This window comes from Furipterus horrens, unplaced genomic scaffold (assembly GCF_987537825.1).
Source record: "Furipterus horrens unplaced genomic scaffold, mFurHor1.1.pri manual_scaffold_10, whole genome shotgun sequence".
Taxonomy (NCBI): Eukaryota; Metazoa; Chordata; class Mammalia; order Chiroptera; family Furipteridae; genus Furipterus; species Furipterus horrens.
The window spans coordinates 28307341-28417342 of record NW_028327180.1 but is presented as its reverse complement, the minus strand read 5'-3'; the positions used below and the strand labels follow the sequence as shown (position 1 = coordinate 28417342).

General features: G+C 35.6%; 1 protein-coding gene across 1 annotated transcript; it reads left to right on the top strand.

Moving 5' to 3' along the window:
* Window positions 1–9073: 9073 nt before the first annotated feature.
* Window positions 9074–100002, top strand: LOC149999409 (putative ATP-dependent RNA helicase DDX60). The gene is made up of 38 exons (XM_090288843.1): window positions 9074–9213; window positions 20745–20854; window positions 21029–21098; window positions 21653–21842; window positions 23082–23423; window positions 25125–25241; window positions 30748–30909; window positions 32443–32601; window positions 37071–37212; window positions 38985–39140; window positions 40795–40900; window positions 41389–41504; window positions 43041–43201; window positions 47953–48211; window positions 50068–50210; window positions 50760–50918; window positions 55161–55310; window positions 57516–57635; window positions 58785–58880; window positions 61986–62101; window positions 62922–63064; window positions 63164–63273; window positions 68154–68258; window positions 68796–68924; window positions 70441–70565; window positions 74301–74459; window positions 76675–76822; window positions 78489–78641; window positions 80569–80673; window positions 82406–82606; window positions 87525–87629; window positions 87895–88036; window positions 89592–89713; window positions 90758–90905; window positions 92201–92343; window positions 95277–95428; window positions 96510–96572; window positions 99266–100002. Exons 2-38 carry the CDS (start codon window positions 20851–20853, stop codon window positions 99363–99365), a joined length of 5121 nt encoding a protein of 1706 aa, XP_090144969.1. The 5' UTR covers window positions 9074–9213; window positions 20745–20850; the 3' UTR covers window positions 99366–100002.
* The last annotated feature ends 10000 nt before the right edge of the window (window positions 100003–110002 follow it).

The window sequence follows — 110002 nt, the reverse complement described above, 5'->3', positions numbered from 1 at the left end:
TGCACATGGAACATTTTCAAAGATAGACCACATAGTAGGACACAAAACAAGCCTCAACAAATTCATTCTTCAATTCAAATTATATCAATCATCTTCTCTGATCACAATAGCTTGAAACTGGAAATCAACCTCAAGGAAACAACTCAAAAACATTCAAACTCATGGAGAATGAATAACATGATATTAAATAATGAATGGGTTAACAATGACATCAAGAAAGAAATCAGAAAATTTCTGGAAACAAATGATGCTGAACACACAACAGACCAAAATCTATAGGACACAGTGAAAGCAGTCCTGAGAGGAAAGTTCATAGCAATACAGGACTATCTAAAAAGGACAGAAGAATCTCAAATAAAAAATCTAATCTGACAGCTACAAGAACTAGAGAAATAACAACAAACAAAGTCCAGAGCGAGAGGAAGGAAAAAAATCATCAAGATCAGAACAGAATTAAATGACATAGAGACTAAACAAACAACTCAAAGATCAATAAAACCAGGAGCTGGTTCTTTGAAAAGATAAACATAATCGACAAGCCTTTAACCAGGCTCATCAAGAAAAGAAGAGAGAGGACCCAAATAAACAAAATCTGAAATGAAAGAGGAGAAATCACAACCAATACCACAGAAATACAAAGGATTGTAAGAAATTACTATGAATAATTGTATGACATGAAATTTGACAACCTAGATGAAATGGACAAATTTCTGGAAACATATAATCTTCCAAAACTGGATCAGGAAGAAGCAGAAAGCCTGAATATACTGATAACAACTAGTGATATTGAAGAAAGAGTCAAAAAACCTCCCAGCACACAAAAGCCCTGGAATGGATGGCTTCACAGGTTAATTTTACAAAACATGGAGGGAAGAACTAACTCATAATCTTCTCAAACTCTTCTAAAAAACCCAAGAAGAGAGAAGGAAGACTCCCAAACTCTTTCCATGAAGCCAGTATTACCCTAATTCCAAAACCAGGTCAAGACACAGCAAAGAAAGAAAACTACAGGCCAATATCACTGATGAACATAGATGCTAAAATCCTCAACAAAATATTAGCAAATTGGATCCAGCAACACATTAAAAGGATCGTACACCACGATCAAGTGAGATTCATTACAAAGATGCAAGGATGGTTTAATATTTGCAAATCAATAAATATAATACACCACATAAACAAAATGAAAGATAAAAATCACACAATCATAGCAATCAATGCTGAAAAAGCTTTTGATAAAGTATAACATCTGTTTATGATAAAAACACTTAGCAAAATGGGAATAGAGGGAACATACCTCAACATAATAAAGACCATATATGAGAAACCTGAAGCCAGCATCATACTCAATGGGCAAAAACTGAAAGCATTCCCCCTAAGATCAGGAACAAGACAAGGATGTCCACTCTCTCCACTCCTATTCAACATAGTCTTGGAAGTTCTAGCCACAGAAACCAGAGTGGGGGGGGGGGAGAAATAAAAGCATCCAAATGGGAAAAGAGGAAGTAAAACTGTCATTATTTGTAGAAGACATGATAGTGTGCATAGAAAACTCTACAGACTTCACATAACACTATTTGACCTAATAAGTGAGTTAGACAAAATAGCAGGGTACAAAGTCAATATTCAGAAATCGAAGGCATTTGTGTACACCAACAATAAAATATCAGACAGAAACTAGAGAAAAAAATCCCATTTACCATAGCAACAAGAAAAATAAACTACCTAGGAATAAACTTAACCAAGAAGGTAAAAGACCTGTACTCTGAAAACTATAATACTGAAGAAAGAAATTAAGGAAGATACAAAAAAATGGAAGCATAAACCATCTTCATCGATGGGAAGAGTCAACATCATTAAAATGTCCATAACTACTCAAAGCAATTTATAGATTCAACACAATCCCTATTAAAATACCAATGACCTATTTCACTGACCTAGAACAAATATTTGAAAAATTTATATGGAACCAATTAAGACCCCAAATAGCCACAGCAATTTGAGGAAGAAGAACACAGTAGAAGGAATCACAATACCTGACATCAAACTATACTACAAAGCCACTGTCATTAAAACAGTCTAGTACTGGCATAAGAACAGACATATAGGTCAATGGAACAGAATAGAAAGCACGGAAAGAAACCCAGGTCTATATGGTCAACTAGTATTTGACAAAGGGGAAGGAACATAAAATGGAATGAAAAAAGCCTTTTCAACAAATGGTGCTGGGAGAACTGCACAGGGACATGCCAAAAAGTGAAACTAGACCACCAACTTACACCATATACCAGAATAAACACAAGATGAATAAAAGAATTAAATGCAAGCTGTGACACCATAAAAGTCCTAGAGGAAAATATAGGCAGGGAAATTTCAAATATCCTACGTAGCAATATTTTTCCTGATATATCTCTTAAGGCAAGGGAAATAAAGGAAAGAATAAACAAATGGGACTACATGAAACTAAAGAGTTTCTGCTCAGCAAAAGAAAACATCAGCAAGATGAGAAGGGAACCAACCATATGGGAAAACATGTTTGCCAATGATACTTCAGACAAGGGACTGATGTCCAAAATATATAAATAAGACATATGACTCAACATCAAGAAGACAGACAACCCAATTAAAAAATGGGCAAAGGACCTGAACAAACACTTTTCCAAAGAGGACATACAGAGGGTCTGTAGGCATATGAAAGAATGCTCAACATCATTAGCCATCAGAGAGATGCAAATAAAAATTACAATGAGATACTATTTCACGCTGGTCAGAATGGCCATCATTAACAGATCAACAAAACAAGTGCTGGCGAGGATGTGGAGAACAGGGAACCCTACTGCACTGTTGGTGGGAATGCAGACTGGTGCAGCCACTGTGGAAAACAGTATGGAATTTCCTCAGAAAACTAATAATGGAACTGCCTTTTGATCCAGCAATTCTATTGCTAGAATTATACCTAATGAATTCTGAAACACCAGTTCAACAGAACCTATGCACCCCTGTGTTCATAGCAGCACTATTTACACTAGTCAAGTGCTGGAAACTACCTAAGTGCCCATCTTTTAATGAGGGGATCATCAAAGAACTGTGGTACATTTACACAGTGGAGTACTATGCAGCAGAAAGAAAGAAGGAACTCCTGCCATTTGCCACATGGAAAGAACAAGAGAGAATTATGCTTCGTGAAATAAGCCAGGCAATGAAAGACAAATACCATATATCACCTAATACAGGAAACTAATCTGCACAAACAAATGAAAAAAATTGAACCAAGGGCATGTAAACAAGGAGTAGACAAACAGTAACGGGGGTGGGGGGTGAGGTGGGGGAGGGAGAGAAGGAGGGTAAGAAGGGCAAGGTTCTAGTCAAGGAACTAGTATAAATGACCCATAAACATGGACAATGTGGTGGGGATTGACTCTGGGAGAAGGGGTGGGCAGGGTGAGGGGAGGCAATGGGGGGAAAAGTGGTACAACTGTAATAGAAAAACAAAACAGAACACAACAAAACAAAAAACAAAACAAAAACAAAAAAAGAATGTGTATCAGTTATGCATCGTTAGATAGCAAATTACCCCAGAACTTAGAAAAGGCGTAAAGCAATACTGGCAAACCTAGTATGTTTTTATCCAGAGCATTAAAATGACCCTCATTGATTTTCAATCCCTGAAATAAAGTGTCCTCTACTCTGGGCCAGCTCTTGTCTGTGAATTTCCAAATCTTTAGATTCATTTATAAGCAGTTTAGCTTCTGCACACTTTAGATGTTCATGCCTTAAAATGCTCATATCTTTTGACCTATTCTTACTCTTCTTTGAAGACATGTATGTTACCATGTTTACCCCAACATTATGTATAATAGAAAAAAATTGGTAACAACCTAAATTTCCAATGGTCAAGTAAACTCATAGAATTTAAAATTGGTCATAGAAACTGATGTTTATGAAATGTTTATAATAGTATAGAAATACTCATTATAGAATACTAATGGAAAGAAGAAAAATCATTTGTATTTATGAGTAAATTATTAAAAATGTATGCATCTTTTTATGGCTGAAGATTTTAACATTTTAAATTGAGTTCATATAAAGAGAAATAAAAGGCTTGACTGAGAGAGTTCATTTATTTTTGTTCACTAGAAGGAAAGGGCAAATTTACCAAAATAACTGAATATTTAAAAATGGCTTTGAGACTTATATGAACTAACTCAAAACCTGCAGCCTTTTGTTTCTCTTCAAGCCCACATTTTCCAAGCCTGATGGAGATACTTGGCGAGGGAAGATCAGACTTGCAAGTGGTGTGGTTGCTGCCAGACAACTAGGGACAGCTGTATAACAATTTCAAAAGCTGCTTTAAAGAGAATAAAGAAAGTCTAAAATGGAAGGGTGTGCTGTCACTCTCTGGAAAAACAGAAATGAAGGAAGAATACGGTAAAGGAGGAAATCAGCTGTTGGACCAAAGTAGGATTTAAATATTTTTAAAATGCTAACCGTTGAAGACAGTTGCTCTGCCACACAAAATTCTGAGGTCTGTTCACTGTCTCCTTCTGTTGGACTAACAATTTGCTTAACACTATTTTGAGAAGGAATTTTCACAGAACTGGCATATCTTTAGCCCCCTACGTTTCCTCTCATTGACTAATCAACAGGTGTTGAAAAGCCTGTAGCAGAAATATAACAGACCCAGTGTTCCCATTTTAATTTTATAACTGCATCAGTGATTTTTTTTTAATGTTTTATCTGTCTCTGAAGGACAAAAAGGTAGATAAACTATTGCCGACTTAATTACTTTTCCATGGGTATTCACATAAATTTATTATTGCCATAATTTATAAATTTAATATTGAGGTTATGATCACAAATTCAAACCTAAACTAATTCAAAGAGAATGAACTCTTTGTAATAAAAGATATTGGTATTATGATTTTTAGAAAGCATTCAACAATCTAGGCTTTTAAAAAGTCCATTATATCTGAAAAAATGTCATATTGAAATTCCTTACAAAGCTACATGTCCAATAAGCTTCTGAAAGAGCTGTCACAGCATAATGAGAGAAAAAATAAAACAAAACAATATAGTATTAGAATGCTATACTCTTGACAAATAATTTTTAGTAATTTAACCATAAGACCTAATTACGTATGATCTGATGAATAAAGGGGTGATTCTCTTCACTGCTTCTCCATTTAACAGTCCAATTTGGCATGTTTTTAAACCTGAAATGAATGAATGGCTCCTCACAGTGGATTATCATAACCTTAATGCTGTAGGCCCCAGTAAGGCCCTCATACCCAATACTCAATATTATTAAAATTTTTGGCTCCATCCTATCAGTGTTGGCTAAATGATGTGCTATTATATAAATGACTAGTACAGTAGTCCATCCCCCTCACCCCTTATCTGAGGCTTCCTTTCTGTGGTTTCAGTCACCCATGGTAAACTGTGGTCCAAAAAAGAAAAAAGATAATTCCAGAAATAAGAAATTCATAAACTTTTAATTGTGCACCGTTCTAAGTACCGAAATAAAATCACGAGCCATCCTGCTCAGTCCTGGAGTCACTCCACCTTCTAGTTAACACAAAGTCTGTCTCCCACAGTTCCACCTTGTTCATTTTGCTCCTGAGTTAAAAGTCCTGTGTGGCCCTACATGGTGTGTGGGCTCCTCCTGCCCTGGGCTGTGAGTATATGTGGCTAATAAACTGCTGTAAATCACATCTGTCCAGCATCAGGTGTCATGTGTTTGGCCATCCCCATAACTCTAGGGCAGGAATTGTGTTCTTACCAATGGGGTGAGAGGACGCATATCAGATAGTTGGAAGGTTCTAAAAAGAGAGGAAATAGTAATAGGTAGATTTAATCCAAAAGCAATGAGGATGTGTCGAAGTATCTTTTAACAGGGACTTGACATGCTTAGTTTTAATGCTAAAAGGTAACCCTGGCAGCAGGGTGGAAAACGGAATAGAATCAGGAGGGAATAGGCTGTTACAGTAATCCAGAATAGGAATGGTGACACTTGCTCTAGCCTTTAAAAAATGGGAGAGAGAGGAGAGTCTAGATTTCATAAGTGTTAAGAATTCAAGTTCACTGGGGCATAAGGGAGATGAACAATGATTACCAGTCTTCTAATTTGATCAGTTGTTGTGTGATGGTTCCATTAATGCTGTTAGAAAAAGTAGGAAGATAAGTGGTTTTAAAGAAGACGACTGTACCTGAAACCAAGGGAGAAAAGGCTCTTTGGAGAAGAAATTGGTTAAAATTTTTTTCAAATATATCAGAGAGAGAAGTAAATGCATCATAGACCATACAAGCATTGTCTGGAGATATTAGTTACTGGTTCATCATTGGTGAACTTTGACAGAACAGTTTCAGAGCAGATCTGGACTAATGGGGACTGAGGATTTGGAGTGGGTGAAGAAGTATAGACTTTGGGTGTAGACAACTGAAAGGTACTATACCAAAAAGAGAAGGGCTTAAATAGAGTGGGGGATCATTTTTGTTAGTGTTCTAAAACAGAAGTGACTTGAGTCTTTTTTGGAGTGAACAATACATTTTAGTTGATGGGGTGAAACTGAAGATGTAACACACTGAAGAATAATGGGCTGAGATGCTTGAGGAGGCAGCCAAATCCAGACGGGGAGTTCATTATGCTGGGTGTGGTTGGTGCCTGGTGTATTCTTCCCAGATTCCAAGTAAGGGTGTTATATGGAGTTACCATAAAACTAAGAGAGATCTGAAAAAAGAGACCTTCTGTAATTAGAAAGAACTTGAAGTGAATATAAAGCTCTGTGGGGTTGTAACCAATACTGTAAAATATTCCAAAGGCTTAGGGAAAAATAAAAAGCATCAGATGTATTTGTAAACAGTTTGATGAGACACAAACTGGGTTACTTCCCTCAGTGTACAGAGAAAAAAAAATAAATTGATCCAAATGATAAATTGCCCACAAATATGTAGAAGTCTATCAGCTTAAACAGTTGAACATGTTACTTAGGGATAGGTTGAATTGACTCAAAGATGTCATTCTGATAAGAAAAACATTCTAGAGTCCCAAGAGGCTGAAGTTCAGAGATTAAAAGGGAGGGATCTGAAAAGCAGAAATGGACTTGTGATTATCAGTTTGGACAAAGCCCATCTGGACTAGAGCTTTTGTATGTTCGTTAAATACACTAGAGCGAGAAATGGAAAAAGATTAGGTTAAGGCTTATTGAGTTTTCACTTGTCACTAAAAATGGAAAGAAACATATAAACATTTTGTATATTAAAAAAACTTAACATCTCAATAATTTACCAAAAAAGAAAGCAAAACAAAATTATTTGCCCATTAGTGGAAGACATACTGTTATAGAATGTGAAGCATTTATCTGAGATCATGTAATAGAGAAGATTGTAAGTAGAACTTTGGTTTAGACCAGGTTTTTAATCTTGACAGCATTCGCTAGTTATGTCATTCCTCTAAACCTTATTTGTCTCATCTATAAAATGACAAAAATAATAGACACATCATGAAATTGCTACCTCTTATTATAACCTAATTCATAATTTCCATTGCTTGTAAATATGTTTCAGTTTGTCATATTATTTCACTATAGTGTATTTGTTTCCTATTGCTGCAATGACATCAAATTCAGTTGCTTAAAACAACACAAACTTCTCTTACATTTCTGAAGGCAGACATTTACAATCAATCTCCATGGGCTGAAGCCAAGGTAGCAACAGGGCTGGTTCCTCTTAGAGGTTCTGCAAGAGAATCTGTTTCCTTGCTGTGGCCAGTTTCTGGAGACTACCTGACTCCTTAAACTGTGGCCCCTTCTTCCAAAGTCATCCAAGTCTGTCACTGACTGCTTCTGTCATCACATTGCCTTCTTTGATCCTTTGCTCAGACCTCCCTCTTACAAGGACACTTTGAGCCCACTTGGGTAATCCATCATAATCTCTTCATCTCCAAATCCTTAATTTGGTTTATTCTGCAGAGTGCCTTCTACTCTGAAAGTTAACATGTTCACAGGTTTCAGGAATTAAGGACATTGACTTCTTGGCTGGAGGCAGGGAGGGCATTATTCAATTTACCACAGACAAGTACATTAGAGATGTTTGTGAGGGTTGGATGTCATGCTCCAAGTTCTTTTATTTTCTTTCTCAATGTCATCATCAACAAACACTTATCACAAATTTGCAAATAAATAAATGAAAGCCTGATGGATGTGAAAAATGGCCACTCTCTCCAATCTCAACTTTTTAACAACTTAACTCTCCAATTTATGACGAGAAAGTATGTCCTTCACTGTGCTCTCTCTTCTCTGCTTTCCCTGTGGGACAGTGCTCATACCTCTGCTCTTACCTTCCCTGCAAAGCACCTGTGGCTTCCCACAGATCCTAAGACTACTCAAAAGTCACTGCTGAACCCACCGTCCACTTGCTGAAATTCTCATGTATTTGCACATTTATAGCATTCATGAAATTAAGCACACTAGGACATGAGAAAGAGAGACTAGTGTTAAAACCCAAATTGCAACTCTCAACAGGCAGAAATTAAGTGAAAATTACATCAATTAAACCAGAAGTAAAAGGGAGCATGCCGCCTTTTCAATTTATTTTAAAATGCTGTTTCTTGGCCCATGAAAGTTCCACATATAGTTCACATAGAACAGAAATCATCAGCTTCTCATAACAGAAACTCTAAGTTCATGTATTGTTATGTACTGTTTTTGTTTTTCTCTTTGGATAAGGGTGGACGGTCTGATAGTCTAATTTCAGAATATTTCATCTACTCCTAAATTCCACCCTTGTTGCTTTTCCCTTCCTCAGATGTCCCAGATTTCTCTGCCTCATTTCCCTCTATTTTATAGCTAAATTCCGAAGTCCGTATTATTGCCTCTGCTGTCTCGTTCATAAGGCTCAAACTGAAAAGAAAGATAAGATGCTAAAACCCACTCTTCCTAAACCTGTCTCCCAAGGGGTGATGGCGAGAACCGAAACTTAATGCCGCCGAGATGAGAAAGGAAACCGAAAGTCACTTCCTAGGTGGTAAAGGACTGGCTGATATGGAAAACGAAACTCGCTTCCTAGATATTAAAGGACTGGCTGAGGCGGCTCCACTCAGTTCAGTTCAGCGCCCTGGTCCAGGGTGCCCCGCAGCTTTCCTCGGGCTCTGCTTACGGCCCCCTCATCGTCACTCCCTTCCCGCGGAGCGCGCCAGTCAGCGGCTCTTTGGATGCAGTAGGTCTGGGTTCCGAATTCCAAGTATGGGGTGAGGAATGGGTGCTATTCCAGAGCCCGGCGTAGGGCTGGAGGTGGTGTGTGTGTCAAGGTGAAGGGTGTCCCGGGAGCGGTGATGTCCCGCGGGGGTTCTGTGTCTCGGATCAAAGTGGGAGGTGGTCCAGAAGTGGCTATCGGGTGGGCGCACTGGCTGGGGTGTAGGGAGTTGATGTTGCCACTGCGATGGGATCCTGAAGGCGGTGGCTGACTGGCTTCTGGTAACCCCGGCTCCGGATGCAAGGCTGGGGTGACGAGAGGAAAGGGACGACATCCGTGATGAGCTCGGAGGTCTGCAGTCTGAAGGAGAGGGGAGAGTGTCAGGCATTTAAAGGGCCCTCTTCCAAGAAAGTGTGCCTGGGATCTGACGTATTGAGGACAACCAAGGGAAGTTACATGTCAGCACAGAAAACAAAGAAACAAAAAAACAGAAACCCTATATATTGGCAGCAGCAAGCAGCTTCGTCCTCTGCATGGAATCTCAGACCCAATTCCAAACTTGTAAAATTAGAATCTACATTTTAATACGACCTCCCAGGTGATTCCTATGCACCCTTAAATTTCAGTGGCTTAACACAGTAAGAACTTATTTCTTATATAAAAATAAAAAATAAAAATAATGGTTTAGGGCATGAATTAGTTTTTTCTTGCTGCATTACGAATTATCACACAGTTAGTGGCTTAAATCAATAGAAATGTAGTATTTTATCGTTTTGGTGGATCAGAAGGTCTGGCACAGGTTAAGTGAGCCCTTTACCCAGCACCTCACAAGGTTGAAATGAAGGTGTTGGTTGCGGCTGCCATCTTATCAAAACTCTGGCTGCTCATTCAGGCTGTTGGAAGAATCCAAGTCCTTACAGCTGTGGGATTGAGTTCTCTGTTTTTTTTTTTTTTTTGTGTGTGTGTGTGTGGGCTGTTGGCTGGGGGTTACTTGCAACCTTTAGCTTCCACCCTCGGATCCTAGCCACATGGCCCTCTCACAGCATGGCGGCTTATGTCTTCCAGGCCAACAGGAGAATCCTCTGTCAGTTTCGATAACATAACCTAATCATGGGAGAGGCTATCCCATTAAATTCACAGGGCCTGCCCACACTGAGGAGAGGAGATTAGGGTGGCTGGATTCATGGAGCTCATCTTGAAGTTGGCCCATTGCTGGTTAGTTCTTCTGCAGGCAGTGTTTTAGGAGCTTGATTTCTTCTATCAGGTGACTCCGCCATTCCCTGGACCCTCTTCTCTGGATTGGGCCTGAGATCATTCATCATGTTCTTGTCTTCTAAATGTTTTGTCATTGCTACTAGAGCTTTGATCAAATTCAGGTTTAATTTTAATTTTTGTTTTTGGCTAGAGTATTTCAATGATGGTGTAGTTCTATATGAAAGCAGATATTTGCCTTTTTATATTTTTCCTGCTGCCACCTGAAATACCAAGATCTATTAATTTGACAGGAGTTGTAAAATGGTGATACTATATTATTCCATCTCTTTATTAGGTGGATTACTTCCAGCTAACGGAAATGAAACTTGCCAGTTCTATTATTTGGTAACCCAATGGTGCAGTACTTATATGAAAGGCAGATTAACATCTTGATTTCAGAAATCCTTATTTTTTGATACATTATTGTTAGATTTTATCTGTAGATTTTCTACTATGAAAAATGAGAAACTTAGTATATGTTCTTCTTTTTCTACTATTCACCCCTTTCTGAACTCCCCAATTTGGTTATGTTATTTTTATATTGTCAGCGTTAATCATAATTTATAGTATTTTGAGACTATCTTATGACATTTCTATGCTGAGTCAAAAATAGAAAATCAGTAAATAGTGTTTACAAAATTAAGATTATGTACATATTATTTATGGTAGAAGCAATCTCCATGTTTGGCTGGGAAATGTAGTACTGGATCATTAAGACTACTATTTGAAATTGATACTGTGAACCTAAAGATAAAAGTGAGAGGAAACAAGCATTTATTTAAGATAAATAAAAGAAATATTTGGGAAGAACTGATTCAGGCAGAAGCCCAAATAATGTTCTGATTAGGAAACAAAGACAAGGGTATTTATGAGAAAGAGAAAAGGAACAATTATATCAATAGAAGAACCACATTGTTATTGGTGCAGATAACATACCATAGTGGCCCAAATTCTAAACAATCTTTAAAATTTTTAGTCTGGGAGACATCAGTCTGGTAGTCACAATATCTGCTTTCTTAATATCTTTGCAAAAAGTTCTTTTGGACAAATTCTTGCTTTAAGCCCACTGCAAATGTTATTTTGCCTTGTTTTAACACTGCAAATATTTGAGGTATAAGATGTGCAAGGCAGTTTCTCTGGCATGGCAGCTCTGGCTTCATTTTAAAGCAGTTCCATTTATAATTTTTTAAAACATTTTCCTCCTTTTCGATCAAGATGTTTCTCTGAAAGCATCACTAATCAACAACAACAACAACAACAAAAAAGAAAGAACAAAAAAGAAAACAACACTAATAAGTCATTATAAGCATCATTGTCTTTCTAGTCAGGTGGCTCATTTTGGGTATGTCATGCCATTGTTGGTCTCATTGAAGGCTCATTCCTGGTATATCATGTCCCAAGTAGCAGAATAAGTGGTTTTCTTTTTCTTAGGAACTTTATGCCACATTTGATCAACAAGAGCACCAGAAAAAAAGAAGGTTTTTCACTCATGTTTCTTTAAGGGCATTCTGAAGTTTCTTGAGGTTCCTCTTGAGAAATCTCAAAGGCCTTACTAGTCATTTCAAAACATTGAGCAACCATTATCTGATGTCTGTAACATTGAGCTATGCACACAAAATTTCATAACAGCAAACATTTCTATAATAACAGATGAAATAAATAATAGATTTGAACTAGAAGGTAATACTTGAGGGAAGTTAGCTGAAGATATTAAAAAACCATGATGTATCATTGGACACTGTATTTAATCGTTAGCTTGTACCCATATTTTATTTAGTTCCATCTTTATTTTACCAGAGGTTTTTTTTTATCCAAGTACCGCAAGAGGTATTAATAAAAGAGTAAATTCCACCTTGCTTAGGCAAGATACGGTCAAGACCAATTCTTTGGTCTATTATGACTCATGCAAAGAAATTTAAAGATGTTTCCTGGTTGACGGTTGCAGTGGTAGTTATTATAATACTTGCCCAAGGAAACAGTAATTTTCCAAATCTGGTACCTTTATTGGAATTGACATCACCAGGAATTAAGCGTCCTTAACTATGTGTGTAACTAGTTGCCCATTTTGACCTGTGAAGTAGGTTTAAAAATGATGCTCTTGATTGAATACTTTTTTCTTTCTTACATTCCAAATTGTTGATCTGAGTCTCAGCTTCATCCCCTCCACTGTTGGTTCCCTGTAGATATTTCTTTATTTCGCTTAATGTAACCTTTATTTCTGCCTGGGTCTTTTTTATGCTGTTGAAGTACTCAATGAGTTCCTTGAGCATTCTGATAACCAGGGTTTTGAACTCTGCATCTGATAGGTTGCCTATCTCCATTTCATTTAGTTCTTGTTCTGCACTTTTGTTCTGTTCTTCTATTTGGGCCATATTTCTTTGTCTCCTCATTTTGGCAGCCTCTCTGTGTGTGTTTCTAAATATTAGGTAGAGCTGCTTTGACTCCCTGTCTTAGTAGTGTGGCCTATTCTAGAAAAGCATACCTGTAAGTTGTATGGGGCGGAGCCTTAGGTTATCACCAGGGTGGGGCAGCCTGTGTCACCAGTCTGTGCCTTTGTGTTGGGGAGGGCTGGGAGAGGCAACAATGCTGCTGCCTGGCCTCTGGAGTTCTTCCCAGGAGGAAGCTGTCTCCTGGCACTCACCCCGATGCCAGTCACTACAATTTCTCTCTGTATACCACTGGTGCCCCTCCAGCTGTTGCCCTGGTGTTGAATCCCAGAGGGAGTGAAAGTCCTAAGTCTGTGCAGGCCCTTTAAGAGCAGTTTCCTAAGAGTTTTGCAGTTTCTTCTGCCACCCTAACCCCAACTGGTTTTTTCAGCCAGAAGTTATGGGCACTTATCTTCCTGGTGCTGGAACCCTGGGTTGGGTGGTCTGCTCTGGGGCTGGGATCCCTTGTTCCCCAAGTATGCCTCCCAATTTTTATCCACCATGTGTGGATGTGCGGCCGCCTTTCTGTGCCACTCTGCTGTGCCTCTCCACGCCTTTCCACCTCTCCACACCTGCTTCCCATCTGGATGAATGTATCTTCTTGAAATCCTTGGTTGTTGGGCTTGCATAGAGCTCAATTTTCTCAGTCTTCTGTGTGATATTTGTTTTGTAGTCCAGTTCTAATTTTTTCTGTAGTTGTTTGAGGAGGCAAGGTATGTTTCCCTATGCCTTCATGTTCTATTTTCCCCTCTTCATAAAGAGAGATGAATTTTATTTGAAATGTCTCAGGAGCCTTCTGGAATATCCCAAAGTTATTCTTAGGTCAATAAGATTTAATTTAGAATATCTGATCTTGGGAACTTAGTCAAACAGCAAAAGTTTTAAAATATTTGGTCAAATAAAAGAGTTCATTGTGGAATAATACTTAATTATTCATTTAAACATAGTGATGATAAAAAATTTCAAAAACAAATACAGAATATTACTATACATAATTGTGAGCAAAATGTAGCTATTTTAATATTAAGAAGACTTGGTTTACTTAAGCAATGAAAGATTTTATTATAAAAATATAGAAAATTATTTATATAAAGCAAATATCTTTTTAAATAACTTCTTTAAATAATATATCAATAGTACATAAAAATTTTTTTTCAGCAGAGAAATAACATTAAGTTTCAGCTTTACATAAACACGCCATTGATATTAAAACTTAATTTAAAAAAAGTAACCCTTACTCTAGGAAATTTAATTTTAGCCAGCTTCATTATAAGGGGTAAATTTTTGAAATAACCAGGATTGTTTCTATTTCTTAATTTATATAAGAGCTTAATTTCTTCAAGCCAATTAAATAGAGCTCTTTATAAATCAATTATATTCATTCTCTGGAGGCAGAGACAGACATACATATATAGGGAGGGAGACAGATAAGCAGAGACCTGATAGCTTTAATTAAAAAAAAATTTTTTTAGCTGTGAGACAGGGAAAATCCATTAACTTATATTAGTTGTAATAAGTTAAGGTTATTCATTCAGGTGGCTAAGACTTGTAAGATTTGTATTTGTCCTCGATAAACAATCTTTTAAGGAGACTGAGGGCAGACAGCTTAGACAAGGGAAACTTTTCAGCCATTTGTGTTTTTTTCCCTTTTGGTTTGTTAAGTCTCAGGCAGTTGTGGATTGTGTTTACATTTCTGGTTATCTAATATTAGAAAGACGTTAAAATCTCCTGAAGCTTAAAAATTTTATTTGACTTCTAAGTTTGCCAAATTTCTGATCATAAAGTTAATAAATTCTTTGAAATATCTTGTCAGGTTTCAGGTAGAACAAACAGTAAGAAATTGTATAGCACCCGCTCTAATGGCCAAAATTTTTTTTTAGGATTCTCTTAGGGACATTATTTTGTCCTTTAGAAACTTCTGATTAGTAACCACAGACTACATTCCATTGTCTCAGAGAGGTTTGGATTTCTTTCCTTAGGAATTTTGTTTGCATTTAATGGCAAACACCATAACAGACATAGACAATGGAAGGAAACAAAAGAGTTCAATTAAATGAGGACTGCCAGAAGCTCACCCCCTTCCCCACTAGGGGTTAACTTCTTACAATCCTGAGCCATGGAAAATCCCTTCTGAGGAAAATAAAATTATTTTTTGCCACGTGGTAGCAAGCTGCCACAATGTCCCACCACTCCTGAGACGCCCCAACAGCATGCTGACTGACACCTAGGGCAATCGCCCCCTTTGAGGGAAATCTTTCCTTTGAGGGAAAAAAACCACTCCCTGGAGAGAAAAACCTCTCAGGATCTCAGATAAGACTGATCTCAGATAAGACGTTTGACCTCCACAAAAAAAAGAAGGAGGTTCAAACCTAAGAGGGCTTCACAGTCTGGGAGGCAGCCATCCAAGGAGATACAAGGAGGTGGTGAGCGCAAGAGCCGCTGTGTAGGTACCACACCTGGTTCCAGGAGACGTGGAACTGTGAAGGTGAAGTGACTGTAGGTCGTGTTAATGGTCACCAGAATACTTTTCTAAATTCAAACTATCATAGATCCTATTATTTTTCTTTCTTTTTTATTTGATGTTTTAATTAAACTTTTTATTTTGAAATAATTGAAGATTCACATGCACGTGTTAGAAGTAGTATAGAGAGATCCTGTATATCCTTTACCAAGTTATTTCAATGGTAGCATAAGGTAAAATTATAATACAGTATCACCCGAGGATATTGACATTGATACAGCCAAGATTGTGAACAGGTCCATCACCACAAGGATCCCGCACCCCTTTTTATAGCCGCACCCCCTTCCATCTGACTCTCACCTCTTCCTTAACCTCTGGTAACCACTAATTAGTTTTCTCTTTCTATAATTTTGCCATTTCAAGAAGGTTATGTAAATGGAATCATACAGTTTGTATTCTTCGGGGATTTTTTTTTTTACTCATTAAAATTATTTAGCTCTGGCTTCTGTGGCTCAGTTCATTGAGCATCAGCCTGAAAACCAAAGGGTCGCTGGTTTGATTCCCAGTCAAGGCACATGACTGGCTTGCAGGCCAGGTCCCTGGTTGTGGGTGTGTGAGAGGCAACCAGTCTGTTTCTCTCACACATTGATGTTTCCCTCCCTCTCTTCCTTCCTTCCTTCCTTCCCTCCCATCTCTCTAAAAATAAATAAACAAAATCTAAAAAAAAAAAATTCTTTGGAGACTCACCCATGTTGTTGTATATACCAACAGTTCAATTTTCTATTTGTTGAAGAATAATCCATGGTACAAATATAAGTGTTTGTTTAACCATTCAATCATTGAAAATTATCTGGGTTGTTTATAGTTTGGGGCAATTTTAAATAAATCTGCTACGCTTAGAAGGGTAATTGCTGGGTTGTATGGCAGTAGCATGTTTAGTTTTATTAAAAAACTACCAAACTGGTTATCAGATTGGCTGTACCATTTTGCATTCCAACCAGCAGTGTAAGAGTGACCCAGTTTCTCCATATCCTCACTGACATTTGGTGGTGTCATTATTTAAACTTTTCTCAGTTTTATTGAGAAATAATTCACATACATCACTGTATCAGTTTAAGGCATATAGCATGATGGTTTAATTTACATATGTTGTGAAATTATTACCTCAAAAGGTTTAGTTAACATCTATCTTCTCATATAAATATACTTATTTTTCTTTATAGCTTCCTTTAATTCTTCTGGATTATCCATAGTTTCACTGTTTCTTGATTGTCTCATTCTTGATTTTTTCAATTTACTATCTCTAAATAAAATTATTATTTAAAATAGGTAGTTGGAGAAATTTATGACTTCTTCCATGTCTAGTAATATTGTCTTTGTGCCCTCTTAAATGGATTGAATGACTGGATACAGAATTCTATTTTAAATTTAAATTATTTTCCCCTTAGAACTTTAAAATACATTATTTTATCAAAACATCCAATAATGCTACTGATTTTAATAACTTCTAACTGTGTGCCAGATACTATTTTCATTAATTTGTATTAAGCAGCTCATATATTAAATTGCTTGAAATCCCAACCAGAGGAGAGTATTACTCTCCATGACAATCCCAATTTTATTGATGAGTAAACTGAGACAGAGAGAAAATAAATAACTTGCCTGAGGTTATAAAACTATGGTCTGTTTCAGAACTAGGATTAAAACCCAAGGAGTCTGTCAACAGTGCTGATGCATTTCACCACTTCACATATGGTCTCTCTGACTTACGTTTCTTGTAGCCCATCTTTGTCTTTTTCTTTGTTCTTGGAGCTCTACAATGAACTGTGTCTAAGTGTGGTTTTCTCTTTTCTCCTTATTTCTGCTTAGTATTTGTAAAAATCTTTTCAGTCTAAAAATGTATATTTTTTTAAACTTTTGTTTAATATTATTATATTACTTCATTATATCTCTGATTATTTTTATCCTCACTCCATTTTGGAATCTTACTGGAATTACTATGAGATGTATTGAGAACTTTTTGATTTATTCTTTTTTAAAAAAGATTTTATTTATTTACTTTAGGGTGATGAGAAAGGAGGGAGGGAAACATCAATGTGTGAGAGAAACATAGACTGGTTGCCTCTCCTGTGCCCCCAACTGGGGACCTGACCCGAATCCAGGCATGTGTCCTGACTAGGAATTGAACTGGTAACCTTTTGGTTTGCTGGCTGGTGTTCAATCCACTGAGTCACACCAGCCAGGGCTGATTTATTCTTTATATTTCTTAATTTTTTTTTTCATTTCTTTGTTTTTTCCTCTGTCCTCTAAGAAATTTTCTAGATTTTTAACCCCTAGATCACTAACAAAATTTCAGCATGTCCATTTTATTGTTCTGCATATAATTTTTTTCTGAAATTATATTTTAAAATTTTATGAGCATTTACTTTATTTTTCTTGGTGTAACTGTTTTTTTTTTCTTTTAAGTTAGATATCATTGTAATTATTGAGAATGTTAATTAGAACTTTCTTTTTCCTTTTTAAAATTTTTTTATTTTTAAGTATATTTTATTGATTATGCTGTTACAGTTGTCCCAATATTTTTCCCTTTGCTCCTCTCCCTCCAGCAGTCCAACCCCCTTTAATTTATATCCATGGGTCATGCCTACCCATTCTTTGGCTTCTCCCTTTCCAATACTATTCTTAACATCCCCCTGTCTATTTTGTACCTACCAATTGTGCTTCTTAATCCCAGAGCTTTTTAAAGGACTATTTTGTCCTTGAATCAGCTTTATTCATCTGGCTTCTCATTTCCTTCCCCTCAAATGTCTAGTGATTCTAATTTTTTTTAACACATATTCACTCAGTGATTATGATGGTAGATAGCTGGTTTTATTTTCCCTATTATGCCTCTTCATTAAATGAGAGCAAACTGGGCATATATGACTGTAAATTCTGTGTGAATGTTTAGGAACATATGACTTTGGGTAAAATTTAATAAGGAAAGATTCCTGTAGGATACATGAGAGGAGAGCAGGCAGGAGACTACAGAACGCCTTAACTGTCAAATTGAGGAGGGTTTTATTCTGCTACTGTGGCTATTGTGGAAACGTTGTGCGGCGTCCAACAGGCACACACATTTCATTCACAACTATTATTTCTCTCAATTCACGTGTATTATATTTTCAACTGAAGTTGCTAATGCTTACTACTTTGTTTGGAGCTAACTACTTAATAAATGAACTATTAGATATTTATTTTTTCCTAAGAGTACCATAAAATATTCCTGAGACTAAGTGCACTGTGAACATCTGGAAACCTATGAATTAACTTATTTCATCTTGTAGAATCTGAAGCTTTTCAGAAGCTCTCCCTTCTGTAACATATTTGGGGTTAGATTTCTCTTGTTTGCTTGGTTCTCACTGACCCATCTTTTCTGTTTGAGCATAGTACCATTCCGAGAACTGAAGACAGTATGACTGCTGTGCAGTTAGTGAGGTTGAGGATTGCATGAAATGGGTGGCAGAGAGTTTTCAGGAAAATGCCTAAGCTTAATTCCCAGGCTAAAGGGCCTTATAATCTGGTTCATACCCAATTTTCATCCACAATCAAGTTACCCAGTGTTAGGCCATGCAGAATGAATGACCTGTGGAAGCTCCAACTTGTCATGCAGTTTCACATACATTGAGTAGTCAACCAGTGCTGTTTTGTTTTCTGGGATGCCATCTTCTGTATCTCTTACCTTCCCCAACATGCTAAAATGGTTCACCATCTTTTCAGTGTGTCCTTGAGACCTCAGAACGCAGGACCTTGACCACTCCAGTTGATTGGAAAACTCCTTTTCAACCTTCTAATGACTTCTTGTGCCATTTCTTCTGGATCACTCAGCACATTACACTGTTCAATTTAATTCGCTTTAAACCCTTACCAGGTTATCAGGTAAGGGGACCGTATTTCTTGCATATTTGGCTATGTTACAGGTACAATGCTCAGTGAGGAGTAGATGCTCTCTATATCTTTGAAAAAAGATGGAATAACTTAGTGAGTGACAGACCAAGCTTCTGTCCCACTTCTTTGTCTCCTAAACATTCTTCTAATTTGCTTATTTTTACAGCCATATACTTCCTTGCATTATTAGTTTAACATTTAGTACCAATGTGTACCTCACCACTATATGTTCCTAAATGTCATATAACATGTATCTATTAAGTTTCACTAGAACTCTAACACACTGTGTGCATATTTGAGAAATGCATCAATATTTATTTTCTCTGACAGGATGCCCAAGTACATTTTCTTTTGCCACTTTCATAGTTTTCTCAGTTAACTTGCAGACTCCTCCTCCTCTCTTGGCACTTATTAAATATTAGTGATCTGAAAAACTCGATTTTCAGTCCTTTTCTTTTTCATGATGCTATGTCTTTCCAAGCAAGCTCATCTACACCACTGACCTCACATATCAGGGTACTCGGGTTACCCACATATTCAGGTCTAGCTCAGACCTTTTGTTTGACTTCTAGAACTGTGTATTTAATTGCTTACATGGCCTGTCTGTGGCAAGTTGCAAAAGCAAGTCAAACTCAGGTTGACCACAAATGAACTCATGATCTTTCCCTGAAATATGATCTTGTTCCTAAATAACTAGAGAATAGCCTAGTTATTTTTCCTGTTGAGTCAGGTAGAATCCTAGGGACTTATCCCGCTTCCGTATCTGGTTAATTACCAGATCATATCAAACTCACTTTCTAAATATTTAATATCAGTATGTGCTTCAACTACCATCAAGCTCTATTCGATCAAACTTGTCATTACTCTTCTAAACAATAGCTTTCTCTCTACTAACTGGATTTTTGCTTCCATTCTGTCTATTCTCTGTGCTGTAGCCAGTGTAACCTTTCAAAATGAAAACCAATCATAATAATAACTGCTAAAATCTGTCAGTGGATTTTAAAATCAAAAACATGCCCTCCAAGGCTTTGAGTGCCCTTATATATCTGTAGTCGCCTCTAGCACAGCTAGCTTTTCCTTTACTCTCTCCACTCCAGCTTGGCTTGCTTCTTTTCAATATCTAGTTCCATCCACACTCTTTCATGCCACAGGGCTTTTGCACATAGTATTCTGGTATTCTCTTTACCTGCCCTCTCAACTTGCTTAATTAATTCCTATTTCATCCTTCAGAAGTCAGCCCAAGCATTACTTCTTTGGGGAAGCTTCCTCTGATCCCTTTAACGTTCTCACATTTGAAATTTCTTATTCTTTATATGATTATCTGATTAATATTTGTCTTTCCTAAGAGTTTTAAATTTCATAAGAATTGATAGCATGTTGACTTTTGTCTATTCTTGTATTCCCAGTGTTGTATGTCTTGTTTAACACACAGTAGTCATTCAGTACTTTTTGTTCATGGAATGCATTTCTATTTTCTCTTTTTGTAGGTCTGCCATTTTAATTAATAACTGCCATGTAGAGGTACCCAAGTAAAGGATATTTGCTGTATTTAATATTTTCCAGTTCAGCCTGGAGGCACAGGAAGCAGCAAGAATGGGTAATTTTCAATTTAAAATATTCATAATTTATAAAATACTCTGTATGTTGCACAGTTTTAATAAAATTAAATAACTTTATTACTTTTCCATTTTTAATAGTAAGTAAATGATAGCTCTTAAAAATGACAGATTGAAAATAACCCATTTTCTTTCTCTCTTTCTCTTTTTTTTAGATTTAGAAGAACACACAGTGTTTTTAAACAAAATATCAGAGTTAATTTTGAGTGAAATGCCGAGAGCTGAGTGAGTAGTGTTGTAGTAATAAAAAGATGTAAAATTCTACATCCTATTCTTGTATATCTATTTGACCTCAAAGAGATATCTTTTTATCTATATCATCATCTATCTTAATATATATTATAGTATTTTACATATGTATATAGTTATACATATGATTATTTAATACAGAAATTTTAGAGCTTGCTTTCTTTGTCTACAACTGTCAATGAATCCATTGTATTATAAAGGAATGAGATTGATTATGTAGAAGGAAATATAATACAGGTCTGTATTTAGAATATGGGTGTTAATTCTCGCATCCAATCCAGCTTTTGCCATGTGTCTCACATAATTTTCCCTATCACTTTAGAGCCTGACTGGGACTGATCCTGCCTTCTTTTTATGAAAGATAGTCATGCATATGGATATATTTGAAAAGTTTTAGCCTTGAGCCTGACATAAAATAACTTCTCAGTAAATTCAGCTATTGATGATAGTGATAATAATAACAAGACCAATGCCTTTTTGGACCTTATTTAATGTATATGTAATTTTTGTTTTAACTGCTTTCATTTTAGTTATTCCAGTATATTCAATGATTTTGTTGAATCTGAATTTTTTCTGATTGATGGAGATTCATTACTTGTCATGTGCATATGTGAGAAATCATTGAAACCAGGGCAGGAGCTCCACTTCTTCTATCTGGTTGAACGCTACCTTGTGGATCTTATTTGTAAAGGAGGACAATTTGCCATAATTTTCTTCAAGGTACCATGTGACAATTGAATTATTTTCTATTTGAGAACTAAAACTAACATTCATTATATTATGAAAGTTTTTCTTATTACAATTTGAAAGATATCTATAACTATTTAGAAAATTTTAAGGGAAGAACAGAAAACAATTTCCCATAATTCCAGTATTCAGGATGACCACATTTAAGATTATTTCCTAGTCACAATAATGGATCATGAAATAGGATGAGAAATCTCCTAAACAGTGGTCTAATTGATTTCTCAATTCCAGTCTTCCAACTTCTGTCTTTAAAACTCAGCAGTCAATTTATTACAGAAGAATGTCAAACTCATTAGTGCTGCTTCTTTATTATTTGCTCTATAGTAAATAACTCCAAGTGAATACATTTGGTCTGCTTTTTAAAAATTAAGACTATAATTAATGAAATTTTAACAATTTCCAGTACAGATGTGTATAAACCACTACCACCCTTTCCTTACCCTGAAGGTAACCAGCATGTTGCTCTTAAGGCTTCTGGTGTGTGTCTGTTCAGTCAATTTGCAACCCACATTACTGTTAGATTTTTTAACATTGCTGACTGCTTGCAAACAGTGTTTTGAATACAGAGCCTGTAAGCCTAATTCTTACATTCAGTTGATTGCACTAATTTTGGTCTGTTGAGAACAACCTGCGCTGCTTCAGGTGGGTCACAATGACTGGGGTCAGTCGTCTCAAACAAAGTAATGCACTGCAGCTTCCCTTTCCTGGACAATTTACATCCACCATTAGCTCTACCAGGTTATTGTGTCTTTTTTTTTGAGGTGAGGTTGGAGAGGAAAAGAATTAGTGTGGGAAGGGACAGTGTGGTAAACACTGAGTATTGTGTGCCTACTTAACAGGGATATATGTATTTAAATCCAAGTGGTGCTTATGGCATGTGTTTGTGAAATGACAGTCAAGGTTTAAAGGTCTATTCCCTGACTATAAAACAGAAGGGGAGAGTCTAGTCAAGGAACTAATATAAATGACTCATGGACATGGACAACAGGGTGGGGATTGACTGTGGAAGGGCAAGGAGGGAGGGGGCAGGGGAGAGCAATGGGGAAAACATGGGACTGCTGTAATAGAAAAACAATAAAAAATAAATAAAAAACAAAACAAGTGTGTTGGAACCTATTCTTCCAATGATTTTAATGGTATGTGTTAATTAAATAACCTAGGAAACTACTAAATAATAATTTCAAAATAATGTACTTTATTCCTCTGACACAGGATGCTGAGAATGCATATTTCAACTTCCCTGAACTTCTTTCTTTGAGAACTGCCTTAATTCTTCATCTTCAGCATAATAATACCATTGATGTTCGAACAACATTTTCTGGATGCTTATCACAAGAATGGAAAACTTTCTTGGAAGAGAATTACCCCTATTTCCTGATAGTTGCAGATGAAGGATTGAACCATCTACAAACACACCTTTTCAACTTTTTAATCATTCAGTCTTGGGCAATGAAGGTCAATGCTGTCCTTTCCTCAGGGCAAACATCTGATATTATTCGACTTTATGCGTACTTTATGCCAAGCAACTACAGTAACCAAATGTTTTTCAAGAAGGTAATTTATATCCAAAAGACAAATTCCTTTTAGACTTTTACAAAATTTTCTAAATTACTTGAATCAGTTCTGATTTTTACCTTTCCTATAGAAATTATCATAGGTTTAAGAGAGGTATAGAACATTAATAATAATAATAATAATAATAATAATAATAATACAAATGCAATAATTTATTGAGCACTTACTGTCATAACAATAGTTCTTGGTTCTTCTTTTGAGTCATTTTATTTAACCTTCACAACAACCCTGTAAGATGGATAGGTGTTAGTATCATCTGTGTTTTGTAGATAAGGAAATTGACACTTGAATAAACAATTGCTCATCATCAGCACCAAATTAATAACAGAATTTGGATTTGAAACGAGGCAGTCTGATTCTAGCCTTTGTTTGTTTCACTACTGTGTGGTGTACTACTTTTGAATTAATGAAGGTCAGAAATACATTAAGTTGGAGGTAAAAGTTCCACCTCTGTTGCTGAAATATACTAGGGAATTGATGGTTAAAGCAGTAGTTTTTAATGAGAAAACCATGGAGAAGTTTGATGAAGAAGGAAAATAACTGAAATAAGTTATTTTTTAATATTAAATATAATAGCATTTAACAGTATTTAGAATTTTAATTCCATGATCTTATTATTTTGTTGTATTGGTATATTTGACAATTACTATATTGAACTCTTGGGAGTCAAAAATGCATACTGACTTTATAAATCCATCTAATTTCTGTTTAATTTTCACTACTTATAGTGAATTCTGAATATGAAGATTATTCTGCATGATTTTTGAATCATTTAATATTTTTCACTCTTTGAAAGTAATGTCACACACCCCTCACAGTTTTGGAGACATCCAGATGGTTATCATAAAGTATGATAAGATAGTTTATTTTGCTTTAGATAGAACTCCAATCATTGAACTCTAGTTGTGTACTGTGAGCAGAACAGTTCTGGGATTGGTTTTTATACTGGGAGAGGTACTGTAATCAATTGATCTCATTTTATTTTGTTGGAGCAATTTCTGAATCTGAGTTTGAAGAGTGCCCTACAAACATTCTTCTCAATCTCGCCTTAAGAGGAATTTTTTAATGGAGGATTTTTTTGATACAATAATTTATTTCCTAATTTATTAAACTGTCACCTTAAAGAGTTCATTTTATTTGTCAATTTGAGGACTGTGGATATGCAAATAAAAGTGCAATTTCTGTTGCTAAGGGCTATTGCTGAATGATAGGTACTTGGGAGGAGATTATACTATTCTCTATTTATGTGTAAGTTGGAAATTTTTCATAATAAACTGTAATGCATTAAATGACAAAATGATTCTTTCTGAAATAGTGGAAGTGTAAAATTAGATTATGGTAATGGTTGCATAACTCTGTAAATTTACCAAAAAATATAGAATTATACCTTTAAAGTGAATAAATGTTCTGTTATGATTATTATACCCCTATAAAGTTGTTAAAAATTAAGTGCACTAACTTCTCAGGCAAAAATTATTTGGCAAAGACAAAACAGTGCTGGCTGGTAGGCTTTAAAAGCATAGCTGATGGATGATCCATAATTACATTAGTGTAAATTTTTTTTGCTTAGAAATACAATATATTATAATAATTATATTTTCAATATCTGATTTTTCTGTATTGGAAAGTAATCAGATATTTTATTGAAGACAATTTGTGTGACCTGTCTTCTTTTTACAGAATAAGGGGAGGATTGAAAATGCTTATAAAGCCCTGATTAAACAATTGGAAGAATTTAAAGCTCTGGCATTCGAACCTCTTTTTGGAAATTTAAGATGGAACAATATGATGGAAGAGGTACTAAAACTTATTTTTATAAAAACCTTTTATTTGAACCTCATTTAATTATTTTAAAAACTTCCTGTATACCTCTGACACAGCTTCCCCTAATATTCACATCTTATGTAACCATAGTACATTGATCAAAACTAGAAAATTAACATCAGGATAATACCATTGAGCTTCAGACCTTATTTGAATTTCCTGACTTTTCCCCTAATATCCGCTTTGTGTTCCTGGATTCTACCACGGTCCCACATCTACTTATTTAGCTATTTATCTCTATTCTCCTCCAATCTATAATAGTTTCTCAATCTTTCCTTGTCTTACATGACCTTGGCATTTTTAAAAAGTATGGAACAGTTATTTTGTTACTATCCCTCAAATTGGGCTTGTCTGATATTTTCTCATGATTGGAATAAAGTTATGTATTTTTGTCAAGAATAACGCTGAATTGAAGTTGTGTTCTCTGGGCAGTGTATCAAAGGATTCATAGTGTTCATGTGTTTTAACACTGGTTACGCTGGGGCCTGCCACTCATATCCTGATTGTTTTTTAATTATCTGTTTATTTTGGAGGGTATGTGAAAGTTATATGAAACATTATTCTGATTCTAAGAATCAGATATATACAAAAAGATCCACCTGAAGAAGTGGCACTTTGTTCTTATCTTTGCTGCTCTAGTCTTACTCTCCTCCACTATTCAGCCCTTTCCTAAATACTTTCTGTAGGTATTACTTGTCTCTTAAGTCTTGAGTTTATCTTTCCCGTATTTCTTTTGCTAAAAAAAGCAGATACATATGTATTTTCTTGTATCTCCCTCTTTCTTAAAAAAAAAAGGATAACATACCACAGATATTTTTAGTATTTTTCTTTTTGCGTTTAACAGCATGTCTTAAGAATCATTTTAAAGCAATTTGTAGATACCTTCTTCATTGTTACATAGTGGCATAGTACAGTACTCCCTTGTGTGGATGCTCTGTAATTCACTTAACCATTTCCTATTATGGAATTTATGCTGTTTCCAACATTTTGCAATTACAGTTAATACTGTAATGAATTACCACATATATATGTACTTTTGTATTATTGGAGGTGGGCCTTCAGAGTAGCTTTCAGAAATGGGATTGAAGAGTCAAAAGTTAGGTGGATATGTAGCTTAATGAGGTTTTGTCAATTTTCTTTCTAAAAGGCTTTTATATCAAGCTTTTTGTCTTTCAGTTTTTAAGTCTGATATAATTTATGAATATTTTCTTCCAGTTTGTTGTCTTTTTATTATTGACTTTGTTTATGGTATTTTTTTGTCATGTACCTTTAAAATATATAATGTCATATTAATCTATTTTTGTTATTGTAGTCTCCAGATTTTGGTCACTGTTAGAAAAACTTTCCTTACACACATCAAGGTTATAGAGGAATTTGCCTGCGGTTTCTTCTTATAGTTATCATTTGTTAAATATTTAGATCCCTAATCCATCTGTAATTTATTCTTGTGTACAGGGTGAGACCTCCATATGATTTTTGTCTTTTTCAATGATATACTCTGTTATGTACTAAAAAGTCAGTCTTCATCTCAGTGATTTCAGATGCCACCTTTGTCGTTTAATAAATTTCTGTATGTATTTGGAAATAATTCCAGACTTTCTACTCTATTCCACTGGTTTATTTTCAAATTCACACTCTTGATTCAAAGAACTTTATAGTATTTTTAATGCTTTGTTAGGCTGGTTTTTCAGTTTTTAGTTTTTCTTTTACAGTGTTTTCACAGCTATGTTTACATCTTTATTTTCCATGTGAACTTTTGTTATTAACTAGTCTAACTTCAAAAAACATCTTCTTGGTATCTTTATTGGACTATATTAAATTTAAAAAGTAAATTGAGAGAAATGACATCTTTATAATGTCAAGTTATTCCATGCAGGAAGAGGGAATGTAGTAATAATTGTCTTTTTTTGTGAATTAAAAAAAGTTCCTCATGTATATTATGTACATTTCTTGTTAATTTTTTTTACTTGATGTTTTTTTGTTATAACTGTAATTTTTCTCTATCATTATGTGCTCTCTATGTTGTTTGTGCTTATGAAATATAGATTTTTATATGTAAATTTTATACACTGATACCTTATTGAAATTTTGAATTTTGAATTAGTTTTAGTATTAAGTCTTTGGGATTTTCCATATATCATCTGTGAATAGATGTAGTTTTGCATTTTCTTTACCTATTCTAATGCCTCAAATTACTTTTTCTTATCTAATTGCCTTAGCTAATAAATCTAGTACAATGGTGGATAGTAGCAGAGATCGTGGGTATTTTTATCTTGTTCCTGATCTTAGTGGAAATGTCTCTAGCATTTCCCCATTTTACATATATATAAATGTAGACCTCAACTTATATATTTTTAGTATATTTATTATGAATATGTATTGAAAGTGTAGGTTCAATCATGATTTATTTCCTTAGGTTTATTAATATGGTATTTTGATATCAATAGATTTTTAATATTGAAGCAAACTTGAATTCCTCCTGTTTAAATATGATGTTGGATTCTGTTTACTAATAATTTGTTTAGAATTCTTGAAACCAGTATGCTTAAGTGATACTTTCCTAAAGTTATTTTTTCTGTGATTGTATTTATTGGGTTAGGTATCAGTATTATACATGCTTCATATTCTGAAATAAATTAGAAATTATTCATATTTTCTGGTCTTTTAAGACTTGCTAGAATTTCCCTGTAAAGCCAGTGGGCCTGGTGCTTTTTTGTGTGGAAGTTTCTTAATAGTTTCCTGTTTTATCCCTGTATGGAAATGGTTTCTTAAGCTTAGCAAATGAGAACTCAATAACCCAAAATCTATGGCACACATAAAGCTTACTCACTCTAATGGGGTCAAGCTTAATAATTTGTTCTTATAAGAATATTATTCATTTCATTTACATTTCAAATTTCTTTGTATAAAAGTTTACAAAGTAGGCTTTACGACTTTAAAAAATGTTCTTCTGTTTTAATGATTACTTTTCTTTTATATTTTTATTTGGCACATTTTAAATATATCTTCCGTTTTCTTATTTTATGTTTTATTATTTGGTTTATGAAGGTTCTATTAGTTCGTCTGGTTATTTTTCAGTATCCCATTTCTTGCCTGTAGTGTGCTTAGACTATCATTTTAATTATTCACTGTATTATTGTTTTTGTTGTTCTTCTTCAGGTGTCTCATAATATATTGTCCCATCTTCGCTTCTCTAATTTTTACTATTTCTCTCTAGCCTTTTTAACCTTTTAAATGCCATTTGTTATTTTCTTACCTTCTCACTAAATTTTTATTGAGGTTACACTCCTTTGGGCATCTTGTAATTTAGTCTTCATTTCTGATAGCTTTGCCTTTTTTAAGGTTATTTTCTAAGGCCATTTTTCTGAATTAAATTAATTATTTGTTCCATTTCTCCTTTCCAATTCTGTTTCTTATTTATGACTTGCTGAATAAAAATAATTTTTCATATAATCAAGTGCTTGTTTTTAGTATTTTGGTCATATTTAAGGTATAGATTCATATATTTATTCTGTTTCATGATTGTTGTTAATATTATTTTTTTTTGATGGTGATAAAGAGATTTTTCGTACTTAATTTGTGTGAAATTTTGTTTTTGCTCTCGTTTTCTTGCAAAGGTTCCCTATGTACTTCCCTTTTATTTATTTTTATAATATTGAGGTGTGTTACATGACTTCTAATTTAATAATTTAATTTAATTTAATGGTACCCCTTTCTGTCAATGTAGCAGGGTTAAGGCAGTGTTAGTGGGAGTTTTGTTTACTTATTTGGGTGGTAGATGAGAGATTGTGAGTCCCAGGGTTTAGTGCTTTTCTTTTACCTTGAGTGCCCTATGTGTTCTCTTTTGACTTCTTTCCCCCTTCACTACTTAGTTGCTCTAGAATGTTCTTTCTTCCTTTCCACTTTGTGTTCTCCCCCAGAGCTATATTTTCAAAAAATTGTTCCTTTATAAAGTTCCTATTCTGTAAGTAGTTCCTATCCTTTTAAGTCATATTTGTCCTTAAAAACTGAGACTGTCTTTTGAATTCATGTCCCTGGTTCTTTTATATGCCATCTGATGTTTTAAGTTGTGTATTCTTCAGAATGTATTTTCTGTAGTCTCTACTATATTCCACCTGGTTACTTTAACTGTATTTTCAGACTTAGGGTGGGTTTAATTCTACTGTTTCTTTCAATTCAATTTTCACTAATGTTTCTCTTTTATGTATCCTGCAATTTTTCTCAGTGTGGCTTTGGGCACTGCAAAGCCTTGCGCTGGGCACGTGTGGCACAGGAGCATGAGGGACTGTAGGCTGGGGTTTGTTGATGTTCCCCTTACACACAGTTACTTTGCAGCACCCCTATTCTGTGGGCATGATTTTGTGTGGAATATTTATAGATATAAAATATTTAACATTTTTAGGAAGTTGATTACTATAAACTATTATTTTCAACTACATGGAAATCCCACAAAACTGTGTATCTACGTATGATAGAATTTTAGGAAAATGCATGATATAATTTGAAAAATATAAGCATTTCCTGTGTATAATTCAATATATCACACTGGAATATAGGGTGACTTAAGTTTCATTAATAGAAGTATGATATCTAGATTTCAGTGTGTCATTATTTTATTTCTCTGAAAATTTTCATACTCATTATACCATGATTACCATTTAGAGGTGGAAACTCACATTTTTTGAATATATCCTTTTAATGGTGTTCTATATGTTCTTATACAATGGAGAGCATATCACATATACCTTTTCATTCACTTTCTAAATTAATATTATTATTATTTAAATATTTTCCAATTACCAAAAAATTTTCACAATTTTTTAATTTACTGGTTACATTATATTTTCCTAATGATAAACATTTAAATTATTTGAAAATTGGCTTTCACAAATAATTCTGTGATGAACATCTTGATACATAAATCATGGTATACATTTTAATGTTGTTTACCTAACTTAGATTTAGAAATTAAATACCCAATCAAAAAGTATCACCATATTTAATGATAATCATAAGTATTGCCAAGTAGCTTTGCAGTAATGCTATACCTATTTATACTCTCATTAGCAAGTATGAAACAACATCACGTTTTAGTCCTATTGTTATTAAAATGTGCTTTATTAACTTGAAAGTAAAAATAAGAAAGCTAATTTTTCTTTTTATTACTAGAGAGGTTGAACATTTTTCTTTCATTATATTTGTTTCTTTTGTGTATTATCTGCCCAAGCCTTATTAAAGGCTTAAATGTTTTTTTTTATTGATTTATAAGAGCTTTATACATATTTAAATTTTTAAGGGTTTTATTGAAGTATTTGTTGGAATATTCTCATTTTAAAATGTTTATCATTTTTAACAAATATTAAATAGTTTTATGTGGTCATATCTCTCGCATTCTGTATGATTTCTTCTAGTAAGATCACTTATGAATAAAAATATTTTTGTAAATATCATGACGTTTTACAATTTCCTCTGGTGACAGGCATGCAAAACTATTTCTCTGCTTAAGCAACTCTGGCCGGAAGGATCGGACATTCGGCGTGTTCTCTGTGTTATTTCATGCTCGTTGTCTTTGAGGTTGTACCACCACTGCTTAGAAAACAGAATGAAAACTACTTCTTGTCAGGAAACGAACATTCAAAAGGTGTGCTTGTTATAACTTGACTGTGAAACACTATTGCTCTCAACTTTAGAAATTTTTTTAATTTTCTTTACTATTTTTTTCACTTGATATTCATTTTTTTCCTTTATTTATATAAACTTTCAAAACAGGAAAAATTTAGAATTTTTTTATTAAACACACCTATTGTGCTTTCATCAGATTTAGTGTCTTATTATACAGCTATTTCTTTTAGTACGTATTTCATCAAATTTGTTGAACCATCCAGAGGAAGGGGAAATAAGAAGGGAAATTTGCACTTAGTGAGAGCTTCTAATATTAATGATGTCCTTGGCTCTTTATACACCTCATGCCATTAAGTTCTCACAACATTTCAAAGGAGGTATTATTATCCCTATTTCACATATGAGAACATGGTGGTTCAGAGAGGCCAGGGAACCTTCCTCAAACCAAAGGTATTATAGAGCAGTGTGGACTAAACCTCGGTCTGTGTCATTCAAGTTCCACAATACCAAACTATTCTGAAAGAATATTTCTGCTGTATTGTCTTAGTGTCATCCTAGCTGGAGAGTTACTAAAAGTTTTAACCTTTTGATGATTGGTATAGTTCATTAAGAATATGTTGACCAGTATGCGTTTGCTATCAACTAAATAGTTATCACTGTGTACTTATGCACTCATGCATATGCTCACACACCCAGACACACACTCAAGCACACACATTGTATATAGATTTATTTTGTATACAATTTGAGTGCTGGGGGATTATTGGTTAAAGATTCTTATTGAAGAAAAATGAAGTCTCTCTCTTCTACAATTTTAGAAATGAAAAGGACTTTTTATCTGCCATCCTTTATACAGTATTCAGCTTTTCAATATCTGCTTGAAAATATTCTTAGTAAAATATCTGTACATGATTAAGCATACCAATTTAAATTGCTATCAGAAAAATGATACTAAACCAAATGCATCTCTGTGGAACTTCTGATTATTAGACCCTGTTTGGCCCTTTGGAGGTATTCTGAAACTGGTCTTGGTCTTGTTTCACTTACAACCCTGAAAACATTTGAAGATGGCTGTGAAGTCCTTGTCCTGTCATGTAAAGCATGCCCACTTCTTAACCTGTATTCTCATTGGATAAGTGTTTTGGAAATGTCCTGTTTCCTCATTCTGGTAATTTTCAATATAACTTTTAAAATACGATGCATTGGACAGAATAGAGTATTTATTCTGTGGCTCTGTCAGGACTGAGTCCTGTAGGATCATCACTTCATTAGCTGCTTGGTCAGCTCATGTAAAGATTGGCTTGACTAAAAATTCTAAAAAATGCTTGATGTAAACTGCCATCGAACTGGCAGTTCCCTGTCCCTCTTACCTCACATCTGTATAAACTCATTCAAGTTTATGTATGAAGGAAAGGACTTTCTCAAAAATGTAGAATGAAGGATGTAATAGTACATGATTCCTGCACAGCAGAATGTGGTGGCCAAATTTGGCATGCTGCCCGTCTGTTTCACAGCCAGCTGATCTCTGGCTTACCCTCTTTATTCCATTCAGGGGAAAAGTCATTGCTTCAGTCTGCAAGACATGGAAGATTTGTGTAAACTGCATTGTCTCAGTGTGGTTTTACTACTCCACTTACCTCTTTCCCAAAGAGCTTGTACTAGATTCATCACTTCCCATTGGATTAAGGACATTCAGACTTTCCTGAAAATGGTAATTATGGTCTTTATTAGTTTATTTATTTATTTTTTTGTTTCAACTGTTTGATATATAAATACTACAATCACCTTCAAAAGTAGATTTATATGAGAACAATGTCAGCCCTTTGGGGGCTTTAAAAGTTTAATGGCCTAAATCAATCACTTTGTAATTTCAACAACTCTCTCTGGTAGTAATAATAAAAAGCATGCTGTACATACAGCCTAAGGAAAAAGCCTCTATTTTCCTTCTTCCAATCTCTGTCAGGATTAGGTTTTTGTGTCATCAACTATAAGGGATTGGTGACTATTATGTTCTACCTTTGAGAGGAATTTAATAAAGCAATGTAATAGTGTATGATTTTTGTCTATTATAGAGGATATTTATAGAATTTGTGTAGACTTTAAGAAAATAGCAAAAACAACAGAAAAACTTACCCAGTGGCCCACCCCTTTAAATCACTTTTGGTGATTATTAACATTTTGGTTTATTTTCTTTATTTTAAATGTCTATATTTTTCTGTTGTTATTTGTTATTGTTTCTAATATTGGAAATCTAGATTATGTTTTTTCATATTTTTTTTTCTATTTTCTTTCACATTTTTGGTTAGCATCATTTTAAATGGCTACTAGTTATTTTTTAATGGATGTACTATGGTTTAATTACCCATTTATCTACATGATATTAAGAGGGTTTGAATTGAATTATAAGTGATGCTGTTCTCTAGGTTATTTGAGTGTAAGATGTCCAACAATGAGATTAGTGGGTTGATAGGGGATTTTTTAATAAAAGTATTTTGATACTATATTCAATGTTAAAGGTAGCTGATTTAGAACAAATCAGTCCACAATATATTTATCTAATGCATGTGAATTGTATGAATCACTATGCATATGGTGAGAAAAATAACTATTGATCCCACCGTACCACCTTCATAGACCCACACTTTGCAGCAAAGACAGATATTAAATTTTTAAAATTATTTTGAAGAAGGAATTACTCATTCTTAAAAGTATGGGTTCTCCTAAGAAATGAAGAGAAATAATCCAATTTTGAAGGAAGAGTGGATGAAAACTGTATTCTAGAAAATAAAACAGTATGAGTGATTGTCCAGAGGATGGCATGACCAAGGAAGTGAGAGACGAGAGTGACTGGACTAGAAAGAATATGGAAAAGTGATAAAGCTGGAGAGATAGACAAGAAACAAGTTGTGTAGAATTCTATAGATCCTGTTAAGGGAATGGAGATAAAACTTGATCGTAAACACAATGAGAACCACTTGACTGGTTAAGTATCATTCAAGCAGATGAGTAGTGCTTGCAGTTTAAAATTTTTCTCTGGCTTACAGTGCAGAGATTGCGTTGTAGAGGCAAAACAGTGGATTTGGGGAAGCCAGTTAGATGATTATTACCTTAGTTCACTTACCTGTTGTGAATGTTAGGGCTTACAGAAGTGGTAAATAAGGATGAATAGCAGTGGGTAATTTCAAGACTTAAGGTGTAGCATTGACAAGTTTAGTGATTGAGTTTGGGGCATGTGAGAAGGGGAGAAGTCAAGTGACTCTCAATCTCTAACTTGAGTATTTGGGGAGTGATGCCATTTTACAAAGGACACTTGCAGAGGAAGATCATGAGTTCAGTTTTGGAAATACAGAATTTGAGGTGCCAATGAAAAATCCAAATGGAGAGATCAGATGATGTTAATTGATGTCATGTTGTAGATGAAATTATTTTGGGAGAGAGATGTGAAGAGAGGGCCTAGGACCGAGACCTGAGATATTCCAATATTAAGTAGTTAAGGAAAGGTTGAGTGAAAAAGGCACTGAGAAGAAGCTGCTTAGATGAATAGAAAGGAAATCCAGGAAAATGAGTTGTTCTGAAGATCAGTGGAACTGGGCCTTTTAAAGGTGGCTGTGGGTAATCATATTAAATTCTGTAGAGAATTGTAGGAGATTGGGGACTAAAAATAATACTTTGGGTTTAATAGCATAGGGCTCACTGTTGATCATAATTAAGAGACATGAATGGAGTGGTGGGAAGCACAATGTGTATTAAAGCAAATTCAAGAGTGAGTGGAAGGGAGGAAATACAGGTGAAGAGTAGTTTACATGTGAAGTTGAGAATAAGTGCAGTGACATAAGACAAAGCTGGAGAGGAAAGTGGGTTAATTAAGAGGGCTTTTAATGTGGCAAAGATTGAGCATGTTTAAATGCTGATTATAAATTTAAGAGGGGATAGGATGAAAATACAGGGAAATAAAGGTGAGTGGGGATGGGATCTAGTGGGTTTCCTTAGGCAGAGGTGCACTTGCTTCTGTAATTAGGAAAGAATGGATTATAGCGCGTGATAGGAACAGCTACTATTTATGCTGCACCTGCTTTGTGTGGACCTGTGTCACCTTGTTTAGACATAAATTCCTCTCATGTTCTCATTTTAAAAATGAAAAACTTGGGCTCAGAGAGGTTGCGTGGACAATTAGTACAGCTAATAAATGATCAAGTTGGGATCTAACTTCATCTCTGTTCAGCTTCCAAATCGGTGCTCTTCCCACCATCCTCTGCTCTCTTGATGTGGGAAGCAGTTGATTATCCCACAGGCAAGCATCCCTCTGCTCTTTCCCACCCTCTGTGCTTCATTTTGGTAACACCCTATAGCTGGATAACTTCAGGTAGCCTCTGAAATTTTCACAGTAAAAGACCTATTCTGAGGCCTCTGGAGGAACACGGAGCAAACTGAAGGGAGTTTCAAGTTTACTCAAATCTTGACACTTAGAGACCACGCAGAGGCACTTGATGTGAACAAAATGAGGAACAATTGCTGTACTCTTTTCACATATTGCCATTTACTCAGTAGCATCATGGGGGGAGGATTAGTAGAGTGGGACCGAGGGTGGGGTGGGGGGCTTGCATGGCAGTGATTCTCAAAGTACGGTTCCCTGACCAATAGCATCAACATTACTTGGGAACTTGGTAGAACTGCAAAGTATTCGGCTGGACCTCAGATGGATTAAATCTGTCTTTGGGGATGGTGCCCAGCAACCTGTGTTTTATATAACAACCTTTATGAGGTTTATGCTGAAGTTTGAGAACCATCGCTCTATGGTTCCATGCAAATCTCTTTAGTGTTTTACAGTTACCCCTGAATCACAACAGAGGTAGTTCTGAAAAATGCATTATTAGGTGATTTCCTTGTTGGGCTAACATCACAGAAGGCATTTAATGAACACAAATGGTATAGCCAGCTACTGTAACTGTATGTGCTGTACTTTAAATGGCTAACAATGGAGTAGGTTTGTTTATGCCAGCATCACCACAAACACGTGTAAACCCTGACAGTTGGCTTTTCTTTTTTAATATAAGTATCTGAATTAGGCTTTGATCGCCTGGGCACCCATTTCAAAGAAGCATCCACTTCAAGAGAGCTCTGTCTAATAAACACTTGGCCCACCACAGAACTATGCAAATAGCCAGGGTGTCTCCCCACACCACCACCCCATACTTCTTTGTTTTAGAGATCTTGGATGATTTCTATAACTCACCATCTGCACTGCTTGTTTTTTAATCTTCCCATGCTTTAAGTTCTCGCTCTTATGTTTTAGAGTGAGCCCACCAAAGTCTAGGCCTCCACCCTCAACCCCAATAAAAACCAAACTCCAGGCCTGTGCCCAGTCTCCCTCTATACCCAGGACCTGTGTTCCCCAAGTGCAGATGGCCCATGTTACATTTTTATTGGATAATGCTGGGTTAAAGTTCCACATTGATATAGATAAATAAGTTGTTCACATTTGGAAAGTGTTTGTGTTTTATCATTAAGGGAGGATGGAGTAGAAAAGCCTCAGTTTTCCTCCTTTGAAGTTCACTACCCAAACACTATTACTGACTGAGCAGAAGACTGGGCTCTCACATGCTGACGTTGCTTCCTCATGTCTACACTACTCTGAGCTAAGGGTGGTCGGTGAAGACATTCTCCCTGTGTTAGGTGGGAACGTAGCCTCATATCATAAACCCGGGAGGTGCACCATCAGTGTAGAATAGAGGAGGATCTTTGAGTTTGAGGGACTCAGCATCTTCTAGATCCCTGAACAATCAAATGCTCTTTATTTTTATGCTTTTTTGACCTGAAAGTAAAATTTTAAAACACTAAAACCTAAGTAAAGAACAGAGGCACATTTGAAAGGAAAAATATTTCTGAAATTCTGGGACTGTATCTGTGGATTACAGTGTAAGAAAAAATGCTGTTAAGACTCGAATATGGATTTCTCGGCTTCAGAATAAAGAACTATTTATTTTTTAGTTTAACTTTATTTTTTAACTCTTTAAGGTATAAAGTATTCATAAATATTCAGAATGAAAGGGCTTGCATTAAGAATTGGAAAGAGCCCTGCCAATTTACCTGTCAGTTGGATTATAGAAATTTTGAAGTCATATTATAGCTTATTGCTAATTCAGAAATTGTCAATAACTTGGTTTTATTTCTAATTTTCAGAAAAAGTGGTGTGAATATTTTATCCTAAATAATATAAATACTTTTGAATTTTGGAACCTGAATTTAACTCACCTTTGTGACTTAAGTGATGAGCTTTTGTTGAAGAATATTGCTTTTTACTATGAAAATGAAAATGTTCAAGGTATGACTTTAGTATATTACAATGATTATACTTTCATCCAGAGATAAACAATATTAAGAATTTAAAACCTGAAAATTATTTTCCTGTATTTCCAATATATTAATATAACATAGCAATTATTCTTTTTTATTCATTATTTACACATGTATGTTTTCTTTAGTAGCAGTTAGAGTGAGTATTATATTTTAAAACTTCTCTTAACTTAATATTACTCCACAAATATTTTTGAAAAATTATTAATTTAACAGTTGAATTTTTTTATTTAAATATATGCATAACATTTTCCCATAATATTTACTCTAATTAATGTAATCATCCTACTACTCTTAAATATTTAGGGAATTTTTAAAAAAAGATAAAGCTCATTTACACAATAATTATATGTGATTTGTTTTTCTTTCTCTGAGTTCTTTTCTTAGAATTACTTTTCTGTTGTTTTTTAATAGTAAAAAAATAAAACTTATTTTAAGAGAACTACAACTGATTGAGCATTATTGTATCTTCTTTGACCCCTAGATTTGGTTCTTTCATTTTGCAAGCATTGAAATAAATTGGCTGCATATATGTTTAACAATCCTTTATAAATTTGCTCATTTCTGAAAAATCATAGTTTTATTGGTTGTAAAGTTATGTTGTTACAGAACCCCTGGGCTGCTCCAATTGAAAACAAACCCACGGGCTCTTTAGTTAGGGGCCCGATTGCCCGCCGCCAAAATTATAACTCTCAATACCAGAGTTCAGTGAAAAGAAAAAGAATTGTTTATTTAACAGTTATATAGATTTAGCTATTTGCGGATTTCTGTTGTTAAGTCTTATCTTCTTTAAAACACCCATAAACACATATCCTTGCCTCCCCCCGCTACCAAACCAGGCTAGTTTTAGGAAAGTTAGAGAAACCGTTTCCCTACTTTCCAAACACAGTTCAGCTTTACCAGTAGCTGCCAATCATTTATTTAATTCTGATTGGGGAGACTCGTCTGTGTTATGGGGTCCACCAGCTTTTAATCCAGAACCTCATGGATTCTCAGCCTCCTTGGAAACTGCATAGTTAGTCCTTTTGTAATCTGCACAGTCAGCCTCAGCCTCAGTCAAATCCACACAGTCAGCCCCAGCCCCAGTTAAACCCGCACAGTCAGCCTCAGCCTTAGTTAAATCCGCACAGTCAGACTGGCTAAAATATCTGCCGCTTATGTTTAAATCCCTGACTACGTCCTCTGATGCAGTGGGCGTTGCAAACAGTTCTGACCATTCACAGAACCCCACATAGGCTCTGTGTGCTTTCTCCATACCGTCCCCTGGTCCAAGTCCCCTCCTATCCACCTGAGGCTTTGGATGCATTAAAGCCATTTTGCATAAAAAAGACACTAGCCACCAGCCTCAGGCATGTGGAGGCATTCTAAAAGCTGCTTCCTTCTCCCCATCCCCTAGCCGCAAACTCGGGGTTTTTTTGGAACACCCCTGTTTCTGTAACAATGTGTGGAATAACCTTTTTATTAACTTAAATGGTAATTAGATATTCACCATTTGTTATTGTTAGTTAAGGTAGTTACAAAAATTTTTTTAATACTTAGTTTTAAAATAAGGAAACAATAAAAATTTTAATGTATGATCTCATAACACTAGATACCATTTTCATTTAGGTGCAGTGTGGAACTTGCTGAAAATTTTACTGTTTTTCAAGTATTTCAGAACTCTATGAATTTAGTCAAAATGAATGTTTTTATGTGTGCATGAATAACTTTTAAGATTTAGTATTTTTAACTATTATATAGGCCTTCATTTGAATTTGGGAAATGTCATTATGAAGGATTATGAATATCTCTGGAATGCTGTATCAAAGTTGGTCAGAAAGTTTGATGTTGGAAAGTCGTTTCCTCTGAGAACAACAAAACTTAATTTTCTTAAAAAGAATTCATTACCAATCAAAGGTAATAAATCTCTAAATTAATCTGAAATAAAAGCATCATTTCTCTCAAAATGTTTATGAACAACCACTAACTAAATGCTGCAAGTATAAATAACTTTCTAACACTATGCAATTTAGTAACAAATTGCCTTTGTTGTCATATCATCTAGATAATATGCTTGATTATAGTTTTGAAGTGTCATATGTTTTTCTCCTAGCTAATGTTATTTTTTTTAAGCCAAATATATATAACTTTCATTTTCAGAAATTTGGCAGTATATATCAAATGATAATCTCCTGTGGGGAAACTACTGAGTTGCTGGATTAGAGACACTAAACATCTTTTTATATAATTATAGCTAAGCTCAGAACAATGAAGGGAAATCCCAGGGGCCAAAAATAAAGAGCAAGCCGGCTCTCTTAGTAAAACCAAGGAAATCACTCAGTTTCTGGTTATTGATCCACCCTTCCAAGAATCTGGGACTCCAATGAACTCTGTTAGGCGGGCCAAGACAACTCTAAGCCAGAAATGAACTTTGAGTGGGCAAAGGAACCTGGAAAATTCTCCGTAGAGGAACACAACATAAACCCTGGTTTTATAGGGTTTTCTGCCAAATATTAGTGCAAATACAAATTTATAAAACAAGAAAGGAAATAAGCCCTAAGAGAAACAATAAACTAAAGAACTAGAACTCTTAAGTACTTCAAATTTTATAATTATCAAATGTAAAATATACTATATATATGTTTAAAAACACTTAAAGAAATAAGATGAGATTTGAAACATGAGAAAATAACAAAATACTATAAAGCATTGTTTACATTTTAAAATAACCAAATTTGTAGATATGAAAGTATTGTCCACAGAAGAGATGTTTCTATATGATGAATTTGAGGAAAAAGAAAATGATCCCAGAAGGAATATGAGAAAAGCTAAAGAGAATTTGGGGTGTATTTATATAAGGATATTTTTCATGATATGGAGAAGGAATACGCAATACATATACCCTCCTTCCTTCTGTCAGAATGAGTTCCACCAGACAGAAACTTGAGTGCAAGTAGTTTATTGATCTCAGAAAGATCAAAGAAGGTGGTGGTAAGATTAGGTAAGGAAGAGAAGAAAATGAATGCAGGACATATGAATAAGTAGGTTTCCACTGTGGGCAACTACAGGTAAATTTTACTGGGTATATCTCAGTCTTTTGCTGAGGGCTATCTCTTGAGCATTAAATTCTTAACACTGCTCCCTGTGGGTGGTAAGATAAGTGCTCAGGCAGAGAGTTAGAGAACTTGTAGTAGGAGGGTTTTGGGCAAAGATAGAAACAGTGAACACCAAGTCGGTAACGGGCAGAGAGCAATGTCAGGTTACCTAGAATTAAGAACCAGATACTAAATAAAAGCTTTAATTTGCCAGCTATCATATATATGATAAATATAATATCTACTTACCTATTTACCTACCTGCCTACCTACTTAAATGATACCCATATTTTATACTCTGCTATGTTCCAAAATGTTTTAATGCGAGAAATAGTTTCATAGGAAGGGCTGGATTTGATAAACACAAATAAGATCAATGGAAAATGTTTTTTTAATGTAAAGTTTTAGAAAATAATGTGTAATAGCCCTGTATGAAAGTTTCACATTTGACCTTGTTTTAAAATTTTATTTTACAGACACCTCCAAGGAAAAGATCCCCAATTTGGGTTTTATTCCAATGTCATCTGAGGTGGTTGATAAATTTGCTGGAGACATTTTGAAAGATTTGCCTTTCCTAAAGAGGTATAGGGCCAAAAGTGACTCTATTCGTACTTGTGTGGAATGGAGAATTACTCATTAAAGATTCTTGGAAATGTAACAGATTAGAGTATATTAGATGTAATACATGTTTGTAACCCATAATGAGTTTAATATCAAATTTTTATTTATTTATATTAAAAAATTTTTTAAATTTCCTTTTTGTTGTTCTATTATAGTTCTCCCATTTTTTAAAATATGGCTTTAATCTTGGAGTAAAATTACTGCAGCTTCATGTTTTTAATAAATTAATAAATGAATATTTGTTGATGGGAATGTTAAAAACATGGAGTGGATTCTGGGTTATTAAGCTCTAATTAACTGTTCTTTGAATTTAACCATTTACATCATATCACAGAAAGAGGAAAGGGGGCTATGATTTCTAAAAATATTATTACAATGTGTAATCTGTGTTATGTTATATTTGAAAGCATGAACTTTAAAACATGAAGATATTTCTTTTTATCTCACAGGGATGATCCCAGTGTAACCTCACTGGTTAAACACAGGGAATTTGATGAACTTATACACTGGCATTCACACAGACCCCTCAGTGATGACTATGACAGGACAAAGTGCCAATTTGAGGGTGAGCTCTGTGACTCTGGTGAAATAAATTAAAATCAATGATATTCTTCACCTTTTATCTCATAATGAAATATTTGCATATTATCTGCCACCAATTATATTTCTTGAGTAAGACTAGTCTAGAAAATGCTGAGATGAATGTCAGCAAAGATGGTAATGAAAAAGTCCCCTTCTGTTCACAGACATTCATATATATGCAGGTGTCTTAGGAGGAAGTACAAACATGGCATTTTTTCCCACAACAGTTAGAAGCTGTCTTAAGCAAAGATGGTTTGTAGTTGAAGAAATCTGTGTATTCCTCAAGGTTAAAAAAATATTGATACCATAGTCTTTTAAGCAATTGCAGCTGCTTTCATGCTACCCAGGTGACTACGTGTAACAGGTGCCAGCATTCCATCTGCCTTCATGCTCACGATGGTAGGAACTGCAAAAGGATGCTCATGAAACTGCTCATGGTAGATCAACAGAGATTGAATTAGGGATCTGGGTTCTTGATTCATTCCTTGTTTTCATCTCACCTTTGTCTACCCCTATGCTCACTCCTACCCTCCTTCAAGGTGACAAAACTAACTTTCAGAAGAATCTAGGAGTGTGCATAGTAAGCCTGCTTGTATGAAATACTTATCAGGCTGCATATATAAACAACTACCAAGATCCTGCAGGATAAGAGGGGATCTTTTAGATTAACCATTAACATCTTTCAAAACAGTTTAATTTGATACATGTAGATAGACATGGAAAAATGAACTAGCTTAGTTATTCCCTTTAGGTGAGTATCATAGTTTTCCTTTGGTAAAAGAGTAAGTCACATCTTGATTGTTAAGATTTCCTATGTTATTGGATTTTACCATAGTGCAAGTTTTTCTCATCTGCCAAGTTCTTGACTCTGTGGCTGTGATCTCAGTAATGATTTTTCTATCAAGTGATACAAAAAGCCAGAATTTCCTAAATGGATATCTACTTGGCTCTGCCTCAACCTTCCTCTTCTTGACTTTATTCACAGGGCACATGACAGAGGTAATTCCCAGAATCTGTAATTTTTCATAGCACGCTGATATTTGTTTTGAGAAGTAAACAGTGAAAGAGTGCTTTGTCACTTACATCCTTTATATAAAGTAAGGAATTATTCTATAGGTAAGAGAGAGTCTGAGGCCCTGGCTGCTGTGGCTCAGTGGATTGCACGTCGGCCTGCGAGCCAAAGGTCACTGGTTCGATTCCCAGTCAGGGCGCATGACTAGGTTGCACGCCAGGTCCCAGTTGGGAGCGCGAGTGAGAGACAACCACACAGTGATGTTTCTCTCCCTCTCTTTCTCCTTTCCCATCTCTCTAAAAATAAATAAATAAACAAACAAATAAATAAATTTTTTTAAAAAAAGAGAGAGTCTGAGTTAAATATTCCCTCTTTAACAAATATGAACAGTAAATTATTGTTTCAAACTAAAAAAAAATGTGCGTGTTTGGATGGGATAATGTGAATAATTAGTGAGAATACTACTGAAAAAATATAATTGTGTTACATTTGTCTTTTCTTTTTCAGAAAAATCTAGAGATCCATATATTCTTAGAAGTGTGCAAAAGTATCATGTTTTTCAACGATTTTATGGAAGTTCATTAGAATCAACCTCTTCCAAAATCATTGTAACTCAAAATATCAAGCCAAAGAAGAATTACAGGGAATCCAAGAGCAAAAAGGCAACTGTAGGTTCTATAAATTCTATCAAAATGTTTTATTAATTTCTTTTGTCTCTTAAGCCAATTTTTGTTCAGTCTCTGATAGTTTCTTTTATATAAATATAAGTATATATATATGATCAGCTATTATTTACTTGTTCAGATAGTCTAACCTGCATACACACACACACACACACACACACACACACACACATATAATAAGACATTAAGTGCTAAGAGCTTGGATTTAGAAATGTTGAAATAACATAAAAATATAGCTCTTTGGTAGTTCTGGTTCAAGATGGCAATATAAGAGATTCCTGAACTTACCTCCTCCCATGGACACAGTGAATTTATAGCTATCTTAATTATTCCCTTTATAATTCCCTCTGAAGGAAATCCAGAAATTAGCTGAGTGACTCCTACACATTGGGTGAATGAGAAAAGCACTCAACAAAAGAGGAAGAGGCTGAGACATACTCTTGCAGGAAACCCCACCTCTGACATAGTGACATACAGGGTGGAGCAAAAGTAAATTTGCAGTTGTTCATACAGAAAATAATATAATAATTAATAAATAACAGTACAAGGATAAACTGTGTTTCACAGACTCACAATTGTAAACCTACTTTTGTCCCACCCTGTAAAATCAGGAAGGAACTCACAATTCTCATCTGTCCCCCTCAGGAGGGAAAGGTTTAGACCCAACATTTAGTACCCAAACTTATAATGGGCCCCCAAAACTTCTACTCTGAATGCTAGTGGGGCTTGCTTCCACAAGACTCACAATAGTACAGCAAACAAAGACATGGTTTTTAACAGGTTTGCACTGTGCTTGCCTAGCTATCCCCCAAGGCTTAGCCGGAGGCAGCAGACTAAAATACCTATCTTCCATTCTTTCTCTGAAAGAGGCTAGTTTTTGTACTTTAAAAGCTGCTGCCTTAGGCCAGTCTTCTCATCTTCATATTCTCCCCCTGGCCTGCTCCAGGTGGACAATCTAATAACATAAATAAGTGTGAGATGTTTTGCATAAGCCAAATGGTAACCACAAAGCTAAAACCAATAATACATAGACAAAAGATAAAAAGAAAGAAATCTAAGAATACCACTATAGAAAATTATTAAATCACAAAGAAAGAGACTAAGAGAAGAAACAAAGGAATTATAAAATCAGCCAGAAAAAAAAATGTAAAAAATGGTAATTGTAACTCACTATCTGTCAATAATTATTTTAAAGGTAAATGGACTAAATTATCTATTCAAAAGATGTAGACTGGCTGAATGAATAACAGCAAAAGCTCCAACTATATGCTGCCTACAAGATACAAACTTTTGTTTTAAGGACACAGGGACTAAAAGTAAAAGGATGGAAAAAGATGTCCATTCAAATGGAAACCAAAATAAAGCAGGAGTAGCTATACTTATCGTCGGCAGCCGTCCGTCTCGAGAGACGATGGTGTAGCTTCTTAAGAGTCTATCTGCACCGCCGAGAATGGCTGTGCAGTCCAACTCGGGAGTGACACGGTATCTGTCTCCTCCCGTGTTGAATCGACATCTTGCGATGACGCTGGAGTGTCCTCTCCAGTGAAGCTGAAGCTACAGAGCCTGGGCAGGGTGATATGGAGGGTCTGCTGTTGCCCATGCAGCAGACCCCCCCTCTCTTCGCAGCTGAAGGATCCAAGGGAAAGACGGAGTCAATACAGCTTGGCTTCAGGTGCGCCGCAGGAGTTGCCGGTGTTGACTACAACGTCAAACCGCCTTAGGGACTCCGGCTCCGGGTTTTCTGTCGGGGTTTACTCCCTTAGCCTTTCCCCTGAAGAGGTATGCCGCAAGGCAGCGGAGGTTTATTGGAGTCAGAGTTTTCCTTCTCTGATGTGCCCTGACTGGAAGATCGAACCAGCGACACTTAGCTCGCAGGCCGACGCTCAATCCACTGAGCCAAACCAGCCAGGGGAGTAGCTATACTTATACTAGAGAAAATAGACTTTAAGTCAAAGACTGTAATAAGAGAGAAAGAACGTCTTTATATAATAATAAAAGTAAAAACCTGAAAGCTTTTTTCCTAAGATCAGGAATAAGACAAGAAAGCCCACTCTTGCCACTGGAAGTCCCAGCTAGAGCAATTAGGCAAGAAAAAGAAATAAAAGGCATCCCAATGGAAAAGAAAAGAGTAAAACTGTCACTGTAGATGACATGATAGTATAGTTACAAATAACAGCAACAAAGCCCTAAAGACTCCACTGAAAAACTGTTAGAAACAATAAGTAAATTCACTAATGATGCAGGTACAAATCAATATACCAAAAGTTTCTTTTATTTCTATACACTAATAATGAATTGTCAGAGGAATTAAGAAATCAGTCCAGTTCACAAGTACGTCAAAAAGAATAAAGTACTGAGAAATTATACCAAGAAAATGAAAGATCTGTGCACTGAAAACTATAAGACATTGATGAAAGAAACTAAAAAAGAAACAAATGGAAAGATCCCATGTATAAACAAAGAAAGAATTAGTATTATTAAAATGTCTATACTACCTAAAACAAACTACAGAATAAATGCAATCACTATCAAAATTCCAATGGCATTTTTCACAGAAATAAAACAAACAATTCTTATATGTAGAATCTTAAAAAATATTAAAAAGTGAAACTTTTAGAAACAGATAGTAGATAAGTTGCCAGGGGCTGGGAGTTGGAGGAAATAGGGAGTTGGTAAAAGGGTACAAACTTCCAGCTCTAAGAGGAATATTGTCTAATGTAAAGAGCTAATGTAAAACATGGTTACTCTAGTTGATAACACTGTAGCATCATTGAAATTTGCGAAGAGTAGGTGTTAAATGTTCTCACCAAAAATACATAAATAAATAAATAAATGAGGTGATGGATGAATTAATTGACTCAATGTGGGGAATCCTTCCAAAATGTATATGTGTGTCAAGTCACCATAATGTACACCTTAAATATCTTACAATTTTGTCAAGTAAGCCTCAATAAAGCTGAAATTTAAAAAAGGAAGCCCACGAAGAAATGAGGACATTTATTCTAATAGCATAAAAACCCATTTCCCCAAGACCAGCTAGGTGGTCATTATTTTTTGCTTTGCCATGATGACCTTTTTCATAGCCAATTTTATTATTAACGAAACCATCCAATTATAGCTTTTTCTGTTTCATTTAGTGTTACCAAGAAGCTGCTGCTGCCATTTCTTCTCCTCCTCCATCTTTTCTTTGTCTTCTTCTTCTCCTCCCTCTCTTTCCTTTTCTTCTCCTTTCCTTCTTCTCCTCCTTTTCCTCCTCCACCCCCTCCTCCTTCTCCTCCTCTTTCTTGATGTTATAAAATGTCGTTTGCAAAAAATCTTCATTACATAGTACAAGTTATAACGACTAAAAAGTTTTGTGCTTTTTTCTTCTGCATTGTTAGAAATTAAATAATCTCATGGGAATTAAACACCCATAGTAGCCCTGGCTGCTGTGGCTCAGTGGATTGAGCGTCGTCCTGCAAGCCAAGTGTCGCTGGTTCGATTCCCAGTCAGGGCACATGACTAGGTTGCACATCAGGTCCCCAGGTGGGGGCACAAGTGAGAGGCAGCCACACAGTGATGTTTCTCTCCCTCTCTTTCTCCTTTCCCCTCTCTCTAAAAATAAATAAATAGATAAATAAATAAACAAATAAATTATTTAAAAAAAAATTACCCGTAGCACTATATATGTGTTCTCTTCTAGCAGCAGTTTAATAAATGTGCATATTCAAGATAGAAGCATTTTCCATGGAAGAGAGCCAGGGGTCCCCTTGTCTTATTGAGACAGAAACATGCTGAATTAACCCACAGCAGTGCATTTGGAAGATTAAAATATTGGGAGACCTCAATATTTACGATTAGAGTTAATCACAGAGAAAGTGATGGCAACTAAAACTGACTTCGTTAGAGGCAAAGTTTAGATATTAATTTCATGACTAACCAGAGTAGTGGAAAGTTGGTCAGAATTCTCTTGTGAATACAATTTTCTCACGTCTTTGTTTATTAATAAACCAAATTGGTAAAAGTGGCTCCATGTGGTGTTTAAATCAATTGGAAATGCATATCTAGATAGAGCAAATCATTTGTATTTATATTGTTTCTTCTATTCACTCCTTTTCTTCATTTCCTTTCTACTTCCTCACTCACTCGTCAAACATAATGAACTTAATATTTCAGCTTGGGACATACAACAACTTTCATGCATCACTGTTTCAAGGAAATTAATCTAGAGAGGACGTATGACAAGTAAAATTACAGATACGATACATGTGAGGAGTGCTTTGCTAGTGCTTTGATGCCCAGGAAGAGGAGGAACACATGGACTAGTCTTAGAGTTAGGAAAGGCTTCCTATAGGAAATATCCTGAAGAGCAAGTCAGGATTGAGAGGTGACATGGAGGAACGGAGGAGGAAACCAGTTCTAGAGACAACAGCAGGAACCAGGGCATGGAGACATGAAAAATAGTGGCCTGGTGTTTCTGATTTTGTTATAATCTTTGATTTATAATCGAGATCACTAGGAAACCTAAAAAATTATCTCCATGGAGTCTATACTCATTAAATTAAATTGTCATGAGTTTTCAATTAAAAGAGGCTTTCATTTTAAGAAACAGAGACAAACTAAAATTGTGCCTATTCAGGAATGGGATGGTGGTCAAAATAATCTATATACACTTAAAAATATTGTCTCATTCATGAAATATTATCTAGGAATGTTTCCAACTAAATTCATGATATGTTTCTTTCCTTTTGGGGCAGGAGACAAAGGCTGAAATAATTATGAGAGAGAATAAGAAGAGGTTATTTGCCAAGGAAGAACAAAAAGAAGAGGAAAAATGGAATGCTCTGTCATTTTCCATTGAGGAAAAAATGAAAGAGAATTTAAATTCTGGAATACAGAACCTAGAAGATTTTTTGAAATCATGTAAAAGTAACTCAGTCAAGTATCGAGTTGAAATTGTTGGATTAACTGCCTGCTTGAAAGCATGGAAAGAACATTGTAGAAGCCAAGGAAAAGGTATGTGATATAAATATGTATTTACATCTATTTAATCCTCATATGTATTTGTATATATATATTTACTCCTCACCTGAGGATATGCTTATTTATTTTAGAGAAAGGGAGAGAGAGAGAGAGAGAGACAGAGAGAGAGAGAGAGAGAGAGACAGAGAGAGAGAGAGAGAGAGAGAGAGAGAGAGACAGAGAGAGACAGGAACAGAGACACAGAGAGAGACATCAATGTGAGAGAGAAAAATGGGTTGGTTGCCTCCCCATATGTGCCTCAAACAGGATTGAACCTGTAACCTTTTGGTGTATGGAACAGTGCTCCAACCAACTGAGCCACCTGGCCAGGGCTGTATTTTTTATTTTGTTGAATTGGATAATTAATAAAAAAATATAATAATGATAGCTGTCACTTATTAACTGGAAATTTGTATTAGAAGCTTTAAACACATTATCTGATTTTATTCTTACAAAATTCCTCTAATTATTCTTACTTCTATTTTATCCATGAGCAATGAAATCTCAGAGTGGGTCCCAGTAGCAAATACTCAGCACATTCACAAGCAAATTCATATCAAATCACAATCAAAGACAGGTTTGAAAAATACTGCTTGCAAAATTGTGGGAATGGTTAAGGGAACCAGCAAAGATGGGGAGACACCCAGGGAGAATCTGTCGTTCACCCGTGAGATCTGAAGTATAAACATTTCCTTTCTGGGTAAAACTGGGATCATGATTGTGAGCATGCTGAGTTCTTCCAAAAGTTGCTGAGGTTCTGTGCACTCTACGATTGCTATAGTAGATAGCAGAAAAGAAAAGAACAGCTAGGAAGAGGAAGATAAAGGGGATATATAAGTTGGTAGCAGGTGAATGAACATGCGCCATACCTCCAAGCTGACAGTTCTTCTGAGTGAACCTAACTGATGTCAGTCTCAAGCAATCTCCACAACTTGAATCCATTTAAACCACGGTCACCAGGTTCTTTTTTCCCCACGCTGTCATTTTATTAACTTCAAGCTGCTCCAACAAAATCATCTTTTCACTGTAGATTTTATTAGAGTGAAAAGCTAAGACCTGGCTTTTATGTTTCTCCTGAGCCAACATGTATTAAAATTTAAGTTGGATGTTACTAAGAGAGATCAGGATTAACAGTGGTTTACCCTCCCGGAGAGTAAGAATTCTATACTAAATTTCTTCTGCAGTTTCTTATAGCATTTGGTAGATGTTTGGTAATATTTGTTAAGTATAAGTTGATTGGAAGACAGGTAGAATCAAAAAGATCCTTAAAATGGTAAGTATGGAAAGATTAGCAGTGAGGAGAGCAAAAAAAGCTTACATAAAACTATAAGTAAATGGAGAGGAATTAGCAAAGTCTGTATCTGGCAGTTGTATTAGGCTTATTGAATTGAGAGGATCCAATGATTATGCCAAATGTTAATCTATGGTTAACAGTAGTGCTCAGTAAATGCTGCTAAGTTTTAACCAGATATTTAAAGTTATCTGCATAGTTTACTTTGAACATAATAGAGAAGGCATGAAAATAATAGGTGAAGAAAATATTTGCTCTTTCCCAGAACTTATCCGAACTTGAGCTTTAATGATCTTATTTCTGTCATGCACTATAAGATTTTTCTTTTTCTCCAACATACAGCTACTTCTCAATAACCCATGGAGGTGATGAAGTGTATATAATTGCACTTTGATATTGTTTTATTTAGTACTTTGTGTTTCAGACCTCCATTATTGTTAAGTAAGATAGTGGATTTAATTAGGTCAGATTGATAGCCTACATGATTGATCTTAGGTAATAAAAATTTTATTATTTTTGGTGGTCTTTATAACAGTTTTATTGTTTATTCGTTGCTAAGGTGAAACCCCAGAAGATTTAAGTATAGCTGTTCAAATGATGAAAAGGATCCATTCCTTGATGGAAAAATATCCAGAACTTCTGCAAGAGGCAGATCAGCAACTCATAGCCAGATGCCTTCGGTATTTAGGATTTGATGATTTGGCAGGTTCTTTATATCCAACCAAGGTAATGTTTTCAGAATAGCTCCATCTTAATAGAGTAATTACTAGGTATGCATAAAGTGTCTTGCAAACACAGCCACCTCGTCTAGATTTTTTTAACTGAAAATATTTACTCTTAATCTATAATCATTATTAGCAATCCATCTACCAAAATTTGAAGTAATCTAGAATTAGAAAGCTTGTTCAAGTGCTTGTCAGGACAAACGTTAAATGCCAGATAATCTCTCCAGATCTTTAAAACTAAGTCTGTGTTTAATTCTAGCAAAGAATTCAAACACTATGTTCTGATTCTTCAATTGTCTTTAAATATATCAGATTGTAGCTAAAAACACCATGATGGATATTTGAAAACCTTGATGTTTGCTTATTTTATTCATAGTAAAGATGATGACTGGGAAGTAAAAGACTGCAGTAAATATTACACAATTTTAAAAGTGATAAAATAATTTTCTCATAAAAGTGCTGGTAGTTATTTAAATGATGTTATAATTTAAAATCACTTTCAAAATAGACTTTTAAAATAATACAGGTTTCAGAAGATGATGTAAAAAACAAGAAAAGGAATAAATATTCAGTTGGCATTGGACCTGCTCGGTTTCAACTTCAGTACATGGGTCATTATTTGATACGAGATGAGAGAAAAGATCCAGATCCCAGAGTTCAAGATTTTGTTCCTGACACATGGCAGGTAATAAAATACTTTTGTATTTTATTATTAAATGTGATCTCAGGAGCTTCTCATTATTGTGGCTCTATGTATTATATTTTCCATTAACTTCTTAATACTGAGTCATATCATTTAAAGTTATTTTGCAATTGGGAATGTCAGATGTAGACTTTTTTCCAGCTTAAAGAAAGCGAAGTTTTCATTTCATTCCTTTTTTCTTTATTGATACACCATTTCCTTGGAGGTACTCTGATGAATTCACATGTGTATTTCTGAAGTTGTATGTCATTCAGTTGTATCATTATGGAACAGCTTCCATGTTTTCTCTGTGTCAACAGGATTTCATATGTAAATATATAAATGCACAGAAGAATTTGGTAGCTTAAACTATATAGACAGTAGATACTTGCATGCCTCATCTGTCACCACAGTAGCTATTCTTCTATAAATAAATACAAAATTAATATTTACATATATAAAATTTGGAATAAAATAGTGTGTTTCTGCATAGATTGAACCATATAAAATTGCTGATAAGTTGAACATGTTTACCTACGAAAGTACAATTGCATAGGTTCAGTCTAATAGACTGTCCTATTCAGAATCTGACTTCATTTTTTTGTTTTGTTTTGAGGAAGATAATATCAGAAATATTTACTTTTATCTTATATAACATTTTCTTTCTAGGACAATTTAGTGTTGATGTTTTCTTAAACTTAGCACCAAAATGAAAAACATGATCCCTAATGGGAGTGTCCCAAGGATTTTGCTTTGGAGAATCAGAGGAATTCAGAATGAGATGAGAGACTCTTTTTTAGCACCAATATGGCAAACAGCCCCAAGACACAGTCCTGCCTGCCAATGCCTTAGTTTGCCTAGACTGGTGACTTTAGTCTTAACATTTCTGTCTTAGCCATTTTCTCCCACTTAGATTTCAGTCAGAGCCTAGATAGTTGTGCATATTACTCTCTAATTTCCCAAGAAGATTTAATCTCCCTGTTTCCTTCTAGTATAGGATAATCTAATACTAGTCATGATTGTGGAGCTCCAGTTTTTTTCTTGTAGTGGTTTTTATTCATTTATTTTAAATTAATTTATTTTTAATACTCTCTTCACCCATTTTTGTCCTATTCCTCATCCCCCTCCACCTCTTTTGCAACCAGCAATCTGAGCTTTTTCTTTCTTTCTTTTAGATTCCACATGTAAGAGAGACAATATAGTATTTATCTTTCTCTGACTGACATTTCACTAAGCATAATGACTTCTCAAGGTCGATCCATGAAGTTGCACATGACGACTTCATTTTTTATGGCTTAATATGGATAGTATTCTATTGTGTGTATTGTGTATATACATATACACAATGTGTGTGTGTGTGTGTATCACAACTTTTTTATTCATTTAATCATTATTGGACCCTGAGGGTGTTTTCATACCTTCACTAGTATAAATAATGCTTCAGTGAACATGGGGGTGCATGTATCTTTTTGAGTTATTGTTATCATTTTCTTCCAATAAATACCCAGAGTTGGAATTACTGTATCATATGGTAGTTGTATTTTTTTTTTTTTTTTTTGGTTTACCAATTACAGTTGTCTCCTTTTCCCCCAATTTCTCTCCCCCACCCTACCCACCCCGTCTCCCGCAATCATATCCCTCCCCGTTGTCCATGTCCATGGGTCATTTATACGGGTTCTTTGACTAAACCCTTCCCTTACTTATCCCCCTTCTCTCCCTCCCCCTCCCCCCTATTGAATGCTATTCTGCTCTTTGTTCTATTTAGTTCCTCTGTTTGTGTTGTTCTTTAGTTTCCTGTATTAGGTGATATCATATGGTATTTTTCTTTCTTTGCCTGGCTTATTTCACTAAGCATAATTCTCTCTAGTTCCATCCATGTTGTTGCAAATGGCAGGAGTTGCTTCTTTCTTTCTGCTACATAGTATTCCATTGTGTAAAGGTAATTGTATTTTTAAGTTTTAAGAAACTTCCACACAGTTTTTCATAGTGGCTGCACAAATTTACATTCTCACCACCACAGAAAGATTCCCTGTTCTCCACATTCTGCCAACACTTATTATTTGTTTTCTTTTTGATTAATATTCATTTTAACAGGTGTGAGGAGGTAGCTCATTGTGGTTTTGATTTATATTCCTGTGATTCTTAGTGATGCTGAACTCCTCTTCATGTACCTGTTGGCCATCTGTAAGTCTTCTTTGGAACAATGTTTGTTCAGATTCTCTGCCCATTGTGTAATTGGAATGTTTGCTTTCTTTGCTTCCACACAGTTCTTGTATAAGTTCTTTGTTATTCTGAATATTAACCCTTTATCAGATATGTAGCTTGAAAATATTTTTTTCCCATTCAGTAGTTGCCCTTTCATTTGTTGAAGGCTTCCTTTGCTTTGCAAAAGCTTTCTAGTTTGATACGGTCCAACTTGTTTTTGCTTTTGTTGCCTTTGCTTTTGATGCCAGATTGAGAAAATCATTGCCAAGTCCTATGTCAAGGAACTTAACACCTAAGTTTTCTTCAAGGAACTTAATGGTTTCAGGTCTTACATTTAAGCCTTTCATTCATTTTCAGTTAATTTTTGTGTATGGTATAAGATAGTGGTAGTGGTTCATTTTCAGTCTTTTGCATATGGTTGACCAGTTTTCCCAATGCTATTTATTGATGGGACTATCCTTTCCCCATTGCACATCCTTGGGACCTTTTTCATAAATTAATTGGCCATATATGCATGGGTTTATTCTTGGCTCTCCATTCTGTTCCACTGACCTGTGTGTCTGTTTTTCTGACAATGCCATACTGTTTTGATTGCTATAGCTTTATAATACAGTTTGAAGTCAGGGCTCATGATGCTTCCTGCTTCGTTTTTTCTCATGGTTGTTTTGGATATTCAGGGTCCTTTGTGGTTGCCTAAAAAATTTAGGATTATGTGTTTTACTTCTGTGAAAAATGCCACTGGAATATTGATAAAGATTGCAATGAATATGTAGATTGCTTTGGGTAATATGTACATTTTAACAATATCAATTCTAACTTATGAGCATAAAATATCTTTATATTTATTTGTGTCTTTTTTCATTTCTTCCATTAATGTCTTGTAGTTTTAAGTGTACAGATCTTTCACATCCTTGGTTAAATTTATTTCTCAGTATTTTGTTCTTCTGATGCAATTATAAATGGGCTTGTTATCTTAATTTCTCTTTCTGATAGCTTGTTGTTGGTATATAAAAATGCAATAGATTTTGTGTATATTAATTTTGTATCCTGCAACTTAATTCATTTATTAGTTCTACCATTTTTTTTGATGGAGTCATTATTGCTATCTACTTCCCTTGTCAAACTGCTTTTGCTACATCCTATAAATTTGATGTTATATTTACATTTTTATTTGTTTCAAATTATTTTTGTATTTTTCTTTTGATTTATTCTTTGACCCATTGGTTGTTGAGTAGCATGTTGTTTAATCTTTCCATATCTGTGAGTTTTCCACTTTTCTTTGTGTAATTGACTTCTAGTTTCATATTACTTTATCTTTCTTAAGTTGATGATGGTGGGGGAGCAGGAAAACCAGTGCTTACTTCAGTGCAGGACACAGGCAGTCAAATACTCTCCATTACTCCCACAGGTACTGTAATTCTTTTGATGCTCCCTTCACTCTGAGGTGTGTCCCAGAGTAGACCTCGATCAAAAGACTGTGCAGATTGAGGCTCTGGATTTTTCCCCCCACATAACTCCCATCATACAGGCTTCTTTGAGTAGTCATCATTTGGTTGAATAAAGAGATAGGCTGAAAGGGTGAAGATCGCACGTGCCCTTCAAAGCAGGTACCTGGAATTTTTCTGTATAGCAATTACAAGATAAATAATAAAATAATGAATCATTTTTTTCTCCTCAGCTGCTTTATTTTATAAAAATGCATAGTGGCTATTTGTTAGAACTGAATTTTTCAAAGCCATTCTGCACTTAATCAGTGACAAATAATTAGAACAAAGGTCTTAATAACAAGATATTTTATTCAAACTTGCTCTCCATTTTTCATACACAAACACAACTGCAGATGCTCAAAAGCATAACAGTTCTCTCTTCTGAGAGTATATTATAAATCCCTCAGGTTTTTCTATACATCTCTTCATGTGTTTGCAACTCCCAATTATTCCTTTTGTGGTTCAGAAAATCATATTGAAAGCACATTAATATATTTGCTTTGGTAGCATGCTTTTCCCATTACTGACACAAATGGTGCTCTGAACCCTGCAGAGAGAGCTCCTTGATGTTGTGGATAATAATGAATCAGCTGTGATCGTTGCCCCAACGTCCTCAGGCAAAACCTATGTTTCCTACTACTGCATGGAGAAAGTGCTGAAGGAGAGCAATGAAGGGGTGGTTGTGTATGTTGCTCCAACAAAGGTAATGCTCAAGTGACTTTAACATGCTGTTTTATTCTTGAACTTCCTCTTTTTAAATAATGCATGTAGTCACATGGTGAATTTGTTTCACTTTTTATTTATTTTCCACTTTTACTGAGATTCAATTGACATATAATGATGTACTATTTAAGATGTACAGCATAATGATTTGGCATACATATATATGGTGAAATAATTATCACAACCAATTTAGTTAATATCCATCATCTCAAATAGTTAACATTTTTTTCTTGTCATGTAAACTTTTAAGCTCTACTCTCTTAGCAACCTTCAGGTATACAATACAGGATTGTTCAGCATCGTCTGCATGCTGTACATTACAGCTCCAAACTCTGTATCTTACACCTGAACGTTTGTACCTTTCGGCCATCTTTACCCATTTTGTTCACCCCATCCCTGCCTCTGGCAACCAAATCTGTTCTGTGTTTCTATGATATAATTTTTTTTCAACCTGAATTTTCTCTTTTTAGTTTCAGAGGCCCAAATAAAACTGTCCTAGACTCAATGAGTTGAAAAAATCTGGTCTTGTTACCTTGTCATTCAACATTACTCTTGAATTGAGAGAAGCACCCACACTTTGCTGGGCAATGTTGAGTCACCTGAGAACCTAAGGCTGCCTCTGCAGAGTTTATGAGATTTATCTAAACTGCTCTTGGGCCATAGTGACTGCCCTGTTTCTCAATCCGGGTTGTTTTGTAATATTTTGTTTATGTCTAGAACTCATACTGTTGAGCTTAAAAACAGAAAGTATGATTTTGTCATTTAGGAAAAAGTTTTATTTACAGGAATTATAAGTTTGCATGTCCTCTTTTCCCTTTGTTTTAAATGGGATTGCAGTTGAGAAAGGCAGATTTACTTGGGTTAACTTTAATGTACAGATTAATGTGAATTCAGACTCTATTTTATTTTGTAGGAAAATGTGTAGTGCTGAGTGACTTGTGGTCAGCCTCAGAACCGAGTTGATCAATATATTATTTGAAATTAGCACTTTATTTTTTATTGTAGCATTTTTGTTTTTCATGTTTATGAAAGCAGTAAGTGTGCATCATCAGAAATTAATAAAATACATTAGGAAGTGGATTTGGTAAGTTAACACAATACATATTGCCCAATTACTCTTCAAAAGTTTAAATCTATTTTTATTCCACTGGCAGTATGTGGCAGGGTACATTCTCTCATCTTTTTCAACGTTCTTATAATCATTTTAAAAGTTTTTGCTATACTGATGGGTGAAAACTTTTGTCTCATATTTAAATTTGCTTTTTTTGTGATTACTAGTGATGTGGCATCTTTATGTGTGATTTTTGGGTCTCGATATTTATTTATTCATGAACCACTTGTGGATGCATTTGCCCATTTCTCTTTTTGGGGGAGAGAAGGCAATGTCTTTTAATTAATTTATCAGAACTATGTATAGTTAGTATATTATTTCTCTTTAAATTATAATAAATATACTTTTGTCATTGTGTCCTTTTATTATATTATGGTTATATTAATGATAATATTTTGTTAATATTTTTGTTTATTCATATCAATGTTTTAATTTATCTTTTCCATGTGCTCAAATATATAAAATATATGAAATGTTTACTTTCCATTATATTTATGCTTATGTTTTAAAGTTTACATTTTAATTTGTGTTTCTTCTTTTTTTTTTTTTTGACATAAAATGTGAAATAGATGTTCATAGGTTTCCACACACTCAGATTCTACTGACCAGGCTGCATGGTTGATCCAGAGAATGCTTCTACTTATTCATGTCTGTATTCAGACTGAGGATGTCTAGGGGAAGTCCCCAAATATAAGAACCACAAAGCTCCTGTGACTGTCCCTCACTTGCCCTTTCTTCTATAGAGGACTCACAATTATCTCTAAACCTTCATCATTCAGATATCAGCTGTTTTTCTTCTCCCTGATGTGTGAGCAGCATTTCCTGTTTTTTTCCTTCTGATGAAGCCTTTTTTTCCCATTTTACTTTCTGTTGAGGTTTTTCAATGAGCTTCACATGCTTAGTAAAATATCTTAAAAAGAGTACATTCATGTATTTAGAGTAGATAAGTATAATTAAACAGTTATTAAGCTTTCTGGACTCGCAGCAGGCATATTTTTATATAGTTCCTGTGTTCTCTGAGGTTTTACCTATATTTTATTACGTGATTAATGGATCTTTTTCCTTGTAAATTAGGCCCTTGTTAATCAGGTGGCAGCAACTGTTCAGAATCGTTATACCAAAAATATGCCAGATGGCGAATGTCTATGTGGTGTTTTTACAAGGGATTATCGTCATGATGCCCTAAACTGTCAGGTAGGATATATTAATTAACGCTTTTGTTATCTAATTATATAATGGTACTTACATGTCTTTTTCATTAGAAAATCAACATCTTCACAAGGCCTTATGGAAATTATTTTATTGAATTTACCAAAGATGAAATATCTTTAGAGAAAATGTAATATTGTTACATTTTAAAGAGTGGATAATAGGTGGGCACTTACATTTTGATTTCAGATTTCAGTTATAGTTCATTGCATCATCTTGTTTTATAACTTCATTCAAAATGACATGAAAAGCCCAATGCTATAAAAATTAGCAAACACCAATTTCCAGTCAGAATTACTTTTTCTTGATAAGTAGGATTTTCTCACTTTTCTTGATGCATAGAATCCTCCTTGTAATCTTTTAAGTGTTGCATTATGTATAGAAAATTGGGTGTTAAGTACATCTTAGACAGTTTTTTCCTCTTTATTGAACTCATAGATAAACAATTAAGACTAAGCAAAAAGTAAACGCATAATTTCAGAACATTGCATGGCAGACATGGAGATGTGCTACCCAGATCACCTTTCAAGGAAGGACTTGCTGCCCAGATGTGGAAGTGTGGTCCAGACAAGTGCCAGCAGTCAGTCCCCCCAGTTCTGCCTCCCTCGTTTGTATCCTGTGACTGAGCTAGGTGGGCGTATAAACACCAGGCCATTTTGGCTTCATGTAGAATTGCTCTGACAGCCAATATTCACTCCAGAACTCTGAGCCAGGTTGGTTCAGGCTTCGTCAGGCCTGCTTTGAAGTTCAGCTCTCCCTCTGTCCTGTCCCGCTTCCCCACACTTCCATAGTTGTTCATTGTTCATGAACATTTTTCAACCTAAACTGTATCTCTGAGTCAGATTTTGAAGAAATAAACCTGTGACAATTAACTCTTCCTATTTCTATTCCTTGGAATATTCATAAATAAGAATTTAAATTTCAAATCTGACATTTTACCATTTTGACCTGTAAAATTGCAGTTTCATAAGGCACCAACTAATACATAACAATTTTAATGAAACACTCTCGGAAGCAATACTATATCCTATTAGCTGGTACATTCAGGAGTTAAAACTCTGTCTTTTATATTCTTATAACTATGTGCATAATAAATGCTCAAAATGTTTGTTTAAACAGCATTTTTTATTTTAGGTACTTATTACAGTGCCTGCCTGTCTTGAAATTCTGCTGTTAGCTCCTCATCGCCAAAAATGGGTGAAAAGGATAAGATACATTATATTTGATGAGGTAGGTTTGGTGTTATTTGTCTGATTTTTCTTCATAGAATGAAGATCTTTGGTACTTCAGGAACTTCAGGATATGTGTCCCTTTGTATGGAGTTCAGGTTTGGGCTGCACTTCCTTTTGAATGGTTTTCCCAGTGGATCGTATTCAATCTTGTGGCTCCATTTTCCTGTTGTGACTCAGTGGGGCATATTGGGAACGTGGCAGAGCTTTGTATGGGATAGGAACCTGTCGTTGGTGACTGCTGTTTCAGAGGAGCAGAAATAACCACCATGGTGTAACAGAACCCCTGGGCTGCTTCGATTGAAACAGAACCCACGGGCTGTTTAGTTAGGGGTCCGATTGCCCGCCGCCAGAATCATAACTCTGAATACCAGAGTTTGGTGAAAAGGAAAAGAATTGTTTATTTACACAAAGCCCTGCCTCCCCCTCCCAGACCTGACCAGTCTTAGGAAAGTCAGAAACACCATTTCCCTACTTCCTAGGCACAGTTCAGCTTTACCAGCAGCTGCCAATCACTCAGTTCTGATTGGGGAGGTCCTTTCTGTGCTGTGGTGCCCTCCAGCTCTCAACGCAGGACCGCCTGGATTCTCAGCCTCCTTGCAAACTGCCTTCTTCCTGCAAACCTCGTGGATCTTCTCTCCTTCTCAAAACTGCATGGCGAGAGCCTCTTCTTAAAGCCGCCTGGAGACCCCTGCTCCAAGCCAGAGGGAGGGAGCCCGCAAGAGCCAGAGAGTGAGGGCATGAGGGCCAGAGAGAGAGCCTGAGAGAGAGAGCCTCCTAGAGCCAGAGCCAGCCCAAAATGTCTCCAGCTCCTTCTCTCCTCCTCCCTGCGTCCTCTCACGCAGTGGGTGTTGCAAACAGTTCTGACCATTCACAGAACCCTATGAAGGCTCTCTCTGCTTCCGTACCAGCCCACAGTCCAAGATCCCTCCCATCTTCCTGAGCCTTGGAAGTAAAGCGGATCTTTGCAACAATGTATCCAGCCACTAGCTCCAGGCATGCAAGGGCATCCTGAAAGCTGCTTCCTGCTCCCTATCTCCCAGCTGCAAACTCTGCGGTTTGTTTTTGGACTCCTCTGTTTCTGTAACAATGGCATGATGTTTCCTGGATAGAGATGACAAAATTCTATCTTTAATCTCTAAAGCAAAGAATTTGGGTTCTAACTGTGATGTCATTTATAGATGTTATTTTATCAGTCGTGGTTCCAGCTGAAAACAGTGGCACACTTAAAATATGATTCAAGAAGATTATTTTCCAAAGGTGTGCACGAGGGAAGCTATAAAGGTCAGTGCAGTAATTCAGAGCTAGTAGCTTACCCCTCGGTTTAAAGGGACAAGGCAAAGAAGCAGTTACTGAGACTCAAAAGAAGATTCTGCTTGAGTTGGCCACATCTGAGGCGCTGTTACCTTAGTTGAGGGACATAGCTGGTGCAAGGTAATCATCCAGGGAGGGAGCCAATAGAACAAAGACCTCATTCTCATTCCCCTCCCTTCTTCTGATCACTTGCCAAGGCTTTCCATTGGCCAAGCACAATGGAACTAGAGACCACTGGGGATTTATAGGGGCAAATGGAAGATATTTACAACATTTTATAGCAGTATTATTTTTATTCAAAGAAACTTAACTTTATTAAAGAACATATTATATTGCTCCAAGGAATTTTCAGTTTGAAGGAGAAATAGATAATGTCTATATTTAACTTAATGTCTCCTGTTATAAATTTGGAGCTACCAAGCAGGCTGTGCTTTTGATTTGTTTGACACCGATTTTTGCTTAATAAGTATTGCATCTTGAGGGCCTTGAATATTCCTGTCCAAAAAATATTCAACGACTTGGTCTTTGCAATCTAGAACCTTGAATTTTACTTGAAGCTCAAAACTATGAACATTTTAATATAAAGGTAAAGCTGAAGGGTTGTGAAGGCTAACATTCTAGTTGAGTCAGGGAAACGTACTATCTAGTACAAAGCACAAAGTTTGTATTCAGTAGAGTGGTATATCGTAGGACCAGGGAAAAGCCAAATGGGCAGTGGGAAAAAAATTGTTTGATTATCTGAGGTTTTCTCCAATTAATTGCCAGATGTCATTCTTGGATCTGTTTAAAAAAGACCACATTTGAAAATCTTCCCTGGATCTATTTCTGTTTGTTTGATTTGGTCAAAAAACATTCATTTATTTATTCAGCAAATATTATATTTAAGGAGTGCTTCCACAATGCTAGGCAGTACTGGTGCTGCGGATACTCGGGTCTGAGGTCACAGAGTAATGGAGAAAGGATAACTAAACAATTAAACACACATATGGCTATGCCAGCCCTCATTGGTACTTGTTGGGAAGAAAAAGGAAGGGGCTGTCATGACTCTCATAATGACAGGGAGGCAGTAGGAGTTCAACTCTGGAATGGACAAGAGCATTTTAAGTAGAGGGAACAAAGCTCTGGAGTAGGATAGTTATGTTCAAGGAATAAAGAAAAGGCCAGTGTGTATGGAGAAAATTGGAAACAAGATGAGAAAGAGTGGCTTGAGATGAAGCTAGAGAGGCAAGCAGAGACCAAAGTATGTTAGGCATTATACATGTTGTTAAAGACTTTATATTTTGTTTCACGTGTGATGGGAAGATATTGAAGGAAGTTAATTAGGGACATGGCCTAAACTAATTTACCTTTTAGATACATCATTTTGGCTGTGATGTGAAGAATGTAGGGGGAAAGGAGGGGGAAGCTAGGAAGATAGTCAGGAGGATACCGTGGGGGGGCAGCTGAGATGTGATGGTGACTTGCTTGGCAATAAGCATTGGGAGAAATGCATAGATTCCAAAATAATTCTTGAATGTAAGATAAAGAGGAATTATTGATGGACTGGTTATGGGGATTAGGGAAAATTTATATGTCAAGATTTTATGTTGCCTGAATTTTCATATATATGTGTGTGTGTGTGTGTGTGTGTATCCATATGTCCATATATCTATATCTATATATCTATATATAAATTTGGCACAGTTGATTAAAGGTAACAGGGAGCTAGGTATGCGAATTGAAACTTCTGTGTCTATTTTCATGTTTTATTTTTAAAATAACTTTTTAATGGAGAATGCTTTGTCTTTAATAGGTCCATTGTCTTGGTGGAGAAATTGGAGCAGAAATTTGGGAGCATCTCCTTGTCATGATTCGATGTCCCTTTCTGGCTCTTTCAGCTACAATAAGCAACCCTGAACACCTCACTGAGTAGGCATTAAATTCCAGTTTGGATGAAATAGTTATTTTTTGAATATCATACTTTCTATATGGGTTTGAAAATCCTTCATAACTTCCTGGTGAATCTTTAACTTATGTGTGGATATTCAAGGGAAGAGTCTGTCTAGCACCTCCTGGCAGGTGCAGAGCAAAGACACACTTTGAGGGAAAATAAAGGACTCTCCCAGCCAGACCTGCCATTGAGTAAGAAATTTCCCCCACATCTCAAAAAGGTTCCCCAGAAGTAATCACTCTGTGTTTTTTCTTTGTCCTTTACCAAGAAAGAAAAATAAAATGGCATAAAGACATATTCTCTCACGGACCTTGAGATTTCTTATATTGCCCCACTTGGTACATGTTTAGAAAGACAGCAAAGCCTTATTTGTTTAAAGCCTCATATCATTTTGTCATAGGGGTATATTTTTGCCCACTAATAATAACAACTAGAGAAAACACCTATGAGCCAGGTACTGTTCTAAATGCTTTGCATCTATCAATTTATTTTAAATGCCCAAGAACCCTTATGATTTACTACTTCCATTGCTACTATTAAAGAGCATTTCCGACACTACTATTATTATTTCTATTTTAAAATGTAGAAAATAGGGTGTAGAGAGATTAAGTGATGTGACAAAAGTCATAGCCATAAGTAAGGAGGCTAGGATTCAGTCTCGGTTTGTCAGGTTCCAGGGCCTATCACCTTAAGTACAATGCTTAAGGCACCTGGCATTTTCCTTATTAAAAATATTTGATATCATAGAAAGTAGTTTCATATTCTACCTCAATAATATGTCCATTTCTTTTTTTTAAGGTGGCTACAATCAGTAAAATGGTACTGGAAACAAGCAGACAATATAATAGAACAAAATGCTACTTCTAAAAGAAATGCTGGCTATTGTGACAGTTATCACAAAGACTACTTTCAAAGGCAGCAGTCATACAAAGTTAGACTTGGTATGTTTGATATATTTATGGGAGTTTTATTCTTTACTGTAAAATCACCCCAATCATTGTTTGTTCGTTCACTTGGAAATTCTTGCCCTTCATTTTTAGTGCTCTATGGAGAGAGATACAATGATTTAGAGAAGCATATATGTTCAGTAAAACATAATGACATTCATTTTGATCATTTCCACCCATGTGCTGCACTAACAACAGATCATGTAAGTAATACTTCAGCCATATTTGATCTGAGTAATATTAAGTACATATCACAGTTGAAAAGATGCCTCATTGATATTTATAAGTATTAAGGTATAGGTCCCGTATAACAGGTATTTAACCTTAGTTTTAAAGTAACAAAAATGACTTGATAGCTTTCACTGGTTCCACAATGGTGTCTGCATTCACAAAGCTTAAAAATGGCTCAAAATTTTAACCAGAAGTTTTTGGTTAATTTTATTTATTCTTGGATATTATCTTTGTCCATTTTCTTTCTTCCAGCACCCATACTTATCTGTCTACGTCTCTGAAATTAATTCTTCTCTTAGTGCGGCTACAAATACATGTGGACAATATTTAGTACATGTGAGAACTTGATCACCATGAATTAGGTTAAACAAGAAGACACTTTTCACTGACTTATTAATCACAACGTCGTTTTTTTTGGTAGTGAAACAATAAAATGGACGTCTTAAGAGGACTTCATTTGGGGCACTGGGGTTTGAGTGGGACAAGATTTCTGAATTTTTCTTGCATATTTTTCTTCCTTTCTCATCCTCTTCCCAGGAGTGACTTATTTAAGCTCTGGTTACTTCTCAAAGTGATAACTAGTCAATAGTTTGTCTTCCTTCCAAGACCCAACAAATTAAATATATTCTAAATTCTGTTGTCATATCAAGCCTTCTAATGTGGCAATTTTTAAGGCACGTGAAACTTTAGATGTCACAAGAAGTAGTTCCATCTTCTGCCTAAATAATGTTTCTGGATCCACAAAGGTAATTTAGATAAATAAGTATTAAAGCTAATTATGATTCTGCCCAGCCTTTAGTGGCTCTCCTTTGGAAATGGCTAAATGTATGTTCCTAGCCTGGCTTCCAAGGTCTTCTATCACCTGGCTCCTAAATCCTTTCTATTCATCTACTTGATGTATCTTACCTGAATGTCCTCATGATTTTATTGTTCCTGGAATATTTCACCCCAGATACCAAATACCAGTTGTCCAGAACCTGTTTATCTTTTATGATTCTTCAACTGTGAAACCACTTCAGAATCCTTCTGTGACTTTCTTAGCTGATTGTTATCTCACCATAGAACCTTTTCTGTCTTTCTTATATGACAATACTCACAGCCAGATTGCTGCTGAAGTTGTTCACATGTCTTTTTTATCTGACTAGAATAACTCCTTGAAGACAAATTTTGAGTCCTTATAGCTCCTAATGAACTGCTATGTATTAAGAGTGCTTAATAAATGTGTGACAAATTAAGATAGCCAACTTAAATTGAGCACTTACTTTGTGTTCTAAAATTTTTGCATATTTTGTATCTTTTAACAATGAACAATTTTAGCATGAATGCCATATTAATATTCCTGTATTACAAATGGGGAAGGTGAGGCATAGAGAACTTAACTAACTAACTAATTAACTCACTGTTGTCCTAAGTACACAGTGGGGCTGGGTTGCAAGCTCAAATGGATTCCAGAGCCTGCTGTCTCATCCTGTTCTCAGGAATGGCCATTGAACTCTGGCTAGCCCAATATTCTGAATGGTCTGTGGATCAAATACCTGAATGTGGGAATGAATGAGAATCACTTTGTAGAATTTCAGCCACGCTTCAGTGGCTTCTAAAAGCAGCTGAATGAATCTTAATGATTGTGACTTTCTAATTGGATTTTATTATGGATGTTTCATTTTTGTGTTGCAGTAGCCTGATCCGAAATCTAAGTAAAACTAACATATGGGCAAAATTCCTAACCCAAACCCCCAAACTACAATATAGATGAAACGCCACACATAAATAATAAAAGACTCCTTTCTGTCTCTTTTTCTTTTCCCCATCAATACCTGGCATTTTAAAAACAGCGTAGTATTTTTTAAAAATTATTTATTTTGGGTAGGATGGTTCAAGGCAGGTTATCGTTAAGTAGCAATGAGTCCAGTGGTTTGGAGTGCTTGACAAGATTAGCATTTAGTCCACGCGTCTTTCCTCTGTTTTCAGTAGCTATTAATGGAGTGACTGGAAAGCAGTGAACTGTTACAGTGTGCTCTGACCCCGTATGACTTCTGCAAAGGTCATGCTGCTGTATGAACCTTCTTGAGACTTCTAGATTTCTGCAATAAGAATGCAAGATGAACACAAAGGCTTAGACATTATTAAATGTGTTTTGACACTGTGTGTAGCATGTGTTTATATAGGAAGCATCCTAAAGTGGTAGTGATAAAAAAGCAAGTAGACATTTCCAAATAGGCAAATCGTTGTATATTGTATTTCAGATTAATATGAAAGAACTGAGGGGCAAGAAAAAAAAACATAATACATTGTGGAAACATAAAGAGAAGTACCATCCACTTGGGTCATCTCCTCTGGTTTCAACAGGGAAGGGGTGGTGCAGAATGAGTGAGGTGACCTTAATCCAACTGAGGTGAGGGATTGCCTTCAATCTAAATAAGGCTTGCTTCTGGCAAAGAGCAGAGTTTGGCTTTTGCCACCAATTATGCCACACAGGAACAGCTGTTCGCTCCTGGAAATCCCCAGGAGGTTCTTGAAAGAACTATTGCCTAGCTCTATTCAGCATGGATCAATGCAATTCACAAAAATAGCATGATGGTATAATACTATTGTGTCTATAAGTGAAGAATGACTTTTTAAACAACTAAATTTGTGGAGGAACATTCCTTCATGACATACAGGTTTCAAGTATATAATTCTATAATATACTATGACCTTTTATGTCTTTTTCTTTTACATCCAGACTGGCTCAGTTTTTGCCAGCTCATTATTTATTGTATGGTGGAAAACAACCATATTTAATTCCCAGCTTTTGGCCATAGAATTCTAAAATAATGTTTAAAATTAAGAACTATAAATTAGTCAATCTCATTAACAGCTGAGGTATCAACCATGTGCCAGGTATTTTACTAGGCCTATCGTGTATATTATCTAACTTAGTTCCTATAACAAATCTGTGTCATAGACAGAATTGTCCTTCATCTTAGAAATGAAGAAACTCAGGCTTCTATACAAGGCTAAGAGACTTAAGAAATCATAAGCACTCTAGTGACCAAAATAGAAGATTTAAGTCTTGAAAATTATGATAATTCTTAGATTTATTTATTTATTTTGAAATTTAGACAAAATAAGTTACCACTTTCAGGTAGTAATAATACTGAACAAAATGCTAACATTCTAAAATAATATATTCATTTACTATTTGGGCATAATGTAGTCTTTACTATCATGTTACCTTTCAATGTTCAAACTAAGAGATGCTAAATGATGATTCCATGCAATTATTTGCACCCTATAGTTTTTTTACAAGCCTAATTAATTTTTAATTGAAATATATTTGACATATATGATTGTATAAGTTTAAGATATACAATATGTTGATTTGATTCATTTATATATTGTGACATGATTGTCATCATAGCCTTAGCTAAAACTTCTATCAAATCACATAATTATCATTTATTTTTGTGGTGAGAATAATTAGATCTTATCTCTTAGCATATTTGATGTTTGTAGTATAGTATTCTTTTCTATAGTCACTACAATGAACATTAGATCTCCGGGACTTAATTACCTACTAGTTTTAAAAGTTTGAAAAATGTGTTGATACATGTAACCTGTCTGATTTTATTAACACAGTCTGTAAGGTGAGAGTACAGATATTTTAATCCATATATTATGGACGAGGAACTGGCATTTGTATAGATGGAATTAGACCTAGATCTTCTGTTTCAGAATCTATTGACTTTCCATTCTATCAAACAATTTTTTTTCAACTGTGTTGCATTTGGAATAGCTTTTTTAGCCCAGAATTTCCAAACCTGAGTTTTATAACTTGTTAACATCTACTTACTAAAACAAGTATCTTATTTTAGAATAATTTTGGAGAAATCTGCATACTCTAGTCCCTTCTTTGACTTCCAATGTGAAATCTTGAAGAATACTACTTACTAAAACACCTACGAACACATACCCTCCCCCTTGTCTTTTGAAGAATAGCTATTATCATCTCAGGGATCATAGTCTAACAGGCAATTGATGCAGGGCAGTAGTGGTTGAAATCACTAGAAAATACTATAATGCAACCTTTTCGAGAGCAAGATATTTTTATTTACATTTTTAAGATATATGTGGATAAATTAATGATTAAATTAAATTATCCAGAAGGCGTAAAGTAGAACCAAGTATGTGACCTGCAGAGAAGTCTCCTTTGTGTGTCCTAAAAGTGATGTGATAGCCTTAGTTCTAAAGTTGACCCAGCTCTGATCTTAGAACTTCAGTCAATAAAATTTGCCATTTTTAACCTTGCTTGGTACTCAAAACAAATGATCATATTTGTAATTAAACCAATTTCAGTTTTAGCTGCTAGGTAGAGGTCTTGTTTTCTTGTCTAAACTGAGTAGACAAATATTTTAGCTTCCCAGTACTGTAATTTCAATTAGAAGATCTTAGAAACTTTTTGGAGGACTTTTATTTCTAATTCAGTAAATTAGGGGCACTCTTGGTTAGTGTTTTGTTTGCATTTAGCACTAATCAGGATTTGAACATTTTTAAAAAGATTTTTTAAAATTTATTTTTAAGGAGAGGGGAAGGGAGGGAGAGAGGGAGAGAAACATCAACCTGTGGTTGCCTCTCATGTGCCCCCAACCGAGGACCTGGCCTGCAACCCAAGCATGTGTCCTGTCTGGGAATTGAACCAATGACCCTTTGGTTTGCAGGCCAGTACTCAATACACTGAACCACATCAGCATTGCAACATTTTAGCTAAAGCGCTGCTTTCAGTGTCTTTGGGTTTGTGATAGTGACTATGAGGCAAAGGTTTGAACATAAAATGAAGAGAATATTAAAAATTTCAATTTTATTTTAACCATAGATTGAAAGGTATGGATTCCCTTCTGATCTTATCCTTTCACCTCGAGAAACCATCCAGCTTTATGACAGCATGTTGAAATTCTGGAAAAATTGGCCCAGGGCCCAGGTAAATAATAATTATGTAATTAATTTGAATTCTATTACAGTGGATAGTAACATTACTGTTCAGAAAGACAAAATCTTACCTTTCTAATCACTTGCATCTGATCTTTTAAAATTATCAATGGTCTCTTTCTAAAATACAATTGCTTGCTCTCAGACATTCTTTCTAACATTAATATTTTATTTTAATGGCATGGAATATCACTGAATTCCTGAAAGTATTTATTCTTTCAGTTTCTGAGATACTTTAGTTTCCTTTTATGTCTTCGATTTACATACCTCCATTTTCTTTATTTGTATTTCTTTTCTTTCTCTTTACCCTAATTGCTGCCTGTTTTAATCTATTTGACTTTGCTCTGCATTCTTTCCTTTGAAGAGTTCTTTCATTTTATTGGTTTATGTACTAGAAACTATGGGGGGGAAAAGTTCAGTGGTTTGTACTTTCAAGAAGTTTGTAATTCTGTTAAAGAAGGCATAATTAAGAAATATCTTTGCATTTTCTTGCATGATTTTATTTAATTTTGTGCTACTTCTTTTCAAGGAATTTTGTCCAGAGAACTTCATTCATTTTAAGAATAAAATAGTCATTAAGAAGATGGATGCTAGAAAATATGAAGAGAGCTTAAAGGCAGAATTAACAAATTGGACTAAAAATGGCCATGTTGAGAAGGTAATTTCCACACATTTTTGGTGAAGCACACTATCTTCTTTGTTTTCTTGAGTTGCATTGTTCAATCATTACAATTTTTTGTTTTTCTTTTAATCTTTACTTTTCATTTTAGGATTTTAAACTGAATATGAAGTTTAATGGTTCTGAGATAGAATAAAAAAAGAGCAAATAAATTGGTCTTTGTCTCATCCTCTGTGCCTCCTAAAATATGTGCCAAAAGCCACTAGTTCTGATAGGTGTTATAACACAGAACAGAGCTGTCACTATCCACGGTCATTGTTCTTGGTGCTGTGGTGATATAGATATTGGAATCAGAGTCAACAGTAACGGAGAAGAATTTTTGACTATTTTTTTGTCTTAAAATTTTAACAATGATTTTTATTGTAATTTGGATGAACTATTTGTATATTAAAACCTTATCCTGGGTTTCCCTGGATAATATGGCTCAGCTGGTTGAAGCATTCCCCTCTATAACCAAACGATTGTGAGTTCAATTCCTGGTCAGGACACATGCCTAGGTTGTGAATTTGATCCCCAGTTGTGGCACATATGAGAGGTAACACATCAATGTTTGCCTCTCACATCAATATCTCTCTCCCAACCCTGGCTGCTGTGGCTCAGTGGATTGAACGTCGGCCTGCGAGCCAAGTGTCATTGGTTCCATTCCCAGTCAGGGCACATTAGTAGGTTGCACGTCAGGTCCCCAGTTGGGGGCGCGAGTGAGAGGCAACCACACAGTGATGTTTCTCTCCCTCTCATTCTCCTTTCCCCTCTCTCTAAAAATAAAATAAAATAAAATAAATAAACAAATAAATTAAAATATATATATATATATATATCTCCCTCCCTTCTCCTTTCTAAAATCAGTGAGCATGTCCTCGAGTGAGAATTAAAGAAAACAAAAACAAAAAAACCTTAACCTGGGCTTATGTAAGTTATTTTAAGTAAGTTGCTGGTCTTTATATTTTGAAGTTTGCTTTATTGCCACATATTGAAGTTTCTGATTCAGGGGGAGTGACATACATATTAGACTTTTCTCATGTGATTTTTTTCCCCTATTGTATTTTAACTTAGATTATCTCCCTCCATTATAATTAACTCAGATTTTCTTCTGCATATTTTGTCATTAAAAAAATCTTTAAAATATATTTGGAAATGATTCTTTTATATGACATGGAGAAAAGCTGATTTATCCCAACTCCTGCCACAGTGAAACCAGCATCATTTACTAAACTGACTCATTTGTGTTGCCTTAAAAAATTCCATGTTTTATTACACACAAGTCTGTATACATATATGTTACTGTCTATCTTTTGGTTCTTTAGTATATTAATTTGTATATTTCTTTGATGCTTCTTTGCAAAGATTTATAATATAATTATTTTTACCATATTTAATTTTAATAAATCATAGCAACAGAGATGAGGCAACAATGAAAATATGTTAGTCGAAAGTAGTAATTCCTTTCTTTATTATGCAGAACTTAAAACCATAATTTATTTATTTATTGCTGCAGGCCAAAATGGTTCTGAAGAATCTTAGTCCCAATTTGGCTGTTAGTTCAGAAAACATGCTACAAATGTTTCCACTTCTCGTTGAAAAACTAAGGAAAATGGAGAAGTTACCAGCACTATTTTTTTTGTAAGCCATGTATTTACTTTTATTTTTAAAGTATGTTTATTAAGCATAAGTCATTTAAATTAAATTGCTTTTTATTTATAATTTATGTTATACTCATTACTTTAAGTTAAGGAAAGTTTTACTAAGTTTACTGTTGTAGTATACTATTTGTTACTATTTTTGGTGCCCATTTGTTATCAGAATGAATCTTTAAAAATACACCTTTGTAGTTTAATTATTAATAAAATACTTTTTACTTGTGCAAAACAGATTGAATGTTTATGCATGCAAGTATCCCACATAAAATTAAAGTAACCTTACAATATTCTGGAGTACATAATGATTGGATATTTTATTGGTTTTAATTTATAGTTATGAGAACTATAACTTACAGGTACTGACATCTTGATAAATTTTATATTGATATAACATGCAACAGCTTAAAATTTAATATAATAGTTTAGTTTTGATAAAATATAAATTATACTATAATTTATTAATTGAATAACACCATATCCTGGATTAACCATGATCATATGTTTTAAGGTCAGAATAGGATGCTTTATTTGCTCTAGACAATTTCAAACTACTTTAAGCCATGGAAACTTTATATAAACAAGGCCACAGAATCTTGCTCAAGTGGCAATGTTTCATGAAATTTATTCACACATAAACAGACATATAGTAATGAATAAGCATTATAATATATATTTAAAATGATGATATTGAATGTATGGTTGTATTTTGGGTACTATAATAAAATTATTCCTTTTCTTTTGTTGCTAGCACCAGAACAATAAATTTTTGAACCACCAAGAAGCTATACAGCTCACCTACTTTACAAACATGATTCAGTACCTTTGGGATATTTCTGAAAGCCTAGTTACAAAACAGAAATCCAAAAATAACTGGATTCATTATTTATATAGATATGTAAACTTAAAATATTTGAAAGTACAGTATTTCATAAAAACAACAAAGATTTAATTCTGCTTTAGGGGTTGAATCTTGGCACTTCTTTATGGAATTTTGGGTTCTCTACAAGGTATACTGTGCAAATCCGTTGTCTTACACAGTTTTATTTAGTCCTAAGAAGCTCCAGGTCATCAACAAATCTGAGGTTTCGTTCAAATCTCAATCTGTACCTCTGGGAGCTTTTCAAATAATAGCTTACCTGTCAACCTTCTTCAGTCTGGTCTACGGAAAAAAAATGCATGGAGCATGGTTAGAGCTTAGCGACTGTATCATTGTGTGCAGCTTCATAGTCAGGCCCAAGTTTGGAGCCGAGGTCTGCTCCCTTTCAGCTCTGTCACTTAGAGAGAGCTACTTAAGAGCTTTGAGCCCTAGTTTTCTCATTTGCAAAATGAGATGATAAAAATAATAATACATGGGGTTAAGGTGAGAATTCAATAAAAATAAATGATGAAATCACTTAGTACAATACTATAATATATTATGGGCTGATGTCCATAATATGGTTATCAGAGAAATTTAAAAGGAAAAACTATTTCCAAGTGATCAGTTTTAAGAAATGAAATCCTATGATGAAAAAGGCATTATTTAATATACAATACATACCTAGACCACAGTGGCTTGCATTCATGTAGAAAGAGAAGCAACATAATGTCAATGTTAAGAACATTGGCTTGGAGGCCACATACAAAGTAAAGGATCTTGAAGGTCACTTAATCTCTTTATGTCTTTGAGAATCTTCAAAAGGAGTCATAATAGTGCCTTCCTCATAGAGATGTTGTATTAAATGAGTTAATATATTTGAAATTTAGAATGGTGTCTGACAATAAGTATAATGTTTACTATATTTATAATTTTGTCTACTACATAAAATTTCTTGCCATGTGGCATAGACTTCCACTTTTTTAATCCTTTCTTCACCAGTGTGTCAATTTATTTACTTTTCACTAGAAAACATTTCCTCTTCATGTTAGTTCTAAATAGACCTTAGAAAAGATCTTTGCCTTACAATTTACATTATTGAGTAGATCAATCTACGATGAGCCATGATTAGTAAACTGATAATGGCTATTGGCTACTTCCAGGCACAGGATTTTACTAATAAAGTATTATAGGGGAATAATACCTAAATGGATATTCCAGTCTTTTTGTCAAAAGCTCTACCTTCCTGATATGGGGCAAAGATAAAGAATATTTGATTTTATTTCCCCTAGAAATATTTTACTCCTCACATCCCAGGGGAATTTGATCTGCTGCAATTTGTCTAGTTAATTGCTTAGGTCTGAATAGGCCTAGTCTTTAGATAAATTCCAAAGTGCTGGGAAGTCTGGACCACTATGTCCTAGGCATTTACATTTCAAAAGATACAAAGCTCAGACTCTGGATACATTTGTGGATTGTAAAGGCCAGCAATATCTGGGATTAGCTGGTTTCAGGAAAGAAGTTGTCACATTCCAGAAGGTTAAGGTGAGAACCTAAGGTTCTCTCATATTCTCTCATCCTATATGTGGAATATAAAAAAGCCCAACTCCTAGAAGCAGAGAGTAGATTAATGGTTGCCAGGGACAGGGGATGAGGTGGGATGGGGGAAAAGAAATGAGAAGATGTTTGATTGAAGGGTTCAAACTTCTTATTGTAAGATGAACACGTTTTGGGGATCTAATGTACAGCCTGTACATTAGAAGTTGTACTTCTATGTTGCTAGGATGTTAGATTTTTTTTACCCTTTTTAAAATTAATTAATTTATTCATTTTAATGGAGTTTACTGAAATGACATTAATTAATAAAATTATTTAGGTTTCAGGTATACAATTCTACAACACATCATTTGCATATTGCATTGTGTGTTCACCACCCCAAGTCAAGTCTCCTTCCATCACCATTTATGCCCCCTTTACCTTCTGTTATCTCTCCCCAGCTCCCCTTCCCTCAGGCAATAATCATACTGTTGTCTGTGTATATGAGTCTTTTTTTTCCTTTGTACTCATGGCTACAGAGAACAGACTGACAGCGGGCAGAGGGAGGTGGTTGGGGGCTAGGGGAGAAGGGTGAAGGGAGAGTAGATCTTAAATGCACACACACAATGTAACTATGTGAGGTGATGGATGTGTTAACTGATATTATTATGGTGATTTTACTATATATACATGTATCAAATCATCATATTGTAAGCCTCAAACTTATACAATGTTGTAGGTCAATTATATCTCAATAAAACTAGAAATAAAAACAAAGAAGACACTAAAATTAACAGATGATTTGGCGATCAACAAATCTGAACCTAAATATATTTACTTAACAGTCGGGGTCCTTTGACTCTATTATGGACAGGCCTAAAGGTCAGTAAAATTAAATACAAGAACAACTACCACAGCAATAAAAATAAAGAAAAGACAAAATTTCTTGTTTAAAAAAATTTTCCCCTCATTTTTCACAAGGGGAGGGAGGCATCTCTCTTCTGTATATAAATAGAGAAAACCCATTGTCCTCTGTCCCTTGCCTGTGGAGGGTCTGACTACTCCTACAGGAAAGATCTCCAGGGGCTCTCATTGCCATTGCCCCAGGGGTAAGGTCTGGGGCTCGAGGGGAACTTCTGTACTCTAACATAGTTACTAAGGAGTCTGCTGACACAGAACACCTTGTGTGTCTATTTAGGATAAAACTGATAAGGATGGATACTAAAAACTTAATAGGTATGTGTCAGGGTGATAGCAGTAAATGGAAATATGATAGTATTCTATTTATGATTTTATTTTCAAGACAGTCTTTTCATTTATTTCTAGGTTCAAGCGAGGAGATGTAGAGAAGAGTGCTATAAGCGTGAGCACTTTCTTGAAGGAGAAGCAAGAGAGAGAAAGGCCTCCCAAAGCTGATAAAGAAGCCCATGATATGGCTAACAAACTTCGAAAAGTTAAAAAATCCATTGAGAAACAAAAGATAATGTAAGTATCTAACTAAACAAAGTGGTGGTTAAAAAGTTAAAATACTTCACAAATCCCAGTAGGAAACATACATTGAATGTTCAACAAAGAAGTCCTAGTTATTGCTTGGGCGTGTTTGCAAATTAAGCAAATTTGGGTGGGAGATTAGGGTGAAAATAAGTAGCCCTACTATTTATATATTTCTAATTTGGGTAGGTTAGTCTCATTTAGGGCTTGCGAGAGGCAGGACCACAGCCTACAAGTATGGTTAGACCATATACCTGGCATAATCATTCCTCAAAATAAGCACATCTTTGATACCTACTGACCCACCCTCAGGCAACCCTCATAAGGCTTAAACAAAGTCCACCTACATTGCTTTGGGGTACAACATAGAAGTGTCAACTGATGCCGTTGTAATCTCCTAAGTGACATAGAATAAGCTTGAGAATGGACTAAAACGCCACTTTTGTGCTTGGTAGCACTTTGCTCTTTTGACTCCTCTTCCTTGTTCTCAGTGTCTAATTCTGACAACTCAAGGTCAAGAACGTTTATTCTCTTTCTCACCTTCTCCATCTGGAGTCGCTGCCTGCTTGAGATTGCTCATTGTCTTCCTTGCAGAGGACCATTTATTTTTCTTAAGATTCATCACTTTCCAATCTAGCAAACAAATAATTTTGCTAATTTTGAATTGACTAAATTATCTAACACTCAATAGTCTTCCCTGTTCTTTGCTCAGAAGGTGAAAAGTCCAGACAGAGACAACATAGAAGGTCAATAACTCATCTTCTGATTAGACAACTTTTTTTCAGCTCACTAGAAGCTTGCATTTCAAGTTGAATTAGTGACCAATAATTCAAGCTATAAAAAGATAAAGAATGTTTTAATACCTTGTTTAGCCCCATCATTATACTGAGGATGAGTGAGGGTCCTGTGCTTTGGAACGTACCACTCCGGTCCTCCTCTATCGGCATCCGTTCCCATTAAATTGTCAGTTGGTGGAGCTTAGGCATGCCCACCTGGGGCTCACTCTCTCCTTTTAAATCCCAACTTTTTATGCAGCTATTTTTGTCAAGGTAAGATAGAATGTATTACTTGACAGTTTATAACCTTGATTTCAAACTCATAAACAGTTAGACAACAGTGTGGGGGCCTCCATTAGTATTCTGTTCCACACTCCGCGAACATTGGGGCCAGGCCTTTGCATGGTCTTGGCATTCTCCCCTGAGTTAGAGGTTATGTTAGTTGGAGGTAAGAACACTTGCTGATGGTATACAAATGAGCTCATCTCATATTTGGAGTTGTCTCATGTGCACAGTTAAGAGACAAACCAAAAAATCCAAGAAAGGATAAGTGATCTGGGTATCTCTATAAGGCTGTTACACTGGAATAAGGGATAACACAGTCTGGTGACACAGGGTTATCTAGACCAGGGTTTATGGAGCGATGTCATAGATCAGATTCCCCAGTGGCACCCACCGTGATGGGGGTACCTGTGTAAGGGATTTATTGAGGTACTGTGCTTATGAGGGACTATAAGAAAGTGAGGGAAGCAAAAAAGGGAAGGTGAAAATAAGCAGGGATATGGGTTTTGCTAGAATATTGCCTGAGCCTGGTCCAAGAGAGATCTGGAGACACCGTGGAATTGTCCTAATTGGAGTCAAGGTGGCTGACTTCTGTATCTCCTATCAGTCAGTTACTGGCTGTGGGCTACTTCCCCCGTTCCCAAGAGAGGTTGTAACTTCCAGGGAATTCCAAGAGACTTGTCAATTGAGGGCAGTTCTGCAGGGAATTGTGCAGCCAAGAGCCCTTAACAACTGAACTCAGAACGACTATAGCATCCACCACAAGGAGAGAAGGAGAATGGCCTGCAATTGGCAATGTGGAGGGAGGGGGTCACCGCCCTTACCCTCAAGCCTAGTGTTATGAAGGCTGAGAAAGAGAAAATGATTATCTCTTTAGAAACTAGACCACTTATTGAGGTCATGCGGGAGAGGGCTCCTTATAGCAAAAAGGGTAGTAAACCTTCAGAAAAAATACAGGTATATAAGGGAATTTTTTTTATAGGGACAGCAAGTTCCAGAGGCCAATGAGGAAGTACATTAGAGGAAGAAGATTGAGTCAGGATAGTAAGATGTATGTAAGAGTGAATGTCAAGGTTATGAGGAAGATTTGGGAAGACTTGGGCTTCCTGCAGTGGCCAAATACATAACTTAAAATTTACTTCTATGAACAGAGATGAAAAAAGCCAGAAGAAGCCCAGAAAAATGGAGAAGGGCCTAATACATGAAGCTGAACATGATCATCTACTCAAGATTTTAGAGAAGAACCTTGAAATCCCTCAGGAATGTACATATGTGGATCAAAAAGCAGTGAGCTCTGAGGTCAGCACTTCCAATGAAATAGTTCTCCAGTAAATTATTTCACTCACTAGCCATTATTTCTCAGTGATAGATGGTGTTGAATGTAATAACTACATGCAGTCTTTACTAAAATAGACATCTCTGTATTTTGTGTATGACTTCCTGGCTACACATAATATTTAAGGGCTGTGCAGAATGTGTCTAAAAAGGACAAGACTAGGATTTATAGATTCTTTTCTTTTTTTTTTAAGATTTTATTTTTTTTAGAGAGAGAGGAAGGGAGGGAGAAAGAGAGCGATAGGGGCATCAGTGTGTGAGAGATACATCCATCGATTGCCTCTTGCATGCCTCCACCTGGTGCCCTGACCCACAGCCCATGCATGTGTCCTGACCAGGAATTGAACCAGCAACCTTTCGTGATGAAGGCCAGCACTCAATCCACTGAGCCACACCAGCCAGGGCTTTATAGATTATTTCTTGCTTGTTTACAATTAATCCCCGAGAACCACTGCCATTTCATTATTTGTGTCTATGATACAGTTTTTCACAGCTTGAATTCTCGACTTAAGTCTCACGTGCCTCATTTCAATATTTGGATACCTGTAGTCCAATATACTTTTAAGTGATATATACAGAATCTCTCAAAATCAGAAGCATTTTATATTATAGTCAAAATATTCCACCAAAAAGGCATTAAAATATCTATCAGTAGTATACCCTTTCTTCTCTATAACATTTTTTAGATAAAATAATTAATACCTATGGTAGACAAATTTGAAAATACATGTTAGTACCAATAAAAGCAGTGCCATTAATCAGAAGTAATCATGGCTGTTCGAGATGAACCTTTTTATATCTTTTATTTGTGACTACACACACACACACACGCACAAACAAAGTATGAATATATTAACTGCATGGGGCAAAAGTAGGTTTACAATTTTGAGTACACAGAACACAGAGTTTATTCTTGTGTTATTGTTTATTAATTATTGTATTATTTTCTATACAAACAACTTAAACCTACTTTTGCCACCCCCTGTACATAATATCCATTGTATTGTGTATATGTGTACATTCTTTGTAAACTTCATGGTCTCTTCCATTTTATAAGTATGTATTTACATCATTTTTAGTAGATCCTTGATATTCCATTGTACAGATGACTCTATAATAAAAGTGTCTTAGGGATTCTTTTCCTTTTTCTCCTCATAAGCAGTGTTTAACTTTGTACGTATAACTGTACCAAATGGATTTCCTCCTTAGGGCATAAATATTTTTAAGGTTATTTGTGACCAATTTACAGTGAGAAGTAAGCATTCCCAGACCATATAAGGCAAGGAACCTTCTCTGTCTTTTTGGAGAGCTCTCTCTCTTTCTCCCTGAGTCCTCCTAAGGAGCCACTGGAGAGCTGGCCTCCCTCACACCCACTCTGGGTCTCCTACCTACTGCTTTGTCCCTGGGGAAACAGTGCAAGCTCTGTTCAAAGATGAGGGAGTGTTTCCTATAGTTATTGTTACTGCTCTAAAATGGGCTTTGTATTCATGTTGAGTCAATGGCAGATAGTTGCCCCTGTAGCCAAATTATTGCGTAATATATCTATTATTTTCATTTAAACACATTATTCTGATTTAAGTTAAAATTAAATAAAAATGATCAAAATCCCTAAAACTCTTGCTTCTTTCAGATTTTGCAGATGGTGTTTGATCGAGTAAAATTCACAAGAAAAGGTGCAGAACTGAAGGCTTTGGCAGAAAGGGGTATCGGATATCATCACAGTTCTATGAGCTTCAAAGAAAAACAGTTAGTTGAAATTCTTTTTAGGAAAGGATTTATTAGGGTAGGTAAATATGGTAAATATTTTCATTCTAAAATTTGAACTTTGTCTACATAAAGATGTATACCCCATGAAAAGGGGAAAATAACCACTTTTTTCTCATTTAATTGTCTTTTTTTTAATGACTACTGAAATGACTGCATATTTCTCATCTCATTTAATTGAGGAAGAGGGTTTGAAGTTTATCATTCAGTTTATCTTTTTTTCATGAAATTAAAGTAGTCCCTAAAAAGATACTTGACCAAATATTTCTATAATTAAATTACCTATGCTGATCTTAGAACAACCCCTTGCTTTTTAAATTTATAATATCTAGGGAATTTGGCCAGCTGTTCATATAATTTTAGCTACAGACATTCTCTCAGGGGCTTTGACAACATTTATGGTAATGCTTTAGATCAGATCTTTTCTCAAAATAGCTAAAAGAAGAGCAAGAATGTCGCACTTCCTGGAGGCCCACTGCATATCTTGGCAGAGTTTTTAGATATGTCACTCCTAAATGCTCTTCCTTATCACTGAGAGTGGACAAGAAGATTTCCTGAAATAGCCTGCAAACCAAACCCTTGTTATGATTTATTTATGTCCGGTGAGGATGGGTGGGGATAGTCTGGTTAAACTCTCCAAGAGGTTTTATATAATTTCCTAGTAATTTAGATCTTAAGTAATATTTAAAGAGAGACCCTGACTTCTTCAAATTATCTATATTAAGATTTTTTTTTGTATTGTTGCCAGAGGAAATAGTGTTCTTCCATGGTGTCTTGGGGACACATGCATAGGAGGATTTGAGGTAGAGTGACTAGATTTATTGGAGCGAAAACAAAGGAAAGGCTTAGGTTATGTCTCATTCAGGATCAGGTAGCTCAGCTCCACCTCAATGCGGAAGAAGTCTAGTGTCTGGGGCCATAGAGCGCAGCTACTGAAGAGAGAGAGCGCCTGGGGCCTTTGCTAAACTTCAGTTCTATTTCCCTGGTCTTGGAAGAAAGTAGGCTTTTCTTTCGAACTATCCAGTGTCTTCCCTGGCTCTTCTCAGGGTTAGGCTGGGGCCTCCCTTTATCCGTTCCCTTTCTTGGATCTTCCCAATTTCATGCCTTTATTGTATCCTGTCTTCTTCCCTTCCCCCAATTTTCCCAGGGTAGACTCTTCTCCTTCATGGCTGCCATTAATCTGCAGAGCAGGCTGGTTGTTCCCTGTAAGGAGTGGAAAGCCAGTCTGTCCTGCCTGCTCCGATCCCTGGAGGGACTGTGAAGCTGCCCCTTCCTGGGTCACACAGCTTACTTAGATGTCCGGCCACCTTCTCTTTCTGTAACACCTGACTAACTGCATGCTGTAACAGTATGATGTATATCATACTTCTGTGTGTGTGTGGTGGGAGGGGAGGGGGTCAGAGAGAGAGAGCAAGAGATGAAGCACACCCAGGGTTTGTAAAAGCATTATTACCCTCTCATGGGGAAATTTCCTTTCTTGTCACTTATTTAAATATATTTACTGAACGCTTAGCATGTACCAGGTACTTTTCTGAACGTGGGACTACAATGTTGAGTGGGGTTTGGGGTCTGGTGCAGGACACGTAGTAAACAAACCTTAAATAATATTACTTGAGACAGTCATTAATGCTATGAAGAGAAATCCTGTAGGGTAGGGGGAGAAATAATGGTGTTAGGGGTGGTTCTTTTGAATCAGGTAGGCCAGAAATTTCTCTTTGAAGTTTGAGCAGAGAACTGAATGTACCAGATAAAGGACTACTTGGAAAAGAATATTATTGCCACGTCAAGAGTAACTGTTATTGATGGCCCTGAGCTGGGAATGTGCTTGATGTGTTTGTAAAATAGCAAGAACACCACTGTGGTTTAATTGGAGCACAAAGTCCAGTAACTATATGGCATTTTATAGAAATCCTATTCCGTGAGATAATTGTTTTATTCTCTTTTAGGTGGTGACCGCTACCGGAACGCTTGCTTTAGGAGTAAATATGCCTTGCAAATCTGTGGTTTTTGCTCAAAACTCAATCTATCTCGATGCTCTAAATTATAGACAGGTATTGTGATATGCATAAATTCTCTATCACATCATTACATATGGCCATAAAATAGTAAAAAAAAAAAAAAAAGTAAACCTTTATGAACGTGCTGCAGTTTATGGGCTATCACACCTTGACATTTATTCACACCTGACTACCATTTTTTGCTGTGAAATAATGAAAATCTCATGAGTTTGAGATTAACCAGACACTGATATCCCCAGACGAGATATCCAAACTGCTTGTTCCTTCTTACCTGCAGAATAAGAACGATAATTAATATTCCATACCATTTGCAAGAATTAAATAAAGTGATTTGTAGGGAAGGTACACACTGAAGGTGCTCCATGAGCATTTATTTGTTCATTTCCTGTGTACATTATTTTGTGCTGTAAAGCTATCTTTAATGCTTCTCTCTTCTTCGCTGCTGGTACACAATCTATTACCAAGCCCACTTCATTTGTTTCCTGTAGTGATATTTAACTTTTTGCCTTGCAATTTCTTTTCTACTGTTTCATCCTACATTCTTGGCCTTGTATTATTAAAATGACTTTCCTGAATTTCACTTCTCCTTATTCCACTATGTCCTGCATGAGGTATAGTTTGTCTTTATATGATTTTCCTGCTCAAAAATATGTGACAAATATTTTTATTCAAGGAATGAAATTTAGATATATCAGCTGACATCCAAGTTTTTATCAAAGTACCACCCTTCCCTTTCTCTTAAAATGCCCCCTGTAGCCTTATAGGTCTTGTTTATTTCCCACCACTGTACCAACCCCTGTGCTTTTTATTTCTCCTCCTGCTCCTATGCTGTGCATGAACTCTCCTCCCTTATCAAGGTAGGGAGTCTCACACTTAGGGTTCTGGAGCCAGGGTGTTACGCTATTTTAGGTAATGGACTTGGGAGTCAAAAAGTCAGGGTTTGAGTCCTGCATCTCCCAAACAAATGCCTGGTTATTTGACCCTGGACAAGTTTCTTATATTTCCCATATCACAGTTTCTATACTGTAAAATGGGGATAATGATTAGAATTGCCACATACAGTTGTAAGGTTTGTATAAAAAAAATTTCAAGGGCTTAGCACATTCAAAGTACTTAATAACTCACAACTAATAGAACTTCTGTAAAGAGTTTGTCCTTAACTTGCTTTTTACACTCAGTGTTTCTGAATTTTATCTTACTCGTGTATTTCCTCAATTTGGGTAAGTTTTTATGGTGATTTGTAACTCAACACACTTGTGTGTGAGAGAGAATGCAAGAGAAAGGGGTGACGGAGGGACAGATGGAAACATGGGAGGGGGGGATTGGTATAGTAAGTTAAGCTGTAAGTAAACTTGAACTCAGGGCCTCGTCCTGTCATCTTGGTTCTTGTTTCTTCTATGTATAATAGAAATATCTAGCATGTTATATGTATATATATTTTTGGCATGAAATAAATTCATAATAATATTAAATGTCCCATTTGTAACTCTGTCTCAGCCTGGTAAGTTTTGTAAAGACTACATGATTAGATTTTGCTTTCAGTTATTTAATTTAATGGTGAGACATGGGCGCAATTTACCTGTTCCAACCCAATGTTAAAGGCATCAAGCAAAAAAGGAAAAGGGACTCATGGACAAGGACAACAGTGTGGTGATGGCAGTGCAATGGGGGTAATAAGGGGGATAAATGGTAATGGAAAAAATGCAATAAAAATAAAATTAAAGTATTTAGAAAGTTTTACACTGTTATTCTATTTTGTTTCCAGATGTCTGGACGTGCTGGAAGACGAGGCCAAGACCTGCTGGGAGATGTCTATTTCTTTGATATTCCACCACCAAAAATAGAAAAACTCATAAAGTCCAAAGTTCCTGAACTAAGAGGACACTTCCCCTTCAGCATAACCCTGGTACTGCGACTCATGCTCCTGGCTTCGAAGGGAGATGACCCAGAAGACGCCCAGGCAAAGGTGCTGTGCTTGACATTTCTATGGTAGAGTGTTCCTTACTGGCCTGACTGTGGGAGGGTCTGCTGTTTTGTTAGAAATCTATAACAATGACTTTCGGTTTCATTAGTCTTTAATGCTTTGTACTGTCTTGAATAATATAGGATTGGGGTGGAGGGCGAGAATAACAATTCATTTTGTTTGTCTCATTTATTGGTCATAGAATTTGTGGCTGGATGAGCATTTGGAATTACCCAAGATTCTGGTTTTCACGTGTGATAGACATTGTCCCATAGTAGTGAAGGGTGCTGGATATGGATTTAAAAAGATCTGGGTTAGAGTCCCTTTTCTACTATAAGCAACAAAAAATTTGTTTTTATGATTTTGAACTGAAAGTTTATTTTTCATAAAAATGTCACCCAAGTTCATCAAATAATATTCAGAGAATATAGAAAGTTGAAAAAAGAAAAAAACCACCGTACCTAGTTCCACTATTCAAAGGCAATTACATTATCATTTTGGTATTTTTTAAGTCATTTTCTAGGCATAGGTGTGCATTTGGTTTTTAAACACTGATATATATTTATATTAAATTGGACTTCAGAATACGGTTATACATTTTACTGAAGGTTTTTTCCAGATAAATATTTTGTGCCTAATCCCAAAATGAGAGATTTAAAATTCATAATTAAATAATTTGATTTTCATCTTTATGGAGATGCACTGTGATAGGGACCCCTCCTCTCTGTCCTTGTTTATTGATTAGTATGCCCAGTTCAGTCAGACACTGTTTGCTGAGGTGAGGATTCCTGTAGGAATTTAGTGATGCTTTGGTTCTCATGTTGGTTGATAGTGCTCCACAGTAGGGGCGCATCATTTAGACCAAAACTTCCTCATTACTGAGTACTTAATTGTTACCTCTATATAGGAGAGAAGATTTCATCTTCTAGAAAAACTTAAAAAATAATTTTCAAAAAGGTTAATAGGTTTATTTTCTTTGCCTTGGCATATATGAGAAAATCGATCTGTAACCTTCACACATGAAAGACAATTAAGTGTGGGCATACAATTCTTAGAATATTGTCTTTGCTTCTCGTATCAAACTAAAATTGTTTTATTGCCTTTTGGCATTTACTGTTTTAGCAGAGTTGACTCTTTTAGATTTTCCTCCAGAGGAACTATGCTCATTCCTGTTTTCTTAGAGTTGATTTGATATATTTTTTTGGCCTATGTAATTATATGAATCTTCCTTTTTAATTCTTATATTTCAAATTCTTTTCCCCAGGATTTTCTATTTTGTGGGTCTTTTTTAAATTTGATGTTTTGGTTCTTATATAAGAACCTCAATATTTATGCTCAGATATTTCATTGCATTAAAATACACATAATAAATTATGTGTTAAAATGCACCTAATTGTTTTAAAATACACATTTTAACCATTTTTAAGTATACAATTAGAGATGTTAAGTATATTTGGATTGTGCAATACTCACATAGATTTGAAACTCAGAAAAGATTTCTTAAATTAGACCTTTGATATTTGCTTCTGTTTTAATCAGAGTTTTCTTCAGGAAAAGTCATAATTTTTAAATTGAAAGTCTTTTTTTTTTCTTTCGTTCTCTATTGCTAGGTTTTTCTTCATTGTTAAAGAACACGAAATTTATCTCCCACATTGCTGATGCAACTTTCCAAAGCTTCAGTTCTGCTTTTTAGTAATACATATGTGGATTTTAGTTCTGCTGTTGGACTTTTAGTTTTTCCCAGATTCTTTACTACTTCTCCATACATTACTCTTTCATATGCCCTGGCTGGTTTAGCTCAGTGGATTGAGCGTCGGCCTGCGAGCTAAGTGTCGCTGGTTCGATCTTCCAGTCAGGGTACATCAGAGAAGGAAAACTCTGACTCCAAAAAACCTCCGCTGCCTTGCGGCATACCTCTTCAGGGGAAAGGCTAAGGGAGTAAACCCCGACAGAAAATCCGGAGCCGGAGTCCCTAAGGCGGTTTGACGTTGTAGTCAACACCGGCAACTCCTGCGGCGCACCTGAACCCAAGCTGTATTGACTCCGTCTTTCCCTTGGACCCTTCAGCTGCGAAGAGGGGGGGGGTCTGCTGCATGGGCAACAGCAGACCCTCCATATTACCCTGCCCAGGCTCTGTAGCTTCAGCGTCATCGCAAGATGTCGATTCAACACGGGAGGAGACAGATACCATGTCACTCCCGAGTCGGACTGCACAGCCATTCTTGGCGGTGCAGATAGACTCTGAAGAAGCTACACCATCGTCTCTCGAGACGGACGGCTGCCGACGACGACGACGACTCTTTCATATCATAATAATATATTATTTTTTAAATACCAATTTATATTGTTCGTTTACTTTAGGCTGTTGTACCTTATCCATTCACATCAAATAATTTTCAAATAAAGAAAACAATTTTCATAGGTCAGCTTTTTAATTTTGTTTTTAAGAGTAGAAACCAATATTCTTCAAGCATATTACAATCTGGGGACTGTTGCTTTGTCTCTTCCGCTTCTAAAATCTTCTTTCAGATATGTGCATAGTCACACTCCTTTCCTTCATTCAACTTTTTGCTCTAATATTACTCTCAATGAAGCCTACCCTCACAACCCCTCCTAAATTTTAAATGCATCCCGTCTGCAACCCTAAGACCCTTACTTTTCTATATATAGCATGCATCATTCCTTACATAGCATCAAATATCTAGCATCTATCTATCTATGTATCTCTATCATGGTTTAATTTATTTTCTCTATATTTCCCACAGGACTGTAAGCACCCTAAGGCAAAATATGTTTGTCTTAATTCCTGGTGTAGAAATTCAATACATATTTTAACATGACTAAATAACTTTAGGAAGATGATCAATTTTCTTATAAATAGTTGATCTGAGGTAGATTTTTCTGTTTTCTAACTTTTGAAGGAAGATACATCCATCCAAATCTGGTGTTTTGCCAAGGAATAAGATGTATGATTTTTCTTCACTCTCTGTCCAGCTAAATACTGTTTAAATATCGTTTTAAATTTAAAGCTAGATGAATATGCATTAGGCCAGCTCTCAGTATTTAGCAGATTTTCAGCCTATGTCACGTGTCTAGACTGAAAATTCATCTTTTGCTTTTGCCAGTCTTATGACACATTGATCATGTTGTTGTCATTCATCAGTACACACTACAGAATGCATCGCCAACAGGGTCGTTAGCTATTTTAATGAGACTTATGTGGTCTACGTCCCTAAGCATACAGTGAACTAGTGTGAGTCACTCACCCTCATACTACTCTGCTGTTTTCTGCCTGTTGCCGTCTATAACTAAATGTAGAGCAAGAGAGAGAACAGGTCGTAGGATAGGGCATTTTGGGTGCCCTCAGAAGTTACCACCCAAAGTAAAGGTGATGTACAGTATACCCCCTTCTTCTCCTCCTTATCTACCCCCCTTTCCTCCCTTGCTTCTTCCCTTCCACCCAGTCCATTGGCCTTATAAGGAGTAGAGACTCTTCCTAGTTTCTTTAAACCTTCATGTCCAAAGGCTTACATTTTGGTCATCTTGGGAAATTTTCTTTTATATTAGAACCTCATAGACATTTTAGTGGGCAATTGAAAGATATCTGAACTGCTACCTCAATGCTATCTTACACAGAAAACCAAGCAGCATTTTTATTACTTTGATTTAATCTACCAGTTCTATTATTTTTGCAACAAAGTACAGGACATGGGATTATACAGTATCTTATTTTCTTCTAGTACAATCCAAGAGCTATAAGCTTTTAAACCCAATTTGTATTTATTACTAGTTTATATTTCTGTTTGTTAAAGGACAGATATGCCATGTAAAAATATGGTAAAACATATAATATGAAATCCAATGGAATCTTACATATTGCTGGTATCTGTGTGGTATAATAGATATGGGTAATATCTATAATATTTTATATTCTTTTATGTGATGGTCTATCAGGTGAGGTGTTGCCAGAGAAAATGGGCTCCTGTGATAATGTGAAAAAAGAATTTCAGACACACACCCGTGGGAGAAATTTAAGCATAGTTGCAAGATTTATTGGGGTGAAAAGAAATAATACTCCCTTGGGGATATAGAGAGCAGACGGGTTCTAGTGGCAGGTGCCCCAGTGTCCTTGCTAATCTTTCATATATTTTCTTGGTTTCAGAAACAAGCAGGCTGTCTTTCAAACTGGCCATCCTGTTTCCTGGGTTCCCTTGGGGCTGTTTTGGGACCTACCCTATCAAGTCCCTTTCCTGGGTCTTCTGGGGTCCCATGCCTTTATCCTAGCTGATCCTTTTCCTAGGATAGACTCTCCCCTTTATGCTTGCCATTTGGGCTCCTACTGCACACACCTACAGATTCTGCTTCATCATTTGGCTTCTACTTCACATGCACAGCAAAGGAATTTTCATCTTGCAGTTTATTCCTCCCCCCAGTAGTTCTGGCAAAAGAGCACTGTTCCCTGAGGAAATTAGAAAGCTAGTTTTTCCTGCCTGCTCAGGGATAACTTCCCTTTGGCAGAGGATGTGGCTTTCCCCTGGCGTATCTGTGAAGCTGTAGCTCTGGGACTTAATCAGGTTTAGCCAGTTTTGCTCCCTTCTCCTTTGTGAATACCTAACTAGCAACCCACACTGATGGCAAGAGAAATATTAGCTTGGTGTGTGAAAGGTAAGAAAGTAGTTGGGGGTATAAACTTGAGATTGGTTGGTTTGCATAAGATAAACTTGCTTTTAGGCAAGGTGTTATCTTTATGTATTAGCTAACCCTGGGAGGGGTAGTGTCTCCCCAGCCAGAATGTTTTTTTAAGATGTCAAAATATCATAATATACAGAAAACATTTAAAATTACAATATACCTACACTATCATTTATGAATATATTTTGTATCTGTAACATGGTGTGATTTAAAGTATTCTTCTTTAAAGGTGCTGTCCGTGCTAAAGCATTCATTGCTGTCCTTTAAACAACCCAGAACCATGGAGATGCTAAAACTTTACTTCTTGTTTTCTTTGCAGTTCCTGGTAAAAGAGGTATGATTGTACATTGTCTTTTTGTGAAATAAGATTGGCACTGTTTCTGTTTCTTATGCTGAATTAATTTATAGTCTTTAAAATGTTATATCCAATCATTAATAGTACTTAAAATTGATATAATTATCAGTTGGGCCAAGTAATGATTATCACTCCTTTTTATGTTGGCATTCGTTACTATTTTAAACTGGCACTGAATACATTCCTTATTGATTAATGTATATGGTGAGTTGAGTCAAACTAATACATTATTTTTGTTCTTTAGGGCTATTTAGATCAAGAAGGTAACCCGATGGGGTTTGCTGGACTCGTATCACATTTGCATTATCGTGAGCCTTCTAATCTTGTTTTTGTCAGTTTTCTTGTAAGCGGCCTTTTCCACAATCTCTGTCAGCCAACCTATAAAGGTAAGCTTGATGTGTCCTGTAGATAGTCTAAAACTAGCAAGAGCCTAGAGTGAAGTTAGCACTTAAGGAATATTTTTTTTTACAAAGAAATACAAGGTAATATTCAGATAATTTAGACATATGAAATTAGATAAAAGAAATTTTTTATATACCTACTAACATAGATTATATGGGAGACAGCTATATTTTGGGATGCCTATTTTAAAATATCAACTTCTTATTAACTTCAGTGATTCTTGACTCCAAGTTTTATAATACATTAAATAATATATAATATTTTAATAAAAATTTTCTTTTAATTAAATTTAATATATGCTCATCATAAAAAAGAAAAGCTTTATGTTAAACATATTTACTATTATTTGTGAATATTTTCTCCAATTTTTTTTCTTTGAATATAATTGTATTCTGTATTTAAATAGCTTATATTATGTTAACTGCATAATTTAGAATCTTGTTTTCTCCTTAAATATGTTTTTGTCACAATTACTTTTGTAAATTTTTGTTAATTCTGTTTGCAATACCTATGTAATATTACATTTAACACAGTTTTTGATTTTTATAATTAAATAGACCCCTTAAACAGTGTTCCTGAGACAAATGTTTCCCACTTCATACTTACATTTTTTAGAGTTCCTAATGCCTGGTGAATTCTGCCTTTTGCAGTATTACTTTATCTTCTATCATGAACCGATAGAAACACTCTATCAGTTATTGTACTGTTTTGTGAAACAAGGATATTCAGGAAATTCTGTCCTCCCAAAAGCTCTAAAAGAGAAGAAATAATTTCATGCATCAGAATGTGTCGTTTGTGTTTACTACTGTGTGTGTATGTGGAGAGAGTTGTGTATGCAGTTACAAACATGGAGATAGAAATTTGGTAACTTTATAAGGCAGATAATATGGCTATCACTATTTTGTGAATGATGAAACCGAGGTGCGAAGAAGTTAAATACATTACCATGGTCACAAAATGTAATAAGTGTCAGAACCAAGATGCAAATATACGTAGTCTGACTCTAGAGCTCAAGTTACTAAATGGAGTGCCTTTTAAACCACTACTGTATAACTCTTGTGTGTTGTGATAGACAGAGAGGAAGTCAAGTCAATCAAATTTTAATGTGAGTGACAGGAAGATAAGGTAGGGAGAGGTTATTGGTAGGATAAATTTTGAAAAGCCTTAAAATGCTAGGCTAAGAAGATTGCATTGTGTTTATGATACATTGAGATGCAATTGGAGAGTGTTGAATAGGTGAGAGATGTGATCATAAATGCTTTAGTAAAACTGATCATAGACAGAAGAGGGGAGAATCCAGGTCAGGAGACAAGGTGATTTGTGGTTGGGATAACTGAGGTCTCGAGTAGGAGTAGCAAGAATGGAAAAGAATGCATGGATGTAAAACTGCTAGGTGATATAGTTGTTCCTTAGTTGCTGTATTTGTCAAAAAGTTTTAGTTTACTTTATATTATGGAAAGTAATATTCAACTTAGACATCAAAAGTTGGATTAAAATACTTTTTTTACATTTGTTAACAAAATACTTTGTTTTATGTAGGCTCAAAACATTTTTCTCAAGATGTTATGGAAAAGCTTGTGTTAGTATTGGCAAATCTATTTGGAAGAATGTATCTTCCAGCAAAGTTTCAAGATACTAAAGTCAAATTTAATCAATCAAAGGTAAAATTTGTAATTGTGATAACACTAAATAATTAAGATTAATGAACCCTGCCACAAATGATTCAGCAGTAGAACAATTTTATTAAATGTAGGATTCATTTGTTTTATATACTAATAATTTTTGTTTCTGTAATCATTGTTATATTTAATCTGTATTTCATAAGTTTTCTCCTATAAACATATCAAAGGATTAAATACCTTGAGGAAATAATAGGATAAAAAGTTTTGCTCATGCTGTCTATTTGGAAGTATCAAATTATAGCACTTAGTGGTAAAGAAAAAATGTAGGTAATTATACATTAAATAAACTAACAGTTCCCATCATTGACCCTATGGTTATATTAGGATTTTTTTTTCACCTTGAAGTAGGACTGTAGTCAGGAAGTGTATGTTGTAAGCTATCATGTCCTTACTGAAAAAAATATTAGAATAGTCATCTAAGAAATCATATCTTGACTCATGTAACTAAAAGAAGGAAAACCCTTTTACAATTTTATTTGCAACATTTTCTTAGATCATGATTTCCTATTATTAAATACTGTTACTAATATATGCTGATTTTATTAGTTTTAATATTGTAATATGGTAGGATAATTAACAAAATATTAGCAAAATGAATCCAGGGAGGTTTTAAAAACCCTCCCAATCAAGTGAGGTTTATTTCAGGCGTGCATACAATGTGTCCTATGTTGTTGCCTGCTCTCTAAATGTGTCACTAGACTTTTTAACTGTCATAAGTCTAATGTCATTTGAAGTCATGCTTCTATTTAAAAGTTGGTTTTGATTAAATAGTGTGAAAGCACATTTTTAGGAGTAAAAGTATTGGTCTTGATAAAGGCAAGTAGAAACAAAAATTAAGTTTACCTTATTTTCAGGGATGAAGGAACAAAACAGTTATGTTATTGAATAAATAAATAAATGTAGAATTATATTGCAATGCTCTTTACCCTTCTTCCAAAGTTTAAGTTTTCAAGGAAAGTATATAGATCTCTCTGAAAAACATTTGGCCATTTGGCCTTCTTGGTTATCTCCTTGGTAATTTAGGTGTTCCTTGAGGATCTCCCTGAGGATTTTAATGCTGCTCTACATGAGTATAACAGGAAAATTACAGAAGATTTTGCCTCCTTCCTGCTAATTGTTTCCAAATTGGCTGATATGAAACAGGAATATCAACTCCCATTGTCAAAAATAAGTAAGTATATCTTATCTTCATTGTGAAATGATTTAAAGAATAAATAACCTTGCCTAAGAGTATTTTATACCAGAAGAAGAAGAGATTCCTAAAATATTAGTCTGCCTTAAAATAAGGGGATTCCTTCTGCTTTTCAAATAAAGAAACTGATTATTAGAAGTTAAAAAGGCAGTGGAGAATGAAAATCAATAGAGTCATTTATAAACCATCTTGATTAAAGGGTGCTTTTTGGTCAAGCCTGGAAAATGGAACAAGAACATAGATGAAGAGAAACTAGAGACTATTTTGTCACTTTTTTCCTTGAGAGGAAATATGCATAGTGTTTATGAATATCGTCTCTCAGCAGATACTTGGGTCCAAACTTTGGTTCTGCTGCTTGTTAAAGTGGGTCTTTGGACAAATGACTCCATATCCATGCCTCAGTTTTCTCAACAGGTATATGAAAAAGAGAATAACATTATCTACTTAGTTAGAGTGAGTTTGGATAATTAAGGTAATATATGTGAATATCTTAAAACTGTGCCTAACACATAGGCACACATTATTAATCTTTGCTATTGTTTTTATAAGCTATTGAATGGAACTCTTCCAGAGGAAAGTAAAGAGGAAAAAGGTTACTGGGATAAAGGGAATGGGTTGAGCTGTGGGTAGCAATTTCCTGGTTACATTATATCCTAACATCCTCAATTGAAAAAAAAGTCAAGGAAATGGAGCATGTAGCTTCTGGGGCCCTAGTAAAGTGAGAAGCAACATGAACAAAAGCAAAGAATAACAGTGCAGCCCTGTGAGCATTCCAGAGGAGGCAAAATAGGAGTATGTGCATATCTTGCCTCCATTACAAATTAAAGCCAGTTTTGAATACATGGCCTGGTGCTTTGTAAGAGTAGGAATGGAAAAAAAATTTCTTCTCTTATGCCATTTCCAAACCTAGTGATAGTGTCTCCTTGGAATACCCTACATAGAAACATTCTGAGGCCAAGTCTGAGTTCAGTGGGAAAAAAGTACCAAGGTAATGACAATAATTCTCTGTTAGAAGAGTTGAAAATTTAAATTGAGTCTTTTATTACCTGTTGATTGGAGTAAACAAAATTTTGTAATATTGATAATAATATTAATAACTAACATTTATTAAATATATTTTGTGCTAAGATGTGCTGTTGACTCAGTGTGATATATCTTACTCAGTCTTCATCATGTTGTTGGTCCTGGAGAGTCACACGGTCTAGAGCAGGTACATAAGGCTTAATAATGTGGCTAATTTTTAAAACAAATCCATCCCAACTTGTTATGGCCAGATTTCGCAGGTGAAGAATGTGAAGACTCCCAACTTGTGTCTCACTTGATGAGCTGCAAGGAAGGAAGAATAGCTATTTCTCCATTTGTTTGTCTCTCTGGGAACTCTGATAGTGATTTGCTTCAATCAAGAGCTCCAGACCATGTAAGTAGAAAATGGGGTTTTTAAATAAAAGGAATTTAAGAAAAAAAAATAGACTTATGCTTCCAGGCAGCTTAGAAAGGACTTCAAATTTCCCAGAGTGAAAAAGAAATCTAGGTGTATCAAGAGAAATACCCAGGCAATGGTGCTCTTGGGGCCAGTATGATTTGTTTCTCAGTGCTGGTTTGGCTCAGTGGATTGAGCGTCGGCCTGCGAGCTAAGTGTCGCTGGTTCGATCTTCCAGTCAGGGCACATCAGAGAAGGAAAACTCTGACTCCAAAAATCCTCCGCTGCCTTGCGGCATACCTCTTCAGGGGAAAGGCTAAGGGAGTAAACCCCGACAGAAAATCCGGAGCCGGAGTCCCTAAGGCGGTTTGACGTTGTAGTCAACACCGGCAACTCCTGCGGCGCACCTGAACCCAAGCTGTATTGACTCCGTCTTTCCCTTGGACCCTTCAGCTGCGAAGAGAGGGGGGGTCTGCTGCATGGGCAACAGCAGACCCTCCATATCACCCTGCCCAGGCTCTGTAGCTTCAGCTTCACTGGAGAGGACACTCCAGCGTCATCGCAAGATGTCGATTCAACACGGGAGGAGACAGATACCGTGTCACTCCCGAGTTGGACTGCACAGCCATTCTCGGCGGTGCAGATAGACTCTTAAGAAGCTACACCATCGTCTCTCGAGACGGACGGCTGCCGATACGATTGGCCTGAGGGACCCTGCTCCACTACATAGAACTTCAAGGACCACGCTCCATCGTTGAAGACTCTAGGAGACATTTACACAGTTTGCAGTTCAAAGAGCACCTAAAACTATCTTCAGGCTTTCCCAGTATTTCCCCAGAGGCTGTAAATCCTTTACATATTCTGGATCACTGACATCCAACATGGAGTGTGAAGAACTTCACACACTTGGAATATGCTGAGTAATTCATTTGACTGTTGGAATAAACTTTCAGAAATTTAATTGATGTCTTAATACAAATTTTGAGAAAGAAAATAAACTTTGTTACATTTGATACACAACATAATATTGAATATAAACTGTAATTGGAAAGTAAAATAAAAAAATAAAGGAAATGACATCTAAGGCAAAAACAACAAAAAGCAAAACAAGTTGGAGACCACCGCTCCAGATCCTGTGTGGAGCCCTGTGTGAATGGCTCTTTAAAGCCTTACCCCATCTAATTAGTCATATGTATAATAAACTGCCTTTGAAGAATGTGGATTTCTAGCATAGAAATAATAAAAGAGTCTGCTTTAGCTTATATGACCAATATTTTTATGGAGATTTTTTTTCCTGTATTTTATCTGTATGACTACATACAATTATTCACATAGGAATTTTGGAATATTTTTCTTTCACATTGAAAAAAACACATATTAATTGCCAAATATTATAATTTTCTCTTCTCTCTATCATACAATTATTTCAACTTATGGACATTATGCACCATTCATTTTTGTTTCCTTTCCATGTACAAGTTTTTCCATGGCTTTTGAAGAAACACAGATACAGTTATAATAAGATATAATGTCTATGTCTTACTGCCATATGATCATTATGAATTAGCAGTGACCTTAAAGGTGCAGGTATGAAGTGACTCAGACTCGAAGTTGTTACTGATGATGTGCTAGAGAGAAGGGGGAGCATACCCTTTCTCTACTTTGAAGCATCTAGCACTTGTGGATATTTCGAGTATCGCTTGATGGTAACATGCTCCCTGCCTTATCCAACTCACTTTATACAAACTTACAAGTGTAAGTTATAATCCCTTAAAACATATTTTGCTTTTATTGTTTGTTACATTTTAGTGTAATACTAAATATGCATACATACATTTCTGGAAAGGGCTTAAGATAAGCTATAAGGCATTAAACTAATAAGAACACTTATGTGCTCCTCCTCTACTTCATTTGCTTGACTCCACTTTCCACATGATAGCAACTGTCCTAAACTTTTGTGTTTTTATTTATCCTTTACAAATGTCAGATTCCAAAATCACATTTAATTTTTGATGCTTTTGCATATTATAAAAAGTGAAGGAATACTGTGGTCCTGGAAGTTGCTTTTTTACACCCAACACCATGCCTGTAAGATTCATTCATGCTGTGATGTGAAACTCTATTTTTACTACTTCATAACATTTTATAGTATGGAAGTAAAATAACCTGTTGATCTGTTCTCCTGCTAATAAGTGTTTGTGTTTGTCTAGTCTTTATTGTTCATAGGGCTGCTGTGAGCATCTGACACACATGTGCAAAAGTTTCTGAGTATAAATAATCTGTATTTTCAGGGTCCAAATAATTTTCTGGATCATAATGAAATAAAAATATTATAAGAAATGTTAATAATAGTAACTTTCCGAGCTATTGCCAAGTCATTTTAGAATATAGTTGTACCAATTTACACTTTCACTAACAATGTACAAGAGTTCCTACTGGTCCTGCCAAGTATAGTTTTCAAAAAAAGAGTAGACATGGAAAACTACTAATTGGCTTTCTTAATTTTTCTTCTTTTCTTCCTTTCTTCCCCTCCTTCCTTTTTATTATGAATTATATAAATTGTTAGTATTGTTCAGAAAAGTGCCAACTCCCTGATACCGTGTTTATAAAGATATTTCATGTGTCAATTAGGATAATGATAACATTTTAAATTAGTTTTCCTTTCCTAATGAGTCTTGCTGTAGTCCAGGCTTGATGGTTGAAGTTGCCCTCAGTTTACTGTGAAGCAATAATGTTCACGGGTGGAGCCAAGCCATTCTCTAAGCTGGCTTAGCATGGCACTACCAGTGTGTAGGAAAGACATTCTCTTCCCTCACCAAAAGAGTCTGCTTTAAAAATGTTGTTTCAAGGAACCCAAAAAAGCACAATGTAAGAAATTATAAACTTTCTTTATGCATAATAACAAATTTAAAAAAACTGTATTCCTTCAGGTCATTCTGCGCACGATTGGTATCAATTACACTCAGGCTCCTTTGCTTTGGCCACAGAAATTTGATAACCAAGGAAGAAGAATGCCACTTAATTCTTATGCACTTGATTTCTATAAACATGGCTCCTTGACAGGATTAGTCCAGGACAACAAGTATGTTTTATTGGTCTCCATATATATCGTTCCTTCTCTCTCTCCTTCCTTGTCGACCTCTGTCTTTTGTCTTTAGCTCTAGTTCTCTATCTTCACCTCCATCTCTGTTGATCTCCTTCTCCCTAAAATTCATTTTGCTTAATGAATTTTAGGCAAAAGCCTTTTTACAATTTCAAGTATGGGTTAATCATGCTAAACATACTGGGATTTTATTCTTACACACTAATGGCAAGAGAGCATGTCAGTTTCTTTGCTTTTTTTTTAATTTGTGGTTTACCAGAAAAATCTTGGGACGTAGGCTGACTCACTTGATATAAAGATTTACTCTAAAGGCACATTTTCACTTATTCACAGATATGTTTTTATTTATTAAGTATCCTATTTATTCATTATTAGATATTTTAAAACTGAGTAACAAATAATGCCATGCTCTTCATTACCTGAGAGAATATATAGAAAGTACGCAATTCACACATGTGAGGACTGAAAAAAATGATAATTGTTTGGCAGGGAAACCATTTCTAAAAATAGCAAGAATAAGTCTTCTTGGATTTATTGGCCCAGGTACTGAGCACAGAGATGTGGGGAAGAGCATTCCATCACTCCAATCATGAACTCAGTGTGCGTTTTACATAAAATTGGAACAATTCTTATTGAATTGAAGTATTTATAACTTCTGACACGTGAGAAATATTGATTCTTTTAAAAATATGACTCATTATTGTGAATAAAACAGTTAGGATATTAGTAACTAATTCATTGGGTTCTTCCCCTTTGATTCTCTAGCTCTCATTTGTTCCCCAGCTTTACTTTCCTACTTTGGTTTGCTCCTGAGACTGGGTCAGCCTCTGGTGTGTATTGATTATCTATGGCTGTGATACTTAGGACTCAGATTCACAATCGTCATTTCCACAGATTAAATCATCCTCTGGAAGTCTGTGGGAAAAATGATTCTGGTAAATACATCTTGACAGACAAAAGTAATCTAGTATTATTGACACATCTAGAATTTCAATTATGAAATAAGAAGTTCTTTAGTGTTTTTTTATGCTGTTAATGTTCTAAATACTGTTTTGTTTAGGATGAATGAAGGAGACGCTTATTGGTTGTTGAAAGATTTTTCACTCACTATTCGATCTATCAGGTATGTTATATATTTTAAATACTAATTTTGAGTTTTCCAATAATTTAGTGGTAATTTGAAAAAATGTTGAAGTCACACTTAAAGATGTCATTGAGCCTCCAATCTGCATGCAGTTCTAGACTTCATGAATGTTCCTTTTTTCTGTCACTCACTTTAAAAAATGTATACCTACACATAATTTGCCATGAATCCCTTCATTGTGGAGTTTTTGCCAATCATGTCATTTTATTTATTTTATCTGAGATTAATAAGACATATTTGGACTTTTTATGTGGAGAATGAAATTTTTAGGATGGTGGAGCAGAGGAACCTGCTCTAGACTGAGTATTCCTTAAATGTTCTTAGTTATCCAAGTTACAGTCTCAGAGAATCCCAAGAAACTTCAAAGACTTTGGAGCTGTCTCAAAAGCTGAGCCTAGGAAAATCATTCGTTCATTTTTATGAAAGTATTGAAGTATTATTGATTTGAAGTGTAATCTAAACATTTGAGATGGAGAATTATTAAATCAATTCCTGCTTTAAAAAAAACTTACAGTATTTTGAGAGGAAACTGACTTGTAGATGTTATACAGGTAGAAGTGCTAGGATGATGGATAAAACGTGACCCACTCTTTCTTGAATTCAGAAAAGGATTCTCAAGTGAAGTAATTTTCCGACTAAGTCTTAAAGGATGGGGCAGAGGGAATAGTGTTTTCAAAGGACAGAAGTGAGAAAGGGCCGGCGGGGCCAGGCACGGACTGCAAGCTCTGTGTGCTGGCGTGTAGACTATGGGGTTGTGACAGGGATGAGATGCTGAGGTGTTTAAAGCAGCTTTTTAAAGGCAATTCAGATGTCTATTGAAAAGGGTCTTTATTGTCATATTATGGAGTTTAAGCTTACTATTAAGAGCAGTGTGTAGACAGTGGATAAGAATGAGTGTGATATGGGTCTGTGGTTTATGTATGTGACAGAATGTGTATGATTTATGTGCATGGTGGAGACCCGGAGGCTATAGCCATCATGCAGGTGAGAATGAGTGAGCTTCTGAATTAAGGAAAGAGAAGTAAGGAGAAATATTTATGCGATAGTGAAATCTAAAAAAAGACAAAAACAAAATAAACAAAATAAAACAAAAGCAGACTCATAGAAACAGACATCAAACTGATAGTTGCCAGAGGGGAGCAAGAGGGGGAATGGGAGAAAGTGGTGCAAGGAGTGTTGTCAATATTGTGATAAGTTTGCGTGGTGACAGTTGAGGACTGGACTTAGTGTGGTGATCACATTGTGAGAAATACAAATGTTAAATCACTATATAGTACACCCGAAACTTATAGAAGATTGTATTCCAACATTATTTTATTAAGTAAAATAAAATTAAAATTAAACAAAGCATTCAAAGAAATTGTCAATCAATTTCATGCAGTTGGTGAAGATGCCAAGGTTTCTAACTTAGATACACAGGAAACATAGGTATACAGATGAGATTTAGGGACTGACAACCAAAAAGAATGTGTTGTATCACCTGTGGGCTATCATTCAGGAGGAAATTTTCAGTAGTTGTAATTATGTCTGTGACGAGGAGGAAACACAAAGTTGTAAATATAGACCTGGTCATTCATTTTGGTAGGTCAATGAAGACACTAGGAAAACAAACTGGAATTCTAGTGGAACTAAGTTAGATACAATTATAAAAGGCTGATAAAGATCAGATCTTGGTTGTTTTTCAGTCCTGGATCAGCCCAGCTACAGCGTTCATTCTCGAATTTCCTCTCCCTTTGTCTGTCGCCTGTATTTTAGTTTCTTCGTGCTGCTATAACAACTTATTGTACCACAAACTTAGTGGTTGAAACCAACACAAATTTATTCATATAATGTTGGAAGTCAGAAGTTCAGAATGGGTCTCACTGAGTTAAAATCAAGGTGTTGGCAGGCTTGCATTCCTTTCTGGAGGCTTTAGGACAGTCTTCTTTATTATTTATTCCAGCTTCTAAAGGCTGCTGGCATTACTGCAACTGTGGCTCCTTTCTATGCCCAAAGCCTGCACTGGTGGGTAGAGTCTCACACTGCATCACTCTGACATTAATTTTCTCCTGCCTCCCTCTTCTACTAACAAGGACCTTTGAGACTATCTTGGACCTACCTAGATTATCCAGGGTAATGTTCCCATCTCAAGGTCAGCTGGTTATCTGCAAACTTAATTCTCCTTTGCCATCTAACCTAACATATTCCTCAATTTCTGGGCATATCTGGAGGGCCGTTATTCTGTTTACCACACCATGGTTTCTTTGTTTTCTTACACATCTAGGTAAAGGAAGGAATAGTTTGCTCCTTACAGAGGTAGTTGCCTGTGGGTTTCAGTATGTAGTGGACACAGTAGCAGAAAAACAAACAAATACAGAATGGCTTCATAGGAGACTTGGGTAGAAAGGAAGGAAAATCTTGGTGGCTGCTATAGAAGGGTGGAGGAAGTGGCTTTAAAATCCTCTTAGTAATGGACATGAACTACAGCAATAGTCTGCGAGTTGTCTTGTTATCTTTGTTTTTTTGTACACAATTTTTTGAAATCAATATGTTTGTCATTATTCTTCATTGTTTGCTAACATTTTGTATCTAGTGAGATTTATTTAATTCTGCCTACCTGGGGAAAGCCCTTCTTATAATACTGATGACTCCTCTAAAACAAGTGGTTCATATATGTTTATTTTTATTTACAGTGTTTCTTTGCGTGAACTATGTAAAAATGAAGAAGACAATGTGGTCTTAGCATTTGAACAACTGACTACAACCTTTTCTGAAAAACTTAAGAAAGTCTAAATACAAAGTCTATCTAAACCACTTAAAATATTTTCATGGGCATTTTTCAAGTCCTATTTTATGATTCTCATCTTTTTTGTCAGAAATACATATATGATGAAGAAGAAAAAGCAAGCACTTTGGAGTCAGAGTTGTGATCAAACCTGCTGTGTTCTCTCATGTGTACCATTGCATGAATTATTTAATATTTCTGAGTTTTGGTTTCTTTATATAGTTGAGTAATTATACTTAGGTATCAGCTAGTTTCAGATCTATTGAGAAAATGAAAGGACTTCGTATGTGACTAAAAATAATTTTTACTCTGTGAAACATAATCAAATATTACATTCTGAACATTTTTCTCAGTAATGTCATAGTTTGTAAAGTGTTTAGTAAGGCTAAAATAAATGGTAACAGTATCCTGAAGTTAAAATGTATTCTCTCTAACTGACCTAAATGTGATTACATGACTTAGATATATGGCTATTAAAACAGGATCTTCCAGAATCTTAAACTGCTAATTTAAAATTATAAATGAGAGTTTTGGTTATAAATTCTCTGATGTTTTAAAATTAAATGAAGCCTATGATTTGGCTTGATTTTAATTGTATATAAGTGGCTTGAAAACTACAAAGAAATAAAGTGGGTTTAATCTACATATCACTGGTCTTTTTTTGTTAAATCTATGCATCTGTCAATCCATTTGCACACACATATGAATTTTATATAATAGTTTATGCATACATTTTACCCTTCGACAACATAGGCTTGAGTACAGAGTTTGGGTCCACTTATACATGAGTTTTTCCAATAAGTATATGGCAATTTTTTTTGGAGATTTGTGACAATTTGAAAATACTTGCAGATGAACCATGGAGCCTGCACTATTGAAAAAATTAAGAAAAAAATAGGCATGTCATGAATGCATAAGATATGTGTAGACTAGTCTATTTTATCATTTATTACCATGAAATATGACAGAGCCAATCAAGGAAATTATGGAAAGGGCTATGGATATGGTAGTGGTGGTGGTGAAGGGCTACAAGATACGGATCTTGGAGAAATTCAAGAGCTAAAGACACTGCGCCGGAACAATGAACAAAAGATGACCGGTTGGAGATGAGCACTTCCGAACCAGTGCCAGAGGTTGAGGAAGACGCAGAAGAAGCCGTGCCCAAAACAAATTGACACTAGACAATCAGGCAGAAGGGTTCTGACTGTCCAAGTCAAGAGGCAACGTACCAAATGGGAGAAAATATTTTTAAATCATATATTTGACAAGGGTTTAATATCCAAAATACATAAAGAACTCATACAACTCAATAGCAAGCAAACAAATAAATAATCTGATTAAAAAATGGGCATAGGGTCTGCATAGATATTTTTCTAAGGAATGCATACAGATGGCCAACCTCACTAATCATCAGTGAAATGCAAATCAAAACCACAATGTATCACCTCATACTTGTTAGAATGGCTATCACTTAAAAAAGTAAGAGATTATAAGTGCTGGCAAGTATGTGGGAATTTTTGTTTACGAGTGTTAGGAATGTAAATTGGTGCAGCCACTATGGAAAACAGTATGGAAGTTCATCACAAAATTAAAAATAGAAGTACCATATGATCTAGCAATCCTGGGTGTTTATCTGAAGGAAACAAAACAGTAACTTGAAAAGATATATGCACTTCCATGTTCACTGAAGCATTATTTACAGTAACCAAGACAAGAAGCAACCTAGCTGTCCATTAATGGGCGAATGGATAAAGAAAAAATAAATACATGTAATGAATATTATTTGGCCATAAAAAAGAATTAAATCTTACTGTCTGTGACAACACTGATGGACTTTGAGGGCATTGTTGTAAGTGAAATAAGTCAGAGAAAGACAAAGATTGTATAATCTTACTTATACAAGGAATCTAAACAAACAAACAAACCAAAAACTGAATTTATAGGTACAGAAAATGTATTGGTGGTTGCCAGAGGCAGAAGGTAGGTGGTAAGTGAAACAGGTGAAGGGGGTCAAAAGGTAAAACTTTCAACTATAAAATAAAGGAAATGGAATATAATATACAGCATTGTGACTACAGTTAATAATGCATTGTATATTTAAAAGTTGCTAAGACAGTAAGTCTTAAAAGTTTTCATCACAGGAAAAAAAACTGTAACTATGTGTGGTGATGGATGTTAACTAGACTTGTGACAATTTCACAACATATGCAAATATTAACTCATTATGTTGTACACCTAATGCTAATATGTCAGTTATATGCCTAATGAAAAAGTAAAAAAATAATACAGAGAGATCTCATATAGCCTTTATGCAGATCCCCAGATGGTAACATTTTGGCTAACTGTACTGTTGCATAATACATTATCAGAACCTGGAAACTGATATAAATATAATCCATTATTCAGATTCCATCAGTTTTACATGCATTCACGTGTGTGTATTTACTTCTGTGAAGTTTGATCACAGATGTAGGTTTGTATATCCACCACCATAGTCAAGATACAGAACAGTTCATTACCATAATGAACCCTCATATTATCATTTTTTAACTACCTCCCTTAGCCTCCTACCTCTGGCTTTCCCCTTCTTATTTGATTCCACACTCTGCACCCCCCCGCCCCCGGCTGTTCCTAAGCTCTAGCAAACACTAGTTGTTCCCATTTTTGTAATTTTTTCATTTCAAGATCTATGTAACTAGAATCACATAGTACGTAGTCTTTTGATATAGGTTTTTTCACTCAGCATAATTTCTTTGAGAGCTATCCAAGTTGTTGCATTATCAATAGTATGTTCCTTGTTATTGCTGAGTGGTTTTCCATGGTATGGATGTGCTACAATTTGCTTAACCATTCAACCCATTGAGGTAAGTAGGTATTTTATTAAAGGAAGAGCATATTAAAGACTCGTTGCAATTTTACCTTTGGCATGTGCTGAGTTCTTTATGGAAATTACTTCAGTTAATTCTTACAAGAAACATGGAATATGTAATAATTGTTTGCATATTGTCAATGTAGAAATTTAGATTCAGAGCAATTAGATTACCTGCTCAAGATGATGCAGCTAGTGAGTATAAAGCTCACTTATCTGATGAATTAGAACCCAAACAATCTGGTTTGAAAAGGCTCCCTCTTAATTGTCAGATGTTCTATCTTGAATAACAATCAATCTTTATTGATAGCATAATTTGCTAAATGTCTTACAGGTAATAAATCATTTATTTTGTAAAGCATCCCTTGAGATAAGCATATAAGAGTTTAATACAATATGTTTTGGGAACACAGAAAAAGTAGCAATTATATCTGCTTAGAATTATTGAGGAAGACATAACATAAACAGCTGGACTTTTTAATTAGTTAATTAATTAATATACTTAATTGATTATGCTGTTACAGTTGCTCCAATTTCTTTTCCCTTTGTTTCCCTCCACCCAGTGACTCCCTCTCTGTTCAGTTGTTCCCCCCTTTAGTCCATGCTCATTGGTTGTGCATATAGTTCTTCTCAATATCTTCCTGTCTACTCCACTCCCTCCTACTATGCTTCTTAATTCCTGTACCATCTCCTTCCCTTTCCCCCCTCCCCCTTCCCTGATCACCTCCCCTCATAATGTTGCCCATACCTATAATGCTTTTCCCACTCTCATTGCCTACTTAGTTTGCCTTTGTTTCTGTTCCCTAGCTTCTGTTGTCGATTGTTGTGATACAGTTTTCATTTTAATATTCATAGTTTTGATCCTCTTTCTCCTAAACAAGTCCTTTTAACATTTCATATAACAGTGGTTTGAATCTGATGAACTCCTTCAGTTTTACTTTGTCCTGGAAGCACTTTCTCTGCCCTTCTAGTCTGAATGACAGCTTCACTGGATAGAGTAATCATGGTTGTAGGTTTTTGCTTTTCATTACTTTGAATATTTCTTGCCAGTCCCTTCTTGTCTGCAGAATTTCTTTTGAGAAATCAGCTGATAGTCTTATTGGGACCCCTTTGTATGTAATTCTCTTCTTCACTCTTGCTGCTTTTAAGATTCTCTCTTTATCCTTAATTTCTGACATTTTGATTATAATGTGTCTTGGTGTGGTTTTCCCTGGGTCCAGTATTTTTGGAACTCTCTGTGCTTCCTGGACCTGTAAGTCTATTTTTTCCCCCAAGTTAGGGAAGTTCTGCTTCATTATTTTTTCACATAATTTTTCAATTTCTAGTGCTTCTCCTTCACCTTCTGGCAACCCTATGATTCAGATGTTGGCCTGCTTATAGCAGTCCGATAAGTTTCTGAGCCTCTCCTCATTTTCCTCACTTTCCATTTCCTCTTTCTGCACTGGTTGACTGTTTGTTCCTTCCCTGTGTTCCAATTTGTTGATTTGATCCCTAGTTTTCTTTCCTTCACCACTAGTTTTGTATGTGTTTTCATTCATTTCAGCAGGACCACCCTTCATTCCTTCCCCATCTTGTTTAAGATGTGCTGTTAAGTCTGTAAGCATTCGTACAACCAAAGCTGTGAACTCTGTCTCAGAAAGCATTCCTATCTGCTGCTTTGTTAGATTAGATACTTGCTGTCTGGTCAGTTGCATCACCAGGATCTCTATCATTATCTGTGCCATTTTGACAGTTTTGTGTTTACCTTTGCTTCCTGGACGGGACTGTCACACCGCCTATGTTATAGGGGGCAGAGCCTTCTGTACTCATCACAACCAGGCGACCCTTCTCACCACGCTGTGGCATTTTCTGTGGGGGGCGGGGGTCCCAGATGGATTCCTGCCATTTTCTCTCTACTGAGAGACTGGGAGCCTCCTCCTCTGTCCCCACAACCTCTGATCCTCACAGTCCGAGGCGATAGGGGTCTGCCTTCCCCAGCATTGGAATCGCAAGCTGATGGGTCTGGTCTGCAGCAGGAGGTGCTCCCCAGGTGCTTCTCGCCTCCCCTTAAATATGAGTATCTGTGCTTATCGAGGTCCTGCCACCTGTCACCGCTGCTGCTGCTGCCAGCACAGCTTGACCTCTCTGCCCCAACTTTGCCCCTCTTACCTGTCTGGATGAGCACCACTTCTTTATAACTTCATATGTTGGACTTCCATTTATTTTCAGGAACTTCTGGTTATTTATGGTTTTGTGGTAGTTGTATTACTTCTTAGTTGTGGAGGGAGACAGAGTGTGTCAGTCTAGGCCTCCATCTTGGACCGAAGCGACAGCTGGATGTTTATAAAACACTTCATGGAGACCCATTGGAGTCAGCAAAGCATGTAGGTAAAATGTCCAAACTTCTGGAATGAATAAAAGTTGTGTGGCGACTGGAATAAAAAAATAATACAGGAGACACAGACCAGTTGGGAGGTTCTTAAAACAGTCAAAGTTAGAGCTGATAAAACAAGAACTTTAACAGGGGCAGTAGGGCTAGGCATGGAAAGAAGGGATGAATGAGAAAGGTATTTAGGAAATACTGTTGACAAGATCAGATAGTGGATTAAATATGAAACTGGTAGTAGAAGAGGTGGGTTTCTCATTTGAAGGGAAGAATGGATTTGGGTGCCATTAAACTATGTAAGATATATCAGGGCAAAAATTTGAGGAGCAGAAGAGAATGATATTAGTTTGGGCCTATTTAGATGAGCTGCCTCATTAACATTTCTGATAGGTAGCTTGAAAGATGGAATCTGAGGTTTAGGAGAGCTATTCAAGCTAAAGGTAAAAATTAGGAACACAACAGTCATCAGTGAATATTTAATATTTAGAGGTACAGAGGCATTTTATACACTTAAAACTCCATGACATTTTCTCAATGATAAAACCCCAAATCATTGGGATGCTATTTAAGACCTCTGCAATCTGGCACCAACCTGTCTTTCAAGCTGTATTGCCTGTTGTTTGTCAATATGTTTTATCTTTAATAATCTGGCCAAACTAAACCAGCCCACAAAGTGCCTTCGAAAGTACAGTTCACATTTTTCTTTCTTTAAAACAATTATTTGACTCTGATTTCCTCCCCCGCCAGTTGCTCTAGCTAAATCCTAGCCATGCTTTAAAATCCACCTCAAATATCATCGTCTCTGTGCAGCTATCTTCCCAGATGATCTCATAGAAAAGGAAAACATCAAAGCAAATCTTCCAATATTCTCCAGCTCTGAATTTTCACCAATGAACTCAAAACTTAATCAATAGAATGAGATGCATTCAAGTTTATATTAAGTGTCAAAATATTTTCTGTAGATAGAGTGAGCAAAGCCCTTAAACTGTGACGCTGTCTAAATGCTAGAAACCCAACCAGAAAGAGGGTCAGCACATTAGAGATAATGGGCAGACAACGTATAAAAAGAGGTCTTTAGAAAGGATGGTGGTTGGAGTTAGAGCCTTTAGTTCTATGGACGGAAGAGTTTCTCTGTGGGCCCCTCCTACCATCATGAAATCAGATCCTCTTATTCTGATTGTATTCTCATGATAGAAACTAACATTCAATCAGCTTTGACTACAAATATTTTTACATTATAATTAAAAACTTCTATTTTATTGAGTATTTCAAGTGCTATATGCTTTGTAATATAATCTCATAATAAAATAATGACAGTGATAACAACAAATCTCATTTATAGTGTTTCAGGCACTGTGTTAAGTACTTTACAGAAATTGTTTTTAAATTCTCAAGACAACCTAGCAAAATATTATAGTTACTATCATCACCCTTGTTTCCAAATGAGAAAACTGAGGCTCAGAAGGGCTTACAGGGCTCCAAGTATCTTCATTATATTACAAAACACTGCCTTATATATAGGATATTATTTAATGTAATTCCCAAAAGAGAATGACATTATTTCAGTTTTTGAGTTGAAGGAGCAGATTGGAGACATTTAAGGTCTTCACAGGGTTAGGAAATGGTTGAGAAAAGATGTAAACTTATTTTGTGGGGGTTTTAAAAACTATGTTTAATTTCTTTATATCTTCCTGAATAAGGTTTGCTATTGTTTTATTTAGGATTTGTTTAGAAATTGTTTCCCAGATGTTTTGTTTAGAATTTTTACATCTACATAAATTAATAAAATATACCTGAATTTTTCCTTTCCCATGTCTGATTGTTTTGATGGCAAGTTTATTTTAGAGTCAAAAGTAAGTTGGGTAGCATTCTTTCTTTTTCATTTGTCTATTATTTATGAATTGTCTGATGGGATTGGAATAAAATGTTCCTTTAATGTGGATTTTTTTTTTTTAATTGGAGGAAGGAAGTGGAGTACATTTTAAATGTTCATTAAGGTTTTAAATTTTTTTCTTTAGTTTGGCACATTATAAGAAAAATTCCATGTTATTTAAATATTTAAATTTCTTATTTATATTGTTGATAGTACTTTTTCTAATTTTAAAAATTGCTGCCATTTTTATAGTTTGATTCTTTTTTTTAATCCAAAAATTTTTGTTTTTGTTATCGCTCTTTTTTCTTCTCAGGAAAATGACAAACTTTGTTGATTTTATTATTTTAAAAAATTAGTTTGGTTTTATCAATCCTTTCTCCATTTTTACATATAAATACATTTTTAGTCTCAATTATTTCATTCTTAACTTTCTTTAAAGAATGTTCTTAAATTTTTTTCTTTTGTTCTTCTAACTTCTTTTACTAATTTCCATATGTAAGAATTTTTTTTTATTTTCCTATTTCCATTATTAATTATGTGGTCAAAGGACACAGTCTCTAAGACACTAAATCTTTGAATTTTGTAAACTTAATTTGTTATATAGCATATAGTTAGTTTACGTAAGGGTTTAAATGCTTGCCTCAATTGTGTATTCTGAAATTATTAGGTATAATATCAATTAGAAAAATGTTCCTTAATAAGAACATTGTTCATATTTTTCTACACTTCCTAATGTTTAGTTCTTGTAACATGAAAACTATGAAAAAAAAATAGGCATATGACAGAGTACTGTACTGTTTCTCTGTCCCACTAAAACCTTGAGGAAGATTCATTGTGCTCGTTCTCTACAGAGCACTGCTAATGAACAAAAGCTCTCCGCTGCGGGGTTTTATCTTCTACTGGACCTTGAATTCCATTCAGCAGACCATTTTTGAGCACATACAATGGGTCCAGTTCTAATCCACAGTGATCATGACTTTTGAGTTGTTGAATAATTTTTAGTGAGGCACAAACCCCAATTAATTGCCTCAAGAGTTCCTGTATCCTTGCTCTAATTTTGGTAGAAATTTAAAAGCAAATAAAAGAAGGAAGAGGAGAAGGCAAATGTTGAGTTTAAAAAGTGCCTGAACAAAGTCCTTGGACTAGGAGGTAGTGGGGGCGTGTCCCAGACTGCCGTGAGGTAGAGGCGGAGGTGTGTGTGTTTATTTTGCCCTTTGCCTTCAGTGCATTTTATTCCAGAGGGTGTGGCCCAAGAAAGAGCACCAATGCTGAGAAGCTGTCCTAAACTACTTGGAGTTTCTCTTTTTCTCAGCGTCTCCAGGAAACGAAACCTAAAGCAGGGAGACTTAGCTGGTGCAGAGAAGCTGCTGCCCTGGTTCACTTACAGAAATAGTGTAGCTCTGACTGAACATCACTGAGGACTTACTTCCCCCTTCTTCTGACGGTGGCTGGCTATTGGACTGTAAGAAGAAAACTACAGATCCCAGGTAAGAGAGGGTTTGGTGCCTGGTGCATAGCTGAATCAGTGAGAAAAAAAAGAGTGTTTATTGAGGGACTGTTTAAGAAAAAAAGGACTGGCAGCTAAGAGCTAAGTTAAACTGGAAGATTAGTTAGACTTGGGGCAGAGAACTGGTGGTGGTTTTAGTTTCAAGACAAAATAATTTATTTGCAAATAAATAACACCTATATCCATTTGAAGTTGATGTCAAAATAGCTGCTTTAGATTGAATTTCATTTGTAAAACATGCTGGGACTTCCCAGTTCCAGCTTGATTATTAAAAAATAAATGTGACACAGTTTTGCATTAGACTTATAGCTTATTGTAACAGACAGGCAAACATAAAATGACACACACGTATATTAATTTAAGTAAATATTTCTAACTGTTTTGGGAAGTGGAGGATGGGACAATGATGAACTTCAAAGGATTGATTGATTGAGAAACAATGGTTTTAATGACAAATCTACCTTAAATGGTGATTTATAAATACTGTTAAGAGAGTTATCTTGAGTATATTTCTAAATTAAAAAAGAATGTTTTCTTGATTATGCTGTTACAGTTGTCCCAATTTCTTTTCCCTCTGCTCCCCTCCACCCGGTGGCCCCCCTCCCTCCAGTTGTTCCCCCCTTTTAGTCCATGTCCATTGGTTGTGCATATAGTTCTTCTCAACATCTTCCCGTCTACTCCATTCCCTCCTACTATGCTTCTTAATTCCTGTACCATCTCCCTCCCTCGCCCCCTTCCCCCTCCCTGCTGACCTCCCCCCAGTATGTTCCCCATACCTGTAGTTCTTTTTCCACTCTAGTTGCCTATTTAGTTTGCCTTTGTTTCGATTCCCTAGCTTCTGTTGTTTGTTCTTGTGATGCAGTTTTCATTTTAATGTTCATAGTTTTGATCCTCCTTCTTCTAAACCAGTCCCTTAACGTCTCATATTATAGTGGTTTGGATCTAATGAACTCCTTCAGTTTTACTTTGTCCTGGAAGCACTTTCTCTGCCCTTCTATTCTGAATGACAGTTTCGCTGGATAGAGTATTCGTGGCTGTAGGTTTTGAATTTTCATTACTTTGAATATTTCTTGCCAGTCCCTTCTTGCCTGCAGGGTCTCCTTTGAGAAATCAGCTGATAGTCTAATTGGGATCCCTTTGTACATGATTCTTTTCTTTTCTTCTCTCTTGCTGCTTTTAAGATTCTCTCTTTATCTTTAATTTTTGACAATTTGATTATAATGTGTCTTGAAGTGGTTCTCCCTGGGTCCAGTTTTTCTGGAACTCTCTGTGCTTCCTGGACCTGTAAGTCTATTTCCTTCCCCAAGTTAGGGAAGTTCTGTTTCATTATTTTTTCACATAATTTTTCAATTTCTAGCACTTCTCTTTCACCTTCTGGCAACCCTATGATTCAGATGTTGGCCTGCTTATAGCTGTCCGATAAGTTTCTGAGCCTCTCCTCATTTTCCTCACTTTTCATTTCCTCTTTCTGCACTGGTTGACTGTTTGTTCCTTCCCTATGTTCCGGTTTGTTGATTTGATCTCTGGATTTTATTTCCTCAGCACTTGTATGTGTTTTCATTCGCTTCAGTATGAGTAGCTTTAATTCCTTCCCTGTCTTGTTCCAAATCTTTTGTTAATTCTGTAAGCCACCTTATAACTATAGCTCTGAATTGAGCCTCAGAAAGGTTTTCTATTTGTTCGTCTGTCAGGTCCCGCATCTGCTGCCTGGTGAGCTGCATCACCGGATTTCAACCATCGTCTGCTTCACTCTGACAAACTTGTGTTTAGCTTCGCTTCCTGGGCTGGCTATAGGGGGTGGAGCCCTGTACACTCTTCACTACCTGGCTACCAGTGGCGATCGGCAACCTTTTTCACTGCACTGTGGCACTTTGTGTTGGGGCAGGGGTCCAAGATGGATTCCTGCCATTACTCTCTGCTGAGAGACCGGGATCCGTCCCCCTGCCCTTTGGGCCTCACCAGCTGAGGCAGTAGGGAAGTTGCTTTTCCCAGCTTTGGAATCGCAGGCTGCAGGGTCTCAACTGCAGTCAG

Bases quoted from the DNA above. Each gene is read 5' to 3' on its own strand.
- LOC149999409 (XM_090288843.1), top strand. The intron at 37,213-38,984 runs GTATGACTTTAG...ACTATTATATAG, and splicing joins TGAAAATGAAAATGTTCAAG to GCCTTCATTTGAATTTGGGA. The intron at 96,573-99,265 runs GTATGTTATATA...TTTTATTTACAG, and splicing joins CTCACTATTCGATCTATCAG to TGTTTCTTTGCGTGAACTAT.